The sequence below is a fragment of the Pelecanus crispus genome, chromosome 6, assembly GCF_030463565.1.
Source record: "Pelecanus crispus isolate bPelCri1 chromosome 6, bPelCri1.pri, whole genome shotgun sequence".
Lineage (NCBI taxonomy): Eukaryota > Metazoa > Chordata > Aves > Pelecaniformes > Pelecanidae > Pelecanus > Pelecanus crispus.
In genome coordinates, this window is record NC_134648.1 from 43,419,529 (window position 1) to 43,563,707 (window position 144,179).

General features: G+C 39.5%; 1 protein-coding gene across 4 annotated transcripts; it reads left to right on the forward strand.

The window, feature by feature from the left end:
• The first annotated feature begins 3,631 nt into the window (after positions 1-3,631).
• NUBPL (NUBP iron-sulfur cluster assembly factor, mitochondrial) lies at positions 3,632-95,372 on the forward strand. Of its 4 annotated transcripts, XM_075712762.1 has the most exons (11): positions 3,632-3,766; positions 4,681-4,828; positions 10,159-10,193; positions 23,125-23,215; positions 38,400-38,439; positions 38,530-38,620; positions 61,179-61,272; positions 74,357-74,442; positions 80,248-80,368; positions 84,227-84,309; positions 94,267-95,372. In XM_075712762.1, the coding sequence occupies exons 1-11, from the start codon at positions 3,632-3,634 to the stop codon at positions 94,327-94,329; spliced, it is 987 nt and encodes a 328-aa protein (XP_075568877.1). In that variant the 3' UTR covers positions 94,330-95,372. The 4 variants fall into 4 exon arrangements, with proteins under 4 accessions (XP_075568877.1, XP_075568878.1, XP_075568880.1 ...); XM_075712763.1 differs by lacking the exons at positions 3,632-3,766; positions 4,681-4,828; positions 10,159-10,193; positions 38,400-38,439 and having other exon boundaries at positions 23,188-23,215; XM_075712765.1 differs by lacking the exons at positions 3,632-3,766; positions 4,681-4,828; positions 10,159-10,193; ... (1 more) ...; positions 38,400-38,439; positions 38,530-38,620 and adding an exon at positions 40,073-40,082.
• Positions 95,373-144,179: the final 48,807 nt, after the last annotated feature.

A 144,179-nucleotide genomic window follows, 5' to 3' on the forward strand; every position in this document is an offset into this window, starting at 1 on the left:
GAGCCATGAGAGCAGCTCTAGCTTGGTCTCAGAGCTGCCGAAGGGAGGAGGTGGCAGCCGTCCTGAGACACGGCGCATGGGCTGAGCCAAGAGATAACGCTAAGAAGCCCGAGGCTCAGAAACGAGGGCAGAGCAGCAAGGCTCCCTGCACCAGCAGTTATTGGGTAAGAGCACAAGAAGTTACACAGCGTTACCATTTTTTTTTTTAATCTAGGCTTAGCCTTAAAAAAGATTGGGAACTGCTGCTCCAGTTTCAGATAGCATGGGAAAAAGGGAATGTGATGACCCCAGGTGTCCTCCTTGCTCTCCAGCAGTCTGAGGCTCAGATAGAAGCAGAGTCTCTAACTTTTAAAAGGCAATCATAGTGAAAGTTTTCCTGGCCTCTTCAGAAGTGCCCCAACTACTGTAACTCTTTTTTAAGGCATTGTATCTCATCTTACTATATAACAATATATGGAAGATTGTCTTGTAATTTAACGTATTCATCTATATTTCGTAATCATACAACATCAGCCTCATTGTCCATCATGTGAGCTTTGATAACTGGCCTAAAACTTAACTATCTTAGACTTCCTTTCTTCATGAGCCAAGAAATTATCACTATGTGGACAAGAAAGATAAAAAGCAACATTTTAACCTTATTTACCTTAAATGTGCCAACACTGGCTTGCCCAGCCAGGGAACGAAACCAGAGTCGGTGACTCCGTTGCCACATGCACTCCCCCTGATATGCTATGGTATGCCTCTGTGGCCAAAGATTACGGCCTGGTCAAGAAGCTAAAATGACCCCTTAGTTTTCAAGAACATTTCTTTAGCCTCTCTTTAATATAATTTCTAGTTTAAATTGTGACCAAAATTGATGGCTCGTGAGCAAGAGTTTGCAGCGTGTCCTTAACTTACTATATTATTAATATGGTACTATGCAGACACCTAGAAATGAGAATGGAAACGCAGGGCTCCATCAGCCTTGAAAGCTTGCAGTCTTGATAATATACTCTTTCTAGCTGCTTACTTCCTCTTGCACACAAATCAACCTAATTATCTACCAAGTCATTTTTCAAATGACAATTCATTTTTAAAATTTGGAGTCATTTGGCAAGAAATCTCTCCTAGCTATACCTGGATACCCTTAATCGATTTTGCGTGGACAAAGAATACATTTAAACACAACACAATCTAATTTCAGACAAAAATCAATTATAATTTTATCATGTTAGTGTTCAGGCTGAATAGCCATTTAAAGTCTTTGAAGCATTTTCTTACACTTACTTAAAGAAAATGTTATCAATTTGCATTAAAATTAAATATTGTGTTTTTCATTTTGTTGAACTATTGAAAAGCCCAGAGTGGAATTTTTTGAAAGATGCAGAGATTGCCCATAGTTTCCATCAAGACTCAAGTCTGGCAGTAAAATCTTTGTTAATTTTTGGTTGCATTTTCCTAGACTCGTATTTTAGCACTCTATGTGGACTGCAACGACATGTCAGGCAAACAACTTAGCCCAATACTTTCAAATGTTAAAATTTAAATAGGAAGCCAAAAGCGATTGGGAGACATGTCTAATCCATAAAACTGTCTTCACAATTAGTAGAGATGCTGGAATACTACTCAGTCAAACTGTAATCAATGTATTCCACTAATAATAATCAAGGTATTTTGAAAATGTCTGCTTTATTCCCGAGCAAGTTTAATCCCTTTCTAATGGCCAAATTCTACTTTTCATATTCACATTCAGTACAACCTAGTGCCATATTAGCTCCCCTACTATTAACAAACCAGTGCTAAAAGAAATTATTAAAACTAAAAATATTGAGAATTATTCTCTCTTAGCTGACAGTTCAGAAAACTCCTTCAGCTTACTTTTCTAAAAATCAATTTTATTTGGTGCTAGATCAGCTTTACAAAAAACCAAAACCACAAAAATATTTGTCAGAGTTGTTCCAGTCAGTGTTAGAGCTATTCTCAGTACCAAAGAGTATACGATGGAACTTTTTTGCCATTTTTTCTTTGTATAGACTTTGAAGTGATGGTTATCTAAACTGTATGCCTACCAGTGATCCTGCAGTACCAATTTCATTTCTGTGAGCTGCGTAGTGTTAGCACTTTAACACTGCCTCCAACTGCTCAAGGTAGGAAAACCAGTTACTTAAATTTCTTGCAAGGCAAAAGGTAACATGGTTTCCTGAGGCGGTGAAAAAATGGCCCTTGAAGCAGATCTATATTACAGGTTCAAAATGAAGTGGCTCATTGGTTTTCAGTATTCTTTTGCATTTTGGTTTGGCAGTAGGGTAAATTATTGGGAAACGATTTGACCTCTTCAGGTGTCTGCGCTAGCTATGCAAAATATGCTCATGGGTACAACAAAAATGAGAGGTTGAATGAGAATCACTTAAAGGACAGCAACAAATTTTATTTTTATCGTTGCAATTTTTGTGTGGTAGCTGAGCCTTTGAAAATAGTGGGGTTTAGTAAAATGCTTGATTAGCGCTTTTAATAATACAAGTAAAAAAATAACATTTAAAATAGTGGTGAAAATTCCAAGAGAGGAAATGTTTATTATAATAACACTTTAAACCGATGTAAAATCCTCTGATCCATTACGTATTACAACAGATACCAACAAAGGTCACTATCTACACTGTATTTTATCTTTGAAAACTAATGGCCTGAAACTGCCAAGATCTGAATTACTTCTATAATACCACTCAGATGAATAAGGGCTATTCATGGAATTGTCAAGAGCAAATCATGTCAAACTGATCTAATTTCCTTCCACAACTTGGTTACAAGCCTCGTAGGTGGGAGAGAAGCAGTAGATGATGTGTAGCTTAAAGCTTTAAACAAATCTCACACAACATAGAACAGAAACGTGGTTTTGATGAAACTTGTACGGAGCGGGTGTAAACTGGCTGGAAAACCAAAACTATAATCAGAACAATTATCAGTGCTTCAGTAGTAGTAGTATAAAAAAAAAATACCAGGTGTCATCCGTCCTGGCTCCATGTCTTTTTGTTCTTTTAACTAATGACCCAAATGCTGAAACGGAATATATTTATTGTATTTGCAGAGGACGCAAACCAAGGAGGGACCAAGCGCTTAGCCAACCATTCTGGGGGCCAAGATGGGAATTGAAAAGGCAGCGACAAGCTGAAGGAGCGCCGCAGAGAAAACCAGAAGGAGATTCAGCAGGGACAAGCGCAACACCGTGAGGAATAACCCCAGAGCAATTTGTAATGCATATGGTCACCCGCTATCTTCCCCTCGGGCCCAGTTTTCATCAAGACAGTGGCAAGGAGCTGCTTTTCTGTGCTCCTGCTTCACAGTGCCACCGCCCGGCGCTCCAGCCGGGCAGGCCTCGGTCTGCTCCGCAGCAGCAGCAGTAGCTCTCTCGGCGCAAAACCCTCCGTGTCCAGCAAGCTCTCCGCTCTCGCCGGGGCCTGCTGCGCCCGCCAGGCCCCAGCCCCAGCCCCAGCCCCGCCGCCGGCGCCGCGGGCCGCCCGGGCTGCGCAGGGGCCGGGGCCGCGGCCGCGGCCGTGCGGGGAGAGGCCCGGCCCGGCGCGGCGCAGGGGGCGGGCCGAGGCGCGGGGAGACGGCGCCATCTCAGCGCGCCCGGGGCGGGGAGGCGGCGGGCATGGGGGCTCCCGCCTGGCGCTGGGCGCTGCGCGCCGCCCGCCTCCCCGTCGGCGGCGGGAGGGCTCCGGCGGCGCCGCGGCGGCCCCCGGGCTGCGGGCCCGCCGCTTGCGCCGCGCCCTTTGCCGACTCCGCGGTGAGTGAAGCGTGAGCTCTCCGCCCTGCGCCGGGTCCGCCCCGGGGCGGGAGGGCCGCTGGTGTGCTTGGGGGCGAGCGGCGGGGCGGGACGCAGGAGGGCCGCCGCGGCCCGGCCCGGCCCGGCTCGGCTCGGCTGTCCCGGCGGGCGGTGCGGGGACGCGGTCGCTGCAGGGCGTTAGCGGCGCGGGGTGGCCTGGGGCAGCGGCCGGACCGAGCAGAGGAGGGCGAGTCCCTGCCGGGTTCTTTGCCGGAGCGTAGTTAATTCTGTGGAAGCGGCGAGCGGTCGCTCGCTGCCTGGGGGGGTGAGCTTGGGCCAGCAGGTAGTAAGCGGGACGCTGGCTGTGGAGATGCAGGCTGCTGCTGGCAGTCAGGCTCCGTCCTGCCCCGCAGGGCGCGGAAGGGCCGTGGCGCCCCTCCCGTCCCGAAGTAGGGACCGAAGCGGGACCGGCTCCAGCGAAGCGGCGCCCGCAGCGCGGCCTCTGCGCCGGCTCGGGGCGGGGCAGCCTCCGGGGGCAGCCTCCGCTCCGCCGGCGCCGCGGCACCTGCCGCCTGCTTCCTCTGCTGTTTGCTGCGCTTCAGGCAACTGTAACGCGAAAGACCACTAGGTCTAGCCTGTTCTTTAAAGCTTCCGACTTTTAAGTGGTGTTTTGGTTTATTTTAACACACACCTTCGTTCTTTTAAGTGTTGAGATCGACCATATTTAACTGTGTGTCTGAACAGAATGGGCACTGGGGTTATTTTTAAGTAGGCCTGTGAAGCAGGCTCCCCTGGGGAGAGCCTGCGTGCAAAACTCTTTTTTTGGACCAGTAGTGAATATTTCTCAGCATGCGGGTGGGTTACTCCACGTCAGCTTTCTCTGTGAAAGCTGCAGGTTGGCGCCTATGCATTTGCTTGCTTTCTGTTTTTATTAGTCCTCAAGCTCCAGGGATGAGGCCCTGAGGGACAGACGTGCCCAGATCCTGTCGCGTGGGCTGCCGAAAAAGAAGCCCATAGAAGGAGTTAAGCAGGTGGTGGTCTTGGCTTCTGGAAAAGGGGGAGTTGGAAAATCAACAACAGCAGGTAAGATTTTTTTTTTTTTTAATCGTTTACTCTGCACATTTTGTAATACTTTGTAAGGAAGAGTTGGGCACTTGTGTCCTTACCTTGTAATTGATGCCCAGTAACACAGCCCTTCAGCTCCGTCGAGTCCTGTTGCAGCCATTGAGAATCTACTTGGGTACAGAGGTCTTGGCTTTAAAGGAGGTACAAATTGAGCAGATAGCTTTGAAATAATATCTTTGTAATAGTGCAGTACTGTCCTGGGACTGTCTGGTTTCTTAAGAGGCGGTGTAAGCTGAGGTGGAGGGGATCATATGCCAGTGCAGTGATACTGTTCCTCCTTCCCTAGCAGCGTAGGTGTGCCTGTACAGTGTTCTTCTGTGCCAGGACGGCATAGAGGATACTAATATTTAGAAGGTTTCAAAATCAGGTCTCTGTCCAATTCTCTGAACTACTTGTATAGGCATTTCATAAATAAAAGATGTAACAGTAGTTATAGACCACACAAATTGATCAGAGCCTTGTGAAGCACCTTGAACTCTTCTCTCAGCCCCACCATTAGGTTTGAATTAATTTTTCTCTAACTGTGCAGTTCCTAGGTGGTAGAACAAGATAGTACGGGGGTTACCAGTACTGCAGAAATTTGCTTGAACTTAAACAAAAATGACACTGAAGGTAAACCTCTTTGCAAAGATCTCCGTAAAGTGTTAGAAATTTGTTTAAAAATCTCTTCCTTAGCATATAGATCAGTGTCATGGTTTAACCCCAGCTGGCAACTAAGCACCATGCAGCTGCTTGCTCACCCTCCCGGCCCAGTGGAATGGGGGAGAGAATTGGAACGGTAAAAGTAAGAAAACTCGTGGGTTAAGATAAGAACACTTTAATAATTGAAATAAAATAATAATAACAATTAAAAAAAATGGTGAAAAGGAAAACAGCAAGAAGAGGAACAAAACCCAGGAAAAAACAAGTGATGCAACCACTCACCACCTGCCAACCAATGCCCAGCCAGTCCCCAAGGAGCAATCGCTGCCCTCCGGCCAACTCCCCCCAGTTTCTATACTGAGCATGATGTCATATGGTATGGAATAGCCCTTTGGTCAGTTTGGATCAACTATGCTGGCTGTGCCCCCTCCCAGTTTCTTGTGCACCTGGCAGAGCATTGGAGGCTGAAAAAGTCCTTGACTAGCATAAGCAGTACTTAGCAACAACTAAAACATCAGTGTGTTATCAACATTCTTCTCATACAAAATCCAAAACACAACACTGTGCCTGCTACTAGGAAGAAAATTAACTCTATCCCAGCTGAAACCAGGACAATTAGGAAAAGAGTCATCTTTTAGTTGAGTGTTGTCTGCTGTTTGTCTCCATTTGCCATGAATAACACACTGATGTAGCTCTTAATTTCTCAGTTTGTGGTTTGTATTTCAGCCATGCTTGAAAAGGGCTATCTAATAAATACTAGAACAGACAAACGTGATATCCATAGTAAGAGTAACTGTACTTAAAAAAAAAAAAAAAAGAAAAAATTGAAAGTATCTTTTCCTGTACATAGGATACGCATATCTATTCTCCTGTACATAAGATACACATTCCTGTACAAAGATGCGCAAAACAATCAACACTTGCATTTCTTGATGATACAGCTTTTGGTTGATGGTTATAATTCATAGGCTGGTTGTTTCAGGTTACTGAAAATACTAAATATCTTGTTTGTAAATCAACAGATTTACAAACTGAACATAATTTGAACAGTCAATTCAGATTATCCTCCTCGTGTCTGCAAACAAATCTGCTAATTTAAGTTACGCTAACTGGCATCTGTATGTAATTTGTACATATCTGTATGTAATTTGTACATAAAGTATGACACAAGTATAAATAACACTTAAAGAGCTGGGTGTTCATACCCATGCATTTAAAAATAAAAAACCAGCGTTCAACAAGCATTAAATAAGAGAGTTGAACTGTAAATGAACCATTCAGATGTTGCTGTATTGGACAGACTTTTGTTAATGAATGTATTCATTTATAATATTGAGAAGAAAAAGGAATCTAGGTTCTTGTTTATTAAAATGAGAATACATTTCATGGTCCAGATGAACAACTGAAGATCAGATAACTCATATGAACAAAAGTATTGAATGGCATCATTGCTGAATTGTGTACTTAAAATTATGTTCTTTGTAATGGAGGTTTGTGGGGAACATGTTTGGTGATGACTCCACTGACTCATTTTGAGAGCAAGAGTTGAAAAGGAAGGAGGGTGGTACGCAGCTCTAATTCCTAAAGCACCACAGAAAATCTCATCAGTCTTATTGTCTGTATCTGTCTGAAGGACTGTCAAGGCTCTTCATATTCTTTCCCCTAGTGTGTTTATGTTTCGGTTGCTCCCTGGATCTCCATTTCAGGACAAGTGGATATGCATTCTGGTGAGGTTTGTCGGGGCCATTCCTTAACCTGTCTTTGTGTTTCTGTTGAATAACTCTTTCTGTTTGTTGCATATAGCTTTCATATTGTATTCTCTGTTACTTCTAGCACTTTTTGGTCTTCTGAAATCAATGCAGTCAATTATTAAAAGAAGAAATTGTGTTACAGAAAAAATATTTTTTCAATGCATGTTTAAATACTTTGGTTGTTTTTTGTTGTTTTTGTTTGCCTAGTGTAAGTGTTGGTTTGTTTGTTTGTTTCCTATGTTTCCTATCTCTTTCCTGTCAAGTTGCTGTCTTTTATCAGCATTCTGCTGTATTTATTCCATCTGGCCAAAGGTTTTTTGGTTTGGTTTGGTTTTTTTGTCTCTTCTGTCCCCTCTTTTGCATTACCTGAAGATGAGAGTACTGTAGAAAATTGATCCTGGCATGAGAAGAGTTCACAGTGTGGTCTTGAAAGAAGAGATGTTTCTAATTTATTGACACTCTTATTGTTTTCATTTGTAGAAGTGGAATAAAATTAATGGCTGGTGTTCTTGCTCACATTTTGTTAATCCTGCAGTTTGAGAAAAATAAAACTACTGATACTACCAACTACCTTGGCCTTCAGACATTTTTAGGAAAGACTAACAGGCTGAGATTCTTCATTATTGTTCAGGAGAGCTGATAAAGTCAACACATGGTCAAATGTATCTCAGTCATACTAACAGTGTTTTAATTTTTTTTTTCTCTTGCATGCTTTTATTTTGCATGTGGGATGTACTATTACTGAAACTCACCCTTTCAAGGTAGGGGCCAAAATCCATCTATTCACCTGACCAACCCAGACACAAGTCTGGGCTTTGGCAAAAGTGATAATAGTATTTGTTCCATGGTTCTTTTCCAGGATCAATGTCATGTTTCTTGATTCTGGGCCTTCTCTGCATGTTAAAATACTCTGATAAATAGTCATAAACTGGTTATTCTATTTCTAAATGCCACTTACATTGAGATATAAGTATTGAAAGTTATCTTTCAGAGAGAGTTCATCTTAGTTATCTGTAGGTATTTTGTTGATGATGTACATTAACCATGTCACAGATGTAGATATCCTCAGCTGGCTCTGTACACGTCTGATTTTGGGCCAAGGAGTTTTATTGATATTGTTAGTTCAATGCTCTGAGAATTCAACTGTGCTATTCCTAGGGCCGGTTCAGATTTGGAAGTTACAATGTCCAAACTAATAAACTTTCCCAGACTTGTACTGATTTCAAGATGACTAACTCTGATCTCCCTGTGCATCATTCTTGATACTGGTCTGCTGGTTTAGCATGGGTGGTGATACCATGGTGACTTTTGTTGCAGCCTGCTGTGAAGTTTTAAAAAATAATAATAATAAAAAAAAGTTGTCTTGAACTTCTGGAATGTATCTGCACTGTTCTCCTGCACTCCAGGTTATGGGAACTTACTGGTTAGGGCTAACAAGAATGTTAGGGTCAGGTTAGGTCCTATGCTGCATAATTGTGTAGGAAGAAGATAGATGTATAAAGTGGTTTTGAGACAGTGTGTGGAGTAACTTGCTGCTTCCTTTGTGGCTCTTCAGACATGAGCTGCAGTTGATTTTTTTCTTTTCTAGTTACTGTTAGTTTGCTTGGTTTTTTTCTCCTTGTCTGTGGTTTGTAGACTGGTCTCCAAGTTTCAGAGGACGAATTTTCCTCTGATTGATTCAGGGAACAGTTAATCAAGCATCTGTTTAAATAGCAAACTGAAGAATAAAATCTATATGCTTTATCAGCTTAGGAGTAAACAGAGGCTGTGTGCTTCTTAGGGAGAGCTGTACGATTTTCCTTGTTAACCTCCTCACCATTTTGTTTAAAGGAACTTATCTTTCTCAGTGCTAAATTCTTTCAGCTGGGAATCTGGCTCCCCAGGTTGTTCTCAGTACCTTCACACTCTTCCAGTAGAACAAGGCTGACCACAGCTTGTCTGTCTTAAAAGGTTTTATGGACTGACAAACAGCAATGTGTAAAGAAAGCAAAAGATGTTACCCAAGAAAGAGGTGGGTGGTGGTGGTGTTGGGTTGGTTTTTTTTTTTTTTTATTTTAAAACATGTTAGTCCTTGGATTATAACAATTACTGTTTGGTTATACTGAAGCTTCCAGGAGGTCTTCCAACATAATTGAAGCTGGTGAGCCATTAAAAATAACATTTCTTGCATGTGCTTTTTAGTTACGGGAGTTAAGTATTGATGGAAATGTAAAAGCTGTTATCAAACTCACAGTCTTTTCAATTGCTTTATCCTGGTTTTCTGTTTCTTTAATTGTTACAGATGCTGTCAGGGTAGATGAGACTTTGTTTTCTGACATAAAAATCAAGTGAAAAGCATACATTGCACCTTCCAGAAAATATGACATTTAATATATCACCAGAATAAAAAAACAGGGTATGATCATCTTTCTGGTCATTGTACTTTAATAGTTTAGGTCAATACTTACCTAATCTCTAGTTTTTAGAAAGTTCACTAGAGACTGTGGTGAAGGTTACCTATGGTAGGGTTATTTGAGTTTTACAGTACAGTATCCACTTTTCAAAAGTCAAGTGGGTACCTCAGATTTTTTTTCTCGATGTTATCCTTTGGCAAAATACTTAGATTGTATTTTTATTTTGCAGTGTCCTCTAGAAACTTAAGAGTTTGCAAGTTTTTGCAGATTAGTTTGTTAGCCTGTTAGCAAACATGGACTGAAATGTGGGTGCTGCTGCCACTTAAACTGGTAATGCTGCAGAGGTGCAAGAAGCTAAGGACTAAGATGATGAATGCAATTATTAAATGTGATATCTTTATATTATATTTTCTCTTGTTAGAAATGCTAATATTCTCAATATTTAGGAATTAAGTTTTCTCGCACTTAATCATCTTTTTTTTTTTCTTTTTCTTTCTTGCAGTAAATACAGCCCTCGCCCTAGCAGCAAATGATTCGGTAGGTGAACATCTAATTATCAGCCTTAATGTGAAACAAGTGTGTGAGTCATAAATAAACTGGTTACTGCTGGGGGTAGTCACATACATTAAATCCAAGTATTTACTCTGACAGTTAATTTCTTTATTTGTTTTTCACGGACTTCTGAGTTTATATTAATATGTTTATATTTTATCAGTACCATGAATGACTTAGTAGCTCTCATCCTTCATCTGGGTTTGGCTGTGTCCTTTCCCTTGTGTGTGTCTGGGTTCAACTGCAATTCTGCAAGGATGTGTAGACATAGTAGAGGATGTTTGTGCAGACTGGAGACACGTAATAAATAATTACTTTCTATCACTTCAGAGCCACTGACTTGGAAAAAATATGAGTAAGTGCTGGATGGTGTCCAAAGCATTTTTTATAGCTCTAAAGATTTACTTTTTCTGGAGAAATTAATGTGTAAAAATACTTTATATATAAACAGCTGAGGGAAAAAAGGAGCTACGTATCTTCCCTAAAGCTTGGAAGTATATTTTTTGAGTGACAAAATATCACTGCCCGGTTTGGTATTGCTCAAACTATGACTTGGACTATAAATAGACAGCGAGAACCATTCAGGTGTTAAAAACAAGAGGTCTTCCTTATGTTCACCTGCTACTATAAACTGGAAGTAGTTCCATTGTGCAAATTTATTGCCACGGAGGTAAACTCGGAAGCAAGCTTCACTTCCTATGTAAGGGTGTATAATGCAGGTTTTGTACTCATAAAGCATTAATTAAAACCAAAGTATCTGCAAGTTCTTTAATCTGGTAAATGTGTAGCAGCTTTTTCTTGTAAAAGATGAGTAAAAGAAAACAACGGGTAGAAGGAGTGAGGTTTACACGCAATCTGCACACTTCCTGTAGGAATTTTGTAAAAGATTAAAAAAATCTCCATAAACTCAGTCATATTTGATAAGAAGAGAGTGTTTAAAGCTGTTACATGAAATATGTACTGTTTGTAATGGCATCTGATCTTGATATTTCACAGTTTTTAATTCTGTGTTTTAAATAGGCTGCTGGAGTAATTTGATTTCAGAGAAAAATCTGTCATCTTGAAAAGCAAAACTGCTTGAATGGTTCCTTCTAATTAACTTTAAAACATGGCATTTGATGTAGTACTTTTACAAAACGAATGTGATCCTGCAATGTGATCTGTGTAGTGCCATGGTCATTGAGTAGCTCCATGGAAACCATGTCAACTAATTGCACGTAGCTTTCTGTACCAGCGTAAGTGTTTTTAGGATTGTGCGTGATACTTTTCAAACATGCATTTTGTGCATTGTTTAAATTTATATTTAGATAAAGATTTCTTAGTAGTTCTGAGATACAGAAGTTGTGGGATTGTACCCTTTCATTAGGAGTTAAACACTGGCTTTAAACATAATTACGTGATACACCACTTCAGTAGCCCATTAAAACACTCGTAAAGCACACAAGTAAGAGAGACCATAGTCTAGGATTATTGAAGAGGTTGTTGCTGGAGTTAGTTGGAAGATCAGGGACTGAGAAATAATTTTAAATGAAATTGAGCCAAGAAAGTTAAGTAAACATAGAATGCGCTAGTCGTTTCTGATGTTAACAATTATGTGGTGGTATAAAATTGGAGGCCAGTGTCTGGTGGATGTTAAATCAATGAAGAGCAGCTGAAACTGATGAAATAGCTGTGACTTGCATGAACTGATGGTCACAATTTAACAAGCCGCTGCCATGGTGAAATTGTGCATTGATGTAGTTACAAGTTAGAAAATATGAAATTAAGGTGAAGAAACTCAACTCTATCTCGTTTGTTCATGCATGAATTTTTTTTTTTAAAGATAATGAAGGCATACATCATGTTTATGTTTAACCTTTCGGCTTGAATTTGCTGGTGTGTTCATTTGTGTTCTCCCATTGATTTCAGTTTACTAGTTTTGTGAGTCAGGGTTATGAAATTAATACCTCTGGGACCTTGATCCAGGCTGAGATTGTCCAGTGGTTTGAATTGTAGGGATCATTGCAATATTCAGTTTTGTTACAGTGAAATAAATAAGGAGGTTGTTTTCCAGAGTCCATTGGTGCCTCTTGCTGAAGTTTACAGTGAATTTCTTTGACCTCAGATAAGCAGCAATGGACCTCTTCTTTTTACATTTAATAACTACTGATTGTGCATCGCCTTCCCATGGTTTCCCTTCCCTTCATTGCTATAGTAAGTTCATCTCTTTCTGAGGAAGCAGTAATGATTCTGTTAGATCAGAGCTTCAGCAACTTGCTGCAACTTCATTATAGTCCTTATGTCTCTTGTAAGCAAAATACAGATTTATAGAAACTGGTGCTTGAACTTGGTCTACTGTTTAAAGGAGGAAAGAAAAGACTTGTGGAGGAAGATAGGTCACCATGACAGTGACTGGTGGAAGGTCTGGACTTCCTTCATTAGACAGTCTGTTTCTATTACAAGTTCAATGTTCGTAACAAGATTTTCAAAGCAAGTAGTATACTGGAGCTAAAGGACTTTAAAAATAATGTTGTCTTCTGATCTTTGAAGTGTTCTTTTTCTAAGATTGTGCAGGTCACAGACTATTGAGAACAACTGTTCTGGTGAGGGAGATCTGTGGAAGATGCTTTCAGAAGAGATTAAGAGTAGATTGGAGTAGATTCTTGCTGCTTTCAGTAACAGCTGTGACATCTTATTGTCATTTGATAGTGTCATAAGCTGGAAGATTAACAGTCAAAGCATAAAGGAATGTTTTGTCCTCTTGATAAAAGAAAGCTTCCTTCCATATTCTCTTAAAAGTCTTTCTATAGTTAAAAAACCAAAACCCCGCTGTTTCTGTAGATAGATTTTCTTCTTTTTTCTTTTAATATGGAAGCTTTTTCAGTTATTATAGTGATGGTCTGAAGTAGTAAGGCATCAACAGAGTCTTGGTCATGGGTGCACAGTGGTGTTGGCAGAGCTGGGATTAGAATTCAGGAGTTCAAGTCTTGCATGCTGGTGCTCAGTCTGTTTGGCATATTTTTACCTCATGGTTACAGAGTAAGTAATTCAAGACAGGATTTCATTTAGATGCCTAGATACCATGTCCAAGACAAAGTAGGTTGTTTGGGAGTTTTGTTTGGGGTTTTTTTGATGCAAAGCCAGGGAAAGAAGCAAGGCAGCCTCTTATCCCTTTCTGGAATATTAGGCTTTTGGTACCCCAGGTTACCTGTTGTAGATGGATTAGTTAAGAATTGTATAAGCTCTTGTGCCTGTAACAAGACCTATAAATCTATACGGTGTTCTTTCTGTGTTAAGAAATAACTTAAAGTTTTACCCTTGTGTCCTATTTTTAATTGCTTGCTTAGTTTGACAGCTGATTCTTTTCGTTCTTTTGATGTACCAGCAGTCAGTTGTGCTCCCCTAGGAGCACTTGGGAAGAATTTTCGGGTTTCGTGCCAGGACGACTCATATTCAGCCTAGAATGACTATTTATGAAAGCTGCCTGGCCAGAGACGATTTATAATAGTAGAAACAAGTTGAATTAATAGATGGCAGCAATAATAGGATAGCGGTTGCTTGTTTATGAACAGAGTATTTTAGTGAGCAAACACCAGCTGTGCGTGACTAAGGATGGCACTAATCCAGTTGGGAGGCTGCATGCTTGTGCTGTCACTGCGAGGCAAGCTCCCCAGTCAGACTTCCTTTGACTCTCCTTTCCTTGCCGGGAAGATTTACATTTTTCGCTATAGGATGAAATGGTTTTTGTGTCGTGAAGGACAGAGGAGAAAGAAGTAAAACCATACGGAACAAATTGGCACGGAAGCATAGGGCAAGTGGCTTCTGCCTGCAGTAGTAGGGGCACGTTGATGAAAGGCATCGGTTTCAACTCTTGTAGCCTAACTCTGTGGCGGGGGATTATCGGGGCGAGCAGGCCAGGACCAACATTTGAAATACATCAAGGGTGATTTTTATCTTAGGGAGTGGCCTTTGTTTTCCCAAGCAAACCCACTGGTTGCTGAGCAACGTCATACTTTAAATAGGAGACCGTCACTGCTCCGGTGCCGAGGGAGGCAGCCGGCAGAGGGAGCAGGGGGTTTGGGGGGGCTGCGCAGGGGAGGGTGGGGTGCGCAGCGCAGGGGGGTGCGCAGCGCAGGGGGGTGCGCAGAGCGCTGCTCCCACCTCCGGTTGCCTTTAACCTCGGGCAGTAAAAGGCCAAACACGTTGTCTTGTGATGCAAGCAAAGCTGGGCAAAAGTTGATGACTATCATTATTCAGGCTATCGCAGTCAAAATGTCACAACGCAGGTGGTTCTGTTTTTAAAAACCCAGGAAACTCGTGTGGGTATCTGCCTATTATACGCGTACGCGAGTAAGAGGTTTCTCACAAATACATAGTAAACTTTAGCATGGAAATTATGCAGTTATGAGCAGAGCCTTCATGTGATTTCACTATTGGGATAATAAAACTAGTTTTAATTATTTCAAGATGTGTATTTAATCAAACAACACACATTCATTTTAAAACCACTCAAAATCCACCCAGCCTATTTTCTTCATATTCCAGCTTTTGTTTGAATACCTGGCTCCTGCAATTAAACTGTTTGTCTACAGGATAATATTTGACTGCTGCATTAATAGATGACTTCACAATGTATATATGTTTCTTTCTGGTAAGGGAAAAATTCCATGTTGGGGGAACAAACAAATCTAGAAGAATTTAGACAATAGTGGGCTCCTTCACTGAATAATTATTGCATGAAGGCAAGTTTTGACCTGTTTTTGTCTTCCTCCTGTGCAGCTTTCCTAATTATTAGGGGCTGATTTCTAGGCATCTTTACCTTTGTTGCTTAGAGAATCAGAAGTCTAATTGCTATAGATAAGGCGTCCATGCTTGTTTTTTAATGCTAAAAAGTGTCAATAAAGCTGGAGGTGCCAGTAAGAATTGATTTGGGTTATCTTGCAGTGACAGCTCAGCTTCTAGATAAGCTGAGAAAATGAGAGAATAAAGCTTCAAAAATCTTACTGTTTTTCAAGTAAAAAAAAAAAAAGAGAAATTAAAAATATTTTTAAACATAGGCCACTTAAAATGTTTTATTTTAATCAAATGACTATATGCTTAATTTGAGGAAAATAAAAATTGTTACTTTTTAAAAAAGTATTGCATGTAGAGTTAATTACCTGCATCCTGAGTCTTCAAGTCATCTAGTGCAGATGTCAGAGAGACTGATGTGAAAGGTGGAGCATGTTTACAATAATTTGGCATGCTGTGAAAGCGGTGAGGCGTCTTGTAGAGATGTAGTACTGTTTGGGATTCTGTTTTGGATTTTGGTAATTTCTTTTTTAAATGGTGCTGTATTGAAATTTTTTTTCAATAGGATACATACTGTGCAAGAAGGCCAAACAAGGCTGAATTATTGGTATCTGAATATTTAGAAATCTGAGTAGGAGCTACCACAGACTGTTGCGGGAAGAGGTGTCAGAGAAGTTCTGTAGCTGACAGAAAATTAGAAGATCTTCATATGAAGGAAAAGGGCTTTTAAACCAGTAGAAGAGTGAGTGTTTAGAACAAGTCTGCATCTCTAGAGAGGGAGAAAATGGCAGTGGTAGTATTTTGGCTTTAATCCAATTTACAGCTAGGCGCTTAGATACTGTGCAGCTGAAAGAGTTAGAGCATTAAGGATTAAAAGATGGCTATTCAGTGTGTCAGTATGTCAAACGAGGAATCCAGACCCTATCCTGATTTTAAGTTTCCTTTTGTCCTATGCATTGCTGCTTGCAGTTTGGGATTAGGTCTAAGTCTATAATGACATTAAAAGGGTAAATTGAGAGTCCTAGTGGTGGATTAAGAGCACCAGCTTTAAAAATAACTGGCACCTTCGCTTAGCAAAGCTGGAATTTCTGTCTTTGGAAAGGGCTGCAGCTGTGGAATATTGCGAGCACTTCTAACGTAGGGAATCCTTCACTGTATAGAACAATGACAGCTCATTAACCTGTGCCTCATCCCTCCCAGGCTGAACACCAGGGAATTCTGGTGGTCTGCAGAGTTTACTTCAAAGTAAAATATCATCCGCTAACATCCAGTGGGGATACATATGCCCTACCAAGTATGGAAAAAAAGTCGCTGAAAAGATGAGTGAAAATGAAATTAATGCTGTCAGCCTCTGGATGTTTAGCGGTAATGTAGGCTATGTTGATTAACAGCTATTTATAGCAGCTTTTTGTGAGCAGATTTTTTTCTGGTGGTTTTTTTTTCTTTTTTTTTTTTCTTTCTCTCTGTTGGCATGAAGTCTTTTCTCAGGCTTGTTCCTCAATAAAGCATTTGGCAACTTGGAAGAAATCAATGAATACCACCAGATTCTCTACTGAACACAGAACTATGTGTGGAGGGGTCCTCTCTGTGGTACATGAATGTAACTGGTTGCATTTGGTTGAAAAATCTGTAACTGGAAAATGTAACTGATTTCATAGTTAATATTACCTGAAAGACAAAAAAGGGAACCTACATAAAGAAGCTGTATCAGAGAGACTAAACAACGCTTAAGTGTCTGCTAAAATAGTTAACAGGAGTAAAGATAGGGATCATTTTGTCATTAGCATCGACCCATATCATCTGTACAAGGACCATGTGTAGTAAAACTCACCTGCCTAAGAGAACAAACATAATAGCAATGGGATAATTTTGAATCTGCATAAGGAAAAACAAAGGAGGCAAAATTTACTGGATTTTTACAAGACTCTCTGCCAGTATATAGAGGGACTGTGTCTGATATGACCTTCAACAACTTTATTTCATTTTTTGGGCCCCCCCCCCCCCCCCCCCCCCAATTATTACAACTAAGTTCAGAGCTTGAAAATCATTAATTCAGAATACAGCTATCTTGGAAATCTCTGTCACTCACAAGGCAGTGGCCAAGTTCAAAGGCTAAACTGAACTTTTAATTACATTGAGAATCTTGCCAGAGAAGTTGAAGGGAAGGATCTTTTTAGTGAGGTTATCTATGCCTGTAACTTGTACACTGCACAAAATGAAGCTGTAGGATTCTCATCTTTCAGGGATATATGCAAGAATATCTTCTTTATCTACTGATGTAGCATTTGGTTTTCTTGTAAATACAGATTCTATACCTGGTGACTGTGAAAACTTGTCTTCATTTCTTAGTGTAGGTGAGAGAAGTTTCTAGATTGGAATGAAAACTTTACTGTATTTCTACTGGGGTAAGAGATGCAGTGATTATATAGATATACCTTATGCTGAATATTTGTCAGAAATCTTTAGATAGGTCTAATTGGGCAAATTCATACCTCTTTGAGAAGATTAATGGCAGTGAAGTAAAAAGGATGATATAGTCAGTGATGTAAAAGCAGAAGATGAAGAGGAGTTATAGTTCTTTACCATAGTCCTTTATCCTGTAATTTTTTTTTTTTTTATTGTGGTCTTGAGCTCACCAGTTACCGGATGAGACCGTGACAGCTGGCACCAGTACTGCAGAAAGAGCAAATCCTAGCAGTAGTTAGTCTGTGCTAGAGAACATTTAGCTTGGGGGGGGAACCTTAAAAGCAATGCTAAGAAGGTAAATATTAACATCTGTGAGTGTTTAAGTATACTTTTTGCTGAATAGACCAAGAGAGTACTTTTGTGTTTTCATGTGCCGACAATGTATTTATTTCTAATTTTGTGTTCTCTTTGCCTGATGAAATATTGATAAGGATCTTACTGAAGAGGTTGGTAATTCTGCATGCGTTACTTTAGTATATCTTTTCAAAGTAGTTTGCCATATGTCCAGTGACGTGGAAGTACATGATTAAATCATATGGGAATGGTTACATTGTCAGTTATATCTTCAGAGTTTAAGCTGTTCAGAACTTGCAGTTAGGCAACAAAAAATACAGGTCTCTAGAAAGTATTTTCCAAGTGTAGTAAACTTGAAGATTGATTCAAACTTTCTTCCATGTCTGGGCAGGTGGAAGGAAAAGGACAAATGTTAACTTGAGAACAGCTGTTTTGAACTTGGTTATTGCTATGCCAGCTGGAGAGACGGAATGCTGTTTGTTAATAGCACAGGATAGAAATATTTTCATAAGGAGAAAATGCAGACATAAGATGATGGTGGACTCATTTTACCTGAATCCTTTTCCTGCAGAGTGCTGAGGGTGGCTGCAGCAGTGGTACGTGTTGTGCTCTGAAAAATACTTAGAAGCAGGGGGACTTTGACATGCTTTGGTGTGCTTTGACTGCTGCATTTCTGTCTGCATAACCCTAATATTACTTAAGAAAAAAAAAAGATTCAGCATCAGTTTGAAATGTATATGCATATGAAAATAATGTCAGAGGGCATTAGAGGAATCATAGAGGTTTTTTTTTTTTTTTTTTTTTTTTAAGTTGTCATCTTGGCCCTGCTTGTGGTCCCCTGTAATATGTTCCTTCTGCCCAGATGTTCTTTTTTGCCTTGTCTGATGTTATGCATGTTTTTTAGGATTTGTTTTAATACAGCACTACTTTGAAAGATGTGCTGGTTTATATGAGGTGTGGGTTACATGGGTGAAAACACAATTTATTAAAATGTAATTTTAACTTTTTTATTCTTGTAACTCGTGCATCTGAATTAAATTTCACTCAGTGCGAGAAGTATCTGGTGTTGGTAATTCTGATTAACAGTTTCATGTGGTAGCATAGAATCATAGAATGCTTTGGGTTGGAAGGGACCTTTAGAGGTCATCTAGCCCAACCCCCCTGCAGTGAGCAGGGACAGCTTTAACCAGACCAGGTTGCTCAGAGCCCCGTCCAACCTGACCTTGAATGTTGCCAGGGATGGGGCCTCTACCACCTCTCTGGGCAACCTGTTCCAGTGCTTGACCACCCTCATTGTAAAAAATTTCTTTCTAATGTCTAGTCTAAATCTATTCTTCTTTAGTTTAAATCCGTTATTCCCTGTCCTTTCACAACCGGCCTTATTAAAAAGATTGTCCCCATCTTTCCTGTAGGCCCCCTTTAAGTATTGGAAGGTCGCAATAATGTCTCCCCGCAGCCTTCTCTTCTCCAGGCTGCACAACCCCAACTCTCTCAGCCTGTCCTCGTAGGAGAGGTGCTCCAGCCCTCGGATCATTTTGGTGGCCCTCCTCTGGACCCGCTCCAGCAGGTCCATGTCCTTCTTGTGCTGAGGGCCCCAGAGCTGGACGCAGTGCTCCAGGTGAGGTCTCACCAGAGCAGAGCAGAGGGGCAGAATCACCTCCCTCGACCTGCTGGCCACGCTTCTTTGGATGCAGCCCAGGATACAGTTGGCTTTCTGGGCTGCAAGCGCACATTGCCGGCTCATGTCCAGCTTTTCATGAATCAGTACGCCCAAGTCGTTCTCCGCAGGGCTGCTCTCAATCTCTTCATCCCCCAGCCTGTACTGATACCGGGGGTTGCCCCGTGCCAGGTGCAGGACCTTGCACTTGGCCTTGTTGAACCTCATGAGGTTCACACAGGCCCACCTCTCCAGCTTGTCCAGGTCCCTCTGGATGACATCTCGTCTTCCTGGTGTGTCAATGGCACCACTCAGTTTGGTGTCATCTGCAAACTTGCTGAGGGTGCACTCGATCCCACTGTCTATGTCATTGATGAAGATATTAAACAGCACTGGTCCCAGCACAGACCCTTGAGGGACACCACTTGTCACTGGTCTCCATGTGGACATCGAGCCATTGACCACGACCCTCTGGATGCGACCATCCAACCAATTCCTTACCCATCGAACAGTCCACCCACCAAACCCAGCATGCAGGTGTATACAAATTATTTTGTCTCTTGGGGATTTAAAACATTGTAAATGCTGGAAGAGATGATCTCTGTGCTGTGTCTGTCTTTAAAAGATCCCTTGGTAGCTGCTGTAATGCTTTTCCAAGATAATTAAACCTTGAGTAAAGGGTTATTACTAGTAATGATTCCTAGTTTTTACTTTCATTAAAAAAAATGCAGCCACCAAGCCAGGAAACATGAAATTATTACTCTACCCTTAATTGGTCTAGTGGTAGATTTGGTAGTGTTAGGTTAATGGTTGGACTGGGTGATCTTAACGGTCTTTTCCAACCTAAATGATTCTGTGATACTGTGATTCTATTCTAGGGATGCTTACATACTGCAAATACAGGGATAGTTGGAAGAAACAAAACTCAAACCCTTAGCTTATTGGGCCATTGCTTTCTGTATAAGCTGCTACTTTTACGCAGTGTGAACTCTTTTTACCTAACATGTTGAATTGCTTGGTGAAGAAAAAAAAAACTACCTTAGGCTATCTTCTGCCAGTGATTTAAAGATTTTTCCGAAAGACCTTTCTCCTATAATCCTGTAGAAAGCACCACACGTACAGGAACGCTGGTGCTGTCATTAACAAGAGTTGTAGAAACTGGAGAATCTGTTAATTATTTTTCTGTTTGAAGACAACCATTTTGTTGAACCATATCCACAAACAAAAGCAGTGCATCTCAGAAACAGACATCTTTCTTACTTTTGAGGAAGTGTGTAAATTTTTCTGAGAAACTGGCAGGTTTATTGTATTAGCTTGAAACAAAGATCAACTTCGTAATTTGTAGTAGTAGCAGCTGAATTTGCAAAGTCCTCCTAGATAACTGAGGGATATTTTTCTCTAGTGTGCCTGTACTTATTCTTCATTTCAGGAAATTTGGTATACTCGTAGATACACTCCTGCTCACTACTAGGAGTAAGTGGCCTGTGGTGGTGAAGATCTGACCATGTCCAGGAGGTCATGAAGTCAATCTAATTAATTTAGATCTTCCTAAATCTTCATTCCCTTTAGGCTGAAAACAAAACTGTAGTGAGTGGTAAGATCATTGTAGTTAGTCAGTCAGTGGATAGTCACGATCCTTTTTGGGGAAAAACCCTCAAAAAATTGAAGGAAAGGATGTCAGTCAGGTTTAAAACACTATGTAGGTTTTTCTGCAAATATTTACTTTCATTTGAGAAGTGATTAGGTGGCACAGCCCTAAGATGATGTTTTGATGGGTTTGTTTAGCTGCTGACACAGATAAAGGGACTGAGTCATGAATCTTTCTAATCAGTTAAAATATGCATTTTGTACAAGAACAAAGCAGCTCTAATACTGTTGTTGATATCTTTGAAATGTAATATAAAAATGGGTCTTTTCAGTCTTTTTGAAATTGCAGCTTTCATGCAGTAGGCAAGAAGTAGAATAATTTGTCAGTAACTCATGAACTTTCTTGTAATAGCTTTCACAAGTTGTTATACAATATCTAAATTAAATCATCCACGTAATTACATATGCTTTGCTCTGTTTAATAAAAAAGTGTATTGAATAACTGAACCCAAATTTGCTTGATTTTTGTAGTAAAAACTTATCTTTCAAAGTACACAGTAGATCACGTATGGTAATGCATTTTTTACTTCTCAGTTGTAAAATTTAAGATGCATTTGGCTTCTGTTGGGTAAATTTGACACTTTAAATTGCTCAGTTGTTAAGGGTGTCTTCAGGGTTCACTATCAACAGCTTAAAAAAAGAGAAGAAGAAAAAAAGAAAGCAACCTCCACAGGAAAACAAACCCCCAAGCCCACATTATTATATATGTTGTAGTAAAAAGGGTCAGTCTTGCTTTTCAGGTGTCTAGGCTTCTATGATTTAGTTTCTTTATCTTAATTGAGTTTCAGATTTATTTAGAAGTAGTGGCCTGAATACCTAGGTTTTTAGTCCAGGTGCATTTCTGTTTTAAAAAAACCAGACAAACTGATTGTGATGCCACAGAATATACTTCATGTTTAGAAATCCTGTTCAATGGTAGAGATGCTGTATACTTGTGTTAAAAGCCTCGTTAGACTCTTCTTCTAACAAGAAACTTGATAGTTATCACTGAGCCTTTGTCCTTCTCTTCATCTTTCCCATCAAAACTGTGATAACAAAATGGCTTAATATATGATATCGAATTATGAAAGCTTCATCCAAAAAATGAAGCACACGTTTTGAAACACAAACAGTGAAAGTCTGATTTGGCGTTGTTGGAAAAGCTCCCATGGCTGCCTTAACCTTTCCAACAAGCCATTAAACATATTTGCTTGCAATTTTGCAAAATGTTGAATACAGTTAGCTTTTTGTATTAGAAAAACTTGACGTTCAGCACTTTAAAGAGCTTGCTCTTTACTACTTAATTTGCAGAACTTGGTAATTGGTAGTGTGTCTTGCCATCTGTAGGAGAAATAGTTTAATTTTCACAAAATATATATGTATATCTATAAAAAAGCATATAGAAATGAATTTTGTAAGTCTAGACTGCATAGTTAAAATAATTTTTATTTAAAGTTTATTGCCTAATGTACCATATGTAGTTGAATAAACCCATTTTTTAGCATTCTTTTGTGTAAATGCATTTGATTAAAAAGTTATGCCTGCTTAATTGGCTTCAGAGATTTGCATTTCATCATTTTCAAGATGTCTGCAAAAGTTTACTCTGGCCACTTAAATGGAAGATAAAAATATGTTTTTTATGTTTTTCACATTCCTTGTAGTCACTAGCATAATTCAAATTGCATTAATTCAAATATATTTACAAACATTGCTTGCTTTTTTTTAAACAATAAAATTTGATACCTTTTTAAAAAGTTAATGTATTATTTCTGCATAAATGTGCATAGAGTAGAAGGAACATTGCTTATAATGTTTGTTAATATGAAGTCTGTGGTCTACATTGTGTGTAAGAAAATGCAAGTGAGGATTCTGTGTATGGAGAATCTAGATTTTGTGAAGACGTCTGGCTCAGCTTGTAGAGACATTGTTATATTTCATGCTTCAATTGCAATTTAGAGAGAAAGGAAACAGTGATAACTTATGTGTAAAATCAAGATCATATTTTTACTTCTATGTGCAGTTTTGAAATTTTGCTCAATTGACAATTCATAAAGGAAGACAGACATTTTGACAAATAGTTGGGTTTTTTTGTGCCTTACACAGACAAAAGAAGTTGGTTTACTTGATGCAGACATATATGGACCTTCAATTCCTAAGATGATGAACTTAAAAGGAAACCCAGAATTAACACCAAGTAAGTAGATTTTTCTTGCTGTCTTCTTTGTACAGGGATGAGCAGGGACCACACATGGTGCTTCCTTGGTATGGCACAGAAGGGATGCAAACAGAAGGTGAAGACTTAGTGGGGTTTGTTTTGGGTTTTTTATTTTTAGTAATGAGGTTGCTTTCAAAGCTAGCTTGTACAACTAGGAGCGTATTCAGGGTCTTTTTTTTTTTTTTTTTATGTTGGTCCACAGGCTTTGGGAGTTTCATGGATTATTACTAGAGACACTGGAAAAGGTAGCTGGGAAAGGAAGGTTATTGTCAGTAGTTTTAAACTTGCTATACAGCATTACACTATACAAGACCTCTAAATGAAAAAATAAAACCCACTAGTCTGGGGGGGGGTGGTGGAGAGGCTAATCTAGGAAATAAGAGAAAGATCATTACAGTAGCTTGTATAAAAAGTCATTGAAATGATTGTGTTTGATCTCTCTTTCTTCAGCCAAACACGCCAGGCCACTTGATTAATTTTTATTTGAAGGTGTGTGTTTAGGAATGCAGTGGTAGTGACTTCACTACCACCAGGTAAAGACAGTAGAGAAAACTCCTGATTTTCCTTCTGCTAGGAAGGATTCTGGTCTGGGGAAAAGTAAATTCACGTAGGAGAGTCTGGAGAGAAATAAGGAAGACCTAAAGTAGAAAGTTTGCATCGAGTCTGTTTACCTTTCAGAAATTTAACTTCCACTCAGGCCAGCTAAGGGTGAAACTGAAGAATGGCTTTATCCTGATACCCTGTTTATGTGCTGCTTGAGTGTAAGGGAGTGTGGTTTTTGGGGGTGGTAGGGACACTGAGGCAATAAGGTTTGTTTAATGCTTTGTTGCCCATTCTGTGATAAAGTGCATGTAATTATAAAAACTAAAACCACGTAACCACAGACAAAACCAGTCCCACACTATAACACCTGGCCTGCACATTAAAAAGTACCAGGATCCTACTGACGAAAGTACAAACTGGCAATACTTGTTGACAGGGAGGGATCAAGGACATGGACCTGTTCAAATAGGAAATAAAAGGGCTTCAGTGAAATAACTATAAATACCCATTAATGTTTGTGGGCAGTAATTGCTAGGTAAAAGGCAAGTTAAATATTCCTTCCGCTTCCTTTCATGCTGTTATCTTTGTTTATTTATCACAGAATGATAGAATGCTTTGGGTTGGAAGGGACCTTTAGAGGTCATCTAGCCCAACCCCCCTGCAGGGAGCAGGGACAGCTTTAACCAGATCAGGTTGCTCAGAGCCCCGTCCAACCTGACCTTGAATGTTGCCAGGGATGGGGCCTCCACCACCTCTCTGGGCAACCTGTTCCAGTGCTTCACCACCCTCATTGTAAAAAATTTCTTCCTTATATCTAGTCTAAATGTAGCCTCTTTTAGTTTAAAACCATTACCCCTTGTCCTGTCGCAACAGGCCCTGCTAAAAAGATTGTCCCCATCTTTCCTGTAGGCCCCCTTTAAGTACTGAAAGGCCGCAGTAAGGTCTCCCCGCAGCCTTCTCTTCTCCAGGCTGCACAACCCCAACTCTCTCAGACTTTCCTCATAGGAGAGGTGCTCCATCTCTCTACATCTATTCTGCTATTGTTGCATGTCCATTTGTAACTGACCTTAATTTGTGCGTGTGTACCGGTGTTGTGTGGCGGTTGTTCTATACATTCTGACTTGGTATAAAGCATGCAGAATGAAACAGTGCCAGTATCTTTAAAGGGTGGTTACTGAGCTTGCAGTGTTAGCCTCTGAAAAATTAGTAAGTGGTGAACTTAGGATTTCTTACATAATTAAAATTCTGTCTCCTTATGCTTTTACCCTGTTCTCTGGATAAAGAAAAAGTAATGTATTTCCATATACGGATGCACTGCATGTGCTTATACAGGCAGCTGTCATATTGAGTGCTTTCTACATTTAAGTACCTGCCTTACAAATGCAGACTTCCTTTAATGAATTTCTAGGAGAGAAGGAGAGTACTTGGTTTTATCTGTTGGGTTTCTGGTTTATTTTTTCATGTCAAAGGCTAATTCTGTTGTGTAATAAATAACTGAACCCTCTCATGTATCATCAGTAGAGTATGACTTCCTGATAAAAATTGAAGTATTCTTGCATTCGCTTGTACTTTGGACCCTGTTGAGGGTGTATGTCATACAGGCTGTATTTTCCCATAACAGATTTTTTTGCTATGAATTTTGCATTTGAAGGCATTATGCAATATGCACACAAAAGGAGCTATGTTGTGATGTTCTTCATATCTGTCCTCTTTTCCTTTTTATATGACATTGACTTTTTCCTTTGCAAGGGAGATCAGGTAAAAATTTGATTCTCCATTTTTTTTTTTCTCACTGTGTGAAAAATGGGTTGGATAACTTTGAACTTCTTACACATTTGGCTATGTATTTTATCAATCCATACCAAATTTAAATCCATGCCATGAGCCACAAATAAGAAGCAAGTTGCCCAGTCTGTTTCATATGGCCATACAAATTAACTTGCTAGGAATGCAAGAACCTAAGAGTATATTCAGTCAGATATTAGGGCAGCTCAATTTTGTTTCTATATAAATTTCAGTGACTGTGGATATTTTGGGTATACAGCTGAGAATTCACTATAAGCTTTTGTCTTAACGTTTCGAGTGTTGTTAAAAATACAGAATTCAATGTAATAGAAAGAAATCAGAGGATTTCCCTGAATTGAAATTGCTGCTGTTGACTTGTAAGCACTAACATTTTGATCACTACAATGTATTCTTTCTACTGCTGTGTGGAACATACAAGCAAGTATTATCGTCAGCATTTAAGAACATACCTTATTTTTTAACTGGCAGAAAATGAATTTGCGTATTTCAGAAGCTTGGCACATTACACAAGTCTACTGAGAAACTCACATAGTAATTCGGTATGAAGGATAACAGGATAGAATTTGTATTTCAGGAATTCTGTTCGCTTCTGTGCACTTTAACTATAGAGTAACAACAATGAAAGTGCTGACAAAGTAGCTGACAAAAAGATGATTTTGTTGTGGAAATAGGAGTTGGAGGGTGTAGGAAGCTTTAATTGTGAACTTCAAGGATTCCTTTAATGAGTGGCAGATACGATGAGCTTGCAAGTAAGTGATCCGTCATAGATGTATATGTATGGTGTGTATATATAGTTGTATATATACATATATAGATATAAAAATATGTATGACCCTTGTATTTTGGTATAATGAGGTTTAGTGTTATTTTCCGATTTCTTACTACGTTTTCAAGAATAAAACAAATTCTCAACAAGTATTTTGTACAGTAATTGAGCAAACCCAGGCAGTTCTGTGTTAAAGATGTCATTAACAATGTATACATAACAGTAAGTCAATTAAAAACATTTTTCTTAATAGCATAGCAATCAAAATTATGTTTGAAATCTATTGCTGTCTTCAGTATGAGGCCTGGATTTGAAAATGAATCTGTAGAGTAATCCTGGGAGGTTCTGAGCACTCTTGCACTCTTTGACTTCTATTTCTTTTCTCACATGTAGCAGTTGAAAAGGGATTAGGGATGCCTGGTACCATACAGAATAAATCCGTGCAGCAATTATTACTTCTGAATAGAAATTATTATAGTTATGCTATAATTTAAGTTTTGAAAATTAATTAGGAGTTCTTAGTGAGGAGTCTGTATAAATGGAAGATACTCTATTAATTTAACTTTGCAAACTGTAGTACATTAGAAAGTCTGCTAACATTTAATAGGGTGTCATTCAAAATACTTTAACTAAATGGTCAGGGAAATGCTGGTTAGTAAGGTTATAACTGAATTTAATTGGCTAATGGAGGATTATCTAACTATGGAATAAATATTATCATCAGCTACCATATACACACAGGACAACGCTTATAACGCAAGTTACAAAAGCATTACTTCTATTCTTTCCTCAAATAATTTACTTAAAAGCCATCTTCTGGCTTAGTAAACTGCATAATTTCATTGTTTTCCTTTTTTTTTTTAAATCTACCATTTAAACTAGTTGGCAGAGAGTAAAAGCTATTATATTGCCATTTTGCCAGATAAATATAACATTTCTTCACTTAATTTAAATCATAGAATCATAGAATGCTTTGGGTTGGAAGGGACCTTTAGAGGTCATCTAGCCCAACCCCCCTGCAGTGAGCAGGGACAGCTTTAACCAGATCAGGTTGCTCAGAGCCCCATCCAACCTGACCTTGAATGTTGCCAGGGATGGGGCCTCTACCACCTCTCTGGGCAACCTGTTCCAGTGCTTCACCACCCTCATTGTAAAAAAATTTCTTCCTTACATCCAGTCTAAAACTACCCTCCTTTAGTTTAAAACCATTATTCCTTGTCCTCTCACAGCAGGCCTTGCTAAAAAGATTGTCCCCATCTTTCCTGTAGGCCCCCTTTAAGTACTGAAAGGCCGCAATAAGGCCTCCCTGGAGCCTTCTCTTCTCCAGGCTGCACAACCCCAACTCTCTCAGCCTGGCCTCGTAGGAGAGGTGCTCCAGCCCTCGGATCATTTTGGTGGCCCTCCTCTGGACCTGCTCCAACAGGTCCATGTCCTTCTTGTGCTGAGGGCCCCAGAGCTGGACGCAGTGCTCCAGGTGAGGTCTCACCAGAGCAGAGTAGAGGGGCAGAATCACCTCCCTCGACCTGCTGGCCACGCTTCTTTGGATGCAGCCCAGGATACGGTTGGCTTTCTGGGCTGCAAGCGCACATTGCTGGCTCATGTCCAGCTTTTCATGAATCAGTACGCCCAAGTCGTTCTCCGCAGGGCTGCTCTCAATCTCTTCATCCCCCAGCCTGTACTGATACCGGGGGTTGCCCCGTGCCAGGTGCAGGACCTTGCACTTGGCCTTGTTGAACCTCATGAGGTTCACACAGGCCCACCTCTCCAGCTTGTCCAGGTCCCTCTGGATGACATCTCGTCTTCCTGGTGTGTCAATGGCACCACTCAGTTTGGTGTCATCTGCAAACTTGCTGAGGGTGCACTCGATCCCACTGTCTATGTCATTGATGAAAATAAATGACTATGAAGGTTTTGGCGGGCTTTTTGTCTTTATGACAGTTGAGCACTCTCTTAATATTTCAAAGCTTTGTTGCCATTTTATGGTATCCTCAGTGTCTTTTTTTATTTCTTAATAAAATAGTATATTCAAAAGATCAGTAGTGGGCATCTGTTTTCAAAATTTGGAATAAAAATAGTTTCGGAGAGAAAGCTAGCAGTAGTTGTGTCTGGTCCCATTGAGTCTAATAATATTGCAGGAGCTATAGAAATGAAATTACTGATAAAATTCTGAAGTCAGAAATGGACACTTGAATTTTTTCACTGGGACACATGTACGTGTCTGCTACTCTTTAGACTGTGATAGCAGAATCTCATAACAAAGTCATAATTTAAAATAGAATCTGTTGTGACTGTTTAAAGATGTCTGCTGGAAATAGCTGTATCAAGGGATTGTGATGCACCCATTTGAGGGTTATAAATAGAAAATTTGGAGTGGACTAGTTAAATAGAGAAAATGTTATATAGGTAGGGTGGTCATTGCGGTAACCATGAAGAAGTTTCTTGATCTTACATAAGGGTTTAATTTTAAAGATACAGCTTGTATTCTCGAAGTTGTCTTTATCATGCTTTACCAGTGGATCCACATCATGATTAATTTAGATAACAAATTTGATTCTTTCAAAAAATGTCATATTTGCTACTGCCATTACCTCTTGATTTGTGAACAAGTGATTTTTGGATCATGTATAGTCTAATGGTACGCTTTACTGATTCTGTTTTGAAAGAAGTCTGAGCTGAAACCCTGTGTTTTACTTTTGGTGGTGTCTTATCCCAGTTTATCTGAATGGCTGAAGTAGAGTGGTCCCATGTGTCTTACATGTGACAAAATAGTAATTCAGAATGTTGTAATTAGTTGTGGTTTATATTTTGGAGGCTCTCTCATATGTGATGAGGTAGTTGAAAATGAGAATACTCAAGTGTTAAATATTTTATTCTGGACCTTGACTATTGTCCCCAAGCCTGTAACACTTAACCTCAAACTGGATTAACTCAGTTATTGTTGAGTTCACTTTGTGGAAGAACATTGATGACCTTTACTTGGAAGGGAAAGGAGGTGGAGGATACCCAACTCTGCAAGGAACTATTTATAGGCATGCAGTTGTTAGCTGCTATGCAAAAAATAAAAAACCTCTAGGCAGTTAATTTATTAAAATTTTATTCTTCATTATACATAAATTCATACTTACAAAAAAGTAAGGCAAAAAACTATAAGGTGAGAAAATGTAGTGCAGTAATTATTAAGCCTGTTACCAAGAGCAGTCTTTTTTGGATAAATGGTAAACCAAATTTTACTAAATGCTATTGCAATATAAATTACTGAAACACTGTAACCTGAAAAAATACATTTCAAGTACTTGAAAGCAGAAGTGTATTAGTCTTCATGTTGTTAATCCTGCAGTGCTGTAATTATAAATGTTTTGATATGGATTATAGCTAGCAAACACTCGTTGCATTATAAAGTTTACTCTTAGAGATACAAATGGTTTGTCTGGTTCAACTTTTATACAAATTGGAATTAAAATACAAAATGGTTTTATTATAGTAACATGATAGATACACATTTCATTGTACATGCATAAACAAAAGAATGATTAATTTTTTTGTTTGTACACTGAACACATTTACCTTTTTGCTTATTTCAGAGGAATAAATGTTTCCATCCCTCTTCTCTGCTAGAAGTAAAATTAAAGAACTGTAACTAATTCTGAATTTTCTGAAGATTTTTACCTTGCAATTTCACTTCCATGTTTTTTTTTCTCTGTGGGTTTCTTGCTGTATTTTCCCTCTTTCCTTGCCCTTCTCTACAGTACAGTGGAGTGGCTTTTCAGAATAAAGACATGAAGCAGAATACATCAAAAATAGAAAAAAATGTATTTTAATCCTTTCTCTATAGTGACCAGAGGATAAAAGTGACATTAAGAGTTTAAAAGCTGTCATCTCGTTCTGTTGCTTTAGCTGATGGTCATAACCTTGTAAAATACATAGAACTTCACTTTGCAAGTGATTAAATTAGAATAAAATCACAGAAGGATGTATGAGGGGATTCATGTGAAATGCAAAAGGGAATATTTAATACACACAAATACTTTTTTTTTTAAGTGGAGAATCAACAGGTTTACTGTAGTTTTCATCTATGTCATCAATGTCCAGGTGCTTCCCCCCCCCCCCCCCAAATTACACATAATCTTTTGAACAGTTTTTTCTTCCATGGTTTTTTCACCTACATTTCCTTTTTTTGGGTCTTGATTACAATAATGAACCCAAAAAAGGCTGAATCAACTCAAATGTATTGAGTTCCATAGTTTTGCTTTGAAAACAATGAAAGTCCCTACTTAAGTGGAATGGTTTTTGACGTTAGATCTTGAATTGAAGGTAATGTGTAGGGAATGTCTGCCCCTCGGGTTCCTGCTTCTCCCTGTTGTGCTTTACTGTTGTCTGTCACACTGTTATGTGGCTGACCTGGGTAGTCCACCTCTCAGAGAAACAAGGCGGTGCTTCAGATAACACGAGCCTTCCCAGAGGTTTTGTGTGTCAGGACAGAAGCCTTCAACTGCATGTTGTATTAGTCTGCTTCATTCCTCGTGGGTATAATGAACTGAAAGAATCCACCCAAATTAGTCTAATAAAGCTTTTGATCCACTATAAATAAACTTTTTGGCTCCATGGGGATCTGAGGGCTTTTCAGAATGTGGATTATTTTAGCAATTGCAAGGAAGACATTTGTGATGGAAGGTAATGGCAAGATACTGAAAACTAGTCCTGTGTTACTATTCTAAACCGAACACGTCAGCAATGCTTTAAAATGGAACAAAGATATGACTAAATCACTGGGCTGTTTGCTTGTGCCAGACTTGCTTTTGAAGTATAGTCTTCTAGCAAGCAATTAGTTCCTTTGCTTTTAGGTAGGACCGATGAAGTTGTATCTGCAAAACAGTTCCATTAATGAAAAAGCTTTTACAGAGCTTTGTTTCCTCTGCAGTCTCTCAGGAGGAAAAAAAAGTGGAAAACCTACTCAGGTAATGGGATTGGTAGACTGACTAAATATGGGAAGGAAATGTTTTGCAAAAAGCTGCGTTTCTTTATGCATTTTTTTCCTGAAGTTGAACTGTGAGCACTGAATAATGTTCTTTGAGTCTCACTGCTAGTTTGCTTTGGTGTAAGTATTTGTGATGTCTTTGTGGTTAGGTAACACTGTTAGTGTGGGGTGTAATGGGAAATCACAGCCTTCCTTGTGTGGAGCTCTTCAAGCTTAAAATACAAATTGCAGTATTTCTGGGGCAATCCTGCAAATAAACTTATAACACAGTGTGAAATCAAGCTTGAAGTCTCAATTAGTCTGTCACTTGCCATAGAATATTCTGGGCTTCTGGCATAAGCAGTTAAAACAATGATTACAGTTAAAACAATGATTTAAAATTTGTGACTCTGACTAACCTTTTGGTGACAGCATCCTTTCCCCTCTGACACAGGTTGCTGTCTCGGTGTTTTATTGTGGGATACCCTGGGGCCCTGTTGCTATTTGTCCCCCTCCCCTCCGCTGCATTTCTTTTCCCTTTACTGCACTGTGGGTGGAATTCTCTTGCCTTTGCTTAGGAAACTAGTACTGCTTTAAACACACTGGAGTATGGTGTCTGGCATCTCGCTGCCCCTTCAGAAGGTATGGCTCTCACCTATGCCCTCTGTCAAATCTGCTAGCCCTGTACAAATCCCAGCTCCCTGAGGTGTCCAGAGTGGCAGGAGACATCTATATTTACACAAGTAAAGCCCAATCTTTTTGTTACTCTTCCTGTCCTATGTCCCCTTCCTTCTTTTCACCCCCCTTCCTTCCCTCTTTTCACCCCTCTTCCTTCCTTCTTTCCCGCTCCTGTTGTTGGAAACCCTATATCGTCTGAAGCCTTTGCGTCCTTGGCTGGAACCTGGATCTTCCCATTACAGAACGTTGATCTCGGGAGGTGACTTGCAAAATAAACAGCAAATAAGTTCCTTATACTTCTACATAGTGACAGCCATATGAGAATTACTGTTGACTGTGATTAACAGAAGGTGCTGTGTACATTGGAGTCCTAACTTAGATTGTGATAGAGTATTCTGTAGTCACTGCAGCATGAAATTGTACACAATTAAAAACCAGACGATGCAAAAATTTTTGAGGTTTTACAAATGGCCATGCTGAAAATCTGTTTCAGCTTGTCTGTATGTATGGCATATTGAGTTTGTCTCAGATAATCTTGTTTAACGTACTGGAATCCACAGACTATTCTGCAGTGTCTCTCTCTGACCAGCGTGGTGGCTGTGTGTGGTGGTGTGCCATACATCTTCCCTGTTTCAGGCACTGAGATGTGAGGAGGTGGAAAATACCGGTTTGTCATGAAAAACTCAGCTAATGATGAGCTGTGCAAACAGCAGCAGAACCTTTAGCTTTTGTATAAACTATGAAGAAGTATTAACTTGCAACAGTTTTGATACATGTATGCAGAGGACTTACAGTATGGGTTTTATTTAAATAACATGCTGTGAAAGATGGGGGAATACTTAAACTTACGAGCTATTCAGAAATACACTTCTAAAGCTGCTGCTTTAATGCTTAAATGTGAGATGCTAAAATGTTATTCGGAGACTTGGGTGTTAGAGGCAGTATGTAGTGTAACTTTCTACAGCTTTTTCTGTTGTATATGGCTTGTGCCTCGGTTTGCTTTTTAAAATTTTAATTATTGCAAATATATTTGAGAGTTTCAAGGGAAAATACATAACTTCAGCAATGCATCTAAACTGTTTAGATTTCCTAGATGTTTATCGGTTGTGCATTACATGCTTTCCAACATTGGACATGCTGTAAGTGGAGCCATAGCTCTGTTACAGCATCGGACCTTGGGGGAGCACAGCACAGGTCTCCAAATCCACAGGATTCTTGAATAACCTAGAGCAAGTTTCACAGTCCAGGTCTTGATTCCCTCATCTGTAACATGAGATAATAATTCCCCACCTCAGAAGCATGCTGTTAGGTAAAAATGTTCATTTTTGGGTGCATGGGTGTTATGGAATGGGGCTTGTATAAAAACTAAGATTCAGGAAATGGATGCATTCAGAGCACAGCCTGGAGCTTGCAGTGGTTTCTGTGCTGGCAAATGCTTCTGCATTGGTAGTGTCTTTGGGAACATTTGGAAATCTACATGCAAAGGTCAATAGCACGTTTTTTACCTGAAAATTGTACAATTGTTCTACTTTTTGATAGATTTAGCTATTGATGTCCCATCTTAGAACAACTTAAAAGTGCCGTTTCCCTGCTCGATGACCAAAATCCAGTTACGACAGCCAGGTGACTTCCGCTATTAAGATTTTTTTGAAGAGAAACATCAAGTAAAATAATTAGTTATCATTTTAGGAAGTCTCTGATCTTCCATTATAGTGGCAAGTTCAAAAAATAGCCAAGTACAATAGGAAATCTTTAACAGGGAGGAAAATCTGAGCTTCTAGTATTCTCATCTCATGTTCGGATTTTTTTTGCCTTTGAAATGGTAAAAAACCCCAACGTACTCCTTATTTCAGACACTTTAAAATTCTGATCAACTCCTCTGCATTCGTGCTTGCTCCATCAGTGAGCTCAGAACAGATTTGCTAGGGTGTCACATGATCCACTATACTCATATTTAATAATTTTAAGCTACCTTTTGCTTTTCTTAAACAGCATGATGCCTCCTAAGGAGGTATAGTATAACATCGCAATCTTCTGGAATAATGATCTTTACCTACCTGATGAGATAAGACCGAATGTAAGCCTTTGCTTGTTCTAATGTATCAGTCAGCAGACCTCTTCTGAAAACTAAGCCAAGAATTGAAATATCTCTTTGTGGCTTAACCCTGGCAGGCAACTGAACACCACGCAGCCTCTTGCTCACTCCCCCGCAGTGGGATGGGGAGAGAATCGGAAGGGTGAAAGTGCAAAAAACTCGTGTGCACACAAGCAAAGCAAGGGATTCATTCCCTACTTCCCATCAGCAGGCAGGTGTTCAGCCATCGCCAGGAAAGCAGGGCTCCATCATGCATAACGGTTACTTGGGAAGACAAACGCCATCGCTCCCAACGTCCCCCTCTTCCTCCTTCTTTCCCCAGCTTTATATGCTGAGCATGATGCCGTATGGTATGGAATATCCCTTTGGTCAGCTGGGGTCAGCTGTCCCGGCTGTGTCCCCTCCCAACTTCTTGTGCACCCCCAGCCTGCTCGCTGGTGGGGTGGTGTGAGAAGCAGGAAAGGCCTTGGCTCTGTGTAAGCACTGCTCAGCAGTAACAAAAACATCCCTGTTTTCAGCACAAATGCAAAACATAGCCCCATACTAGCTACTAGGAAGAAATTTAAGTCTATCTCAGCCAAAACCATAAATATAGCTCTGTACATACTTTCTGTGCTGCACTAACCTGTGGCCACCATTGAATGGCTAGGTCAGGTTTTCTAGAGAAAAAGAGTAGAGTGACTCAGTTACCTTGTCAGGATAGTCTGCAAAGCTTGATTTTTCTGGGGGAAAAATGTTTAAAAAAACGAACAAAACCCTACAAAATGCAGAAGATCCGTTCTAATGACTTCAGCATCGTGCTTCCCTACATTGAGTAACAATCCAGCTTTCAGACCAGTCCTAGAACACTTTTAAACAGCAATCTGCTGTAATACCGTCATGAATTTGCATGTGTCTGCCTTTTCCAGTGCCCTATTTGTACCCTACCATAGTAGGCATTTTACTGACATTTCATTGGTGCTCTGTTGATCTTACTGATCTGCTTTTGTATGTTCAGAGAAAACACAGCACCCTTTTATTTAGGGCCATCAAGCTTACTGAAAAGTTGTAAACAAGGATATTTTATTGATCTCTTAGCGTAGGTGGCATAGTATTGCTGTGTGTTGCGATTTTAAGAAATCTGTTTTGTTGCGTGTTGAATTTTTGGAACTGTATGGTAGGCATCTGATAACAGAGAAGGACGTGTTAACTCTGAAAGCAAAGGAAATTAGAGACGTTACTGAGATCTCATTAAGCTAAATCTTCTTTACATGTTATGTTTTAGAAAATCTTCACAAGACCCAGGGCGAAGGAGGAGCAATGCCTGTTGCTTTTGATGAGACAAGGGTGATTGCCAGAGCCCACTGAAGCACTTTACGTTTGAGATAGTCTTAAGAATGCTTTTTAGCAGTAGGCACACAGTGGGGTGCTCTGCAGTATTTTGTATTACTTTGAGAACATGAAGAACATTATAGCCAGAATATACAGCAGGTTGTGAATTGTTCTCTTGCATTGTATAAATTTGATTAAATCTTGCTGCTGGAAGCAGTTTATAGTCCTTGTTGTTAACCAAAGAAAATAAGATCCAGTTTTCATAAAATGAAACTCTACCGTTGAGAAATAAACAGTGCACGTGTTTTAACAACAGAGGCCCCTTTGGCTACTCTGTAGGTCACTGTTGTGTACTCAGCAATTCTCCTATTTTACCCACTGAGGTGAAGGAGTGGGAAATCTCTGAAGGTGTGTCTGTTCTGTGAGGTTAGTATGTATACCTGGGCTCTGTACAGAAGAAACCATCCATGCAGGTAGTGGATGTTGAGAAGTTAGCATCTAGATATTTGACTGACATACTGTACAGCACTTGGATTAAACTGAGACGTGGCATAGTATTTTGGTGAACTTTCTCAGAACAAATGCATCTTTTCCTTTCTTCTCACCCTTCAGTTCCTGGTCCTCATGTGCTGAGCAGTCAAGGATTGGCCTCCCCTTTTTGTTTTCGTTTTTTCTTAAAATTGTTCCTATTTCATGGTAAAACTCATAGAATCATAGAATCGTTTAGGTTGGAAAAGACCTTTAAGATCATCCAGTCCAACCATTAACCTACACTACCAAGTCCACACTAAACCAATCAAGGGTAGACTAGACTAAACCATGTCCCAGAGTGCCACATCTACCCGTTTTTTGAACACTTCCAGGGATGGTGACTCCACCACCTCTCTGGGCAGACTGTTCCAATGCTTGACTACTCTTTCCGTGAAGAAATTTTTCCTAATATCCAACCTAAACCTCCCCTGGTGCAGCTTGAGCCCATTCCTCTCGTCCTATTGCTAACTACTTGGGAGAAGAGACCAACACCCACCTCACTACAACCTCCTTTCAGGGAGTTGTAGAGAGTGATAAGGTCTCCCCTCAGCCTCCTCTTCTCCAGACTAAACAACCCCAGTTCCCTCAGCCGCTCCTCATAAGGCCTGTGCTCCAGACCCTTCACCAGCCTTGTTGCCCTTCTCTGGACACGCTCCAGCACCTCAATGTCTGTCTTGTATTGACGGGCCCAAAACTGGACACAGTATTCCAGGTGTGACCTCACCAGTGCTGAGTACAGGGAAACAATCACCTCCCTGCTCCTGCTGGCTACACGATTCCTGATACAAATGAAGCAGACCTTGAATCTGCAGTGATATATGCTGTTGCAGATACTTTTTCTTTTTACTTTTTTTCTGTGTTTCTTTTTTTAAAACCCTCCCATAGGTAAATATGTAGTAATTTTTCTCAAGACTCTAACAGTATTACAACTTGTGGTAGCACATATGCTGCTTACAAGGACAGCGAAGTAGTGCCTAGAGATGGCTCTAGGCTGAAGTTCAAATGTCATCAACCTGTTCATAACAAAGCTGTCTTACTGCAGGGGGAAGTACGACTGTGATTCCTAGAAATGTGATTAGACAGTATAATGCCACCAAAATAAGCCCTGACTAAACACTGAAAGGAGCTGTGCAAGTAGAGAAGAGTTGTATTACGCTGGTGCAGTGCATCAGTCCAAGCCCATCTCTTTTCCCGTAGCAGTTCCATACTCATTCCTGAATGCAGTAGTCATGCAAGTGATTTGTTTAGCTTCCTATTTTGTTCTTTTTGATTTGTAAACCAAAACATCCAATTTATTTTCAGCCATACTTCTACAAAATTACATGGCTTGAATGCCCACTTACTTGATTGCTTGAAAGCTATCTATTTTACTTGGGTGCATCAAAAATTTCTGTCAAAATATGTATTATAATACATTTTTTTATTGCTCAAAGTATTATTTCTATTTTCTGCTGGTTCCTGCCTGTGCATGCTCTTAAAATAAACGAGCTAGACCAAATAAAAACTCCTTTTGTTCTTTTGTACGTGTGTGCACATTTTGAGATAAGGTGTGGATTTAGATGACAGAGACTATAAAGAGGAGTTTTTGGCTTTTGCGGGGTTTTGTTTTGAATACACTCTTTGTTTGTTTGTTTGTTTGTTTACTTTCTGCTTGCTTGCCCCTTTGCCAGCAGAACAATTACAATATTTCCCCTCCCTTTTTTTTCTTGATGCTGGAAAGCATATGAATATGGAGCATGACAAGGACATTACCTCTGCAATGTTCAAAGAAGCATCTTTTGTTCCTACAGAAATTTTAGAAGTCATGCAGACTTCTGCCAGTCTGAAGAAATCCAGGACTTCTTAGATGGAGCTGTTGACAGCATGTAGTTTAGGGGTGGCTTTATTTGGTAGCTCTCCTCTGGGGTTCCAAAGCAAACTTAATACAAGGAGAAGAATTCCCCAAAACACTGGTGTGTTAATGGGAACTATCCTCCGATTCATGAGATTGGTGAATAGCATAGTTTAAAAAAAAATTTTAAATCCCATCCTGTTGTAGGACTTTGATTTTGTTCTGATATAAATGACTCAGCATTTATCAAAGTATTGCGGAAGTAGAAGGCTGCCTAATAGGGGATTTATGCCTTGCAGTGTGGGGATTTCATACAAATAAATTAAGTCAGTTTCGGCAGCACAAAGTGGCATTATATTATGGGCAAATGCATTGTTATTCTGTAAAAAGATGAATGGTATCTGTAAAATGTAACAACCTAAGAAAAAGTGAGGCCAGGTTCTTGGGTAGAATAGATAAATGTATACATATATTGAAGGGATGAGGGGGAAAAATAGGTAAATGCTTTTAATAGAAGGGGAAAACTGCTCTTAAAAGGAAAAAAATTGTGTAAGCTTATTTCTTTAAAAAAAAAACAAACAAACAAAAACAAAACCCCAAACCAACTTCCCCCCACCCAAAAAAAATGCTTGTTTGCTTCTGTTTTAGAAAATCTAATGAGGCCCCTTAAGAACTATGGAATCGCATGGTGAGCATATGTTTTAATTTAAATCAAGCTTCTTTACAGATGTACTTGGTATTGTACTGGAAAGCTTAAGTTTTTGCTTTGTTGTTTCAGCATGTCTATGGGTTTCTTGATAGAAGAGACTGCCCCGGTTGTGTGGAGAGGGCTCATGGTAATGTCAGCTGTTGAGAAGTTGTTGAGACAGGTAAGGACTTAGGTACATATTTGTGTTTCAAACTAATCAGTTATTTTGGAATGCATTTAACTGATACGTAAGTGTCCATGACATTATTTTATATATTAGTGGTGAGCATTTTTGTATCTTGGTCTTCTTAAATTCTTAAGAATTTAATCTTAACTTCAGGTAAGAGGGAAAGATGACACTTTTTGCATTTACCTATCCCCTTCAAATAGAGCTGTTCCATGCACTTGGTAAGTGAATCACCCCAGTTTGCCTGCCTTCTCATTCCTTTTTATGTTTATTTATGCAATTGTTAAAAAAAAAAAAGGCATTTTGAAGTTGCCTAAGGATTTGAATGTATAGGTATCTATGCATATCTACAGCTGTATTCCCTTATGTCCTTGTTAATTCACCAGAACTAAGAATTCTTGGATGGTGTTTGACATATGACAGGTACATGAAAATCATTAGATACCATCTCTGTGTAATGCAGATAGATTGTTAGTTAATAAATTTCCTGGCATATGGAGGTGGGGTGGCTTTTTTATTTCTTGACAGATTTTTTTTTTTTCCTTTTATTGTGAATAGATCTGTGAAGTTCTAATGAGGCAAACAGCTGAAAAAATGCATTAAGGTTGCATGTTTAGACTTTGAAGTGACCCAGGTTGCTCATGGCTGACATCCATTCCACGGACTTAATGTATACAGCTTGGAGATCACTAGGTTTCTGTATGTCTTCTGTAAATGCCTCCGAATCTTGTGCTCCCTTAATGACTGAAAAGAAGATTCCCCCCCCAGCCTTTTTCCATTTTTACTGGATTCTTCTCTAACACAGACTTTAGAACAGTGGCAATCATTGCCCTAGTCAGAAAAGGCATGTGCCTGCCAAAATTTCAGGAAGAACATCTTTGTTGAGATTTGGCTTTTAAAAACAAAGGGTATCCGTGCCAATAGCTGTGGAAGGCTGTTCTGACCTCTTTGTGTGTTGCATTGCATTGGCCAGGCTCACAAAGACTAGAGCCTAAAACCTCGAAGGTAGAGCTAAAGTTAGCACCTGCTGTATTGGCATACTCCACCCTGGGAGACTGAAAACTGGCAGGCACTCCACCACCGTTACTTCAGTCGGTAGTATCCCCAGATGGGAAGCGTGTGCCAGCAACCTTGTGGAGGGTGCGGATGATGCCATGTAATGAGCTCGTTGCTCCCTAGCAACCGATGAAGCAGTTACATGCTGGCTGATCATGCTGCAGGAACAAGACAGAGTCCATTAATGCTCAGGGCATCAGTGATTTCTCTGACAGTGGAACCTGAATTCTGAAAGTGGAAGGCTTTAGAGCTAAATTTCTTCTCCCCACAAGCATTTTGCTACTGCATGACGACCAGGGTAGTCTTAAATCTGTGCTAGAAAAAGTTGTTTGCATCTGCTCCTTCAAAGAAAGAAGCTCACAGATTACAGGGAAAACCAGAGGTTCTATCTGATGTACAGGTGGGTTTTAGAAAATAACTAATAGGTTTTCCAGACTGACACATGCTATTTTGGTTTTAAAAACTGTAATCTCCCTTCTGACACAGTTACTAGTCAGTCTCAAGAAGGGGTTAACTGTAGAACCAATAGTGTTATAGCCTTGGACTCCTAAACAAGAGAGGACCACAGCACGTGATGATGTTTTTAAAGATAACTGTCATTCCATTTTATATTAGAAATAGTTTTGTGATCTGTTGAGGGCTTTGAAATTTTTCCTTGTTTTCTGTTTATCTGTTCTAGTTGGTCTTAGCTATTACCTTTTGTTTGACAGGATAAAGTTGCTTGCAAGAGTAAAATGCTTCTGCTTGTATTTAACTTTCTAAAACCATATTCTTAAGCAATAGCTGCTCTACCTCTATAGCTACATATAAACCATTTAAATTAGCTCCCTAATCTAGATTTATAGTATAATATAAGTGTTAGGAGCTTGTGTGCATTCAGACAAGCTGATAAAATATTAAGTTCCTAAAATAATTAAGTCGGCCAGATAGAAGTCGCAGAGGTTCCCAGACTTTTGCATTAAAAACACTGGTGGTACGTTATAATGGTATTTATTGTTAGATGGTGGAGGGATTTTTTTGTTTGTTTTAAGAGCATCAAGACTATCTGTTCACTCTGTAAATAACTTTGGACACTTGTTTGTTTTTTTCCATATGGACAAATCTGTTTTCCAGAGTTTGTCATGCTTCAGATATTCCAGTAAAGCATTGAAGGGCCTAGTTTCCAAATTCATTAATGGAGACTTGTTAAGTCATTAACTTGTTAATTCTTAATTTGTCTGTGCCTGTAATGAGTATTTAAATGCTTCTCTTACACTTGCAACTTATTTAAATTTCTGGAATTCTTACTTTGGAAAATACATTTGTTAAATATATACATTATGTACTTTCTTATATACTTACTACATGTAACTTCTCTCTTTGTAGTATGTGTATATCTGTCCTTTTCTGGTTTTACTTCTTTGGTGGATGAATGGCTTTTCAGCACAGTCCAGAGTCCAGCCTCATTTTTGTCTCTTTTCACTTCTGCTTGTGTGTGGCCAGGATGTACATCACTTTTCAGATAAAACACCATCTTTTAAATCCAGGCTTTCTTTTTGCCACATGTCCAGTCTGAGAAGCTACCTTTGTTCTTGTGTGTTGTATGGCATCAGTCTGGTAGATAACAGGCAATAATATTGAAGACCAAAATTAGTGCTTGGTGTTTCTCTGATAATCCATATCTCATAAGCAAGGGTGGTTTTCTGGAACACATCCTATCATTTTCCTTCAAAAGAGTTTGAAGGAAATGTGCCTTATAATACAAAATAGAGTTAACAGTTTAGTATACTATATTACATAACATTACATATATATATCAATGTATGTGTATCAGATCAGTATATAAATGAAAATATGTAGTGTTGATTCTATAATGTGTCCTACTTTTATTAAAAGTACTGCTCAATAGAAAAGAAGGAAAGGGATGAAGATAAGTTATTGAAAGAACAAGAAATACATACGGAAATGATTTTTCATCTATAGCAGAAGTGAATTACAAACAGTAATGGAACATTTGATTCTATATAAACATATTCATAAATCTTTCAGTTAAATATCTCTAATTTACATGCCTTGAAATTATCCGAAGTTTTGTTGTGGCTGAGAAGTGACTTCTTCGTTCACGTAGTTAGATGTACTGTAGGCCCATTTACACTACAGGGTAATCTTTTCCTGTTAGCTGGATTTTAATTCTTGCCATTTCCCTGCCACAGTTATCTTCATGTAAAAATTCTTTCACCTTTGTTAACATTTCCTTTGAATCTTGCTTGCCTGTAGGTGAGGTGAAAGGGACTACTTTTTTATTTTGTTTGCTTGAGTTTTTTAAAAGATAGTTCTTTTCTCTGATGACATTGTTAAAGCCCATGTAAGGAAGTTTTGATAGTTCTCCAGTGTCATCTGTAACACTAGGCTTTTTCTATTCAGTTTTCACTTAACATACACTTCAGAAGCTGCCTACTCTTTCGTATAGTCCCATTCAGCACTTGTTCCTTTACTCTTTGTGTGTCTTGACTTAGTGCTATGGTATTTGGTTCAAATTAAACAAGCTACCTCAAAATGCATCATCTTGGTGTATTTGTTGTGGGAGTGACTTTGGTTAACCTTTAGGGTAAGTACAGTAAAGATACGATTTTTAGGAACCTTAGAAATATAAACATTTTTTTTTTTTTTTTTTAAAAAAGTAAGCAGAACTTGTTAGCTGGTTTAAGCTGCTTTTGGAACAAGGATTTTAAATGGTCATCACGACTATCCCATACAGTTGTGGGATGGTAAGTTTTCTATCACCATTCTCATTTCTGTCTGAGGACATCTTGGCAGTTCAGTGGCAAAGGAGCAATTAGACGGGTGCAGGCTCAATCCTGAGCTGATCCAGGAGCAGCATGACTGGCTGCTGTATGTCCTGGTGTATATTGTGGCAATTGTTCTGCCAAAAGGTTGGGGAAGAGGAAGTGGCACTGTGTTGGCTGCCAGTTTAATAGCTGCTATAGTCATAGCAGCAATACAAATGGAAGGGGTTTCTTGTTTAGGCAATAATCAGTAAAACTTCTAATATGAAGGACAGTAAGTGTGGGTTTCTCTGATCTTGAAATCTCTGACTGATTTTATGTGTGTTATCAAGTTGAAATACTAGCAGAGAAGGAAAAAATGTGCAGGTAAGTCAGCTTTTCTATTAAAAAAATCAAATAAAAAAATGGGACTGCAGGTAAAATACAAGTGCATGTTTCAGCACGTAGTGTTCTCCGTGTGTCTTTGCCATATCAATAAAATTGTATCACTATTAGAAGCAAGCGTTATCTACACAACATGGATTATAGACGTCAGCAATTTTGTCAAGTGCAAACAGTCCCCTTGGAACTAGCCCCAAAATCTGTTCTCTTTTCAAGTCAGGGATATCTGGTTGATTAACATCCTTAACAGGATTTCTTACCCTGACATGACATCTTAACCCGTGTTTTTTGCAGGATAGGCAGATCTTACGTGGCAAGACTCTTGTGTTTCTTCCTTATCATGCTCTTCTAGAGTATCAAGAACGTTTTGTGCATTGGCAGAATCCTTGGTATAGTATGGCTATAAAGTAGAACCTCAGTGCTGTTAAGTGTATTGTGAGCTCTAAAGGTTCCTTAGATGTACCTGATAAGGAGGAACAAATTTTCCCAGAATGATGATGAAGCTTTTCCTGGAGTGGCTTAATTCTAATGGGTCCCTAAAATACTCTTCTTATTATCTAGTTGTAATTCCTCCATCTCTTCCTTGCTGCTTCTTTTAGCACCACTTTAGTGCCTCTGTTTTGTAAAACATATGTATTGAAAGAAAATAAAATAAAACAAAAGTTTCACTGGGAGGGATATAATTGGAAAGGAAAGAATACAGGGAAGCAAATTATATAAAACGTCCAACGCAGAGCAGTTGCACGTGGGCAAAAGGAAATAGGGCCTTGCACTTTGAAGCACAGATGGGCTTTATCCCCAGTAGATTCATGTTGAAAACCATAAATTCAGCAGAAAGATGATCAAAGTTATTTTATTAGCTCAACCCAGAGCTGAATAGGGCTGTAGTCTGAAGATCCAGTCTTGTCCTTTTAAAAAAACTAATGCAGTTTATGCGGTTATTATAATTGTACGTAATTTTGAAAGTTTAACTAGAGATGGAGATTTTGTGTGCTACTTATGTAGAAGTAGAAGTAGAGCTGTCCTCTAGTAAGAAAAGAACTGCTTTGAAACCAGCACTTGCCAGAGGTAGTAGTGGTAGTATTTATATAGCGGAGTGTGTGTGTGTGAATATACATATATGTGCTCAAACCTTTTTTGTAGCATAATTCTCTGATGCTTAGTTATCATATGTAAGTAGTTGTAGAGTATTATGTGTTACTGGGAGTAGGGAAGATGCAGACAGATGGATAAATTGTCTTTGAAATATTGAGCAGACCATGGGTTGTGAGGTCTGGGATATTTCAAGAGCCCCTGTGAAAAAGCTGCCATAAAAGCAACAGTGAAGTGAATGGAACAGTAAAAATTTATGTTTAAAGATTTGGGATTAGAGTAACTTGGAAACAGTAGTAGTATTTAATTCCTGGAGTGCAAAGACCATGGGCGCTATATTGTTCTGGGTTTTTGATCATTGCCTGAAGTGGCCCATCTCTGTAGAGGAGATTATAGATGTTCAATACTATTTTTATTTGACACACATTAGTTAGTAAACTGTTATGTGCAGTTGCTACTGTTTGAGAAGTGTATACATAGTTACTGGTATTCTCCTTTTCACTGTTTAAATTGGAGGGGTTGCATATGTGGATTTGGGGACAGTTTTTCTTTAAATGTGGTTTATTTTAGTTATACATTAATGCTGCACTTGGGAAGACAAGAAAAACAGAAAAGGTATTGAGAGAAAATGTATTTATAGCTGGTAAAATAGCTAACATGCTGCTATTGACTGTTTTACTGTGCATGTTCTTAGCAGCAGTGTTCTGTATATGGTGTCTGTAGATATCATTCTAACTCATTTATCATGTGTGTTTATAACATGCTGTGTTAAATCTCATAAATTCTTCAGCATATAAATTTTCACAGTTTTGTACCATCTTGTTTGCCTGTGTATAAATAGATTTCTTACAAACAGAACAATAGGGAAACTAGGGGAAACCATTCCAAATTAGAAGGAATGATGTGTTTTTGATTTGGAAGCAATACACAACGAGAACATTGTCAGTAAGGTAGTTAGGTACTTGTTGTGGTTTAGCCCCAGCCAGCAACTAAGCACCATGCAGCTGCTTGCTCACTCCCCCTGCCCCGGTGGGATGGGGGAGAGAATCAGAAGAGTAAGAGTGAGAAACGCTCCTGGGTTGAGATAAGAACAGTTTAATAGTTGAAATAAAGTAAAATAGTAATGCTAATAGTAACAGTATAATAATGATAATAATAATAATGATACACGAAGCAAGTGATGCACAATGCAATTGCTCACCACCCGCCGACCGATACCCAGACAGTTCCCGAGCAGCGATCGCTGCTCCCCGGCCACCCCCCCCGAGTTTATATACTGAGCATGACGTCATATGGTATGGAATAGCCCTTTGGTCAGTTTGGATCAACTATTCTGGCTGTGCCCCCTCCCAGTTTCTTGTGCGCCTGGCAGAGCATGGGAAGCTGAAAAAGTCCTTGACTAGCATAAGCAGTACTCAGCAACAACTAAAAACATCAGCATGTTATCAACATTCTTCTCCTACTAAATCCAAAACACAGCACTATGCCTGCTGCTAGGAAGAAAATTAACTCTATCCCAGCCGAAACCAGGACAGTATTACATGCTGAGCCGTCCGCCTGATTGATTAGTATAGTTTACTAAGAGTTGTCCTTCAGCTTCTGTTTGTGTCCACATACTGTCTTTTGCCTTACACTTTTGGGACTGTGGAAATGTCATTCTGTGTTTATACAGTGTTCAGCACTGTAGTGAGTTAGCACTTCTGGAGAGATGCACAGAAATACAAAGACTGGTATTTACAACTTCCAAGTAAATCTGAACTTCTTCCTTTGATACTTTTTCATATTTATGAAATGAATTTATTATACTTTTTTTTTCTGTTGAGTACAATATATTTTGTGCTTCAGGTTCCCAAAGTATGTGTGTGCATGTCAATGGTATAAAATCTGTTAAGAATGCCTAAGATCAATGTAAGTGTATCACTGGCATTCAGCACAACTGATATTAATCAGAACCTAAATCTTTTGCAGATATATACACAATTGCTTAACTTCTGATGGTACATGCTACATTACATATACATATATTCTCCAGCAGACAGCCATCGAGGTGATAAGGGGGATGCAGCATGTAATATGTGAAGAGACACTGAGAGAAATGGGGGGTTTGGGGTTTTGAGAAGGTTAAAGGGAGATAGGAACTGCTGTCTTCAACGACCTAATGGATACGTACAGAGAAGATGAAGGTAGATGCTTCCTGGATGTGCACGGTCATAGCACAAGAGGTAATGAATGCAAGCTGTGCTATATAATAAGAAATGTGAGGGCAGTGTTTGGTGTTTTACAGTGAAAGCAATCACATCAGAACAGGTTGCCCAGAGAGACTCTAGAATCTCTCTTTTGGAAGATATTCAGAACTCAGCTGGGCAAGACTGGGAGTAACCTGCTCTAAGTTGGTCCTGCTTTGAGCAACAAGATGGACCACAGAGATAACCTCCTGAGGTCCCTTCAAACCTAAGTTGTTCTGTGAATCTGGGGTTAGTTCTAAAATTGGCATTCTACTGCCTATTTGACTATTGGTATATAACTCCATTAAAGTCTACAGCTCAAAGAGGAGAAAATGGTTCTGCCTTTCACAGAGCTTACTGGTTAGAGCACTCAGTCAAACCCTAAACTGAAATGCAGGTGTCTCTCTAATATGAGTGCCCTAATCACTAAGCTGGACAGTCATGCTAGCTCATCTCTCTTGCTCAAATGAATATACAATTAAGTCTTGCAATCAAATGAGTAAGTTTCAACATAATGACTGAGACCATCCTTTCCTCAGTAACATTTTCAGCCATTTGGTCAGTCTCTTTAAACTTTAGAGGTGCTGATCAGATTCCTGTACGCAGAGACATAAAAGTTGAACCCAAATAAGCCTTATCTCTTGAATGAGCATTCTTAATATGAACTATGACATTAAAAAAAAAAAGATAAATAGATAAATACATTTTTTTTTTTCCTTCCCCTGTCATGCCTCTTGTTTTGGTAGAAGTACCTTGATCTAGGAGAGGTTTAAAAATGGGGATTCTAGGCTTGTGTGCGTTGATGCGCCCTCAGGCATCTTAGAATTGAATAGCAATGCCATAAAGAAAGTTGTGCTGGAGACTTATGGGAATTTTTTGCTTTAGCTTTAGTAGTTTACTGCCTAGGATGCATACCTTTATGAAACTCAATAAAAGGCATCTGGCCCTCCTCTGTAGTGCATATGGTTGATGATTTTTTTTTTTTTTTTTTTTTTAAATCTTGCTATCAGCATTGGCCTTGAGTATTTTGCATCTAAATTGGACAAAGAAAAGTTCAAAGATGGCAGCAAAAGTCATCTTAAAATAAGAAGTTAGATGTGTAGAATAAATCTTTTATGTGCAAATTTTTTAGAAGAAAGGTTGAAGAAGGGCAAGCAGGAATGACTTCAGGAATGGACTCTGGAGACATGGATTTGAAGGCTAGGATGTTTTTAAGTGTTTGCTAAACAGGACTACTGATGGTACTTATTTACATGAAAAATTTCAGAATACGGATTACAGTAGACACCTAATCCCACTCTTTTATTCTTTTCCACTAATAAAGGAGTCTGTGCTTTCTTTCTAGCTTCAGTAGGTTAGATGCAAAAAGGGACATGGGTATTGCTGTGCTTCAGCTTCAGTGCCTAAGAGGCACTCTCTTAGGAGAATAGATGCAAGCCTTGGATTTTAAGGGTAGCAAAAACTTCTTATCCTTCAGATCCATGGCTTGAGCAAATTGGTGTAAAGTTCCAGTTTTGCTGTGTTTCATCACTTACATGGTAAATGTCATTGGATGCTTGCTCAAAGATAAAATTATTAGTAGTGTGGGCAAAACCCTGTCTCTTATTAGTATAAAATTAGTGAGTGTATTGGTGGATAAGAGGGAGCAGTGAAATGGGATTTAGCAGAGGATGACACGTATTGGGTCAGGAGAAAGACAACAATAACAAGTTGATGGCTCTGATATTTTTGCAGCTATATTTTGAATGAATTGAAAGGATCCCCAGAATAGTAATAGTGAGTCAATGATGAAAATTATTCTTATTGTAAATGTAAAGAGCAAGTAAAGAAGCACTGCAGTGAAGCCAGAACTTCTTTTTTTTTTTTGAGTGTAGATTTTATTTTTAACACTTTTGGTTTAGGAAGGGCACTCTATCAAGAGATTACCATTGAAGGCATTATGGCAGTAAATTTTCAAGATGGGAAAAGAGTGAGATGCTGCAATGGGAAGTTGTAGCAAAGGTGGTCAGAAACATGAATAGCTGTTAGTATTTTTTTCTTTTTTCCCCCAAACTTTTATCATCATTTTGCCTTTTAATACACGGTTAAGAGTTTATGCACACTCATCTGTTTATCAACAGAGTAGGTGCACCTAAAGTGTATCTGCTAAATGCAGATTAATCTTGCTTTCCTCTTTCTGTATTTTGTGTTTTGGCAACATCTTCCATTTGAGAATTTTTGCTAATTTCAAAATTGACTTGTGTTTCACAATATTCATGTATTTATCCAGTCTGCAAGTAATTGAGGAATTGAAGCAGATAGTCTGTAGCAGGATATTTACAGTTTACGTTTCATAGAGCTAAACAAAGCTGTGCTTATATTATAAACTACAAAGATGTGTTTATACTTTGCACTGCATAATTCTAAAATACAGTAGTCTCACCAGGTGTCACTACAGTGAAAAATTTGCCAGCATTTCAGTAATTAAAAAATATTTCTTCTGTTTTATTTTTCTGTTTTGAGTTATCTTAGCCTGAGGTGGGTATAGAGAGTCTTAGTTCAGGCTAAAGTCTGCTACTTTACGGTTTGGGGGAAAAAAAAAAAGAAAGTTCAGACATCACTGTTCTTGACAGTAAGAGCAATTGCATCTTTAGGGAGTTGGGATGCTTTTCTATTTTTATTTTTGTGATCCACAGTACGGAAATGAAAAGATCCAGACGTTTCATCTCTACATATAAGATCATTGATATTATGTATTTGTTCTATTTAGAAAGGTCAAGATCTGCTGTTGAGATATTTTGAAAAGAGGAACAACACTCAATAATAAATAGTAGCCAAACTTTGCAGTGCGAAGACTGCACTTTGATATGCTACTAAGACTGCATCTACAGCTGGCAGACAGTAAACAATAACTCTGGCAGCTTGTGAGATTTTTTTTTTTCTTAAATCTATAATGAGCTTTCATTTAAAGTAAGGAGGGTCAACTGGCATCCCTCATCTTACGCTGAAATTAAGGAAACTGTTTCAAGGGCAAGATAAGCAGATGACCCACTCATACCTTATAAAAGAATTTGTTTTAAAAAATGCTTATACTGATTTTTGGTTACACTGATTTTGCTGAGACTAAAGGATGACTAAACTAATTTCTTCTCATCCAGACCCCACTGAAATCAATGGAAATCTTGACACTAATTTCTACACCATGCTTTAGTTGTGATGTTGATGTTTAGAAAAGCTTGTTCTGGGAATTTGTATAATCGTCACTAATTTGCTCAAATGCTAATAATCACCTTGAAAGGTCCTGTCTGTCCAGAGAGAGCTGCCTTAACCAGTCCCAATCAGTATGTACATATTTAAGGGAAATTATTGTACTTCCTGGAGATTAGAAGCTAAACATAGATTCAGGGATGTACTGCAGCCAAAAGCACAGAAGGCTCCTTCTTTCCACCCCTCTGCCCCCCAGGGTGACTCCCTATGGAGTTAGAGCATTCCTACCATCACCCAAGAGCAATATATCCATTTGACTGGAGTGCTTGTGTATGTTTTGGGACGGGTATGACTGAATGCATATGGGCTTGATTCTTTCTTTTTGTTTCCGGCTGAAGCTACAAAACCTGTTCTGTTGCCTTTCTTCTCTTAATGAAGGAACCAGGATCTATATGGATCCCTGTAGCTTTATTGGCTTGTGTTAGCAGCTGATATGAGGAGGGATTATACTCTCTGAAAGGAACTGACAATCTTAGAAGTGTTAGGAAAGCCAGAAGAAAATAAAAACATTAGCCAACAGCTTACTGCTGAACTGGAAGCATTTGCAGTAATGTATTTTAACTGTCTTTGAGGATTAAGAAAAAGGAAAAAAAAAAAAAAAAGCCTAACAACATAGTGAGAATGTATTTACAGCAAACATTTCTTGGCCTGGTTCCTCAGCTGTCATGGTTATGACTGTGCAGCTACTGCTGCTGTGGGAACAGGCTATGAGAGTATTTTCTTTGCTCTGCTTCCAGTAGTCTCATCTCGCACAGATTACACAGGTATGCATGTGTCTGCCCTCCTTTGCATAAAACAAAACAAACACAAAACATGCCACTGTTTTGCTGGGTTTGTTGACTAGGCAGGAAGAAATGGTAGGGAGCTCATGGTGTCTCAAAATGGCTGCGCTGGGGCTACAACTAATTTTTTTTTTTCCATTTTGCTTTTTTCTTCCCCCCCCCTCCTTTTTTTTCCCCTTGAGCTTTTAAAGGAAACTGTTTTGAGGTTTAAGGTTTCTCTGCAACAAAGTTCAGAACTTTGTGCCGGAATGGCATCCAGCTTCATTCATGGAAAGAGATGGTGATTTAAGCATGTTCTGAAGTGTTTGCTAAACAGGAATACTGATGGTAGAGGAACTAGGAAAAGAGAAGCACTATTTATTTTCTTTTCTAAATGAAGCTTCCATTATTTATGTGAGACTTTTCAAAAAATAGTAGACACCTAATGCCACTCTTTTGCTTTTCTATTCTTCGTGCTGAACATTGCAGTGCCTAAGAGGTAGGTGGCCTGCCCGCAGGAACAGAAAGTTAAACCAAAGCCTAGGCTGGAGCCACTGCGTACCTGGGATGGTGGGAATACATCGCTCGTCATTCCCAGTGGTACTGTCTGAGGGGTTACTTTCCCCTCCTGGAGGCACCTTCAGACTCTTTGGCAGTGCCTTGGCAGAATAGGTGCAGTACCTTAGAGTGCTGAAGCTCAGAACTTGGTGTGGAATAAGTGGAAATTAATGGTGTAAGTCAAAGTTGGTAGGTTCACTGGCTGTAAATGAAAATACTGAAGATGTTGAGCAAGAGGGCTATTAGGAAAAGCCTGTGGGATGTGTCTTGCTTTCTGTCTCTGTCCTGGATTTCAGCACCTAATTGTAGCCTGTGTCAGACGGCTCTGTGGAGCTCAGATTTAGAGCCAAAATCTAATATCTTCTGTTAGGTGCCAAGACCTTTTTTTTTGGTTTAACTTGACAAGCTTATTCTCTGTTCATAATAACAGCCTGGGAAGTTTCCGTAACCATTCAGGCAGGACATGGGAGCCGCAAGTTCAGTTACTTTATCAGTTTAGCATTTAAGCCTGTATTTCCTGCTACCCAGGAGAGTGCCCTGAAATCACATACTGCAGTCAAAACCTTCTGCTCTACAGACAGGGATGCAGGATTCCTGGGGCCAGGACTAGACATGTGAAGGGGGAGCATGACCAGTGCTATGCAGGAAATTCAGTTAATCCGAAGTTTCAGCTTTCCAGGTTAATACCTCAGCTACTGGCCTTATATAGGGTCCTGGTTGCTTCTGCAGCTTTTGCATTCTGGATTGTACAGTGCCCCAGGTAAATGCCACCTGCCTGAGAAATTGAAACTCACACCTTCCAATTCATGGATAGGTTCTCTCATATGTCTAATTAAGATATTAAACAGCTACAATTATAACAGCAGAACCACAGGCTTTGTTTTATTTTGGTTTTAATGGCTGCGAGTGCTCAGCTTTGTGTTGGATTCGGTGTTATCAGTGGCAGGCACATTTAGAGCATGCCTGCTAGATGGGGCCTGTAAGACTTGCTCCTTTCTCACAGATGTGTGTGTAATTAATAGATCCCAAAAGGGCTTCTGCTTGAAACTTGGTGCTGAATGGACGTTTTGGTATTTCCCTTCCTGAGTAGTCAAGATCTTTAGGAGAATTTTTAGGGTTGCTTCTGAATGCATAGGTAGAGCTCACCAAAGCTGCTTTTTTAGGCTTTTTTTTTTTTTTTTTTTTTTTTTTTCATTTCTCAGCATTTCTTTTTCATCTTTTTGATCCAAACAAGAATGGAACCTCCCCACCCCTAAACTTTGCTATGTTGTTTAGCATTATACACCAATTTTACTTAGTTAGTAAACTATGAATATAACTATATAAACAGCTTTATAAAATTAATATTGAATTAATATATGTTAAACATTGCACAGATACAGGTTTTTTTTTTAATAATCCAACTTGCATTCTGAGCATTGGAAGCTGACAGACTGATCCTTCATTCACACTGTCCTCCCGTATGTCTTTTGCTCCCAGAATATAACTGCAGATATCCAAGAATAGCAGCAGGTTTTGTACTAGCATTCTTTGTAGAAAGTGATTATTTTTCACATACCAAGTGATTGACACAAATGTAAAGTAATTGTGCTTAAGGTACCAGAGATTAGTGTCTCCTTCCCTCCCCAACCTCGCTAACAAAGAAACCCCTACCCCCTCCTTTTCTTTACTATTTATGAAGCTGCAATAGATGTTTCTCCTCTTACAGTGTTTTGCTCCATCAACAGTATCTTTTAAAAAAAGGAGTGTGTTCTCCCAGCAGAATGATGCCTTTGGAATACAGCTCTTTTATTATGGAACTAAAGTGGGTGCCCATTTTAAGTACTTTCTCTGCTAAATGTAAACAGGGTTTTTTTGTATAAAAACCATGAAGTAAGAGTTGGAGCTAAATAAAAATCTAGGAAGCACATGAAAATATGAAGACTGTCCCTTGCTTGACAGTAATCACTGAATGTTCCTGAAATTCATGGTATCAGCACCTTCAGCAAATTATTTTAATTAGGTTTAGAATACAAGTAACACTTTTAATTTATTGTTGCAGATTCATAACTGAGGGCACTGGTGAATGCAAAAGCATGGTTCTGTGGGCACAGCAATTATTTTGGCAATCTATATGTGATGCTTTCACAGATTATCTGTTGCCTAATTCATAGTAAATGCTCTTACTACTCTAGGAGTAAGACCTTCAGCACATCTTTAAATTGTGGGAATGTTATGTGTGCAACTGCAAAATGTGTACAATTTTAAAATTGTATTTATTTTTATTTTTACATCTTGTCTGTGTCTTTAATGCACTTTCTGTGTTCCACTCCTCATAAGGACAACCTATATTCAGTTGTTCTTGCTCTTTTCTGACCTAAAGGCAGTTCTTTTAACAGAGAACGTATACCAACTTCACAGTCCCAGTCCCACGGTCAAGGATCCCAGTGAGTCAGTGATCTGCTCTGCTTGCTCTTGCATGTGTTCTTACTTACACTTTTTTTTTTTCCCCCCACACTCTCATCCTCTTGAATCTTCCTGTGGGATTGAAAGGTTCTATATTTTGTGCAGCCTTGTTGTGACATCTTGTTTCTCGTTGGGTGTATTGATTGTTGTGCTCCGAGGTAATTCAAGCAGACTTCCTAATGCTGGTTTCATTAGCAAGGGTAGACTATTTTGAATTTGGTGACTGGGGAAGATATGCTTGTGAATTTTAAGTACAGAAAGTTTGGAGGATGGAGTTTTGTCCATATTTGTGAAAACCAGGTTATTTTAAAAAAAAACAAACCCAAACCATTTCATTATTGAAAATTAATGTTTCACCTCAAGGCTACTTACTCCAAGATCTGATAACATCTCACCAGACAAAAAGCAAGTCCTATACTGAGATTTACTGTCTTTTGGCCTCAGTTCAGCGGTCTACATCTAATTGATTCTATTCCAATTTTTATATTGCACAGTTTATGGTAATATTGGAGGGTTTTCTTCAGTGGCATCTTAAGTGACTTGAATAACATCTATCATGTTATTTTCTTCTGTAATCCTTTTTCTGAAGGCCTTAGACTGTCCTCTGTAAAAGTTCCATCTTCTGTACAAAAGAAGTGTTACACATTGTACTTGAGAAACAGAATTTTCTGACCTTTTTAATCTAATGATTTTTAAGCACTAATTTAAAATCAGTGTCTCAATAATGGGCATGAAATGATGCCTATTTTAGTCTGTTGGTACCCCAATAAGGAATTTGTTAATTTTCTCATTGTACCAGAATATGAACTGAAGTTTAAGGAAGTTAAATGACTTGTGAAGAGAATTAGGGACATAGCTTTCCATTGCATAGCTTAAGCATTCAGTCTTAAACTATATATCGGCTTTTAACATCATTACAGAAATACTGACTAAAATACATATGGGGGGTGGGCTTAATAAGCTTCTCCCTTTTGATATTTGTTGCCAATATTTGTAATATTTCCTTCTTGTTGTTCCCTTGTTATTGTAAGGAAAATCTGAATCAGACAGCATATATAAATTGTATGAGCTTAAATTGGGTCATGATAATACTCCCTTAAAAATGTGTTGTTGACTTTGGATTTGATAGCTCAACAATGCTGATGCCTTTGTGTATTAGGGAGTGCTCAAAGAGAATTTGCAGTTTAGATGATGTGTTTAACGTGGCTGCATCAACCTGGTGATTAGTTTAATTAGATGAGGTGATGCTAGCCCACTTTCTTGTGATTTGTTTACTTTTATATTACTTTTGTGCTTAATTTTATTGCTAAAAGGCATAAGAATAGAAACTTGCCTAGTTCTGTATTTCTTTTCCAGTCTTCATTATTGAGCAGCTGAACTACAGACAGTTCTATATCACAGAACAGGAGAAAAAAGATGGTGCATTTCTGAAGAAAAGTTTCTGCAAATTATGTAGTGCAGACTGTGGGTCAAGGGTAGAGAGCAGCACATCTACGATCAATCTCAAGACTGACTACATAATAAAAGTTTGCTTCCCAAAGTGTCGTCTTAGAGAGAACAAGTGCTTTGAGTCCCTGAGAAATGGGAATCTCGGCTCATGAAGGCTCTTTGTAGTAACAACTCGAACCTAGTGGATGAGTCTTTTATACCCGGTAGTGCTGATACAGTCTCCAGCAGGCGTGCTGGGGTTGCACAAACGTGTTCCTTTTCAGTCATCCCCAGAGACTGTCCCCAGACTCTTGCGGCCACGCCAGGCTGTCCCGCAGCTGTGTGCCATCTTCCCTCCAGGCTGACACGGCGCTGACTGGCCTTTCTGAAGTTCAGCAGGAGCCTGGTGTTGAGTGCCTTCCCTCAGCCTCCTGGAACACCCCGTAGAGAATAACCTTTTTATTGTCGTCTTCTGGGAGTTGTTTTAGTTTCGTAGGTTGTACGAAGGTGACAGAAACTTCAGGCTACTGCATTTGCCTTCAGTTTTTAACATTATTAAAAGCCATCAAGGAGGAGGAGGCCAGTTTTTCTTTTGGTGGTTGAGTTGAACAGGACTCTGGCTTCCTTCCTAGGCACTTATTTCTAAAAGTTACTCTTAGTCTATATGGAGAAAGAACAGGAGAATTTCCTTCTCTTTATGGAAATCTTTGGAGCAAACTGTTCTTAACGCTTCACCTCAATTTCTCTCTGAACTTGGCAGAACAGGCTGCTCAGAAATACCTTAGAGGGAATTTGAACTGTTGCAGTGCATCTGTTTTTCATGGTGTTAGATTGCAAGTCTTTAAGATTGGTTAAGCATCAGAGGACAAGTCAAAAGGGGCAAACTTCTTTGTTCAGAAAGTGTCGAGCTATATTAAGCAACTATGGAATATCCTGCTATGGTATAAGTAGTTACTTTGGTACCGGAGACAAAGTTTCCATAGGGACTAAAAATCTTTTGGTTTATGTCTGGGGAATGTCTCCTTTCTTTATCAAATATTTATGAGAATAAATAAAAATATTTTTATTAAAATGCCATGTTTCATTTTACTATTCCTAAATTACCTGTTTTCTTCCATCATGAAACTACTTATTTGTTTCCAATGTCTGTGTATGTTTAAGCAGAATCTTTAATTTTTCAAGGAAATGTTATAAAATATTTGTTTTGTCTTGCACTAACAGATGTAAATATATGTGAACAGTTATCTACATATACATATTCAGTTAACAACAGAATTTCTTACCTTTATTTTGTTCGGCTGTTTGCCTGTATTAACTCATCCATATATACAACAAAGTAGTTAGGAGGAGGGGGGGTAAGGCAGGAATAGACCTTAAGCTGCCTGCAGTCTAACTCTTAGTACTTTTCTGATACTGGTGTTCAGAGCCTGGCTGGCTGCTGCCAAGTCTGCACCTGCAGTGCTTCTTGATTGAAACTCTGCATGTATTCCTCTTAATAAGATCAAATAAATAATATCTTCTGTTATTTACCAAACACCAGGATTACTTCAAAACCACAAGTAGCAATCCCTCTTCTGTGCTAATATTCAGTCATTTCTGCCTCATGCACAGAGGATGCTCAGGCTTCATTCCTCAGCAGAAATGCCATCTATATCTCTATGTTCTACCTCGGGTTTAACTTGCTATTTGGAACCCTTACTCAAAATGCATATCTGGTATTTTGATTATGAATTGTCACATAAACAGAGTGATTGATTGAAGTAATTTACATGGAAGCATTCATGGTGTTTCTGAGCAAGGGAAAATCCACAGAAGCACATGGCACTTAATTACATTGCTTAACAATAAACATCAAGTTAAACCTTTTTAAAAAAAGATGAATGCTATACTTAAGGAAAGTGCAATTACATTTCTATGGTTTGAAATGTTTTACACACTGTATATATTAGAAGGGCAAAGATATTAACACTTCTGTACATGCAAAGGTGCTGACAGATTTCAGATGCTACAAGGCAGGCTTTTGTAACTGCTGTCCGCTTATTGGTTGCAAAGGGAACTTGTTTAATGTAATGTGCTGTTAATCTGAGCTCATTTACTTGTATGCAACCGCATTTGCATACAGACACACTTCTCAGAACTGATTGAGAGCATGAGGACTAGTGGTCCCGATTTGGTAAATTGTTGCGTATAAACAGGATTTGCATTCAGATTAGTGTTTTATATCACAGCCTGATTATACGTCCCATTTTAATAATTTTGCATGAATGGCAACAGTAGATTTCAGAAAGCCACTCCTCTGATTATATATTCCAGTTCTAAATTTAATTAAAAATGTCTCTCCTCCCTTTTTTTCTCCTTTGCTGAAATTTAGTAACAGACCTGGAATTTCTTGTCCAATTAAGTAACATGCATGCTTCTATAACAAATCATTATACCTTCCAAATTACATTCAGTAATTTATTTAATAAAAGACTGTCATACTGCTTGTTTATTCCTGTGGGAGGGTAACGGAGGAGCAACTGAACTCCACAGCGTTCATCATCACAGTGTTCTACTTGTTGCAGAACAGAAGAGAGTAAGAAGTCGTCTACAGAGAGAAATGGGATGAGGTGCAGAGTTCCCCAGCCTAAGTCTGAGCAAGTCCCTGTGTCCAGAGGACACTGTTCGCTACTGGGCAGAGACACTAGCTCAGTTCTTTCCAGCAATACAGCTATGTCATTGTGGTGCAGCTCTCCATTCTCACCCTGAATTACAAATTAAAAAAAGAAGAAATGAAATTGTGAGGATAACTATTTGACTACATCCAAAATCCAAAATAAAAACCAAGGTTAGTTTTAATGAGGAGCAGTTTTCCAATCTAGTTTGCCGTCTGACTTCTACCAGTTCAGCGCCACAGCAGTGGCATAACTCAGAGATGTGTGTGGAGGGCAGTTCTCACATATATTCAACATTTGCACACGTAGGCATCTTCACTGTTGCCTTTTCTGAACTGGTGTGACAGAAGCCTGTCTTCCGTCCTACTCTGCACAGGAGCAACACATCCTCTCCACTGTTGCTGGGATGGTGCAGCTTTTCTGTGCTCAGATTTGTAAGTGTTATAATGGAGCACAATTCCTTTGATAAAGACAGCTCATTTCTTTTTTTCAATCCATGAATTTGAAGAAAATATATGAAATAAGATGGTTTCAGTGCCATAAATTAAGTAAAGCATTATAATCTAATTGCACTATGTGTTAAGAGTATTTTTCCTGTTGCTTAGCAATGAGATTTACCTTGAGAGTCACCGTGTGCTTAAGATTCCATTATTAACTTCTGTTTTCAGAGGTCTATAACTTTAATAAAAATCATTACTCATAGGACAATCCAGAAAGTGCATGTTGAAAGTTCTTTTTGTTGTTACGGGGTCACTTGCTAAGAAAGCTTGGGGCAGAAAGCTCTGGTGCCTTCTGATTTCTGTACATCTTCCCCTGTTCTACTATAGGTGGTAAATTTTGAAAGTAGCTTCTCGAGCAGCAATTGTTTTGTGTGTTTTTGAAGCAGTAAGCTATTTATAAAAGTGTTCTTTTACTTTAAAGGTTCTACATAGAGTTGTTTTTACCTTGGCTTAGAAGAGCAGCAACTGCTTTGTGCTTCCCCACAAAACTGAACGCCTAGGAAAGGGTTTGAGCACTGGCCTTTGGGGTCTTCTCCATTAGTGGTTCCCATAGCAGTAGAATAGGTCTAGATGTTTTCTTTGGGGAACTGTGATGCTTGTGAGGTAGGAGGATCACATGGAGCTTGATGAAGGAGACTAGTACTTGAAGAGATTGGAGGAGCAGAACCTCTGGTAAGAGTGAAAAGAAAAGCTATAGGACAGGCCCAGAAAGTCACCTTGTTCCACAAGAGGAGCTAGCTTAAAGTTAGGGCCGGCAAGTATATACAAAACCAGACAGCTTTTAGCTATGGGGAGAAAACAGTGTATTTATTTTTTATTCCAGTTACCTCTGGTAAGGGTGGGGTTTGGATTGTCTTGCACTACTGCATGAGGCAGTGCTATACCTGAAAGGACTTGAAGTTGAACTCATGAAGAAAAGGGCTGAAAACTAAGTTTTTTTTAAGAACCAAGTGTTTTCAGCAGACAAAGTGATTGGAAACTGTGTCAGAATGACAGTAGTGCCACTCATAGATGTGTTTCAGGACTACATCTTGCTGCAAGGCAGAAAGCAAAAAACCAGTTTATTCATGGTTTCTGCAGAAGTGTTTAAGGAAGGAAAATATGATTGCTGGACTTGTAAATATGGACTTAACAAGAGATTGCAGGATCAGCCTTTCTGAAGACATGTAGGGAGGGAAAGGTATTTTGAGTTAATCCTTTTTAAGAAAAGTAAAACCCTCTATACCTTAGTGTTTCAAAATGGTTGTGATTATTATGAAAGATTCGGGTTTGCATATTGAGATTTATGCACTTAACTATGTATAGAGGATATGTGTCTTTAGTTGCGAATCTTTAAGGAAGTTGACTTTACTCGTGTTGTAAACTACTGCTACTTTTTAACTTTATATAATTTCCATTTGTCACCTTTATAATGGTTAATTTTTAATTAAGAAACCTAGAAATTCAAAGTTCATGCCTTCCAGTGAGCAAAGTAATTTTTACTGGAAAAGGAGACATTCATCAGCACTGGCATTTAGCTTGCTTTAAAACTAACCAAGATTAGTTAAGAAAAACAAAGCAAAATGCAGATTTTTTTCCTTTTAGATAAACGGGCTTCTCTACCCCATGCTTACGTTTCAATACATACACTTTTGCACATATATGTAACTTTTCTTTGGGGTTATGTAGTCTCAGTATAACTGTGAATGCTAATTACTTCTAGAAATCTGCTAGGTATATGTCATTTTTGTTGACAAAATACAGATATTACAAAATAATATAGATATTATAGATAATATAGATGAATATTAAACGTGGAAAAGTGCAGTGTTTGCTGTGGTTAACATAAGTAGCATTTCCTGTTTAGCTAGGCTGTCTTAGGCACCATTTAGTGCTCCTGCAGCCTTTGTATAGAAAATGAGGAAAGGGAGGTGTGCCTGAGAGTCCCTAATTTAGATGTCTAAAGTTAGAATTTGCAACTAACCTTCCCCATCCCCCTTCTCCCATAAGTGCTCCAGAATCTTCTATCTTCATCAGTTCGCCTTGAAAAATTCCATTTCTCACTGGCGTGCTACATTGGGTTAGTGGTCTGGATTTCACATCGCTTATGCTTCACCAGAAGATCGTTGTCTGTACAAGAACTGGATGAAAATGCACGAGTGTTCCCCTGACAGGGTCTAACACTCCAGGACAATAGCTGGGGGACTGGCAAAATGTCAATTGGTTTTGCTGTTAAAATGACTCTGAGGGAATGTGTAAAATAATAGAGAAAGTAAAATCCTATTCTTGTTTGGCATTTTCCTGTGCTAAAGCAGCTCATAGACTGTTGTGTCTTATGTCTGTTGTATGAATCAGAAACATACTGTATAATTGCATTATGTCTGTGTGGAGAGAAAAATGAAGGGGAGACATTTGTGGGTCTTTATTTTTAACTTGGTTATGATTTCTAAAGCTTCTGTACTGCAGAGACCAAAGACCTTATATCATTGCTGTTGGGTAGTAAGAGTGCACTGATACTAATCTCCGCCATGTCAGAATTGAATTGAGGGTCTGCCGAAGCTTAGTTAAACCATTGGGAAACATATAGGTGAAATATAACTTGGCTTTACATTATATAGAGCAGACCTAGGACTGTTTCTGTTCTCATGAAGAGAACGTGCATTGCAGTACGTAGTGCTCTAGAGAGTTATTTGCTCTCCTGGAAATCTGTCCTGGTGAAGAATCTAAATAATCACAGCATTCTCATATTTGAGCCTAATAGATATTAATGGTCAGTTTCATTTGATGTCTAGCAACCGGTAAACTTTTTTAATCATGTGATGTCATATGTACGTTGTAAGTTTGTATGATTATACCTGGTGATTTTCATTTAACAAATCTGTTGTGTTGGTTTTTTTTTCTCCCAGAAGCTCTTTTTCCTAGAGAAAAATCAGTACTGATAGCTCTCCATGTATGAATAACTTTGTAACAACAAACCAGAAAAAAATTACTAAATATTTATATGTAGTTTCAAAGAAGGGCTAAGAAGCAAGCAAAATTCATTTTAAATTAATGGAAACAATTCCTAAGCCATATTTGTTGCACAAAACCCAGAATTTTAGCCTGAACTTTACCTAACATTTGCTTCTAAGCTGTGATTAAGTGAAAGTCTTAATTTAAGTTGTGGCTCCTTTTTTTTGGGGGGGGGGCGGGAAGAATTCAGTAAGAATTATGCTCATAAAGTTAATAATAAAGGTACACTCATAGTTTTGAGTGATCAGCAAAGATTGTATCTCTTAGAAAAATAATGTCTTGATCGTGTACTGGAAGTGTGACTAAAAGGGCATCTCAGTATCATTCTTTTGAGGTGTCCTTGGTTCACTTGTTTTACATTGTGTTTTACTGCAGTCCTTGTTTCCTATAAAGTGCCTTAAATAAAAACACTTCAGACCTCCAACCTACATTTTTATTGTCATCTTCTAGGTTGACTGGGGTCAACTGGATTATTTAGTAATTGACATGCCACCTGGGACTGGAGATGTACAGCTGTCAGTCTCACAGAATATTCCGATTGCAGGTATGTGTGTTGCTTGACTGTTTCAGAGATTTGAAGTTAGTTAAGTCTGGTAGCTTTAGAAAAATCTTATTTTAGAATGCCGGTCAAAATTTCTTTTAATTGTCTTTCTAACACACTAAGAAACTGTTCTGTCAGTCGTGTGGTGATGAAAAGTACTGTCAGTGATTTTTAACATGTTAGCATTATGATTGTGTTACTTTCTTCTAAGCTAAGTTTTGAAAAGATTGAAAAGTCAAGTATAGTAGTACTCTGGAAGGAAAGACAGTCATACCAAAAACTGGTAAGGTTAGTAGAAGAAAATATTTTCTTTATCTGTACCTACTGCATAGTAAAGCTAACACAATAAAATAGTTTGTCTTCATGATTGCTTTTTAATTAGAAGCTGACAAGTATAGATAAACTATGCAGTACTGTAATACACTAATGCATTCTTTTTCCTCTCGATATGAATTTGACTTTTTGTAGGGGATTTAAACTTTGGTAAATCAATCTTGAGATACGCAGGCTGCTCTCTCATCTCATTCATTTCAGCAGGGGTTAGAAATGCTGCTTCTGGAAGGATGCTGAGCACCTCACGAGATCTGATAGACTATAATGTTTTTTACCTGTCTGACATACTTCAACAGAAGCAGTTGTCCATAGCCAACATAATCAGTGTTAGGAACTCAGTGGTGAAAGAGGCAAATCAATCCTTATGGTTCTAGGAACAATTTAATAATTGCTGCAGCTCTTCACCAGGAGGGTGATGCAGCACTGGAACATGCTACCCAAAGAGTCTGTGGGATCTCCATCAGTGGCAGTTGTCCAGATTGTGCTAGACAAAGCCCTATCTGGCCTTATCTAGTGTTGTCAATAGATGACCTCCAGAGACCTTTTCCAACCAGAAATTCTGTGATTCTGAGTTATTAAGTAGTCAGTGGGACTGCTTGCTCCACTTCCTGGTGACAGCAGATAAATATGTTGATACGAAACCAAAATGGTAGCATCTTTTGCTGCTCTCATTCTTTTCTGAGTGCAGACTGGCTCACGTGGACAGGCAGGCCCTGGTTCCCTCTGACACTCCTTTCTGCACTATGGTGGCAGTAATGCACTCAAATGAAGCCACTGAATATTAAATCTGCAAAACTATTTCACTTGCATGTAGAACTCTTACCAGGCTGCCTGATAAGTTTAACAAATTAGGAATTGTATACCTCTAAAAGTTCCTAGGATAGGACAGGATAAAAGACTTAGCTAAAGGTATAGGTAGAAAGATTGGTGTGCATTATAGACATGCCCACATATAAAAGCACTAGAGCTAGTGGATTTTGGGGCATACGCCCTGGTCTCACAGCAAAACCATCACCACTGTTACAGCGCAGTGAGGTCTACAGGAATGAAAGGAGCCCTTGAACGCTCAAGCAGCACCATGTATCTTTTCCTTAACACAGTCGTGTCTCAGCTGCAGCCATACATGATAACCACCGTTACCCATATATCTATAAGCCAAAATTTTGACAAATATTTAAATTCAGTGTTAATACCGCGTGGTGGTATCTCATAATCTCCCATGCTGTCAACTTCAGAAAAACTTAAATCTTTTGGCATATAAAACTCAAATGTTAGAGAACATGCTGACTCAGCCGTAATGCTATTTCCCCAAAATTGCTAATAACCGTGGGAGGTTCTCTCTGCTGTCTATGATTGTGTTGAGTGGTGGAAGGGAGCAGATCAACAGAATCCTGATGAAGGATTTAATGAATTTTTCCCATAAGAAGTAGAAGAGGAGGCTTCTAGTGCCTTAATTTATCTGTGACCTGGAACATATGATGAGAAGCAAACTGTGATTTGTACCCATTTTCTTAAATACGGTGCTTAGTAGGTTGCATGTGTAAGTAGCAAAGCAGGAGGGCCTTTTACTCCCAGGGTTTTAAGCAATAAGGTGAAGTATGACAGTGGTATGGAAGTTTTTGGTAAAGTAGAATTTCACATTAAATCTTGTACGTAAGGGCAGTAAAATTATGAAATTAAAGAGGTGTGGCTTTATCTTTGTGGATTATGGGGTTTTTTAAAGTGTGGTGGGTATAGATAATTGCTGTTCACTACAGTGCACCTGAATGTCCGAATTTAACATAGAAAAGGTCATTAGACTCTTGATCTTCAAGAGATTTTTTTATGCCCTTTTCCCACAGAACTCTACAGTCTTCAGAAGTGTGAGTGGTTGTGGTGCTAGTGCACTGGGTCCTATGGGACAGAGAGGTGATGGAGGAAAGCATTCCTCCATCCTATATTTTTTCTAAGTTTTGCTGAGGTCTGTTTTTGGAAGGTCACAAGATCTTTCTAACTGATTCAACACATCAGTAAATGGAAACCTTAATTTCATTTTTTTCATAATACTTACATCTTCTTAGAATGTAATAGATGGTAACAAAAGCAAAACAAGTTAAAAAAGCTGGATTTTCTTGCTAAGGACAACAATGTCCTCATTCTTGTGTGGGTGTAACAAAGTGAAGAATTAAGAGTCAATAATTTTTATTCAGTATTTTAATTAGTTTTCCATATGACTGTCAGAAACCTGTGGTTCTCATACCTGTTGAATCAGGTTTTGAGGCAAGTCAAAGTAGACAAGATGTTGATTCAAAAAAAAGGAAAACAGGTTTAAAATAACAACAAGCAATGCAGATTTTCTTGATATGCCATAAAAGGGCATAAATTCTTACCCATGTCTCTCTTCACTATGGCTTTCTGGCATCTTTTTTCTGTTTGTTTGTTTGGTACAAGTATGGGCATTTACGAATTCCTGACTGAAGACAGCATTTCGATTTGAATTCTGAAATGGCTTCACATTGTTACCACAGTTGCTCCGTTCAGCTTATTAAGTCATCAATCCTAACTTCATAAAATTAGGAGAGCAAGCATCACTTTCCATTTGTCTTTCCCATTATTTGGTTTTGTTGAGCATGTTGAGGTTGACTCTTGCAGTTTAAAAAAATAAGTGTATTGTGCTTTTGATGAAGACAAGCGCAGCAGACAAGGAGTGATAAGATTTGTAATTCCCTATGTTCTTACTGGCTCAATGAATTTTAGTGGTTTATAAAGAATTTCCTCTGTTGTGTATTGTAGGTACTTTTCATTCTCATTGGAAGGGCTTCTTTTTGTGTATTACAGCTTGAACTGCACTTTCTTTTTTCGCTCATTACTTGGTTTCTGTCTGTTTGACAGTCCACAGCCTTGTTTAGCATGCTTTTATTTTCTTCAGCCTTGTTCCTTTCAAGGGTACGGAAGATAGTGTTACAAATCTTGATGATGATGTCTTCGGAGCAGTCTACAGAATTCTGCTGTTTTTGTGGGCTCCATCTTCATTTGCAATTCATTTTTTCTAAGCTGTGTGTTCTCTTTTTATTTTTTTACAGAAGGTGTTTGGTAGCATGCCATTCTGCTCCCTCACCAGTTTTCTTGTTCTTTCTTTATCCTTTGAGGATGCCTTGGACAGTCATGGTATTAGTGGCATAATTTCTCTCTTTTTCCTCAGAGACAGCATGTATCTCTTAGTTAAGTACATTTAGAAGTGCATTATCTAGTTTGCATGAAAGTTGTGCTTTGATTTGCATGCATGCGTATGTGAGATACAGTATTTGCATTACGGTGTCTTCATTATTTATCTCTGGCTTCCTAGGGATAGACTGTAGAAAATTTTTATTCTGTCTCAATAAATTTGTACAACCTGCAGACATATTTTTGCCAGCCAGTTACAGATTTTTCTTGTGAGTGTGAGAAAGAGCACTGCTAAAGATGTTTTGTTTGGGGTGGGTTTGCCCAGATGAGGCATGAAAAACTGTAGCATTGCAACATCTGAGAATAAGAGAGGGACTGATAGGGTGTGTGAAATGCTATTGGGTTTTCATTTTAGAAGACTTTTTTTTATCCTGCATCATAGGTACCATAATTATCTTGAGTCAAAAAGAGATTAGAGCAATAGCTAATGGGTAGAAGCAACACAACAAAATACATCTTATAATTCTGGTTGTCATTTAAGAGAATATCAGCCTCACACAACTTCAGCTGGAGTGACAGTTTTGTATGGGTACTTCTCCTTCTTTAAAAGAAGATAAAAAAGGAAACTACAGTGACTTTCGTTTTTTTATTTTATTATTCTTAGTCACCTTACAAGGAGATGCATCTTATTTACATATTATTCTTTAATAATCCATAACTTTTCTCATTTTGCAATCATTCTTCAACAACTAGTACAAGAGAAATTATATGATAGCTTGAAGATGTGTCGTATATTTGTCCTGGTTTCAGCTGGGATAGAGTTAATTTTCTTCCTAGTAACTGGTATAGTGCTGTGTTTTGGATTTAATATGAGAATAATGTTGATAACACACTGATGTTTTAGTTGTTGCTAAGCAATGTTTATACTAGTCAAGGACTTTTCAGCTTCCCATGCTCTGCCAGGTGCACAAGAAGCTGGGAGGGGGCACAGCCAGAATAGTTGATCCAAACTGACCAGAGGGCTATTCCATACCATATGGCATCATGCTCAGTATTTAAATGGGGGGGAGTTGGCTGGGGGGCAGCGATCGCTGCTTGGGGGGTACGCTGGGCATTGGTCAGCGGGTAATTGCATTGCGCATCACTTGTTTTGTATATTCTTTTATCATTATTATTACTTTCTCTTTCTCTGCTGTCCTATTAAATTGCCTTTATATCAACCCGTGTGGTTTACTTTTTTTTTGTTTGTTTGTTTGTTTTTGTTATTCTCTCCCCCATCCCACTGCAGGGGAGGAGGGTGAGTGAGCAGCTGTGTGGTGCTTAGTTGCTGACTGGGGTTAAACCATGACAATATTTCTGTGTTACCACGACATCTTCCTTCAGATGCAAGTCTGCTTTCCAAATAGAAATCCAGGGTTAGTCTGGAGAAAAGGGCTTTGTTTATGGTCTGTTGTTACTTAATTTGTATTTAGTTCTTCTACTTTACTTGTAGTTTGTTCTTCTGTTTCGTCTTTCGCATGAGATGTCCAGAAGTGGGTTCTTTATCATGTATTGAACATGCATGCTTTGGAAAGTTTGAAGTGTCCTTACATGTTTTCCAGCTTTTAAAACATAGAGGGTTTCAGATGACATGATGATGTTTGATATTAAGATATAGCGTAAACTAACGACATTGTGAAGAATAAGGCTTGTGATTCTTTTGCGTTACCTAGTTGCTAAATTGAGAAATCTAAGTGTGTGTGTATTTCTTCCATTATTTAGGTAAAGGAGCCATAAATCCAATTGATAAGTAATACCAGAGATGGAGGATTAGCCTCCCTAAACACTGGGAGAGAAGTTTATCATTCTCTCATTTTAGAGTGCAGAGGCTGCATGGGCAGCAACAAGGGCTCAAGAGGGAGCCACATGGCCCTGCTGGCACAAGTGTTTCTTCCTCGTGGAAAAGCTGCATTGTGGGGGCTGACCGTTAAATAAATTAGGCTGTCTACTGCCCTTTCTTTATTAATGTTAAAGTGAAGTCTGTGTTAGTGAAGTGCAACAGCTTGACAGTGCTAGAGACTGACACTCTGTCTCAATTGACAGAACCGACTCCAGGTTAATACTGGAATTGTTTCATTTGCTAAATGTTAATCATATTGCTCTTTTCTTTGGATATTGAAATGCCATGGCAGGGAAGACCATTAGAAATAGACACCTGTACAGTGAGAAGCAGACTGAGGCAACCAAATAATTTCACATCTTACTGAACAATCTTTTAATAATTACAGTAGTGAGCATTGGACTGAACTGTGTTTATACAGGAGACCTAAAGGTAAAAGGCTTTGTGTTTTATTTCAGTGCTCTTAATTTTCCCACCTTTTGGAAGTAACATATTTTTGTTGTTTTTCCAGACAAAGCATGTATTGTTATAATCTTATAATAATATGCTCTAAAAAGGCTGTTAATAAGAATCAGAAAAGACAATTAGTCAAGATAAGTGAAGTGAAAGCAATGTGAATGCTGTTTTATGTTTTCCTGAAGTTCTATAAAAGCAGAAGTATTGCCATTGCTAGTCATACAGGGAGTGATATTTGTCACCTTTTAGACTTAAAATCAACATAGTACAGTGTTTCTACCATCTTTTTATTGCCTTACCCTGTAAATGGTGTAATTTATCCTAATGATTGCGTCTTTCAGCAACATGTAGATCTTAATTATCTCCTGAATGCCTTTTGCAGGCAAGGCTAAAATATTTACCAAAGGAGTTTTTGTTACATCAAATACGAATTGTCAAAGAATTGTAATTAATAAGGTTTCTTTTGATGGCAGCGTTTTGATAGATAGGTTAAAATAAAACCAAAAAGCTTATTTCTGTCTTTACGTTAAAAGTCTTATTTCTATTCAAATATGTACACTGAAGAAGAAGGAGTGGAGGGATGCCACCAACTTGAAGACACTTGGCATTTTTAAATTCTAAATGAAATGTGACATACCAAACTGGTGAACCACACTATTTAATCATATTTATGCCAGTGTCACACAGACCAGGGTGTAGCCTTGTACTCAGCTGTTTTATAGCAGTGTGTGGGACTTAAGAGAACCAGATCCTGCCTCAACATACAATAATGTACAAGAACAGGAAGTTCCAGGTGATGAGTAGACTGTCTGTTCAGAAATTAGCATTAAAAACAGCAAAAAAGAGAATTTCAAATCAGATTTTTAAGAAGAAAACACTGTTGATGTTTTAAAAAATTATGCATGAATTAGTGTGAAAAAGAATTGTGATTTGTGAGGTAAAGGTGTCTTTTTAAATTAACCGAAATTGCAAGCTGAGTAGGTATGGTGCTGTTCTCTTGTCTTTTCTGAAGAGAAATGATCAAAAAAACTCCAGTGCCGCAGTACAAGTTGCGCATAGCATACAGTTTAAGATTAGAGGTGTATCTGTATTCTGTCATTGCTGTTTGTGTGTCTGTTTGCCCCTTGTTGAATATCTCTTACTTTGATGCAAATCACAGTTGAAAGGCATCTGATCTTCTTTCCTTTTAGTTTAACAATAATATACAATGTTTTTCTCCGTTTCTGAGCTTGCTTTCTTCTTTTATGGAAGAGGTACATCATTAGGTTTTACAGCAAATTTTTGAAGGTATTTTAAGGAAGCCATCTGGGTAATAGTAAATTTTACTTGATCTATTTTTCAATGGCAAATATTTTTAATATCAGATTTTTATGTAGATTTACTCTTTCTTTCATGCTGTATTTTGATATTTTAAATAACTGCAGGAAAGGCAAGGCACATAGGTTTAGGATAGATTGAAAAACAAAAAAAAAACTTAGTCACACCAGTGGGGATTTTAAAATAGTTCTTTGTGTTCATCCAAATATAATTTGTATGCTGAAATGGTTTGCTTCTGTTGCCAGAAGAAACGTAGTTGACAAATGCAAATTATCATCAGGGTTATCTTAGCTTTGGACACTCCTGGTACTTCATTATGAAGTGCCAGACCCAGTAGACTCTGAAAACTTAATTTAGAGACCAAAATACACTATGAGTTTACACATTAATGCCTCACACTCGATCAATATAAATTTCAATTTAACTCTTGGTTTATGGAGATTGATTTAACACACATTTCCTGTCCAAGCTGAAGCGATAGTCTATTCAGTGCAAGTTCTTTAAATTTTATCATTCCTGAAAAATAGTTTCCTAGTATTGGGTAAAAAAGCTGTGAAGTGTGGAGGCTTTGAAAACTGAGGTTCTCTGAGGTCTGGCAACAGTGGCTAAGTGTATGTTAAGTACTAGATTAGCAGAAATTGCCTTGGTTTTTTTTAGACTGGTTATTCTGAATAGAAGGAATAAACGAGCATAGTGTTCAGCTGGCAATTGCAAAAGATGAGAGAAACCCATATGAATAATGGTACTGCATTCTCTCCTCTAGCTGTTTCTTCTGAAAAAATAAATGTTTAAATCTGCCCCTTACCACCCCCACCTCTGGGGAAAAAAGTGAAAAACAGAGTGGGTTTTGGAGGTGATTGAAGTAGTCTTGGTGTTGTCTTTTTTGTGGAGTAGGATCATGCTTTTACCTAGTTCTCCTCTTTGGATTAGGACCTCTCATTAAAAAAACACAACATATTCATTTGTCAAAAGAGACTATTTGGACTTTGCTCTTGCCTAGTACAATGCTCATTATAATCTGGACATGATTGACAAATGCCCTTGAAAGCAGGAGGGGGAATGGAGTAGAGCAGAAAAATGCTAATTCAGATAGCTGAGGAAAAGTAGAAAGTGGCAGAGTGTCTGTGAGGGAGTAGCTTTTTATTTTATGCCTATACTTTGCAAATAGTGCTTGTTCACAGATGTTACTACAAATGTTTTCAGTGTTTCCACTTTGCTAAACAAATACCGCATTGTAAATTGCATTAGTGTGAAATATGTATTCAGTTTGCCATGACAAACATGTTACACAGCGAGAGTTGTCTTTCCATATCTTTCTCCATGTGATCTAGCATGAAATGGATGTTATAATACTTACTGATCAGTTAGATGAAGGCAGTTTAGTTTCAAGGTGACAGCTTTATCCAGCTTGTGATATTCCTCTGCTCAGTGGCTTCACTGACAGTTCCTCTTGCCAGCAGGAAGAAGCTTGCTCTAAGATTTATGTTCCCTTTTCATGTGGGCAAGGCGGTAGTGCCCCAGTCTCTAATTACCTGCTAGTTCTTGGGCAGAAGAGGATGTGTGGCTGTTGGAAACACACTATTTGAGCAGTTGTTCAAAGACTCCTCCAAGAAAGAAGGTAGCGAGCAGGCTGGAGGTGTGACACAGCCAGGATCTAGCCTTTGGGACAGTTCTGAGCTATGTTATGAGTCTCAAGTAACGATCCCGTAAGGGAAAATCACACTACTGATTCTTTAAAGTTGTTAGTTGTAATGAGGTGTCACACACAAAAGCTAAAGGAACTTCTTTATGAGGTTTATCCAAGGAGATGGACTTTTTTTTTTTTAATGTTAATGTATCTATAATCATCGCCAGCTGAAATTCCAGTGAAGACAGAAGACTTGGTTCTTGCAAGACCTTGTTCTGCATCTGCGAGTGCAAACTGTATCTGTAATTGCAGGCACCTTTTACCTATGAAGTAACAAGAAATTTAACAGGTCAGAAGGACTCTGAAGAGGTCCACAGTAGAGAAGATTCAAATTCACCAGGCTGTTTATAACTTGAAAGTCTCACCTAGAAGTTTGAAATTGATGCAGTGAAAAAGGTAGCAAAAGCTACAAAAAGTGCATGAGTGCTGTGGCCAGATCAGGCCATCCACAGCTGCATGGAGGTCTGAATGTGGTTCCTTGCAAGAGTGTTCAATGCCTGGCAGTCAGCAGATGCAATTATTAGAAAAATGCAGTATATCTTTCTGTGTCTTTATCCTCCAACAGACAAACTCTATTTGTCAGTCTTTTGGGTCAGTTACACTTCACTCCATAGCTTTTGGGGTGGCATTATTTGCGAAGTTGATAAGACTCAGGGTGATGTAAGACACAGTCTAATACTCGTGTGTGGAGGGGTCCTTCTTCATCTGTCTGGATGAGATACACATAGCCTTGTTCTGAAGTCTGCCTTTGAAGATGCTGGAGGGAAAAAAGAATACGTTGGAGAGATCCTTTTCGTCCTAAGGTAGACCTTCTAAACTGCTGCTTATCAGCTGCTTTTTAGACTTGCCTGTTTTTTGCTTGGGTATGAATTGACTATAGCTAAGGCTTGGAGAGATTCCACCTTATGCCTTGTAACCCAGAGCATCTAACGCAAACCTTAATGATGCAGTGAATATAGGTGATATTTTCTATACACAGAAATTATAGGCTGTTTCAGCGCTTGTAATTTCCTGAACACCAGTCTACCAGAAGGGTGAGTACTAATGTGCTGTATAGGCGTACCTTTCTTTTACTGAGGATTAAGTGCCTGGGGTTAAAAAAGAAAGGCAAACATCAGTGTTACAGGCTACTGTTAGTTCTGTCTGTCTATATTATGGATGCTAAGGATTAAAAATACGGTTATCATAGTTTTTACTAATGCAACATGCATCAGCTTTTTGTTGACTGAAATACGGTGAAGTTACAAAAATAAATGGAATGTATGAATAAGTAGATATGTCAGTTAAACCTAAATGTGCTCAACTTAGATATCCTTAGTATGCTCAAGGCACAGAAATTATTCTTCTGCACACAACTGCAAACATAGAATTTGTAGTATGCTTTAATGTGCAGTGTGATAGCATTATAGTTTCTGCAACTTCTCTGTTCAATTTGTCAGTGTTAGTTTGCCTCATTCAGAGGCAATTGTGTAAATATTGCACGTATTTCTTCAAGAGACATGGTGTGTGCATGAATTCAGTCATATTGCATTACTTTATTGATCAAAATAACTCCTTACTGTTTGATACTCCTGTTAACTGTGTAGGGCCAAGATAGCAAAGAAAGTGTGGGCTGTGTTCTTTCTTGCTCATCATTTGAATCACTTTCTGAATTAAACACATGCAAACTTATTCAGGGAGGGGAGCGCTGTGAAAAGTCTCGTTTGCCATATTTGGTTGCTAGTGAGGGAAAGAATGCTGCTAATAATTTGAATTCTTGAACTTCAGGTTGGGTTTGCTGGACTAGCAGTTGTACCAAAGAAAGAGAAAAGATACTTATTTTAAAGGGTGTTGGTATAATTCAGTACAAGCTGGCTGTGAATAAATTTTCTCTGCAACCCAGCTCAGAGTGAAAAGGGAAATAGGAGAGACACATCTATTACACCCCCAGTAGCAGCTTCTTCAGCATGGCTTTCATTCTGTGGAAGAAGCCATGCAAGTTGTCCATGAGCATAATTTTAACTCATGTATTTCAGAAGCCAGTGTTTTTCATACAGGGAGCTGGTGTCTGCAGCAGCCTAAACTCTTCAATGTGCCATTGGGTGTTTTTGGTGTTCTAGCTTTTTCCCTTTGGGTGAGGTTCTCTAGCAACAGAACTTGTTAGTCAAAAATATCCTCGGATAAGCTGCTTGTGGTTCTAGAGGATGTTTTCATTGTGCATAGCCTCTGTCCTTCATGCCATGCCAATTACTGGATTGTTAAAAAAATTAATAATGGACCATAAAATGTAGACTTCGGTTTTGTTGGCTGCATATTAGCTTCTACCTGAAGATCCAGGAAATGCTGAGCCAGCATCTTCAGAGAAGAGTGTGAACAAAAGTGTGAAGAAAGTAACATGAGTGTATACATCTAAGACACAAATTTCTAACTTTGTCTGAAAGGAAAGCAGTAATAAGCATTTTGTCAAAGTATTGAAAGATCTTTATTTTACAAATGTGCAGAAAACTCAAGGACATTGAGTCTAAATTACTTCTTTCTGGACTGTGCTTTTAGGGAAGGGTGCATTCATTTTGTGAAATTAGCCCCACGTTTCAATGTCGGCTGTAAAGCATAACCCTAGACTTCAGTGAAACACGAGCTAAGGTGACATGGATGTAACTAGAAAGGTTTCCACCTTATTCTTTGCGATGCCATTGGAAAGAGATCGGCTCGGGAAAAACAGCAAATTATTTGGATGCCAGAGTTTTAGCAAACAATAGGGAAATTGCATTTGCTTAGTACATTACATATGCCGTTCAGTTTTTGGACTTGTGTCTGATATTATGTAAGGCAGAGACTGGCAGCTTTTCAGGAGCGAGGTGCCAGATTGTATTTTTCTTTCACAAATTAGAGGTTAAGAACACTGGTTGAAAACATTCAAACGTGCTGTCAGGCGGTGTTTGGAAGCGGCTGGCTGTCACGCAGGCTAGATGCCACCCGGCAGCCGGCGTGGGGCCGTTGTGAGGGGCAGGGCTCCCGGAGCCAGAGCTCAGGAGTGCCAGAGCCAGGACTGCGCTCGGGATGCCAAGGCTCCCGGTGCTCCAGCCCGTGCCAGCGATGCCAGCGTTGCGTGCCTCTGGAAATCTACCCACCTCTTCCTTTGCCGTGTACGCCAAGGGTTGGGAACTGCAGGCCCAGTAGGGAACTCTGTCCCATGCATCTAAAATTGTCTGTTGCAATTGCTATTAGCGTGAAGTTTGGCATAAATTCCTTGTGCGAGGTTGGCTTAATGTTGCTCCGCAGAGATGTTTTTATAACAGATGCTTTGGAGACTGGATGGTCACTGTGAAACCAGAGTTAATCAGTTGACCAGTAATGCTCTCTTTTACATTGCATTTTTCTAAAATAGGGACGAGGATGAGCAGATTCTTGATGCAAGCTTTGAAGAAATAGTATTTGAAACCCCTGAGCATATGCAAAAACATGCTCTTTGTGAAGTGATGTGGAATATAGTGTCTATATTGGTTTTTCAGGCTGTATTAATCAAGAAGTAATATAGGGTAGTATAGGATAGTAACCTGTAGGCTTACTTTAGAATCTAACCTTTGACAAAGAGCTCTAGCTGTTTTATATGTTTAATAACTCTTGGGAATACTAATTATCAGGTAACCTGGAGCTGTGTCTGAACAGTGAGCAATACTATACTTTTTTCAAACCTAGTGCAAGTGTGCATGAGTTAGCCTCTTATTTTGTGGTATCTTTCATACAAATGCACTGGTGTTGCGTCTAGTGTAACATGTTTCAAGATTGTGCCTGTCAACACTTGTATCAGAAAATGTAGCAGGTTCAGAAAGCAACAGTCTGATTACAGGCAGCTGCCTCTTGATTTTAGGACAAGGCTTATTGTTAAGTCAAAAGCTTTCAAATGTAATTATGGCGTGGGACAGTTACTGTGTAGATATTCCCAGAGTACCACCTCTGCAACCTGTCAGCATGTGGACCGTGTTGTCTTCTATCCATGGTCATATCATAGCTACATCAGTTTTCTCATTTAGAAAATATAAATGGTTTCTATATAGAAAAAACTTACGATGAAAATAGTCTAAATTATTTCTATTGCTCCATATCATATCTCAGTGATTTTGGTCATTGCATAATAAAAAAACTAGCGTAATTTTCTTCCTTAAATTAAAAAAAAAGCATATAAATGTGTGACTACTTTGAATTTAGTAGCATGTACTAAATAGTCAAAATATTTAACAGTATAATTAATAATATACATTTTAATGGTATTTCATGTTTTCTTTTCCCAGGAGCTGTGATCATCTCCACTCCGCAAGACGTGGCTTTATTGGATGCACGCAAAGGAGCTGAAATGTTTAGAAAAGTCCATGTACCTGTAAGACTCTACATTAAAAATGCCAGTAGATTGTTTTTCCAAAATGTAAAAAAAATTCTGTATACTGCAATAGGTGAACAAACCATTCAGGAATCACTTGAATTTCATAAATTCTTCTTAAAAAAAAAAAAAAAAAAAGGATTAGAATCAGTCTTATATCTGTATCAGGCACTTGCTTTAACAGAAAGGAAAGAATTTCCTCAGGCCGAGGTCATAATAGTACTTGATTTCTTTTAAGTTAGTCTGTGTAATCACCTGGAATGGATCAGACTGCTAAACAGAGTATCTTATAAAGTAACGTGTGCTTTCCAATTGTACTGTCTTACTATATCCTCATTATGTGTCCTCTTCATCACTGTCTGTGTTGGAGCTTAAAATCTAAAATTTCTTGAAATGTGGAAAAATCATATATTTGTACATTTTAAGAAGGAAATGAAAGGTTTTGGGGAGATAAACACGTACTTCATAGTCACTTTGCCATTTGAAGGGCTCTGTGACTGTCACGCCAAGTAGAAGGCTGTCTATATCACTTTGTTTTTTCATGACATTTCTAGCTTACTTGGTAGCTTGCTTGTTTGGGAAAGGCAAAATTTAAAAATATCCACAGTATTCATATGGATTGGGAGAAATTATTAAACAGGGTGATATCTTTGACTCGGTATTTTCTATGTGTGCTACAAGTTGCTAAGTAACTGAATGTTATACTCTAGAGTATGTTCATGAAGAGATTAATTTTTCATTTGAAATGTGCAGTTGATGAGCAGATACAAACTGAAATGCTTCCTTATCTTAAACAGTAAAGAAAAAAAGCCATTTACTATACTTGAAAAAAGATGTTTTCTTGCTTACTTGTGTGAAGGTCACTTCTACTCTTTATTAAGAAAGGAAATTTCTTTCATAGCTGGTGCTTTGTTAATTTAAAAAATGCAACAGAAACGTTGAAGTGACTGCTTTCCCTTTTTGTTTTAACTTACAGAATAGCTTAACAAAAGAAATACATTGATAAATTCCTTATTGTTAACTATTCCTTAAACATACTTGCACCAAAATGAAAGTATAGTACCATTTATCATTTGCTACTAGAAGAAAAACAAATATATATAACAGAAGAATAACATATGGAATGTTTTATTTTGATTTTATGTTTGGGTTTACTAGAACTATGCAAAATTATCTTCTTCAAATAAAATTATGTTCAAGTTAGTACTTTGCTGAATTTTCCTATTGATTTAATGAGAAATTATCAAGATTGCTTTCTAAGTCTGTTTTGTTCAATGTTCTTTGAAGGAAATGGCCTCTAAGATCATGCATTCTAGGATAGGCCTGGCTGCTATTAATTTGACTAGTGGTAGATAAGATATTAACTATGATCTATTTTGATTTGTTGGAAGTTTCAGATCTTTCTGAATCAAATGAAAAGTCACAGCAAAGCTGTTGCACCAGATACTGAGTTTGAATGCACTTAAACCAGTCATCAGGTCTTACCTTTTTCATGATGCTGCTTCATTTTGTTCTAACCTCTGATGTACATCAGTACAGATGTGTCATTTACTTCAGTGCTAACACAGCTCCTGCCTATGTATTACATTTCTAAGTGTCGATTAAATCTGAGAATCTAAAGAAAGTTTAGTTACGTAATTTTTGATGCACAACTTCAAACCTGAGGTTTACATCAAAGATGTGGAATCTTGTGGGACTGTGCTAAAATTGTGTATCCTGATTATATAATGGACTGATCTTTAAAAATCTAATCTTTAAAATCTTTAACCTAATCTTTAAAAAAGCACTTGCAGAGAGTCTACTTTTCAAAGAAGCAGAGAGTCTGTAGATTGCTGAACTCTGAATCTTTGAGTATGCTTGCTTATATTTAATGAACTGGAGTCTCTCCCTTGTACATACAGGCATACATACACCACCTTCCCCTCACCCCCACAGTCATTAGTTACCAAAGCCTCAAGTGACATATGTAGTATTACCACAGTAAAGTCACACTTGTTAACATCCTTTGTTTGTCCTTTACTGCATTGAAAGTAGCATAGAATGACTGAAAGAACTGATGAAAAGCTGGCAATGAGAGTCAGTGTTAGAACCAGGGTTCCAATGCAAAAGCCTTATTTTCAGTCTTAGGACACAGTCATTAAGAGAGGAGTGCCATCTCTAGTACAGTGGAGCCCACCTGGTAAGGAGGGAGTTTGCAAAGTGTTGCTGACTCCTATCACAAGTTTCAAGATTCTCGTCCATTATGTGAATTTGGCCGTCATTTTCGTGCATCCCAGTGGCTTGCTCTGAGCAGGTCACCAAAAAAAGTGAGTAAGTTTGAGTATTTAGGAAAAAATTGCCTATTTTCACCTGCTGAAATTGAGTTCAGTTCAGTATGGTTTATCTTACCAATCATATCCCTGAAAGACAGGGTCTTAGTTAAATCTGCAACTTTTCTGGTAGTTTCCTTGAATTGCAGGGTTATGTTGTGGATTTCACAGGTTTCAAAAAACTGCTTATGTAGACTCAGCTATATATTTCCTTCTAAGATGTACTAAAATTGTTTATTTGGCTATGTACTTACTGGTATTTCTGTAGCGTCCAGAGTACCCAGCCGAGATTGTGGCTTCATACTGGGAGCGGAAGTTAGAGCCAAAAATTGCTTGTTATAAGACGAAAGGTAGGAAGACAGAAATATTGTGCACGTTTACTTGAAGCACTAAAACGTCAAGGGACTGACTGATGGTTACGTAGGAAGTCGATGGCAGACTGCAGAACTGTAACCCTGATCACTTCAGTCCTGATCAGATTGGAGTTGGACCTCAGCACCATCCGTCCTTAAGTGCAGTGAACGACTTAAGTGGGTTTTTCAGGAATTGTCTCCTTCTGTGTAAAGACAGAGGGCTTTAATTTTCTCACTGTATTTTCTTTAACTTAGAAGGTAGTATATTTAGATTTCGGCATGATTTGTTGTGTAACCAAAAGGTTAATTGGGCATAAGAAATCTGTAAACATTCAGAAACAGTGTGTGTGCACAGATAATTCATAATGAAAGGTTTCTTCATTTCCTGTTAGTTCTTGATAGATGTCTCTTCACCATTTAAAATAACGATTTGACTAAATGAAATTCAGTTCCGTGCATTGTAGTTATCCTCTCCTCCACTACCATAAGTTAGCTCCTGTATTGCGGTGCATCTCATCATACTAGTTTTCATGTCATTATTGAACCGAGTTTGCCGAGAAATGTACAGGGAAAGGAGCTCACTAAGGACTAGAATAGGATTCGCACATACTTATGGGATAGTTTGTGTAGACAGTAACAGCTGCTTTGAAGCTTTTCCAGATCTATTATTTGAACAGGGAAATGAGAGTTATTACTGACTTCATTAGCAAGACCTATTACTTTGTGTGTAGATTTAAAAGCTCTGAAGATCATACTGAACTCTTTTCCTTCTGTAAATATATCTGCAGAAATAGGCATTTTAAAAATACACTAAAGCACTGAAGTTGTGTATGTTTGCACAGATTCTGTATTAAACTGGGTGTTTATAATTGGCAACTTAATACTCCGAAAAATCTATTCATACTCCAGAAGAATAATTTACATATTAATAAATATGCACTAATCATTGGCTGACAGATAGGAACAACACTGAAATATAAAAATGATTGTGTAATGCAGAAATGTCATTTGCTTTTAGTAAGATTTGTCGAAATGAAAACAAAAAGGATAGTGAATAAGACCTCTAAAACTGATACAGCACTGGGGATACAGCTGTATCCCAGCATTTGCATTAACTGTGGCAGGACTTCTTAGTTACTAAGTTATCAAAGAATTAACAAAACAGCTGTAATAGTCCTTAACTATTCACAAAACAACAATAATAGACTACATAACTTTTTCTTCTATGATTGTGATTTTGCTGAATCATAAATACTGTATGACTAGTTTGAGGAGAACAGAAAGTTCAAATCCCAAGATACCTGATGATGAATTTACTCATTTAAAGTATAAATGTCAAGTTCTCTTTTTTCCCTGTGCTGCAGAAAATGGCTTCCCTGTATCCTAGTTAAAATACTGTTTTTCTTTTGTCAAATAATACTCCTTCCGGTGTTCTCCAGTTTACCAACACAGTGAAAATTCCATGACTTTAATTTTAGAAGAGCAGGATGAATGCCTGCTCAGAGGTCATCAGTAGAAGACTGTGGCTGTAGAGAGCCCTTTTTACCACCCCTGCACCTTGTACCCTTGGACCTGTAGTATTTCATGTCTCTCGTAGTTTAAGAACTGGATGAGAAAATGACCTGTAATAATGTGCCAGTAAATAGAAACTTGTTCCTCTTGCTCCTCTGGCAGTCCCTGGCAGAGAGTAGAAAATGGGGAAAGTTTGTGGTGTTAAATTGAAAGTAGGTAGTCTTTTTTTTCCTTTTTTTGTTGTTGTTGTTACTGTTTCTTAAAATACTCCTTGCTTTACACCTTCTGAAAGTTTTACATAAGTAAAGGAAGACTTCTTAGAAAATAGTGTGAAACACATTATGTTGGTATAGAAAAAACACGTGATCATCTTCCGATCATTTTTAGCTTAGATATAAGGAAATTTTTATTAAGATGTTGTAAATAACATGCTTTTTTATTTTCAGTTTTGGTGCCAAATGTTGTACATTCACTCTTAATTAAATAACTTAATATTTGTTGGTTGCATTGAACACTGGTATATATATACCTTTTATAGATATATTTCATTAGTGTAGTGGATATGTTACTCCTCTAATAACCAGGCCAGCTTATTCAAGCACAAAACTAGAATGCTCAGCGAAATTTAGAAGTACAAAATGCAACAAAGTAAATAACAGCTTTTTGCACTTGAAAATATATATTCATATTTTGAAAACTTGGCTATAGCGTGTGTGATGTGTCCAGATAACATACAAATCTTAAAGTGAAATTTTGTAACGTGGAACCTCTTAAAGCAGGTCTTCTGTTGATTAGCAGATGGGTAGAAGCTTTCACTCCATAGTGTTTGAATGCTGTTTTCATCACTTTTGAGAAATCCTGCTCTGCCTCAGTGAACAGTTTTGTTTACTAGGTGAATAAAATGAGATCAATGCTGTCATTAGCATTATTACACATTGTGAAAGAAGATTTTTGTGTGCCTGATTTGGCAAATTTTCATTTGACATATTTTGCAAGGATGATGTTGAACACCTGGCATCAACAGAAAGGTACCTAATATATGTGTATTAGATTTTTATGCTGTGGTTTTTGCCACTTAGTTTCACATAATTATTTCTTTTGTTTGATCTTTAAAATGTGTTTCTGCTCTTCAGAAGAATAGCAAATCTGGTTCTTTTTGAAAACATTTCCCTACAGGATAACTTACAAAAATATCTTAAAAGCATGTCTGATTGTGTCATTTCTTGTAATGGTATGTTTTTATTTTGTGTTTCCTGAAACTGCAAATTACAGAGCTATAAAACACAACATGAAAATTCTTCCAGTTTTCAGAGTTCAAAAATGAAATACTGGCAGAGAGAGTTCTTGGAAAGATAGGCCTGTACAAGAGGTACTTTTTGTGACAAATAAGTTTGTTAATCTTTGAGAGGTATAGATGTGAAAAACTTGAAATAATGCACAAATGATAGTGTAACTGAGACAACTAATAAGAGTTGATAATGATGTTAATGAGTCTGATATTACTGCTACTTCCCATTATAATGAGTAGTCTTTGTCGATTCTTTTTTGATAATCTCTTCTTTATTGTCAGAGATGAATAATGGAAATACCGATGCTTGAATCCCAGGTTTGAATACTCCTTTCTTTAACAGGTTTTAGGACTGGTTCAAAACATGAGTGTTTTCCAGTGTCCCAAATGTAAGCATGAGACACACATTTTTGGAGCTGATGGTGTAAGAGATCTAGCAAAAACCCTTGGATTGGATATTTTAGGTAAGATATGGAAGTGGTTTTATTTCTGAAGAAAAATTCAATGGTGTGTGTGAGGGAAGCATTAACTGAAGTGTGGAAAAATCCTAGATTGCTCTATATTCAGACAGTGTTCAGATATAATAGAACTAATAACTTAAGTAGTTGAATGTCACAATTTTTGTATGCTCTGTTCCTTATCAGGATCATTCTTGTAAATGGGGTGAGGACTGGATGTGAAAATTCTTGAATTGCATCTTAAATCTCTTTTGATTTGTAAACAATCCAGAACAAGAATTGTTTTGGTATTGATGTGCTCTATTACCTGACGTTCATTATCTTATTGATCATACAACAATTTTTACAAATAACCAGAAATTCTATTTGGTCTTGTAAAATGGACCTAAACTCTGTCCATTAACGTCAATAGAAGTTTTCTCACTTACTTCATTTAAATTAAATAAATTGTTACGTATTGAAATAAATATAATAATTTGAAATGCAGTCCCTTAAAGCAGTTGTTTTTATGCCTATATGAAGATATTTTGACTCTTTTATGGAAACAAGCAGACTGTAATGCTTGTATTTAAGTGTTGAGATTAAAAGAGTACACTGAATTGCAAAATGTGGTTTCAAAAGAAAATTTATCATTATTGAAAAAAAAAATTAGCCATGATTAAACAATCTGGCATTCCTACAAGCTAAAATATGTGTTGATCTTTAAAATATACATTGCTATTTTAAAAAGGCATGTTTCAACCTGTGCTGTCAGTAAAAAAAAATTACAGAATATAACACAGCATAATTAAGTTGGTAAATGGGATAATTGCATGTGCTAATGATGTGTTTCCATGTATTACTATAATTATCTCAATGATTTTCCATGGCTAATTCATTAAAGAGAACCAGGAAGCTCACTTAGAAAGATCAACACAGAAACATCAAGGTCTGACATAAACTTAAGATAGCAAGGCAACACATAATTAAAGACATGCTTTTGGGCTATCTTTTAGTTTTCTGAATGTATAATGAGTTGTGATCAGAGCCCAAGGGGACTTCTACATGCAAATCCTCTGCAAGCAGTTGAATCAAACATGCATTTAGATACACAGGCACAAATGATGTGCCATGCCATTGGTCCCATAGGTGGTTTTTGTTATTCCCTAAGAGGGCAGAACCAATTGTGATTGTATTTAATTAGGAGTGATGCGAGAGATTTACAGGTTTAGCAGGGGATGGGTGAGATGTATGAAGAAAAATAGAGTGAAGTTTACCTTCAAACTGTCAGTGAAAGACCAGACTAAGAATAATGCCCCAAGGGTTAAATTTAGAATTACACTTGATCTGATTAGTATGCTCCTCCTTCCAGGGATGACCATTATATAATAATACCATATGGTATTATAAGAATTACTGCTTACGGATTTTACATTAATCTATCCCAAATGGAAGTTTTATTCCAATGTTATTCAATGTTAGTTGAATTCTGCCCAAAAGCCTTGAGAACTTATTTTTATATAAATATATATATATTAAAAAGATACATATTTAAAATTAGTATGTCTAAATTTATTTTGTTTACATTTTGCAACACCCGTGGCTGTTCTGTTTGTTCAACTAATCACCTAGTCCTCTTGTGACACCTGACAAGGTTTTAGTTTCCATGATAACATCTGACAAATTCTGCAAGCTAAGAAATGTGCAGGGTAGAAAAGTGTTTTCCTTCTATTTGCTCAGAATCGTCTGCCTTTAATATTACTGAATACCTCCTTTATTTTTGTTTATGACAGAAGACAGTTAGCAGTTGCCAGTATGCCTTTGAGTGTAGTTCATTATTTCATATACTTTTGATCGTCTCATCTTTTTATTGTGCCGTAAAAGAAAGTGTGCCAAAGTTTGGGAGAAAGACTTTGTGCTGCTGATTGTTTCTTTCTAGTCTCTGAAGTTCCCTATTTTGCTTTCTTTTTTTTGAAGCTTGATGACCATAACTGTGACCAGAAAGCTATACCATTGATATACATAATACTAAGATAATAATTTCTGTACGCTACATCCTGACCTTTGCACTTCCTAACTTGTTAAACTGTATCTGCTAATAGAACCAGCAACAATGACTCTCAGATTATTAAAATTATTTTTGTTTTCACTTCCTACAATAAATTCAAATTATTCTCAGCACCTACCCTTTCTTTGCAGTCAGCAATAATAGTTAGTATCAGAAAAACATATGATGGCAAGTTCCCACCACGTTCTGTAGTGAAGAACAGTGCAAAAACTTCATCCTCCTCAAACCCTTATAACCCAAACAGCTGTGCAGATGCTTTTGCTGTCTTTAAGGTTTTGATTTTTTTTTTAAAAAAAATCATGATTGCATTTTGCTTTGTCTTCTGACTTGCACTTTTGCTCATACAAGTCCTGTTATGCTGCTGTAGTACCAGCGCATCTTTGTAAGTATGAGGAAGAAAAGAGAGAGACTGCCATTTTGTAGTAGGGCAGTTCTTTCTGTAATTCTCTGAGATTGTTACTGAGCTTGTAGCGAAGAAGTATTTTTTCATTAACAAAACATCCTGGGGAGAAAAGTGAAGATTAGTCTCTGCATAAAATAATGGTAGGAGCTAACTTCTGAGAGATTTATGAAGTTAAAAAGGTTAAAAAAAACTTTCAAAGGACCCCTTAAATATTTTTTTAATGAATAAATGAGCAGACTTTTATGCCTAAAGAAATTTATTCATGACAGAAACAAATAAACAATTACATTTGAAGGAAATGGACTGTAATCATCATAAATAACAAATTGAAGTTCTTCAGAGATTCTGCTCAATAATCATGGAGCCACATGTGTTTGCTATTTGTTTGCATTTTTGTTTGTATTCCTGCTTTCCTTCAGTTCTGGATTTTTATCTCTTCAGCTGTGTCAATTTTCATATAGTTTTTTTAACATTTCTTTTCCTGACTACATTGAACTTCACTAATTTACACTGGCCTTGGTTTGGGTTAAGTAAATGTTGCTAAAGTGTATGAATTAAACTGATAGTTTCTGAGACCAGTCAAGACTGAACGAGGTAGGCTGTTCTGTCTACACCATGATGTAAAATGTAGCTGTATCTTCCGTTAAAAGAAAGTTGGTCTTCAGTTCATGTCATAATTATCTATGTAGCAATGAACTAAACATGGGAATGTCAAGTTTTCTTTAGTGCTGAAAAACTTTATTTCAGAAAGTATGTTTCAGAATGGAATAGGGCTGCTAATTGATTCTCCTTTAGAGCGTTCCTTTCCTCTCTGACAATTCCCTGCTTGTTATAAAAGTAGAATTTAAAGAAGATTTCTATTGGAAAGAAGGATGAGCTGAATAGTTGTCTGCCTTTTAATTGGATCCAAGGCCTAATAAGGACAATAACAAATGCTATTATTTGGAAATGAAGTATTCAAAGAAGTCTTTGAACAGTGATTAAAATCTTAAAACAGCACTGAAAAGAATATACAATGAAGAGATAGGCTGAACCGTAAGTTGCATGATGAGCATTTGCCCAACACTCAGGCAATTTTTTTTATGTACACAAAATAATTTTTATCTCAGCCTGTGTTTTTCTGTGTATTTGAGGCAAAAAAGCAAACTGCCTTCTCTAATAAATGACTACAAAGCATAGTCCTTCCTATTCAGAGAACGAAAAAATCCAGAATATGTTTGGCATTAATCATTATGGTTGTACAGAAACTGTACTGCAGCCAATTTTCATTTTAAATGCTAATTTTTTGAGATTAAGTAATTCAAAGAATATACCGAAATGGAATTTGATTTCAAGTTGCTTTAGGGCTATTTTAATGAAACATTCAAGAAATATTAGGTCTTCACATATGTGTACCTTGGTATTTTTGATACAGGAGACATTCCACTGCACGTTAATATACGGGAGACGTGTGATTCAGGACAGCCCGTTGTGATCTCACAGCCTCAAAGTGATGCCGTAAGTTTGGTGCACTGCACTTAAAACAACAAAAAGCCCTCCTCCAAAAGTGAATGGAGAGTGCTTCTTGCTAATGCTGTTTGAAAAGAAATGTGTATCTGAATGTAACTTAGTGAAATAAAGTAAAAGAGGGTAGTATCATCAAGTAACTCAGGCCCTTCATTTTGGAATGCTCGTCATCCGTTCTGCTTCTGTGGGTTTGGTTTTGTTTAATTAATCTGAATCATTCAGAATAGTGAAGATGTGATCCAGGTTGTGGCATGCCAAGAAGAGGAAGGTCAGTGTCAAGCCTCATGAGACCTTGCAGCTAATGTAGGTCCTCTAAAACTGTCAGCTGAGTCTTTGGTAGTTGAGCCTGGAAACTGTCAAAGGGTCATATCAAAAGACATTTGGAACAAAACCTGCATATTGTCAGTACCTGGGTTGTTTTCAGCAGGAAGTGGAGCAATTTACATGCAAGAGGAAATGGATTTTTCTGTGCCTTTACCGTAACCTTTTATTGCCAAAGGAAAGTATGAGTTGTTGAGGTGGTGGGAGTCAAATATGCAAGTCTGTAAAGAAAAGCAGTTACACATATAAAACTTTATTAACACTAATAGAATAAGATGTTCCTGGCTAGTATTTTCTCTTGTGCCTCTGCTGGAGTTTGTCTGTCAGGCTCTGTAGGGCGGGGTGTTGTCTGCCACATTGTGTTTGCACAGTATATGGCATGATACAGCCTCACTCTTGACTGCTGCTTAGATGTTACCATTTAAAAAAAAAGTGATTAATGCCGATAATAGATGGTAGAATCAATTAGAGATAAGGTAGAATGCACAAATAAGGTAACCTTTCTAATATCATGATTGCTAGGCACATGCTGAAATATTTTTTTCATTCCCACTCTTTTAAAAGAAAGAAAAAGGATAATCCAATGTTATTAACATACTGATTGGGATTCCAGAGGAACAGCGACAGTCTTAAAATTGTCATACATCATTTTGTTTTGAAAGAGAAGCAGCAGCACTATGGCATGTTGATTTCGAATTGAATGCAGTATTTTTGCTAGGCTTGTGCTGATCCTCTGTGGAATGATGTAGTGATCTTGAGTCTAGATCCTTGTGAAAAGGAATCATTATAATCAATATGGAGGTTTCTATCTGGGAAGTTTGATCAGCAGTGTGAAGGTTTGAATAGGTGCCTGGCTTAGGTCAAAGTTGAAGCAAAACAGCTGAGCAAACCAAGATGGAAGGCTCACCGCTCACAGTATCTGAAATCTATAATAACCAAGAGTCTGTAGCTGGCAGGATTATCAATCTAAAAATTCAGACATGTAGGGTAGCATTCTGAAAATTAAAAAAGACAAGAAAGTCTGTTGTATTGCCATCTGTTCCTCCTTGGACTATGTTCTTGGTAACGAAAGGAGGGGTTATAAGCACCATTTGTGGCAATTAAGTTAAATATGAAGAGGAATAAAGATTGACAAATATGTGTGACTCTGGGGAAAACTTTTAATATTCTTCTCTGCCATTGTGTCTGAGAGATAATCATTCTCCTCAGAGAATGAGGTTTTTTTAGATGTCACTAATCTCTATCGAATGAAAAAGAGTTTCCCTTTATCCCTGGTTTGCTTTTCATTTTAAAACCAGAGAAAATTACTGTTATTCTCTTACATTTTAAAAGAAAAATTAAAATCGTAGCACATAACTGATGGTGGGAGAGGTCATACAAGGTCAGATTCTAATCTTTAATACATGACACCCATCATCATGTTTCTCAAATAAACTAAAATTGTGGCTATTCATGCATGAACAAATCACAACTTTTCAGATAGAGCGCAATGTGCGCAGAGCTGCTGAAATTATCTCTGCTCTTGTCACTTAAATTTACAGGGTTTTTTATACAAAATTTTGTGCTGTTTTTGTTAGAACACACTAACAAATCAAATGCAGAATCACAGAACTGAAATAATACCTAGCCAATTCAAATAGTGGGGAATAAGGATGGTGATTGACTTCTCTGAAACCCAGTATGCTGTCACACCTTCTAAGCTCTGTCAAGACTAGAATAAAGGGTGTTCCTAAAATATGCTAGCTCGTACTTTTTTTGCTTACACACGTGCCAGGGGGTTCAACTTGCCTTGCTGATATATAAAAGTACAGCTCTCACTCTACACTAGAATTTTAAAATGTGCAAGCAAACTTGTCTAGATTTGTTGTTTTAAAACTTAGGTGTAGTTGGTGGAAAAAGGAAGCTTCCTTTTCACAACTGGCAAGGAAATTACTAACAACCTAAACAGCCCTTCCAGAAAAAAGAAAATTACTGGTAGAATTGTGCATGTGTGAACTTAGAAAGTTCTTCCTCAGGGAAGGCACAGAATACATAAGACTCCTCTACTTACCGAAAGGGCTGACTGTATAGCTAAAGGATGTGAAGGTTTAATGGCCGGAGTTCTCTTCTGGTGAAGCTTGAGACAGTCCCTAAGAAGAAACAAACAGTCCTGGTAAAATGATTTTGCTCTTGGTGTAACATTGTCTACGTTAGTGTTTCTGTCAGCTTATTTGTGTCTTTTTTTTTTAACACTCTACATTGACAAAACTTTGTTGCATGCTGTACAAATGGAGTATTGCTGTGCTTGCGTGTTAGCCTAAGTGACAGGGGCTAGTCTAGCAGAAAGAGAGCAGACAGACCGCAGCAATTGGGAGTGATCTAAGATCCTCTACAAGAAGCTAACCATTTCTTAGTTTAATCAACAGTGAAAACTTACCAAACCCTTCTGGAGATACTTGAGAGTCTTGGGAGCATTTTCCTCCTCCATCAAGCTGTGGAGGTAGATTGGCTGACTAGGGCTTTGGTTTTTTGCCAAACATATAAGAGACTCTCTAGACCGCAAAGGCTAGTAAAGGAAAATCAGGAACACTGCTAAAATGGTAGAATAGGGAAAACAGTAGGGAAGAAGGTGGAATAGGGAAAATATATAAGGAATCACTGAAACAAGGTGGAATTGATCATGCTCAGATGTAGAAGAACCTCCTAGGGATCATAAGAAGGAACCAGCAGCAAAACAGGTGTTTGAAAGAGGCATCCTGAAACTTGCGGATAAGAGGTCTAGAAGCACAGCAAGAGATATAGAACATGATTAATTGCTCATTCTTCCATCAAATGAGTTGTATAAATGCCCAGTGAACTCTCCATCAACACTGGGGGAAAAGATAAGTAGAGGTTCCTAAGAGCTCTTTCATCTGTGAGCACAAAACCCAGAGAGGTATGGGATAGTTGGTGCTTATCTTGTGAGGACTTCCAGCTAGAAACTTTTGGGTATATCACAGCCTTGATGGCATAGTGGATTTGTTAATACCTTGCTAGAACAGACAGGCTAGGTGTGACTGTCGAGCACCAAACTCCCGTCTGTCTCAAGATCAAAGAAGCAGCTCAAGCAGGAGCAAAATACATTTTCTGTACCAGTGTATCCATTCACCTTCTAAAAGCTAGGGAGTCTTGTTGGGATAGACATTTCAGGGAAGAGACATGTGGGAGGCTGAGGCAAGCAGTAGATGTTGTGTCTCATCTTCTTGTCTTGGGAATGAGGTGATTAAAAAAAAAAAAAAACTGTGGAGGAGAGATGTTTCACCTCTAAGGTTCAGCAGGGATAATGTATTCAAGACAGCAGAGAAGTCATGAAAGAATGAAGTTTAGATTTCACCACGTTCTCCCTCTCCATTATTGATAGCGACCCTTATAACAGAAAGTATGAAGAGGATGACTGCTTTTGGAAAAAACCCCCAAATTCCAGGAAACACATAATGGTCAGTTAGTTCCTTAGTGTTTTCTTGCCACATATTTTTATGGAAAATATTTGGAATCTATTACGGAAAAATACTTTGAGTTCACCCTCTTGTTCTATAAAAATCAAGTGGAGTATATTGGGAAAGCAGGGAAGGATGAAAGGGAGCAAACCTGGTGAATAGCTTAGAGTGTTGGATCCCCAGATCGCACAGTGTTTTGCAGGTATGCACAAACTTACATGCAGTCTGGTGAGGAGTTTATGACTTGGGTAGGAGAAGAGCCAAACTTGTCCTGGAGCAAGGAAACCAGGACCTGTGGCTGGAAAACATGCTTGATGTCATCCTGTCCAGCTTGCAATAAAGACCTGCGTATGATATAGACCCCGCATACTTCTTGGGAAGGTTCTGTTACTATCTAGTTCACATTTAACAATGTGAAATGTATTCAGCCCTCTTGCAGATTTCATATATATATTGATGAAAGATTTTGAGGCCAGTAAATTGCACACAGACCTATAAGGGAAGAGAAAAAGCCCAGTCAGGTGGAAAGCGGGGGCACAAGGCATCAGCCTCTGACGTAACAGAGGAAAGTTAAGTCTGGTTAAAAATCCCTTTTCAATTAAATTAGAAATGTTACAGACATCACTGTGGTATTATCCAAAGAGTCAGGTGGAATTTGTATTCAGAAGGACTTTTTTTGTAGAACTCTAAGAAAGGCTCATATGTGAGTAGGGTAAAAATGTACAGCCTTTTAAAGCTTGCAAGAAATAGTTGGAGATAAATTGAAGTAGTGGTAGCTAATAATGTTTGCTGTTGTTTAGCTGTCATCAATAATTCCATTTAAAGAGTGGTCTCTCCAGGGTGTGATATCTTTAAAAGAAAAGCAAACCCTGAAGAAGGCTGCATGATATGATTTATAATATCCCTTATCATCAGGGCTTCCTTTGAATGATCACAGTAACATTTGGTATGTGTAAGTTCAGATCCTTCATTCAGGGTGTAGATAGTACAATGCATCATCAGACCCTCATTTATGCTTCACTCTGCTGAAGAAAATGCTGAGTGGTAGGATAGTCTGTTTGAAGGATGTTACTATATTGCATTTGAATTGTACTGTTCTACTTAACCATGTTTTCTGGGCAGGGTGTCTTTTTTGATATACGTACTGGCACCTGAGTGATGTACATGCATAATGGCACCTTGGGGCTAGCAGCGTTTCCCAGCTGAGGCTCCCTCAGAGGGCAGCTTGGCGTTTGCAACTGCTGATATATAAGATTAACAGGAAATTTCCCGTGAGCACTAAGGATTCAGGAAACATCCAGTTTACTTACCCATCTACTCCGTTTCATGATGTAATTTATGGATTGACTTTTATCGTCTCATTAAGTCTCCTTTCTGGGCTGAGACTTCATTGCAGTGTGGTAGGAGTTGCCAATATATGCAAAGAAGAATCTTATGGTAGAACTGCCCAGAGGAAGACAGAGTGGGAAAAGCTCTGGGCCTCTTGCAGCAATGAAGAATTTCTCTGGGCGACATGAAGCTTGTATCTGAAGTGGAAGCTCATTTAAAGCTGTGTTTATCATCATGATTTTAGTGCCTTCTGAGTTGACCACAGTAGAATACAGACATTGGAGGGCAGCTCCAGGCATGCACTGAAGGTTGGAGTTGTGTCAAAGTAACCAGCAATTTCCATGGAAATTAAAGCTATTTAAAAATCTGATTGAACTGGAAAATGGACTGTGGTTGAGCAAAAGAGGGTGCTAATAGGAACAAAAGCTATCACCTATCATTATTTTCATGCAGATGGTAGCTAAGTCTGGTATTTGTCCTTGTGATAGTCACTATTTGATTAGTTGCTCATTGCTCCTAGTTGCTAGTTTCCTTTAGCAATGAATAAAGCATAAGCCCCTAACAGCTCAGTTGAGCAGATTTACATACCTTATCCTTCTTTACAGGTATAGTAGCATCCACAGCGTTCGATATTACAGACAGTTGGACTTACATAGATTCACCCTTGGGTTTCTGGGCTGGATAAAGCATCTTAAGAGTCTTGGAGCCTTTTAATCACAATTCGAAGTTAGAAACCATGTCAGTACCAGGATTTACGCTCTGGTGTACTTGGCCTGCAAGCGATTGTATCGGTATGCTTTTTCTGAGTTGCTGGTCTGAAGTTGTTTGTATGCAGTGGTTTGGGTGAAGGTGAATGTGATACCAGCTCCTACCTGGTTTGACTTTGTTGATGGGTAAATTGTGTTCTGTGTTTGTGTGGCCATTGCACTAGACAATGGAAGCCACTGTAGCGAGCTGTTTGCAGGCTAAGAGCTGCACTTCAGTGAGAGGCAAACTAGCAGGCCAAGCCAATCCATGAGAACAGGGCAGAGTCAGCTATTACCTGTATGGTCAGTTTGCAGTAATCTTAGCAGTGATGCATACTTCCCTGTGGGTAAGATTTTTAGGGAGAATGAAATGCCATAACTGAAAGGCTCACATTTCTCTAGGATTACCGTAGGCTTAATTAGATGAGCTAATAAAAAGACTTGCAGTTTAAATCTACACCGTGTGTATTATCCCATGACAGGGTAATGAATCAGGATGTTCTGATTATTTAGGCTAAGTAGGACTTTTCGGTCCTTTTCCTGATGAAGTTCTCCATTTCCTGCTCCAGGATCTATACTGTCATTAGTCACTTCATCATCTACCATGCCCTCTCAGTCCTAAGGAGGTTTGTGATTTAAAAAATGCTGCACTCTTTTTCTGGCAGTGTTGGTACCAGTGTTTGAGAAGTGAACAGTCTCTCACATGGCCATTATCCAGCTCTTTCAACTCTCTGAATGTCACCTTCCACCTCTACCTCTGCCCTTCTCAGTGCTGCTCTCAGACTCCATCTAGGCAGTGTTCATAATGAACAAGTCTGGTCTGTTTTTAGGGCATTCTGTCTTTCTGTGCACTTCTCCTTCATCCTCTCGAAGCAGGGAGAATGTTTGGCTTCCAGCTAACTGATATGTTGCTGTTAAATATAAAGTTGTCCATCTGCAAAAAAATGCCTTCAGAAAGGCAGTCTATCAACTACTCCTTTAGAGCTTCCAAACCATAAAGGGAAAAACTGATCTGTAAAGTTCATTTTTGTCCTATTAAAATGAAAATGTTTGCGAGTGATGAGTAAGAACTCATCCTTTGCTTTTTCTCCTCTGGCTTTACACCCACAAAGGAAATAAAAACCCCTCTCCATTTGCAGTTGCAACCCATCTTCTTTTGCTTAGTAATGATGGAATAAACAGCTGAACTGAGCTGTGCTGTCTACAGATGCCACATTGAAAAGATCATGAGTAGGAGAAAACATTCAATACATGTAGGGTTGTTTTTATGGAATGAAAGGCGTATTGACAGTCACTGAGATTCCAATTAGACCTTTCACGTATGTTGATGTATGTTAATGCTGATAGACAGGCCCTCACTCATAGCGGAATGATTTGTTCAAAGTAGGAAACTAAGGCTCGAAACAGTTCATTTTGTCAAAGACAGGTTACTGGTAGATTTCTGTAAGGGCATGTGTGAGATACTGTTTTATTCAACATACCAAGTAGTGGTCTAGGAAAAAATAAAAAGGATGCTCAGCAGATAAGACCGATTGCTGATAATACTAGGTAATACTAGCAAGCTGGCTACAGAGAGTTGCACCAGAAACCTCCTGCTATGAAGTGACAGACTGGCTACTTGGCAAATGAGAGTCAGTGTACATTGTGAAATTGTTGCCCAGATACTCATTAACAGTGTTTTGGGGAGGGTGAAGGAATCTAGGTTTTAGCATCTTGACACAGGGTAACACCTACCCAAGCAATCAAGTCTCCCAAGCAGGATATCTGGTTGCTGTCTGGATGGTGATGGAAGTCTGTGTTCCAAGGACCCTTGCCAGTGATGTCTTTGACTGGATCAAATGAGATTCCCTGAACTGCTGTTTAGCTCAGTTTTAACAATGCAGCTAGTCCATGGTCCTATATGGCTGCTACAGCATATGCATGATCCGTTGCTGCTGATTGTCTTGATTTATGTACAGAACATCTTCTGTCTTAACTATGTACAAAACCATTGTCCTATGTTACTATTCCTGCACCTGCAGGAACAATTTCCACGGTGTATTTATAATTCTGTGTACAATTTGGTCAACTCTGGAGCAGGAACAGCCTGGGCAGTCTCTAGCAGGGGCCAGATTTTCCATGCAGGTTGCTAATTGACTCATTAAAACACATGAACTGGTCTGTGCAAAGTGGGAGCTGCTTGTGGGACTCTTCAAGGTAGTCCAAAATTCCCACCTGGAGCGCTCCTACACTGATTAGTCAAATACTTAACTGCAAAGGCAGCTTGACTTCAGTCAATCACCTTATTTCAAGTTGGCCCATTATCTCATCTAGGCAGGTGGATAGCTGAGGAGTAGCTAGACCACCCAGGGAATTAATAGCTAAGTGTGGTGGGTGTTGCACACGGGAACAGCTGTGCTACCCAACTGCACTGCAGTTATACCCATACGACAAGTTTGCATTTCATGCTTGTGACTTAAGTTCTATAGTTCTTGCCGCAAAGTCACGTTTATAGGAGAAAACAATTCTAGTTTGGTTTCTGCATTACTTACAAACTCAGAAAATTACATGACTTTAGTTTTAAGGTAACGTGAGCACTGAGACTGTCAGGCACTGAAGCTGGGAGTGCCAGAAAAGAAAACCCTGCAAGCCAGGGGCAAACCCAGGAAGAGAGGAGACACGTTAGGGCTGCCTGGCCCAGCAAAAGACTGCCACCTGGTTCAGACCAGTGACATTTGGTGCTAGTGGCCCAACTGAGAGACTGACCTTCTCTTCCTGCCCCTCAGGCTCTGGCCTCAGGCATTTGTCAGCTTGTTTGCTGTTTTAAAGGCTCATCAGGGATACAAGGTCTGTCTTGAGGTGAGAGCCATCTAAAAGTGCTGCAGGAAGCAGGAGAGATCAGTGCGGTAGGGAATATTGTGGTGATTTCTCCTAGGGAAGGTTGTCAGTATGGGGTCCATGTGCAGATTTATTTGAGAAGATGAAGTAGCTTGGTTACAGTCTAATAGAGCAGAAGCAAACTGAATAGCAGGGCAGTTTTCTGTTGTACTAGACAAGCACAGAACATGATGCACCAGCTGGAAATTGAAGCATGACAAATTCAAATTATAGATAAGGTGTACATGTTAACAATGGAAGTAATCAACCTCTGGAACAACGTACAAGGTTATATATATACACACACAAAGATACTCTTTTAGTTGAAAATCTTTGTATCAAGATTGGAAACCTTTCTAAAAGGCATGCTCCATTTTGGCTACAAGTTGTTGAGCTTGGTACAGGAATTATTTGGTTTCATTTTGTGTTTGTTCTGTGTTGGACCTTAGGCAGTGTTTTTATACATGTCTCAACATTAAATTTATGAATACTTGATGTTAGACTGATCATGGTCCTAGCTGTGTCATGTTTTTAGAGATTTGGGTCACTCCCAATAGTCTTACAGTTCTGTGCTCTTCTGCCCTCCAGCTGTTGGTATCTGACCAGATGCCAGAGGTTGGTGTGAGAGGGAGATTTTGCTGTATGGATTCTAGTGTTGCGAAATTAGTTCTTTCCAATACCCACTTCAGTCTTTTGGAAAGATGTCTTTTTTTGAAAATACTTTAATTTTTAATGTCTGTATAGGAAATTCTGTAGTGTAGTCTAGTCCACAATGAATTATCTCAAAAGAAAATCTTTTGGGGGAATGTCGTTATTTTCTCTGATTCTCTATCTCAATCCTGTGCACAGTGCATCTCAGTCTTCAGGGTGAGGGAAGTTCATAACCAATAGTACCTGTGGGACTAAAGAGTCTCCTTCCTTCTCAACACTTCTGCTCCAGAAGAATATTGATTCTGTTTGCTGTTTAAGACAGATTGTTCAGTCAAGTTCTATTCTCAGAATAATACCAAAGTTAAAATTTAACACCCCACCCCCCCAATATTTGAAATAATGCTTGTACTTATTTTATGTATTAATGCATCATTTTTTCCTGACCACAAAACTGGCTAAATTGAACCCATCTATTGTAACATCTTTCTTTTTCTTTGAAGGTGTGTGAAAGAACATATACCTAATGATATGTAAAATATTCCTCTTTATAGAAAATGAAAGGTGCTAAATATATGTTTCTGTTTTTACAGGCTAAAGCCTATCTAAAGATAGCTATGGAAATAGTAAGACGACTGCCAGTTCCTCCTGCTTGAAGTGTTTGTCACTGAAACTTAACAAAAAAGCAATCTTTTGGTGCGACCAATGCAGAAGAGTCCTGCTACCTTATTATGTGGATGCCATATTTTAGTTCTAAGAACTTTTTTAGGAGTTAATTTACCAGAGGTTAAATTATGATTGTGATATTTACTGTTTTTCAAATCATTGTTTGGCCATGTCCAAATGGATTGAAGTGTGCAAAACATGATATAGACAATACTTAACTGCTGGATTGTAACATCATCAAGCAAGAAGGGATGAAGTACATTTTTACATGTGTCCTGTTTTAAGGTCAAGAATGAAAATAAAGCTGCTCCAGCCAAGCAGAATGATGAGAGGGATACCAAAGCATAAGTCCTCCTTAAAAAATTACATTTGCCATTGTCTAATTTCTGTCAATTTTGGTTCAACTTTTTACTTGGTTAACTACCAAGCTGACCTTAAGTTCTGCAAAATTTTAAGAAGCAAATTCAGTTATGTAACTACAATACTTTTGTGTGTTCATCTTAAAAGAAAATTAAAAAAATTTCACATACATTCAGAAGAGTTCTTGATCATGAGCAAACTCATTCATTATTGGATAATATTTGATCATGAGGCAATTCAGAGTTTAGTGGAGAATGGATTACATGACCCTGAGGCTTATTTCTTGACTGCTTTGCATTATAATGGACCCAGACCGAAGACTAGGTAACCAAGGTCTTCACTGAAAACCAGATGTTGTGCCTGAGCTCAGCTTGCCAGGGGATGCAAATGATCAAGATAAATTTAATTTATGATTGCATATTCCTATTACAGTGCAGCAACTTGGAATTTGAATTTAAAGATATATTTTTGAAGTAAAGAAAAATTTGGTCTTCAAACTGCGTGGCCTTCTGGTTTGTTTTTTCATTGCCTTATATTTCTGCGATCTTTGTTTTTGTATTTGTGTGTGGAAGTGGAAGAATATGCCTTCAGGGAATGAGTTTCCATTTACAATTAGATGTCTGAGTTGACATTTAGGCTTTTTCATTTACACAGTCAAGTATGGGTATCTTAAATATACATCTTAACCATACCATACAGGGAATTGAACCCTTCTAGGGAGTTCTGCTGTTGACCTCTGTGGGACCAAGATTTTCCCTGTAGTCCAAAAAATTATTGACAATTTAGGATGTAGTTCTTTTTGCTTATTGAGGTGATACAACGTAAAAAGTTGGTATACATTTACGTTAAGATTATTTAAGTAGTATCTACCCAGAATTTACATGGGAAAGCTAGACACAAATTATGGGTTGAATTTCAAGCTTAGGTGATTTTGTAAACATGTAAATTATATAGTCCAAAACTGTTGATTTTGTAGCTTAAAGTCAATTGCTGAACCTCCTTGCCTGCACCTTCCCCCATGAGATCTCATATCAGTGTTCAGCTTTTTCAGTAGCATATTATCCCAGGCCTGTGGAATTGATACAAATATTTACTTCCTTTCAGTTGTCTGGTATATTTTACAAAAATAAAAGCTGGCTTAGTGTTCTGCCCTTTTGTATTTTATTGATAACTTACTGGTTTTTTTAACTGAGTTTTATCTCTGTACATATTATTTATTCACTTCTGCTTTACATATTGTAATTGTTCATATGTATGTTTATAACTAATTCTGTGGTTGTTTTGGCATAGTATAATCATAAGTTTCAGTGGAAAAACTGGGATTTCTGACTGGTTTTTAGCAAAAGACTGTGATATTTTCTGAACTTTGGTATTTATTGTTTTCATTCCGTTAAAAAGAATATCTCTCACACACAGTTCATGTTGGTGAACTGTCAGTATACAGATATAAGGTTGGTTTTTTTCCCTTTCTTTTCTTCCGCATTATGTCTTTGGTTAGTTGAGGGATGAAATTTGCTTCCAAATGTCCTTCTATTTTTACTCCTTTTTAATTTTTTTTTTTCCTTTTAATTAAGTACTGCGGTTTTGCTCTGTTGAATCTTTCACCTGCAAAACTATTTTGAATGCCTTTATCAAGAAACTGGTTATAATGATTAAATATAGTTTCTAAGCCAATCTGAAAATTCATATTTAATTAACATTTTTGTGGAAGGATTGCACAATGTAGTAGGTGAAACCTGATTTATTGATTAAAAATTGTCAGTCATTTAAAATACATATAATTGTACAGAGTAGATAGGACATTTCTGCATTTAAGGATAGCAGTGGTCAAACCAAATTTAAAATGAGAACATATTTGCTTTACTTTCCTCATTCTCCTGAGTGAAAAAGTATCTGTTTCCCAGCCCTGCTCCTGCAAAGGAACTGAAGGGCATTGACACAGTGTTATTGCCACTTAATATTAAGAAACACATACTCATATTTTTTTTATTATACAGTACACTGTTAAATACATATTAATGAATTCTAGTCAACATACTAGATTTGAAATCGTAGTTCATAAAATCACTGATCTAAGTTATTGGATTGGGTGGGTGGTGGTTGGATCAGTTGGAGGTTGAACAGGAGACAGTGGCATTTAACCATAGTTTATAAATACAGATTATAGACTTGACATACAGTGTTGTTTGCTCTTTTCAACTCCAATATTTTACTTTCATCTCTGTGATATTTCCTAGTGTACTAGTACATTTTTTCTGAAAATGCTAATCCTAACAATAGGACCTGGCTTTCCTAAGCTGTATGGATAGATGCTCTTTGCTCAGCAGCAATGGAGACTTACTGCAAAATTACTGTGATCGTGGGTTGCCAGCACAGAATTATTAAAGTCTGTAGCATTGTGAGCTGCAGTTACACGCTGCAAAATCCCACGGAGGAGGAGAAGGAAGGAGGAAGGCTGGGGAGGCGCGGGGCCAGGCAGGCAGGAGTGGGGACAGAGGCGAGTATCAGTCCCAGGTTACCTCCCGTGTATGTTAAGAGCGTGATTTCCCAGGTCGCCTTGCATCACCATTGGAGTTACTTGCTTTCCCGTTCACGATAAGTGACAACTGTTGTGTTTGCAGATAATTCCTGTTGTTTCTAGGGTGAGGAGCATGTGGGCTGTGTCTTAACATAGTGCATTTCCTGGCTTTCACAAGTTTGGGTTTTAATGAAACTCAAAGAGTATAAAATTGTTTGTGTCAGTGAGGTATTTTGCTATAAAATTTTCACTGCGATGTTCAGGTCATTGTGAACTGTCGAGCCACCAAGACTGTGGTCTGTGCATTCCTTCAAATGTTAAATTTCTCACAATAACAACAGAACTTTTAATTGTTATTTGAAGCGATGAGAGGAAAGTAGCTTGCAAATCAGCTTTTTTTGACTAATTCAATTTGAGTTTAAACTACAGCCCGTTTTAGTTGTTCTGATTGGTGATCATGGTGATGAAATAACAATGCAGAGGAAAAACAGCAGAAGCAGGTCATCTTTAGTGTATTAAAAAACTCCTGTAATTCTGAACTTGCTTCAAATGAGTTGGACTGACTTGGATGGTTTCAAACTAAAGAAGGATAGATTTAGACTAGATACAAGGAAGAAATTTTTTACAATGAGGATGGTGAAGCAGTGGGACAGGTTGCCCAGAGAGGTGGTAGAGGCCCCATCCCTGGCAACATTCAAGGTCAGGTTGGATGGGGCTCTGAGCAACCTGATCTGGTTAAAGCTGTCCCTGCTCCCTGCAGGGGGGTTGGGCTGGATGACCTCTAAAGGTCCCTTCCAACCCAAAGCATTCTATGAGTCTATGAAACATTCAAGGATCCAGTGCAGCAGGTGAATCCCCCCATAATATCTGTCCCTTAGTAAGGACGTGGTTTTTATCTGGACCTACTCAAACTCCCTCTTGGGTTTTCCCGGCTTGCGATGCAGTTGGTGCTGATGAGAGCAGGCTTTGATCCGAGGCAGGTGCTGCGTACAACTGATTTGTTGGTAAACTTTGTTCAGGATATTATTGGGCCCCCTAATGTAAACCAAAGGCTGCAATCAAGGGGGGAAAAAAGGGAGTAAAGAAGAGTGAATCTTGTGCTAGTGGGAATATCTCCAGGTTCCCAGAGGCCCTGCTGTAATAACATTGGGCTTGCAGGTGCAAGAATATATGTGGGAGAATAACAGCAGGAGAGCAACAAGAAAGGAAAACCCTTCTGTTGCTTAGGTGAAAGAGTAAAGAGCAGTGAGGGGCTCTGCGGGCTACAGAACTGATTTGCAAAGGCTAAGGCACCCAAGATGCTGTGTGACAATATAAAGGGGATTTCAGTACTTACTCCAGCTCCGCAAAGCTTCTGTCAGAGCATCCCCAAGCCTGAGGCTGGCGCGTGAGCTCCGTACCCCAGTACCCAAGTCGCAGGCTCTGCGCCCGTCCTTCCAGATGTCTTTGGTGGGGGGAGGAGGATCTCCACGCTTACTTTTCCACAAGGTTTGCAGTATTTGCCCAAGGTGCAACAAACTTGTTCTACGCCTGGCTTTGGCTGAGAAGATTCAGATTCATAGCTCCTAAACTTAGGAGAGGTCCTCAGCCACCTGGCTTAGTCTTTGCTAAGGACCGGCAAGGAGCATTCATCACTTCTGATAAAGCTGTATTGCTTGTGGAAGAAATAAGGAACATAGTCCTAACACAGCTAATTATTTTTTAGCCTAATGACTTGGGCTGGACTTTGATCCTCTCTCACAGCTTTACTGATGATTTTCACCTAACAAGTCTGGGAATAAAATAATCAATTTGTAGGACGTCTGGCATTGTAGCTGCTTACAGACTTGAGAAAGGCTGGGAAGTTCTGCTTTTGGATTTTGATACTCATGCATCATTTCAGTTTCACATGGCCACATCTGGGCCTATATCGTTTTTGTCATTTTTATTTAACAGGAATGCTTCCTAGCAGAGTTGGTTAGGGGGAAAGGCTCCTGCTTAAGGACTCTTGGCAATAAGATGTATCTGAATTGCTGATTTAATTCAGAATTGACTTATAATGACAGGAGTTATAATGATGATTATATTTTATTTTGGCAGCATATCAGCCAAGGCACCAGTATGTCAGCCACATATCACAAAAACACAGCAAAAGAAAAAATTAATTCCGAAAGTAATTTTCAGCCGAAATTTAAGACTTATCTTTTTTTGTGGGTTCTGTTTTACATTATGAAGATACTAAGTCTGAAGAAAAGGTGTATTCAAAGGTCTGTATTTTTCCATTATCTTCACATATTCAGGGAGGCTTTTTTTTTTTTTCCCCCCAGCAAGAAGAGGACAGGCACAGCTTGTCATTCCTTATGCGCCTGTTCCTCTCAGTTTCTCCATTTGTGTCAGTCTGGATCTGAATACCCACTTTAATCAATGCAAATAAATTACTTCTCCTAGGGAGTACGCGAGTCTTCGAACAAGCTCGTGGGGAAGAAGAACATCTGTTGTCCTTTAACATCGTTTTGAGGGCTTACAGATTTATTTGAAGTGTTTTCACTCATACCACTGGGATTTTCTAAAACTTGTGTTATTTCCTGTGGTCCAGAGGTTTTGTCTTTTCTATGAGAGAAAGACAGGAGACTCCCCAACACTTGCCTCCCCCATGTATGCTTCCTGTTACTGAACAAGGTCTATTTTAAGAATATGAACTTCTGGTTACTTTTTCTGAAAAGTGTTAGCTTATTTATAATGGCTTTCTATTGGTACTTAGGAGTTCTTTTTCCTTTTTACTTTCAATGATTTTTATTTTTCCAATTAATACTAAAGAAATACTATAATGTACTTTTAAAGCCCAGTTTGGCTGTGTATTTGGGAGAAATAAACAGGGTGAGAAACTATCTTATTAAGCCAAGCCCATATTCTGTAGACTTAATTCTGGAGTGTTCCTCCAGTGTGTAAATGTTGCAAATATTTTTACATCTCATTAAGGGAAGCGGTTAAAATGAACAAAAGTTCAGGAGCCTGAACACTTTCCTGCTCCACAGTAAGCATTTTGAGGGTGGCGTGAGATGTGTCTGTAGGCTGGTCAGACAGGCCAGGATGGGTTTACATGTTGTTTTATCTGCTGAATCAGGAAGTTTCTACATGGCTCTTTTTAGAAGAGGAATTTCCATATAAACAGGCTTTTGTCTGTGATACCTTGAGGCCTTTAATTAATTACATTTCAGATGGAGTCGGGGAGGTTTGGGTTCACACTCCCCACTTCCTCCAGCAGGATAATAGGACCCAATGGCTATTTTGGAGAGTTACTTTTAAAAACAAGCGTTAAAAGGCTGGGAAAATGTGCCTCGTAAGCATCTAGGCTTTGAAAACTTAGTCTAATAAACCCACATTTATTCGTGAGTGCCAGCACTACTGGCATCTCTTTTGTAATGCCTTAATATCCTAAGCTTTTAGAAAGCCTGTGAATTTGTTGCTTGTTTGCACTTTTTTATACATGCATATTTTACAAAGGCATTTCATATTAACACAGACACTGCTACTTCACTTTTGGCTTAATTTCTCTACAGTGTAAATAAAACTCTTTTTGTAAAGCAGTCTTCCTTGACTATTGGTAACACATGTAGAAAGTTATTCCTCTAGAGAAAGAAATGACAGGGCTGTTCGATGCTGAATGCTGCCTTCCCTGTTGGGCTAATAATAGAGAATTGTAATCGCTGTTTCGGTGAATGTTGTTGGTTTTGTTGCCCTGATGGGACATACATCTTCACTGATACAAAATGAAACTGCTGATAAAATGCCTTTTAATTATTAAGATCTTTTAGCTCATGAACATTGAAAATAGTACACGCTAGAGTAATTTATTTAAAATATTCCTATTTTTACACTTCTAAAGTATGGTTTTTAAGGAAGTGGTAGTAATAAAGACATTTGGAAAAACTCTGCTGCTGAAATGGATTGCTTTCTGCTGGCTGAAAAGGTCTGCCATTTTCACAAAAAATATGACTCGGACAAGTTCGGTATTATTATTCACCATAGCGCCTGTGTACAGAATCCTGTATACGAATCTGCAGTAGCAGGTGACAGGAGGGAAGAGGAATGACGTACCAATATCTGCCTGGAATGACCTCACGCCAGGAAGCAACAGGAATTTGTTTGGCACAGCAAAAACACAAGCATTTTTAGTGAAGGGAGATGGGTCAGGGCAAAGCAGGGGATGTCTTACTAGTTTGTAAATGTGACTGACATATGAAAGGAAATAAAGCATTTATACTGTCAGAAATAAAACTGGGAATGTATCTGTCCCACTTCTGCCAGAAATGTGCAGTCAGCGAATATGTGACCTGGGGTGCCTGGCACCCTGGGGACGTGTTGATCCTGGTGCTGCAGAAGGGTGGCAGGACAGAATCATCAGATCTCTGCAGATCATCAGAGCCCTCATTTATGACACAATTTGTGCATGTTAGGGAAGCTATTGAAAAATACATGTACAAGTGGATAGTTGAAAACAGTTGCCACAGAACGCTACTTGAGAAACGGGATGTTGTCTCAGTTCTTGGTCAGTCTGTTTTATATCCAGTAACATGCCATTCCAGGGTGGTGGTTTATCAAAGTTAGCATTTTAGCCGTCTTTACCACAGGAGCTGAAGTTGAATACAACAGCAAGATATATAATCACTGCAAAGTACTTTTCCTGACACTTGGGTGATACCAACAACCAAGGAGTCATTGTGAATACCTTACTGAATTACTGTACCAAAGCTTAACACACAGTAACCTGAAGTTTCATCCTATTCCACTCATTTTTTTTCTAGACAAAGTGTTTCATGTTTCCTGTTCCAGCACTTTACTACTGTCAGTGGTCAGATAAAGATAAAAAGATTTATGTACAGGGGCTCCTAGAGGGAATTTCATGCTTTGAAGTGAGATTATGTAATTTTCTTCAAAGCAAAATGATGAACGATGGTGGGGGGGGGGGGTATTTTCTGTTTAGTTTTCAGAAACTGCAGTCACCGTAAGACACTAATTGGACATAGTTTTGGATAGTCAGACTGGAACTCTTCTAACCAAGCGCTAATGAGATCTTGAGAATACAAACACACAAGCAACATGAAGGTCTGGTGTTTTTTGTATATGAATACCTTTACTTAACCTTATCTTCGCTGGCATGGGGACAATAATGAAGTGTGGCAGATAAAACGCAAAGGACGTTTGAGAAGCACATGAGTTAATTGTCATGGTTAAGGATCATGAAAACATATCTGTTGAACCCAGGTTTCTCATGCAGCATGTACATGCAGTGACACTGGAGGAGCCAGGAGCATTCAAATAGTGCCACAGAAGTTTCCGTTTCCTAAGTGAACTCCAAACTCATTCTGTGATTTGCTATTGAGAAAAGTCACACCCGAAATGGTGACAGTGTTGAACCTTTTGACTGTACGTTCGCGTGTCCCTTGCACGGGAAGTGACTCACCGAAATGTTTATTCTTCACATTGCGATCTACTCTCCCCAGGAAAACAGGGATCTGTTTTCTCCTTAATGTGTCGGTGTTTCTTATCAGACCGTACAATATCCCTGCCGGGGCTGGCGCTGGTCGGTATTTGTTAGTAGCTGGTATTCTGTTTGTAGAAGGACAGTTGCTGTGTGTAATACTTGGGAAATATGTTCTTAAATTGCACCTGGCTGTACCTGGCAGTTGTTACGGGCTGTGATCGCCGCTTTGACGTACTTCCCGTTTGAGTAATGCTGCGTTATTTGTAGGCAATGCGTGGCCCTGCATGTCTAAGGTGTTACCATTCAGGAGAGAAAATCCTGCACTGAGAAAGACCCTCTAGCAACGACGCCTTAGCCTTGGAACTCCGTCGCTTTGGGAAGAGCTCTGCACGGGCGCTGGGAGAGTGTGGCAGAGCCGCCCACTCTCCTCTTCGCCGCAAAGTACTTATTAGGACCTGTTGGGACACAGGGATAACTGAGGGTCGATAAAATGGTATGTGGAATATAACCTTCACGCTATGTTTGAACATGAAACTAGTAAGGAAGGAAACTTGAAGGAAAGCTGGGACCTCTCTACTGTTTCTCTGGCCTTTTCACAAGGAATACCCCTCCTTTGCAGCGTTGTAAATTAGTGGTTTGAAGTCACGTGGCTTTGATAAACTGTATTTTTACTGTTTGTGGTTTTTTACTATTTGTGTTATTGTAATCATAAAAAGCTAAGTGGGCTTTCTGTGCACATTTCATCCAAACCTGTGTTGCATATTATTCTTCAGTTATGTTGAGTATGTCCTGATGCTTTTGCATCATTATATTCTGGTTGCCTGTTAACAGACTGATCAGTGATTATTTTAGTAATGTTACTTACTGCAGCACTTTGTACAATAGATAATTATTTCTCCCTGTATATATAATGAAAATGTCCTGTTGTGATTTCATGCATGCAGTACCTCTCTTGCGTTCCATTGGGGCTCAACTGCAAAAAAAGGAGAAGAAATACACATTTGGTTTCTTTTTAAGTAATTGTTATATGTTTTGAAAAATCGTTTACTTATTCTAACATGTTCTTGTCAAGCAATACTTACAGCAAAATGCGAAGACATGTCTAACTAATACACTTTGACTCTTCTCCAGGTTCCTTTGAGAGTGTGTTACAATCTTTAAAAAGAACGGGTTTCTTTTCAAGAAGTGGCAGTGTTTAGTATGTTCAACTAAGAAACAAAACTCAGAAAACTGTTTATTATACAGTTTTATAGTTTCTGATGCGGCATATGAAATGCATCTTTTCTATAACCTGTGCTTTCTAGCTCAGTGCTACTAAAATATAAAATGATAGAGCCTGGCTGTCATGGAGAAGTGGGCAACGTCAAATGCAAAGAGGGTGATTTTTGTTTGCATTCTAGCATAGAGAAGATAAGAAGTTGCCTGCATCTCAAAGCCAAGCTCTAGGAGTAGTGATCTCTGCAAATTAGAAATATTATGACTTCTAATCCCTAGCTGTAAGTAAGAATTCGTTTCACTCCTGAGATGCGTTGTGGAGAACTGGATCGCTGTCTCTCTGTAGGAGGCCAGTTAACAGCTTGACAAGGCTGGCAGCAGTGAAGTTTCCTAGCAATGAATGCCTTACTCTTCGAGAGCATTATTGCATTTTGATTAAGATCAATTTATTGGCATTACTGTACACAAACAATTTGATTCAACCCTTGAAATTGCTGAATGTTGACCTCCAGGGATTTCGTCCTGTAAGACATCTGAGACTTTAATTTGGCAGGTGGTCCAAAAATCATTGACTGACCTCCAACCTGAGGCGCACAGCTCTGCTTATGCATGGGGGAGGCATGCGTTGCAGAAGTTGCACTGATTCATCCATCATCTCTCCCAGGAAACCTCTGCCAGGCTCACTTCAAGCCTTGCTTCCCCGAAGGGAGTTTTGAGCATTCGTGCTCTTTTAACGAGCTACGCTGGAAGATACTCTTGTGAAGCAGCGATTCCGCAAGAGCAGAAATACTGTCACAGCTAATTCATCCTGGAGCTTGTATTAACTGCTCATTACCAGTGTTTGTCATTATGTTTTCTTCAGCTGTTGTTTTGGTGTAAGCAATGTCAAGTCATCTGACAACAGCAGAAAATCACACTGCTTTCAGAGGGTTAGACGCAGTTTAAGTGTATTTCTAGCAGTTAGCAATCATCTGCAGACTACCATCTCGGTCTGGGGGGGCACCCATTCTGCAAACTGATCCAGATTTCGGCTCAACGGCGCTATTTGCTGTGGTACCAACGCTGTTGTTTCAGTTGTGCGGCGCTGTTGACTTGCCCAGCTTCATGCAAAGCCAGCGCGGCGTAGTGCTGCTCTGCTTCGGGTCCCCGGCAACACGCTGGCTCATCGCAGTCTGCTGCGGTCATTCTGATAGCAGTCCTGCTAAAGGGGCGCTCGTATGGACCGCAAAACATTCTGTAAATGTTGGTGTTTGTAATATGCATCCTGGACCGACTCCCTCCCTTGCGTTACAGGGGCTCAGAACACTAGCTCCCTCTGGAAAGGGGAAAATCAGCCCCCTTAATTCACTGTGAGGGCTATAAAATGGAGGTGCTTTTCCTAATGTTTCTCAGTACGGGAAATTTTCCCAACCAAGTGACCCCTTGGGGGACAGAGTAGGCTGTGGGAACTGGCTGCCAGCCCTGGGGCTCAGTGACAGGCTGCTCAGGGCTCGCCTCCTAGAGCCTGCGATGAGGGCACAGCCCATCCCTGCTGCTTCCTCATGGATTTCACCCTTCAATTCTCTGTAGGTTGTAAATCAAATCCAGGCGTCGCAGACTCCTTTTACACCCTGCCCAGCACTGCCTGCCTGTTCTTTGGGATTGGCGAGAGGTGTGTGTGTCAGGTGTGATCTGCTCGGGTGCCACACCAGTGGAAGGGGGAGGCGGCGGTGGTTTTCAGCAAGGGACGAAGCCCTGCGTGCAAAGGGCAAGTACTGGGACTGCACAGAAATACGGGCATACGCACGAGTTTGTGCGTGCTTGCAAACTAACTGCAGGTTTTGTTTAAGGAAAAATGTCCCGTAGAAGCGTGGTTTTCACTAGGAGGAAAGGAAGAGGGAGAGCAGAAGGAGTAAAGAGTTGTGGTTGCGTAGGGAAGCTCTCAGACGTGTGACTAAGGCAGTTATTCTCCAATTCAGAAGCTTGACCTAGGTCCTCTCTTCCAAAGAGAAACATCACATTTTTTTCTCGCGACTGTGAGAATCACCCTTCCTGCCGTAACTTCCCAAAACAAGGGGATATTTCTTCTCGTAACGTTAATCTCGCTGTTCTGTTTGGGGATGAAGTAACAGCCTTTACTAATCTAAAAGAAAGTAAGTGGCTTGGGGGCAGGTTTTTTACTCCTGAGGTTCATTCTGCATTGCAGAGAGCTTACAGATGACAAATACGTTTAGCTGTTGCGTCATGTAGAGGAGGCACCTTTTTAACGTCAGAGTAAAGTCACAGCGCTAAACTCTTCAGCAGCTCTGCACAATTTTGTGGTAGGATGACTGCCGTTGCCTAGTCCTTGTGCTCCATCAACAAGGTGGTTTCTTTAAGTGGCTGTAAAAGAATGAAACAGCACATTGCTCTTTATCTTGTGATTATCTAATTATCTTCGATAGGAATAGGATTAAAAAATCCGACTGTATTTGTTAGAAATTTGCTGAACTGTTTCTTTGCAACTGACTACACAACACATGTAAACTGCATCCGCAGAGAGACAGATACAAGAGAAATGAACACTTTTTTTCATCCAGAATATTCCCCTCCAAAAGTCAGTGACTTTCTTTTCATTGACTTTTCTTTTCTCTTTCATTATTTAAAAAAAAACCCCAAACCTCCCTGGTTCTTACCTTTTTCTGCTTTCTTTAAATGACTCAGTTATTCAATAGAGAACACTGAGCTGGGTCTTAGGTATAAGTTCTAAAAAGCAGGAGGTTTCGGAGCCAGCAGCGACATTTGGGTGAAGCCTTTCAGAATGCACCAATCCAAGCAGTATAGTCATTTGAGGTAGATTCCATTAATTTAGTTCTTTACCAGAAAAAAGCCCTTTTTCTTGGCTTTATCTTCATGACAGCTACCAAGAAACTTATGTTCCTTGATAATTTCATATTTAATGCCTACCCATACAATATGTTAAAAGAAGCTTTTTCAAGACATTTATTTATTCTTCTAAAATATGTATACATTTTTCTTTACCTTTTCAAAACAGAATTGGTAATATTAAGGCTTTGATTTTCAACTTGGAATGAATTGCAGATTATTTTGTAAGGATTTTTATTCCAAATTTTAGTATGTTGTATACCGGCTCGTTGTTGAAATTGTTTCTGCGGTTCCTATTATGTGCGTGAATTTGAAAGTCTTTGACAAAAATAAAGAGGTGTGCAATTGCTTCAGATCTTTTGCTAAATATATAATGATAGGATATATACCACATACAATTGCTGCTGAATCCAACTAATTGATTGTCACTATGTTTTTGTAATGTTCTCTTCTAAAAGCATACAATTTATATTTCAGGATATGCTGCAATTTACATTTATAACAACATTATTTTGACCCAGCTTATGCTAACACTGAGATTTCAGAAAAGAAAAGGGAGCAATTCTCCCCCCCTTATTTTAAAGCACAGTTGGTGTGGCTAGGTAAAGTACCACAGTATGTACTGAAGAAGAGATTTGCCTTGCAACCTCCGGGTTTCTTTGTCTAGTGTTGAGATGGCTTGATCAGATGCCCCTGGAGTCTTCCCCCGAGATCTACAAAACAAACAGATTTGTCACAGATGTTAATAGCAGAGGCAAGGAAACTTGGTATATGTGTCAGCTGAGAAATCTGCTCTGTTATATTGCTAAAATAAAATACAAGGAGATGGCATAGATCACAGCTTGGATTGGGTAGCTGTCACCAGGAGGAGGAAAATTGGGCTTTAGCCCAATTTTGTAACGTTAAAAAATACACAGAAGGAATGGAATTATCTCAATCTCTGATACAACTACCTTAAATGCAGTTTGTACACAGACAGCACTTTCATTTGCATCCTGAATACTTGATGCCTGCATACCTAGAAGGTATAATATTTCTACAGAAGATACTCACGTGCTCAAATTTGGCATACAAAAGAATCCCTGCTCCAGGGAACTACAGGTCTGAACTAACTGAACGCCTGTGAAGAGGTGTAAACCTGTCTCTAGGAAGGGATGCAAACCACGCTACCAAAAGTATTTGGAAGCTTTTTCAGTGCAGATTCCTCCGCGCCTGTAATTTCAGTATACGCACAACAATAAAGCATTTGTGTAGCTACTCTTATATAAGGACACAATACTTGGTACATTTATTTACGTATTGTGCCTAATAATACTCCACCTAAATATGCTTTTGTATTTGCTTTGCACATAGAGCTGACTGTAAACATCCATGCCCAGTGCCTGCCCTTGGGCATTGCTGGTGTCACAGCCTGCGCCCCCCTGCAGTGCAAGGTCCTGCTGTGCCGCACCCTCCTCTTACCTTCCCCTACCTCGAACCCTGAGTTTGTTTGGGGGAACAAAATGTACTTCCAAAAGAGCTGTAATATAAAAGATACCTTCTTCAGCTCTTACGCTAAAATAACCAAATGAAGGCCCTACCTCAACTTTTTTGAAGAATTCGATTTTCCTATTCCTTTAGATGGGAGCACTTTTCACCACCCTAACTCTTTTCTGTTATGCCGGAGATAGTAAAAGAAGAAAAAAGTTTGTGATTGAATATTGCTTTCACAGAACAATTAAAATACTTTTTCTATTAAAATGGTATTATTTATATCGATTCAGCTGTCTAGATATGACTCATTGTAAGGATGGAAATGCATTTTTATAGACTAGGGGGCTGCCAAGCAATTGGTTTGGAAAATGGTGAGCAGAAATCACTTCTAAAGAGGACAGGTCATCTTGAGTGTGTACGAACAAGTACTGCCAGGTATTCTTCAAGAACAATAGGCAACTATCTATCACTTCTTTTTCAAAGTTGCTTGGCACAGCCTTATTCTAGTATTTTCCCCATGCAAACAAACGTCTAAAAATGCTTCTGCTTACGCTCATTAGCATAAACACCTTCAACAACACATTGAAAGTGACTTCTACATCTGGTTGCCTTGTAATTTATTAATAAGCACATGCTGCCTAATAAATGAGTATTTTTTGTAAAAAGCATTAAGAATTTATGTTTGAGATTTTCTTTTTAGAGAAGTGAGAAAATAGTTTGGAGTTTTATTTTTTTTCTCTTTATATCTGCTGTAGATATCTATATTTTCTATCAAGAAACCAGGTAGCACACAAAAGGGAAAACTGCAAAGGTCAAGGAAAACGTCTTTTCAATACAATGAGACAGTGAAATGCTGAACAGGGAACCCAACCCTGGACGTTCAGTATTGACTGTGAATAGTTTAAAGAAGCAAAACCAGTAATCAGTTTTGCTTTATGATTTTGCATTAGAATGATGGCCTTAGCCTGCAACAGTGCAGACATCCAGATTTTTTCGGATGGCTGTTACTGATTTTTTTTCTTTTTCCATACTGAGATGTGGTTACTTAGAGCTTACGTTTTCACCACTTGGATTTGTGTTTCAAAGTTACTTCCTTGTGACTTGGAACTTTGATGAGCTAGTTATAACCTCTCTGTTTCCAATATGCTTTTATGCATGATATACCTCCTTACATGCATGGCATACCTACTAAAGAAATTATAATTATCAAGCTGGCACAGTCTGTATATGGCCTGTCAGGGCATCTGGACATTTGCTGAGTATTGATTTTCTGCACAATGTGAATTAGTGGAAAATGTAAAACCCTGAAGTCTCTTCTCTGACCTACCGCTTTAAACAGCATTGCAGAGGGAGCATTATCAAAATAGGGATCTGAGTGATTGACGGAGCTGCCGACCGTGTGAGTGCTTGGTGTATTTGCACAAGTTGGGCCAATTAAAGCTAAGCAAGAAATGAGAAATGACAGGCAAGTGCAAAACAACGTTTTATCCAACTTGAAACCAGATGACTTCAGACACCAAAAGTTTCTTCTCCTGTAGCAGCTTTCAAACACCCCTCACAGACTTCAGCTGGCACCAGCTGATGCTATAAAGAGAGTATTCGGTCATCGTTGGCCTTTTCTGGCTTTATTTCCAGGCCAGAGTGGCTAAAATAAAGTCAGTATAAGGTCTCAAAAAAGTTAATAATATTTTTTAAAACACGTGGTTTGTATTTCTGGATGTGATCTCCAGTTCTAGGCAAACAAAACTGAAAGTGAGAACAGAAAGTCAAGAGCTAATATTGACTCAGAGTGATCCCAAGTTCAGTACTGCCAAAACTGAATTTGCAAACCATCAGGCTGCATAAAACTCATGATCTGCTTAGGGAGAACTGAAAAACCAGCCAACCAACAAAACCTTTTAATTTGCCTGCAGTTTTTGAGACTCTATTTGAGACTGTATTCACAGGTTTCTGCAACTGTGGGGACTTGTACCTTACTATTTTGTGTTAATGGAAGTCAACATAATAAACTCCCAGAGCTGCAGTATAAGGAGAAAAAAAATAAGGAGTGTTGTAATGAAATTGTGGAAGTTGGCAAAATTGTAGGTTGTGGAGATACAGGGCAAAACCCCATTGCTGTTAGATTATTGCTTAGATGCTGACAGAAAGGATTAGCTTTCTGTAGCCCTATTTTAGTGCAGCTGCTGTGGCCATTGGATGAATAAGGTTGTAAATAGGGCTAATCAATGAAAGAGGAAATCCTGTGGTGGTGAACAGACAGTGCCTGCAATGTGACAAACTATAAATATTAAGTGAATGAAAATCTCAGACAGAGTGACTCTTTGAAGGATGCATAAGACACCAGGTCAGCTGTTTGGGAACCTTCTGGAAAAATAGCATTTCATCAATAAGTGGTGACTGAATAAAGCCAAGTCTTCACATGTTAATTTCCATTTCTCTTCCTTCCTTCCTTCTCTCTAGCTCCCGTCCTCCCGTCCTTCCTACCTTCTTGCCCCTTTTGTTCCTCCAGGTACCAGCGCTGCAATCTTCCTGTGCCTATGGCATCTCTTAGTCCAAGTTCTGCTTCTAGACTGGCATCAAGTGTTCAGAGATCCAGGAAGTAAAACCTACCCTGAGACCTAGGAGTTACTTTACGTGGCTTACACACAATCTCTATGTCTACCTTTTTTCCTTTTTTGTCCATGTAATGAAACTTCTTTTAAAAAATTTGAAAATATTTACAAACAGGCTCTCTGCCTTTGTTTCCCCAGTCCTGGGCCCTGCTTCTGCTGGGCTTGTAAATATTTTAAACTTAAAAAAATTAAATTTGATTATATATTAATAAATTCTGCTGAGATCTTTACTTTCTCTTAGAATCCTTCATGCTGACAGTGCTCCTAATGTCCTCAGATTCAGGCATTGTCTCAAATGTGCATAAGCAACCTGAGAGGTGAAGGGGTGACTGATCCATATGAATTTACTTTTTTGACTTTTTGTTCAGGGTTTTTCTTCATACGTGATGCTTTTCTATTTGTACTTCCTCTCGCTTTCTTCTTCCTTGGTCTGATGAAAGAGTGCTAGCACAAAGAGCTCCTCAGCAACAACAGCCTTTGTGTGTGGTAAAGGGCAAAGAGGTGAGATGTTCCCATGCAGGATAGAGGGAGCGATGAAAAGAAGGACACACAAGGAAGCATATTCACAGCATGAGCATTAATAACTGGTGTCTACTAAACACTTAAAGGTTGGTGTTTCTGGCCAAGTAAAATGTCTTGATCACAGTTGCCAGGTGAGTCGGTGTGTTTTCTGTATAAATTTAGAGGCATGGCCCAAAATTGCTGCTTGTGGCAAGTGACAGTTCTTAAAGCTCACCATCAGGTTCCTGCACTGTTCATACGTATGTGAGATGTCCCTTCCACCCTGAGAGACCAGGGTGACTGACGGTTCACACACACTAGGAAAGCACCAGTTTTTCAAATGTCCAGCTGGTTTCCATTTCCATTAGGCTTTGGTGCACCTAGTTTTGACCACGTGTCACATATCACCAACCCCTGGGTACTCCTCAGTCACCGTGTCCTCAGGGTTTCTGGAGATTTTGTAACTACATAATATATTGTGAGATAATAGATATTTGAAATACTGATCAGATCAGTGAGTAAAAGTTGTTTTGGGAGCTCGGAGAACTACTTGCTCTCTGCCTGTGAGGAGCCGTGCTGCTCCCCTCCTCAGCTCTCACAGGTTGCATCTGGGATAACAGGCCTGCGGTGCTTTCAAACAGCTCCACAGCTGCTAAAAGCAGGGACCCGGAGCTGCACAGAGCAAGGAGAAAGAAGGCACCGCTTAGCGACTTTGGGGCTGAAGTTCGTGTTGTGAGACTGGGTCATGATGCTCCCAATGGCGGTGGAAAGAGAAGCAGTGAGGGAGAGAATCATCTCTTCACTCCAGTGTCCTTTAATAAACCATAACCTGCTTTGGAAGCTTATTTCTGTATGCTAATAAAATGGTGTTGCATTTCTGAAAAGTGTCAATATCAGTACAGTATGCAGACTTTTATACAGACTTCTATAGTGCAAAGAAAAAAGAGAAGTTCATAGCCTCTTTTACTCTAGCAATCGCTGCTATTAATAAGTCTTTGTTATCTCTGAATTGAAGTAATACTGCGAGCTACTCGTGCTTGCTGCTTAGCTTTACTTAATTGTCCAGACATTTGACTCAGCAATGACTACCCTAGATGCCAAGTCCATATGCTAATACATTCCCCTATTGCTATTAGTTAGCAAGCTGCCCATTTAATGCTGAACATGTGGGAACTGCTGTGTAGTGTGAATCTGCTGGCCCAGCAGACTTGTTTCTATGCCAAAATGCTTCACAATCAGACATAATTTTTCCGTGTCACATTCCCTTTCAGGGGACTCTCCTGACATGTACAGGCCTTTCTTTTCTTCTCTCTGAACCACCATTAGGTGCTCGGAGATCCAGGACATAAAACCTGCCCTGAGACTTGGGAGTGCTTTACATGGCTTGCACGCCGCCTTCCTTCCCTTCCAATGCTGAGGTAGAAATGGTCATGAAAGCATTTCGTTGCCATTGTTCCCCCCATCCCTTTAGCTTCACAATGGCCTCTGAACCTGTGTTTCAGAGGATTATACTGGGAGCTTACGGGGCTGAAGTCGAGGTCAAGTAAGATGAAAACGAAATTAAGAAAAACCCCAATTCTTTAGTTTGAGCAGGTGGTATTTGGCACGCTAACAGGGTGATACCGTGAGTATGATACCCCTGACACAAAATGGAGTGCCCTAACCCTCTGACCCGTGATTCGCGGTGGGGTGTAACCGAGGAGTTTCATTCAGCCTGATCGAGAGCCAGCCTGCACATACTGGCTGTGCTTTCTCAAGCTCCACCAGCAGTGCACTGTGAGGCTGCCTCTGCCTGAGGTAGTACTTTGTTGCAGTTGTGACTGACCAACAATATAAGCATCCTGAAGTTTGCAGGTGGAGAGAGTGTCTTTTAGGAGATCAGTTGGGAGAGCTGGAAAAAAACTGATCAAGCCCTCAAACCCAAAAATTTGCCTTTTGGTTAGAAACAGAAGCTTCAGTGTAAGTTCAACATATTGATGTCGCAGTACTGCTGTAGAACTGAAGAAACCCCAAAACTTGTCCAGCCTTTCCAACTCTACCAATTGATGTAACAAAAGGTCTTCCCTCTGCCTTTAAACTTCACAGGCATTGCAGTATCCCTTCTAAAGGCGTTAACAACAATTAAAAGTGGTGGGTCAACTCTACTGAAAGGAATAGTACTTCCTAGCATCGCTGGTTCACTGGCGCAGTGGACTGGATCCAGTCTGTCACGTTCCTTCGAACCCCCTCAGGTGGGAGGACAGAAGCAGCTGTGTCTCCCACCAAGGTGCGAGAGAGGCTCAGCGTACTAGAAAGACCAAATTAATGTATTTTCTAGGCACTTCCCAGGGCTCTCTTCCCTCTCAGCACAGCTCGCTCTTCAGGCTGTAGTGGGCAGTTCAAGGGTAACAGCAGACTCCCCAGGGTCTTTGGTTATTGTGGGGCAAATCCAGCTCTAGATCTTCATAAAAAGCAAAGAGGGAACAAATATGAAATAATAAAGTGAAAGGTGAGAACAGGGCATTGGTTGTATTGAATCATACCATCACTCATCACTTTTGCTCTCTTTTGTCTATTCTATTTTTATAGACAGTATTATTAGTGCTTTCTCTATATATATGTTCCTATAGCATTGCACTGACCCATACCTTTGCTTACCTTTTTGGGGGGCTCTACTGCAGTGAAGCTTGCAGGAACTTTCCTTCTCTTCAGTATTCGTACCCATCTTTATTTTGTTCCTCGCTTGCTGAGCGTGGAGCAGTACCCACTGTTGGTACTGTGCTCTGGTCAGGCAGAATGAGGCTGTCAACAACAAAAAAAAAAAAGGTGTGTGGGGGGCATTTCTTTCCTTCCTTGGGGGCTCAGCAACATTTCTGAGGCTTGGGCTTCAGTAGGGCATTGAATGGGACTTGGTATTTTAAAACTAAGCAGAGTGCGTAGTCCTTTCCCTGTCCATGGTATCATGGATGATTGCACATTGTGCTCTTAGCAGTTTATTAGTCTGATGTTTCACTTGCTTTCATGTTTTTGAATGGAGATTTCTGCATCCCCAACAGGCTAGGGAAGCCCCAGAAACATGCTTAGTATTACATATGGTTGGAAACTTTTGGACAGACCTTTTTCTTTTGAAAAATGATTCTTCATTGAAAATGAGTTGTGCAGGGGACATTGATTTTGATTTTTTGTTTTGTTGTAGATTATTCTGTTGTTTTGTTGTAGATTATTCTGTTGTATAACCCTGATTTTAGTTGCTACGAAATGAAATGCATAATAAAAAAAGAAAAAGATGAAAACAAGAATGAAATATTTCTATTTACTGGATTGTTAACGCTGTTTTGTGGGAAATCCCAATTTTTCAGTCCACTCTGGAATGAAACAATTTTTGTAGCATCAGCAGTTCATGCGAGAGACATTCTGAAATTTGCCCAGCACTGTGTGCTGGTCTGCATTGCTCATCCTCCTCTTTCCAGTTGGCTGTGCTGTGCAACTTTTGCTGTGGTCAGTGGTGTGACCTGTTAGGAACCATTAGAAAGGTTGTCTAAGTATCAGCCTGGAGAGAAGAGCGTGGCAGCAGCGAGCAACTTCTGCTGAGGACGGGCAGAAAAGATGCCTGGCTAGTGGAAGGAAAATGGAGGAGCCTCGCTGGCTGCAGTCCTGGGTTTGGAAAGTCTGAGGGGAGAGTTTCAGTAACTTTATTATTTGGATGGCAGTGTCCTCTGCAGAAAGGAGAGGAGACAAAGAGACTCCCTAGGAAAAGAAAGCAGAAGAGGGGAAAGGAAAAATAAAGAAGGAAAAGAGTTGATCAAGTTTTCACAACAAAAAAGTAGCAAAATTACTGAAAACTTTGTAAGAGGAAAAAAAAGGGAAAAAAAAATCTAAGGAAGTGAAGGTGCAACAGGTGACTCTGTGCTGCCTTAAACATGCTGACAGAAAAGACAGGATGGCTGTGATTGAGAGGCTACCGAAACTGAAATTATAGAGAAAAGTGGGAAAAAAAAGGAAAGAGGAAAATCAAGTGAGGACAAACCCAGCGAACATGGTGAGGTTTCCTTCCTAGTAATTTTGTGGAAACGAACAGTGGTTCTCGGTATGAGGTGCTGTTTTGTGTGTATTGAGAGAGCGCTAAGAGCCCTGACTTTTGGTACATTTTCCTGTCTACTTCAGTGTCTTGAGAGGCATGGTATTGCCCTAACGTCTGATAAGAGGAACAGGCTACGCCGTGAAATTCCATCAGTTTTAATTTATTTGGCCACCATGGATGTCACAGGGCAGGAGTATCATGCAATTACTCTTTAATTATATGATTAGTTAATAGGGTTTCCTATTAACGACCATGTAACTACGTGGAGATTACCATGTAATTACCTTTAGTAGATCCAAAACTAATTAGCATATAACCTGTATTCTTGCCTTGCGGTTCAGAAGGCTATAATCTTGTAATGATATGGTACTCACTTTGTTGTTAGCCTGCCACTACACGCTAATTTCCATGTAGTTAAACACACAGTAGTTTTCATACAAGGAGCGTTTGTGCCAGTTGTCCTATAAACTTGTGCCCCTGTTGGCTTTGACAATGACTTAAACCAATTACACTTTCAAATTGCCTTTCTGAAATGCTTTTTTTATACCCCTTGCTTGCTGCTACACTGTAAACTCAGCTGGATGTGAACTGTAAAAACAATCATGAGACAGGCGACTTGACGAGCTTCACTCATTTGCTTCATGGCACTAAATCTAGGGCAAAATATGCGCGCCCATGTTGCTGATGTTTACTGTTCGTTTGCGGAAAGCAATGACTTCTGGGTAGTAAATGCTGCAGGTAAAGTGCACCAGTTCAATAATCATAATAAAATTATGTGTACTTTAAAGGTAAGCATCCCTCTCCAGGTTTTAGCAGCGGTAAATTCTTTCTGTGTGTTGTTTCTCTTTTAAATTTCAGCTGAAATATTGGTGAGCAAAGCTAGCTTGCTTGACAAACAGGGGCTAGGTTATATCTTTTAGTAGATGAAAAAAAGTATTTTAAAAAGATTGGCTCTATGTTTTTGCATATATAAAAGCAAATTAACTGTCTTTATTCTGCAGTGTATTCTTTGCTATTCGGTTTCTAATAAAGGGCTCCATCATACCTCTCAGCTGGGATAGGACAGGAAAAATGACCACTGTAAATACAGTTGTGTTGATTTTTCTGGGTTGGTTTTTTTCCTTCTTTTTCTTTTTCCTTCATTTTACCCACTCCTGTTGCCTTTGCGGTGGTTTTCCCTGGCAGAATAGAAATACAAATTATTTTTCCTTGGTCAAGAGCTGAGCAAACCTAAGTTATACATAGCAGTGCTTGGTCTGTGTAAGATACTAAATTTCACATCCTATGGGCTATAAATCTGTGTCACTTCATACAGGAGCGGTGCAAGCTACAACTGTTCCTCCTTCAGCTTTGAGACTTATCCAGTAATTTGCCATTAAAATGAATAGTGTTTTTCAGGGATTGCCTCTTAGCTACAATAATAATTTCTGCACTGATAATTTTTACTGTGCCTAATACGCGATTTCAGAAGCTGATGCCAGTTATTAGGATGTCAATATTTACCTTGTCAGTGGCTTTTGCGAGGGCCCTCCACCCCATCAGTCTTCCTGACTGGTGCCTCTAAAGAGTCTTTGGTCAATCAGACAACAGCATCATTTTCATTGGATCATTTAAAATACTAAAAAATATAGGAGGAAAAGATTCGAATTAGTAGTGTGGGGGGTTGTCCTTGCTGTTTTTACTTTATGCATTATTTGCAAGCAGGTGTTTGGATGTAACCACAACGAAGGGATGCCCCAAATCCCAGAAGTTCTACGTGCACCCACCAGCAGGACTTCCGTGACTCTCAACGTAATGCGGCGTGAAATCATTCTCGGACACAGTGTAAACAAACTTCTCAAACTCCCGTCATGGAGCAGTTTCAAACGTTACGGTTTTTTATCAGGATGTCTGTCACCGGAGATCTCTGGAGGCTGCAGGGAGAAGAAGGGGATTGCCGTTGCCTCGAGGGGCGTACCTAGAAGCCAGCCGGGGATTTTGTTGGCTGAAATACAGGCAAGAGCAGGTACCCTGGGAGCAGGCCGCAGCGTCAGTGATAGACTTACCCACGAGGGTCTGGGCAGGCACCCCTGGGGCCACGCGGGCGGATGTCGGGCCGGTGCTCACAGGTGGCCCAGCCGGAGCCGTCTGCCGTGGCAGGCACGGCGGCGCGCAGTCAGACCTGCAGGCGCGCAACGTTGAGCCGTGATGTCTCTACGCGGGCAGCCGGCCTGAGTTTGAGGTATGTGGGTCTCGCAGCCCATCAGTCTCTCGTTACACCCACGCACGCTCTCCTCGGCGACAGTATTTGACGTTGTGATTAATTACAAACAGGGTGATTCGCTGCCGGCACCTGCGCCTGGGCTCTTGCCGCGCTGCCGTGTCTTCTGCCCCTCTTTGCCTCCGGGTCTGGCCCCTCTCCGGCTGGACTCGGGCTCTCACCTGGTTCGTGTCTATCTTCCCAAAGTCCAGCTCTCCGATATCTACCCTCCCGCAATGCTCCCCATACGGTTTACAGTTTTCCTTGAACCTAGAGTAACCTCAGACGTGTAAATCCAGTCTTAAAAAAATGCTGTGTTGCTCCCCGCTTTGCTCAGAGGGCCTGCTAAGCCCAAGGACAGGGGGACCTTGAAGACACTGCCATCGTGTTCAAAAAACGGGTAGATGTGGCACTTGGGGACATGGTTTAGTCTAGTCTACCCTTGATTGGTTTAGAGTAGACTTGGTAGTGTAGGTTAATGGTTGGACTGGATGATCTTAAAGGTCTTTTCCAACCTAAACGATGCTATGATTCTATGATTTTTAGAGTGGTGGGCAAGTGGTGTTAGCAAGGGGGGTTGGCTGTGGTTTGGGTCAGTTTAACTCTCCTGTTGCCCAAATGGCTTGTGCCCTCTTAGCATCCTGTCACCTTCGGGTCCAGTAAATGCACTTCACATTCCCACATCCAGGCTGCCCATGAAAGTCCTCCACAGGAGCAGACGCAGGCGGAGACACGCAGATGACTGCAGATCTCACTACCCACTCTCCGTATCTTTCATTTTGACAGTGACATTCTGCTAGTTTGGAGTGTGTATTTTTTTTTTTTCCCAGCCAGTTCTGCACCCATCTTCGAATAGTTTCATCTAGACTGTATTTCCCTAGCCTGTTTGTGCTAGGGAATGTCATGCAAGACAGTGTCAAAAGCCTTAATAAGTTAAGATATATGACATGCACTTATTCTTTCCTATCTGCCATGTCTGCTGCTTTGTCAGAGAAGGAAATTACAATAGTTTGACATGACTTGTTCTTGACAAATCCATTATTGGCTTTTACTCATCTCTCCCTCTCTCTTTTTTTCTTCTAAGTTCTTTGAAGTAGTTTGTTTATTTGCTCCAATATTTTTCCTGACTACTATAAAAGGGGTCCTGAAACCTTCTCTGATTTTTTTAATAGTTACCTCAGTTAGCTTAATAAAATGCATTACCTCTCTCTATTAACCCTTTCTGGTGCATATCGCTACACTATCTACAAAACTCTGCTGCTGCTACAGTATTTACACAGACTGGTCTGAAATTCCTAGCCCCTCCATTCACCTCTTTTAAATAAAAGCATGATATTGCTTTCTTTTTCCTTTTTCTGGACCTCATCATTTGCTATCCCTGAGCTCCAAGAGATAACTTCTAATGCTCCTGACACTATTTCACCTGCTTCTTCAAGTATCCTGTGATGAAATCAGCTGGGCCAGGTAAACTGAAAACTTCCAGCTACTCTCTAATGTCTTTTTCCCTCTTTTAAGCAGAGAGATTAACCCATGTGGTGTTGGTATTACTAGTGTTAGCAAACTGACTACAGCTAAAGGAATTTGATGCTTTGATCTCTTTCAGATCTTCTGCTGGCAGCTTTCTTCCTCTATGAGCCAACTCTTTTCTTGGTCTCCTTTTTACTAATAACCTATTTATAGAAATATACTCTTGTTGCCATGGATGTTTCTTCATAATTGTATCTCATTCAGTCCTTTCCTGATTTTGCCTCTGCCTTTATTTTATGTCCATTCTTCTATGACCTAGCTTACGCTTTCGTTTCCTTCTTGTGTTGAGGGCAATGAAGAGCTTATGATACAGACTGACGAGGAGATGAGCACCACCTTGTACTTAAGTGTTCTGAATACTTAATAAATACATGAGATGATAAATATAAACCCATGGAGGAATTCAGTTGTGCAAGTGGACGCAGGTTCGGCAGAACTAGAGTTAGAGAAAATCTTCCTGAGCTATCTGTGATCTTTACAGAGAAGTGGTTGGTTGCTGCAGCAGTTAATGTCCAGCTTTGACGCATGTTGTTACTTGGGACTGATGATGTGATTTATCATCTCAAAGTAGCTCTAAGATGAAGCAGCAACACTGGAGAACAGAAAATACTCTCACCTTAAAGGAAAGCTGCAGGATAAACTTTGAGGCATCTTTTATCTTTCAGCTTGTTTGTATCAGCCTTCATTTTTCTCTGTCATTTTTCTCTATCTCACATTTCCACTTTTCTCTCCTCATCTATCTTGACGTGTCAGAAAACTGGAGATCCATGTGGAAGCTGGGAAAGCCCAGTATGTCACAGGCAAAGGTAGCAAATGGCAGGGAGTTGGCGGGTGCTCTTGGCTGCGCTGCCTGTTAGTGGGTCGAGAATGAGCCAGTACCTGTGAGGTTATTGTGGTGAAACTGGGATCACTGGTGGAACTGGGATTCTTATACCAGAAAGCTGGAAACTGCATTAGTGATAAAGCTTGCTTGTGGGGTCCTCCTTGACATTTGGAGTGAAACCAGGAGCACAGCAGGACTGCATGTAATGCCTGAACCTGGGATGCCTGTACTAGCCTTAGGGAGGCAAATGAGGAGAGGAGCTTTGGCAATTCAGTCCTGACCTCGTTGCTTCTGTTTATCTGAAATCTCTAAAGGTGACAAACCTGTGGAATCTTTACCACCATTGCAAAAAGCATCAGAGTTCCTTTAACTGTGGATATACTTATTCTTTGATATCTACTTTGAAATAAATAATCTGTAATGAAGCTGGTTTCATCTGGGGTGCCTGACTGAAAGCTGGGGTCTAATAAGAAGGTGAATAGAGCATTGTCCATCTTTCTTTCCTCTCTGGTCTGTCATATACTAAATAACTTCAGGCGCATATTGTGCAGCTTCTGCTGGCATCGAACCAGAAGCAGCTTTGTGTGTTTGCTAATGAGATCAATGCTGTTGGGGGGAGACTTGGTGCTAACTGTTAAGTTTAGTTCATGATGTTTTGTGCTGTCTGCTTTTGTCCTGTGTGCCAGTAATACGTTTCTGCAGTACACAAAATCTAGCTGCGTGGAACCTTTTTTTTTTTTTAATGTTAACTTCTCTCTTTCTTTGGAGAAATTCTTGTGATTTGAGTTAAGATGATACCGGTCCATCATGGGGCAATGAGTACAGACATGAGTGTTGTTGTGGTTTAACCCCAGCCGGCAACTAAGCACCACCCAGCCGCTCGCTCACTCCCCCCGTGGTGGGATGGGGGAGAGAATGGGAAGAGTAAAAGTGAGAAATCTTGTGGGTTGAGATAATGGCAGTTTAATAAGTAAAGCAAAAGCCGCACACGCAAGCAAAGCAAAACAAGGGATTCATTCACTACTTCCCATTGGCAGGCAGGTGTTCAGCCATTGCCAGGAAAGCAGGGCTCCATCACGCGTAACGGGTATTTGGGAAGACAAACGCCATCACTGCCAATATCCCCCCTTCCGTCTTCCTCCCCCAGCTTTATATGCTGAGCATGATGTCATATGGTATGGAATATCCCTTTGGTCAGTTGGGGTCAGCTGTCCCGGCTGTGTCCCCTCCCAACTTGTGCACCCCCAGCCTCCTTGCTGCTGGGGTGGTGTGAGAAGCAGAAAAGGCCTTGACTCTGTGTAAGCACTGCTCAGCAGTAACAAAAACATCCCTCTATTATCAACACTGTTTTCAGCACAAACCCAAAACATAGCCCTGTACTAGCTACTATGAAGAAAATGAACTCTACCCTAGCCAAAACCAGCACAGTTGTCTAGATTCTTAAATGCAGGAGAGAGACAAATCTGTGAGATATATTAAGTTCCAATCTGGGGACAGGGGCAGCCTCTTTCTGGGGTAGTAATGGGGATATTAAAAGAACAATGTCCTAAAACTGATGGAATTTTAACAACAGTGGCAGTAAGAATGGGTGGAGTTCCCTCTTCAGCAGAATATGCAACCGTCGGTGGCATTCGAAGTTTGATTTTTTTTAAACTTCCTGTTCTCGCAAGAGCTTTGGTAATTTTCCCTGTTCTGAATGGAGATGGTGAGAACATCCCAAGTTATTTGGCAGTGTCACTCTTGGACAGGTTCATGTGATGCCAGATACACTGAGGGCAGAATCTGTACTTCCATCTTTTATTAGTTCTGCTCCCAGATCTCAGACTTTCATATGGGACCAGATACCTTGGCTTACCTCCTTCTGGATGGGGTGCTGTGATCTGGATAATGTAGCAATGGTGGGGTTTGAATATTGGTTTTGAATTGTCCCAAAGAAAACAGAAAAGTTGTCTAACACATAGTTTAGTTTGGAACTGTTTATTCTTCTATACTAAACTTCTCCTCTTCTCTTTTTTAAAATGTGGATTTTAAGAGTACATTTCTTCCATCCATCTCTCTGAATCTCAGTTATGAGCAAAATACAGTTCTCTATCAGCAGCTGTGCATGAAGAATTTGCTGAGGAGCCAGTCTGCCGCTTTTGAAACATTTTCCTGTTTTCTTTCTTTTGCAGTGACTCAGTAGACACAAAATCACCCTGAGCACTATGGTCTGTTTAAACTCTATGGTTATTTTGCCACACTTGGAATACACAAGCATAAATTGTTTAGGAACTTCTACTAGCCATGTTTTTAAATAATTCTGTCCAATAACTCACTTGAAATATTCACCCTGCAGATGTTAAAAATGTAGGTGTCAGAATCATAATCTGCTTGTGCTGCTCCCTCCAACCCTGTTATGGTAGTATTACTAAATTGTGTTGTAATTATTTACAAAGCTGCATAATTTACATTACTCTAAATCTCAGCTTTTGATACCCCTTCCAACTATAAATCTTTTACTTCTCAAATTACTACAGAAATAACTTCTGGGGAAAAAAGAAAAAAAGGTGAGTCCTAAAAAAGAAAAAAAAGGCCACATAAAGACAAAATATATAAGATGGTAGTTGTACTTTTCAAATTGACACAAGACTGTTATGAAATGTACTCTGACAAATGCGTAGATATTCATGGACAGTGTAAGACTTCTGCAACAGAAAAAATGCGCTATTTGTGTACTATTCATGCTTTATATTCATATGGCATCAGAATTTACCTCAATCTGCTATCATACAAAGCTATTGCTGAAACAAATAATCACTGGAACCATTACTACATTTTCACGTATCTGGCACAAAGTTTGAAGATGTACAGACGTAATAGAATGCATTTTTCTAATCTGTAATGGGATGAACATATGTCTTACCAGCCTTTGCCACAGACATTTCACAGCCTGGGTATGCCAAAACCTCTACAGTGTTTCAAACAGATCCCGAGACAATTATTTCTCTCATTTCAGCAAAATAAATTTAAGTTTACATTCAACTTGCTAGTTACATGAAACTAGTTAAGTAGCATAATTTCTGTCTCTAGGTTTTTGCTTCTAAATCTAACAAGGGTCATGTCCATAGGCTGAGCTCGTCGTCATAACGGCCAACTTAAAACTCCTCAATAAATTTGAATTAATTTCTGAGTCTTTGCTGTTTCTGTAATGTGCATTTGATAGAAACTAAGATGGTGCCCTACTGACCATATCAGAGTTTCAATTTCAAGAGGAGACTTGAACTGCTTCCGCTTGTGACTCTGCTACATTATATAGCAAGGCAGGACAAATGTGCTTTGTGTTGATGATAACCCTTACACAACAAAGCTAAGAAAACTGGCCACAATTGTATTCATGCTGTCCCAAATATTATTAAGAAATCACATTTACACGAGAGCACAGACAAAGGGGAAAGAAAGTGGCAAAATAACAGATCAAAGGAAATACTTTTTCACGAAGGTGCAATGTGATTTTGGGACTCTTAACCAAAATAATTTCCAAGCGCAGAGTTTAGCAAAGAAAAGGATTAAACATACAAATGATTTTTAAGACAAAAACATTGCTCGAACACAATGATGACCACCAGAGCATTATGATAACAGATCATTATATTAAAAATAGAGCATTATGATTAGCAGAGCGTTATATATAAAAGCAAATATTTGTGCTTCTGTATTTAGACCAGAGTCTTAACAGCTTGGATGAAAACCGTGTCCTTTTTCTTTACCTCTCAAAAAGCTGGGTGTTTAATCTAAGCTAATCTTCTAAACATTCTCTGTAGTACCAGGGGAGAAGGAGAGACACGGAACTATTTCCCCGGTTTTTCAAAGCTCTGCTTTGGCAAAGCTCTCCATCTGCACCAGACCAGTACTTCATCAGGTCCAGACAGCAGGAGCTCCACTGCTCCTGCAGAGCTTGGGTGACTAAGGCCATCAGTGAGCGAGGACGGCTGCGTTCAGTACTGCGGGCCAGGGCAGATGCAGGATCAAACCACACAAAGCTCCTTCAGGACTGTGACATGAATATGATCTATGGCGATTACTTTTCTAATATCATCTGTGTCTAGACAGATGAGTATGTTCTTGTTAGCTGATGAGTTGTGTTAATGGCATTGGTAGGAATGTGTCTTCAGACAACCATTTGCTTCCTCTGAGAACAGCATTTATGATGTTCCATGAAGACTGTACACAATTCAATAGATGCTGAAAAGCCTCTGAATGTTTTTCATAGTCTCGATGTTTTATTTTAAATAGCATGTCATTTACAAGACTCCCAAAGACAGATAGCTTTCCCTGCTAGCTTACAGTCACTCTGCAATTATATGGAACAGACGTTGAAATGATGATGGTGGCGTCTCACTGCTACATTTTGCTGCTGCTATGATCTAATGTATTTCAGCAACAAGCAATTCCCCCTGCATTTTGTATTCATCAGATGTCGACATTAACACACTGTCACTTCTATCAGCTATACTCAGTTTTTTTCAATCTTGAAAAATGTTTTTTAATCTAGAAAAAGTGCCGCTCTATCGCTGTAACTGCAAAGGTGGAAGTTACCCAACGCAAAAGTGGGATGCTGCCTTACCATTTCAAACCTTACCCTGAGCGCTGAGGTATGTATATTGGTCTTTATGGAGCTAAGTGTGCTGGGCCAAATTTTGCATGCTGAATGCTTAGCCTGTGTTGTTCTCTGTAAGCATCTGCTTTTGACAAAAACACCCAGCTGATGTGCACGCTGACATTTGTAGCTATAGTTTTAGTTTGGTTTATTGATGATGGCTTAAAAACACCTGTTCATGTTCTGTCCATCTTTGATCAGATTAAAAAAGGAATGAAAAAAAAAATATACACACCAGATTGAGCTCACAGATAGCATCACACTAATGCTACTGAAAAATTCTCTGTGAGGTAGGTTCCAGCCTTTCCTAAATACGCTGCACCTCCCTGCAGGACACGTGCTTGTTTATTTCACAGCGACATCACTTATCCTTGGAGAAGTTCACAGTTCACAGCACATTCTGTATCTCCTTTTTAATCTCTGTGATATAAAAGTCTGTCAGGTTGGTTTTTATAATGGAACAAAGCATGGAGTTCTAGAAAACAAAGGAGAGGTATTTGTTTGGTTTTCATCCCCATGGCTGTAAATCAAGAGATCAAAGAAATACTGAAAATGCATCATACTAAAAGTGTGAGTAAAGCAGAGAGAATTTTCTAGGGGTGGTTTGGATATTAATGCATGTGGAGGAACCTGAAAAAATATGAACATTTTGCTCTACCTATCGATTTATTTCTCTCTATATATCTGGTTTACAAACACCAATAGCTTCATATTGCAAAGAAAGTTCTTTTCACACTTTCTGCTGGTTGAAGATTTCATTTCTTCTACATCTCTAAAAATACATAGAAAGATAAAAAAAAAAAATCTGCATGCAGCAATTTACCACCATGCTGGGACTTCCTCTGCATATGCTCAGTGTTTTAAAACTGCATCAGCAAAGGAAAACTGCGCATGCAGCATTTATTACTGACCTGCACTAACTCTTCAGTCACCAGGCAAAACTCACCACTGGAAAATTTTCCCTCTGCTAGTTTGTACCAAGGCTGCACCTTTGTGCACTGTAGACAGCTGAACAGCCTTCAAGATCAAAGCCTCATGCCTGAGCACAATCTTGTTCCTAGCATGTCATGCCAGGCCCTTTTCTGTGTGAGTGCTTTGATGCAGCAGCAGCAGTCAGGAAAAATAACAGACCAAGAACAAACTGAGAGAGGATGGAGGCAATGCACTGTGTTCTCATGTCTCTAGGCTTCTGCATTAAAGCTAATACGTGCAAACCCCCTGGTTTGGGTAAGTTTCTGTTCATTACCATTGTGTTCCTTAGTTACAGTTTCCATCGGTCATGCCTGGAGACCTCATTCTCACATTCTTGTAAATACACCAGTGAAAACATAAAGGATTCTGCCCAGAGAGGTGGTGGAGTCACCATCCCTGGAGGTGTTCAAAAAATGGGTAGATGTGGTACTTCGGGACATGGTTTAGTCTAGTCTACCCTTAATTGGTTTAGTGTGGACTTGGTAGTGTAGGTTAATGTTTGGACTGGATGATCTTAAAGGTCTTTTCCAACCTAAACGATTCTATGATTCTGTGATTCAGCCTGAGAGCAAAAGACTCTTTCCAGCCATTCCCAGTGTAGGAAGAACGGCACATGCATTGATTCACCCAAACTTGCACCTGGCCATCAGCAAATGGAAATGTTCTGCATGATATTATGCAATATCACCAGCCTGGGAGGTTTGCAAGAACTATGAAAGCACTTGTTTCCCTTCTATGGAGCTCTTCTCTGCTCAGGAGTGGCTGTTCTCAGTGACTGATGCTCAGCTCTGGGTCTTCTAAGGGACCCTCATCTTAATCTGTTCTGCCAGAAGAGGCCATGGCACAGGACTGAGAGCAGGCATCAGAGATGAGGCAACTCAGAAGAACCTCTAGGACTCGTAAGAAGATAGGCGTGGTTGCCAAAGAGACAACTATTGCATGCACAGAGGAAAAAAACCCAAACCTTATGTGAATACCATGAAAATTCAGTAATGTCAAGAACCATGGGGGAAAAAACAGGGCCACCTTTGAAGTCAATGAGAGGCAATACAGGGAAGTACGATGCAGGTCATCTCTATTTCAGGCACAGCTTCTGGAGGGAGCCAGACAAAAGCTTTCTCTGTTTTTCCTCCTGGTAGAATAGGACTGCTAACCCTGGCTAGCAGTTACACTGAAATACCATGTTCCCACTGACACTATCTTTTCCCCTCAAGAAGGTGGCAGTTCTGTGGAGGAAGTCTCCTTGGTTTCCTCTCTGTAGAGAGGACAGATATGAATGACTGCAAAGAGAGGAAGGCTTTTCAATAGAGTCAGGGGGTGGTCCTTCAGGTCAATTCTGGGAATCTATTTGTGCAGCTGCAGCCAAAGCAGCGGAGAAGGTACCACAATACAGCAGAAGACGTAATTGCCCAGTTTCACAATGGTACTACAGCTTCTGCTCCCAGGCCCAGCTGTGACCTGGGGTGGTGCGAGGTGTGTGTTGGCAGGCTTTCAGCTGCAGACACCTGAGCCCCAGGTAACACTGCAGGAGTTTCATGGCTTTGGCCTGTCAAGCCCATTTTTATCCAACCTCTGCAGGTGAATAGGCATTCATATAAACCCGCAAGAATAATGGCTTGATATTAAGCAGATTTATGATCTCTTTGTGCCTTCAGCCTTTATCTAGGGGAAAGTCCTATTAAATTCAGTAAAAATTCGTCTAAGCTGAGATTTTAGGAGTGAATAAGAATGTGGATTAAAACTGCTTTTCTGTGTTTATTTATGGCAGCACTAGTTATATACTAGACAAGTTACAAAGACTTAGAGATGATAGTGAAGAGTTTGCTCTATGAAAACAAACACTGGATTGCATTTAGAGAGACACACAATAAGCTAAACAACTAAAACAACTACTCCACTTCAAAGTTGTCTTCAGTACCTGCTTCTACTGGCCTGTCCGTATGGATCTGCCAACCGGTAACCAGTAGGCTGAGAGCCAGTAGGGAATACTGAGATTTTCTCCCTCACTTGAATTGATGCTTTCTTTACCTTATTGTAAATTACTGTCAATAGCGGATTTTACAGAATTTGCCTAGGCTCACAGCTGTCCTACTGTAAATGCATGTTCTTATTATTTTCTTCTTATTTCTTATTTCTTTAGGTTGCTTGCTATGATTATTTAAGCTATCTGCTCTTAATTAGCTGTCAATGAGCAGATGTCATAAAGTGCCTATGAGCAGATTTCTGCTGATAACAGATAAATAGAGGATAGGTTAAATTCCACAAGTGTCTTTAATGTTCATACTTTTACAGATGTTGGTTGTAGTAATTGCACTTAAACTTCCTATCTGCTTTCCAGCTTCAATTATCAGCTGATGTCACCTGTGTTGTAAGGCTGGAATTCACTAAAATAATATGAAATGGATCCAAGTACCTTGCAACTATTGTTCTGTCAACTGAAATTTTTCTCCACTTGGACATACCAGTTCTTCAAACACTGACCCAATAGCAGGACTTAGTACCTGCATCAGCAGGTAGAAAACAAACAAAAAACCCAAAGCAAATAAAACCCCATAATGTGTTGCCACTAGAAGATCTAAACCAGAAAGCTACTACACACACTATATTCTCTAGGAGCTGTCTGCATCATGTGATTTTTAAAGTATTATATTTGCAGTGTTAACCATTAGTAGGTCGTTGGAAGAGCTTGGCATCCTTCAAGAGATCGCATTAACCTAGATGCGTATATGATTCTGACTGGAAACCATGCTAATGAATCGATTCAAGCCAACCAAATCAGTCCATTTCAAACTTTGAGAGACTTCTGAACAAAGATCTGTCTAACACCCACTCAATATGGATCATCCTTAAAAGTCTTCATCCTGTGCCATGAAAATTCAGGGGAGTTTTCTCTACTGTCTTTCATGGAAACAGGCTCAAACATGTTATCCTGCCCACAGTGAAGTCAGCATCAAAACTGGCAGACTCTGTTCATTGCAAGAACATAATTGTCAACAATTTAACATCTGAGAAAACTGAACAGAGAAACATCATGTTCTTCATTGCTATAAATAATAAAAAGCAATAAAACTAAATCATTTTTTTCTTAATTATCAATAAACCAAAAAAAATTATGTTAAAATCTTTTCATTCAGGAGCAACTCTCATAAATATACTTTGGCTAAAGATTAGGAATATATAGTATAAACACTTTTTTCAAGGTCTACACATTTGCCCAATATATATTCTTATTATTGTTTTACCAACTTGGATCAGGTGTAACTTGTTGTATAAATGCAAAATAATTTGTGAAATGAAAAATAGACTGGTTTTCTACAGACAATGATCTTAGATGCTGCTGAATAGGTAAGACTTGCATGTCTTTTCTTTTTAAACATCATCCTGTTTATAGCCCTCAGCACAAGAAGGGCATGGAACTGTTGGAGAGGGTCCAGAGGAGGGCCACAAAAATGATCCGAGGGCTGGAGCACCTCTCCTACGAGGACAGGCTGAGAGAGTTGGGGTTGTTCAGCCTGGAGAAGAGAAGGCTGCAGGGAGACCTTATTGCGGCCTTTCAGTACTTAAAGGGGGCCTACAGGAAGGATGGGGGCAATCTTTTTAGCAAGGCCTGTTGTGACAGGACAAGGAGTAATGGATTTAAACTAAAGAAGAATAGATTTAGACTAGACATAAGGAAGATATTTTTTACAATGAGGGTGGTGAAGCACTGGAACAGGTTGCCCAGAGAGGTGGTAGAGGCCCCATACCTGGCAACATTCAAGGTCAGGTTGGACGGGGCTCTGAGCAACCTGATCTGGTTAAAGCTGTCCCTGCTCACTGCAGGGGGGTTGGGCTAGATGGCCTCTAAAGGTCCCTTCCAACCCAAAGCATTCTATGATTCTATGATTCTATGATACAAATATTTACATTCTGGTTTAAACTCTTTATATTTTAAAATAACAATGAACATGTATTTAATGAAAGAACAGTATATAATAATGTTGTAGTCACAGAGCCAATAGAGACTTTTCTTAATCTTCTTCAAAACCATCTCCTAGATAAAAGCCTGTCTTTGCCCTGTTAAGGGCAAAGATATTACAGCCTTTGATTAGTAAATATGTGCACATGATCTGTGTCCAGTCATGTTTCAATTGTAGCAGGGATGCAAGTCTTGGTGCCAAAGCATTGAGTGTAAACATCAGAGCAAGGTTATGTTAACTTGATTGATCTGAATTGATGAGCTGCATTAATAGTCCAAGTTTCTCTACCTCATTTGCATTAGATGTAATGGAGACAGCAAAAAGTGATGATAAGAAACATGTTTCCCTATAAGGGAATGAGCATGTCACCATATAACTCAGTAGGGTCACTGGGAACTCTGCCTTTCTGGAGAATTTTGGCCACTTCAGAAGTGATCAGCATTAAATAACAAAAGCAATGAGCAGCAAAGGCTACGTGCAAATAATGTCCATTTCCTTAATGAATTGTTTCAGTCCCACTATCAAGTCCTGGAATGTGCTAACTGCGCAAGCTGTAATAGAAACAAGAGAAACTTCTTTTTTTAGTGGTGTGCACAGCTGCCAAACTTATTATCACATCACAGACATTCCCCGTGAGTTGTGTATATCCTGCATGCTTGTGCTTTCTTATCACTGAACGTTACAGTCTATATTACACTACATATTGCTCAGCTGCTTCCCTTTCATGGAGGCTTATTTATCATGTGTTTTGGCTTGTGCAAGGATGAGGTTAACGGTCTTCTAGTTACTGCCTGATTCACTCCTACTTTTCATAACTTCTCAGTATAGTCAACTGTATTTGTTCTTAATGAATGTATTGATTATACTTAATCACCCTGTTTAGCTGGGAGAAATACAGGATCCCCTGGCCATACATCTTTGATCACTGTTCTCCATGAAAGCAAAACACTATCAGAAAAGGGTCTCCACTCCCCTTCTTCAGTGATACTATCCCATTTCCTATGTTCCATCCCTTCCCAAAGCTGTATATTCTTAAATTTTCCTGAATGTATTTTCCGTATGCGTTTGGGCTTTGGCCACTCTGCTTCCTCAGGATTGTCCTCTCACTCTCAGCTTCACCTTCTGTCCTTCCCTTGTTTTCCTGATACAGCCTAAGAGTAAGTCAACTTACAGTTTATTAGACCCACAGCTGCAAGCTGTGACAATACTGAAATACAAACATATAGGATATAATAATTCTGTGCACATTCTAAATCCAGGTAGGCAAAATGTAGAACATTGCTCGTTCCTCTTATATGTTGATGAGGAACAGTGAGCGGGGCCAACAGGGATAAAACTTCTCTGGAAATGTTACTGAGACTTTGTCCTGAGGTTTTCATTTTCCCAATGGATTTAAATACTGCACCGCAGCTATGTTGCCACTGAACATAATACTTTGCACCAAAGCTGAAGGAGAAATATTCCAAGGCAGAATCCAAGTTTCTCCTTCCTGTGCATGTATGTTTTATCAATTGATACATCTCTGAGAGAGCAGCCGGGGGATAAAACGAAGAGCATCTTCCTTCAGTGGGGCAAAAAGCCTGTATTTCAGCAATAGAGGTCCATCTCTTGGCATGCATTGCCTACAGTTTTACTTTTCTGGTGCACTTTGTTTTGCTTTCTATTCTTACAATCTATCAGGCTCTTTCCTGGAACTAGTGCCTCAAGACCTTTCCCTTCTGGACACTGCTTCTGCCCTCCCCCCCGCTAACTGCATGTCAAACTCTGCCAGCTCCTGTTTTAAGAATGCAATGTTCTTGGGAACCGACAAAAACATAATTTGCAGTGGCATTTCATTGATGTACCCGGCTTCCCAAGGGTCAGGGTAACAGCCTGCAACAATGTGGCCTGCAAAAAAAAGCCAGTAAGTTGCTTTTCAAAAAGAGTAGTGCACAAATAGCAAGTCACGCTCCTCCGCCTTGCTTCTGCTCTCTCTAAAACTTTGAGTCCCCATCTGTCAGTATTTTCTCTGGGACATCTTGTGTCTCAGTGTAATCTTCCCTGCCATTTTCTTTGGCAACATTCGCCAGAAGTCTCTCAGGCCATCAAGGCAACTCAAGGTGGACAGGACCTCCTCTATTTTATTCACACCCTGTGTTCTTTGAAGAAATCTCTGGATGTCTCTTTTCACAAGGGAAAATGTATGCAGCACACAGCAGGTAGCCATAAGCCTACTTTAGTCATGTACATGTTTTGCCTGGAGGTCAGATAATTAGCTCAATAAAGCCTGAGATGTGAAGTTCAATGCCATTTGAATGCCTACACACATTAGGTTTCTTTTAAAAACCTAAACTTCATTTGCAATATATTTTAACCTTTTAGGCTAATTAATCACCTGGACGAGGGCCTTTAAAAGACATTAATCTGGGAAACCTAAAGATGTTATTGTGTCCATAGGTCTGGGATTAGGGCCATGGCATAGTGAGCCTTTTAACCCCCCACCCCCATCCCCATCATCCTTTGAAACACACTGCCTGAGCAATGCACTGTTAAAGGATCAGTCCAAGCCCAAAGCTGTGCTTCTATTTCAAGATCTTCAGGGCTTACTGTAGCAACTGCAGCTACATCAGAGTTGTCCTGTGTCCTTGAACTCCCAGCTACTGGTTCCCAGCTTTGAGCTGAGGAGCAATTTGGGTTGACTGGGTTACTGCTCCTGGCCCCTTTCAGTGCCAAGTCAGACAGATTAGGATAAACCATACTGGTAATGGTTTGATTTTGTAGTGAAATATATTAAAGAGTTTTCATGGATACATCTTCTGCTTCTCATCACATTGAAACAGCAGGAATTTACTGTCTGGAGCAGCTGTGACATATTTACTTCTTTAACTGCTACAGCTGTTTCCCAAGCAAACTGAGGAGCTTGGCACTGATGCCCCTGTACTTTTCCATTCATACAGCCTGTGAAGAGGAAGGTCAGAGCCTCTAAATAAGCCTCTAGCCCTCTGAGGGCTGAAGGACTTCCTTGCCCATTGGAGAAAAAGCATCCTGGCCTAAGCAAATGGGTTTGCTGTGTGGCTGAACAACAGGTGTGGTGTGAGGCTCTGGTGTCTGTCCCAGGTCTTAAATACCGATGTGCAGTCCAGAGTTGCTTCTGGCTTAAGTCACTTGACATTAACTCGTCTTGGCCTGTCACTATGACAAAGATCAAGCGGCTTCTTTGGTAAAACCAGCTCTGGGAAATGGGCACAGGCTGTGCAAGTACCAGGAAAATTATGGAGCTGGCCCCTAAAACAGCTGCAACCGTCGCCGTACCTGATCGATTGCTGCTGTCGCCTTGCAGAGGTCTGCTCATAAACTAATGCAGCAGTCACAGGTGGGTTACATCACTAGGATCTGAGTCTTATTCCTAAGATCTGTACTCAGCATAGTTTGCACAGGAGATTTTGCTGCACTGGGATGCCAGTAGCTCCCCGAGAACTCCACAGAAAAGCACAGGGGGTGAGTGGGACATGTGGGAGCGCGATGACAGCCAGACAGGACATTGGTAATATCGGCACCACGGCTGTGTATGCACTACAGAGAAATACTCTGAGGCCGCCACTGCCTTTTCACCTGAATGATTGATTCTCTCTGTCACCCTTTCTATCCCAGGAGAGGCAAAACAATCCAGAGGAGACTGAATTACTGAACATTTGTTGAAAATAAAAGAGTGAGGCTAATAATTACCTCAAGCTCAACTTAGGAGTAAAATAGCAGTAATCAAATGAGCTGGGGATAGAATCGACCCCTGTGCCTGTAAAGGGACAATATGAAATGAATAACAGGGGCTTTATACCGTCATCATAATCAAGTTGAATGAGTGCACATTAGCCGTCACACTGATGTTAATAAGAAGTGAAATCTTTTTTTCTGGATATAGATTAACTAACAAATGAATTCTATACACTAGTAATAGTGGAAATACTTTGTTTAAGCCAAAGAAAATCAGAAACTGTAGCTTTCCACCACCCATCCCCATGGAGAAACTCAGCTGTGAAGATTTTTCAGGCAGCATGGAGCAGGGCTGCATGCAGGGCAGATCCCAGCATCATCCAGCCCTCCAGCAGCATTCGCAGACTGACACAGCAGCCAGCTGCCTGTCCAGCTCTCCCAAGGCTTGGCAAGACTTCCAGGGTCAATGCAATGCAAAAAACCCAGCAAGTTGTTCTGCGCAGTCACTTGGGAAGTGCAGGTTACAGTAGCAGGGGATGGAAGAGCTCTGCAAGAGAAGCTGCAAGTATTTACACCCACGGGGGTGTAAATCTCTCTCTAGTCAGTGGCTGCTCTAACTGCTTTGGGACAGCAGCCAGCTGGATATTGCATAGCTGCACTCCTGTCAGGGCCTGGGTGCTAGGCCTTTTTCCAAAGCCTGGCAATTAAACCAGGAAAACATTGAGTTGGGGAATAATTTAAAACCTTAACTGTAGTACTAACCAGAACAGGAAATTCCATCATTCAACAAGATTGGTAATGGTTGTTTGCCCTACAATGAAGGGAGAAGCATGGAACAAAATCTAATGCTGTGAATAAATCTCTGCCCCCTTGGCGAATCAAGATTCACCTTTGTAGATATTTTACTGGGTAATTTCAACCTAATTGTAAAGAAAGAGTAACAAAAAGGGCTCTTCCCTGCTCCCGCACACAAGTGGTTGCTCATCAGATGAGTGCCTGTGGGCCTCACTGGGCTCTCCCGCGGGATGCTGCTAGCCAGCAGTTGAGGCATGAGTGTCCCCTGCTAGTTATCTGGCCAAGCTGGTGCGCTGCTTAGTGCAAGGGCAGTGAAAGAGCAAGGCTATGTTTGGAAAAGAATCTCTGTCAGGACATGTCAGCCTGCAGATGGGCTGTGTTTGCTGAAGTGAAAAGCTCCAAAGAAACTGCCGATGGCTAACCTGACAGGGTTTCAGTGTAGTGTTTCAGCACATCAGTAAACTTCAGGATGTCAGTGGGTCTGTCCATCAAATTTTTGGTGGTTTCTTTTGGCTTGTGAAGAAGCATGGAGTGACTGTGAAGTGTTTGTGTGTCTGTAGACCAAGAAAGACTTGTTGAACTTTGCTTTGAATGTTGCTTTGGTACGTGTAAGTACTGTATCCCCATTGGAGCAGCGACTGAAGCCCAGGTGTTCCCAGGTTGTGTCCTTAGCATGGGTATTAGATTTTTCTTTTAAACTCTGTGTCCTAATGAATATTTAAGTGCTTTATCCAGTCTGTTTCATTCAATCTCATCTAGCAGCAGGAAGTGGTGGTGCTAAATGGCCAGGGAAGGCTTTGAGAAGGAAGGGTGGTATAGGTAGCAGCAATGTGAATGTGTAGCTGGAAGCTACTCCTACTTTCTCAGAATAACTTTTTTTTTTTTTCCCATCTGCTTTTTGTTCCTGCCTCAATCTACTGTTTGGGCAGAACTTGACGTAAAGAGTGTGTGGTGGAGGGAAGTGGGAAAAGCAAGGGAGAGCCCTTGCCCTTGCCCTTGCCCTGGCTTCTCTCCCTGATTCGCTGACTGCTTACCTCAGCTCAGCTGGGCTGTGAGGTGCCAGAGGGTCTGCCACACTCTGAGTGGTTTTATGCTCTGTTTTGCAAGACAGGAGTGATGTGATGTGGGCATTGACGTCTAGAAGAGGATGTAACTGTGAATCCTCATGGCAGTCTAGAAAGTGGCAGCAAAGTCCATGAGCACTCAAGCTCCAGCCTTTGTGATAGCATTTCTTGCTAGAAAGCTTAGGTTGTTGCTTGGTCTGCCAACAGATGCCTGTGAACCCCATTCTTAAGCACCTATTTCTCTCTATAAAACATGAAACTGTGGGCTCAGGACCAGGACTCACTAGGCAGCAGGATGCTTAAAAGTTATGTCTTGAAATGTTGAACCTAATTCACCTTTAGGGAATAAACCCCTATTTATATCCTCTATACAGTACTGTTTGCAATCCAGCAAGTGCAATTAACTCATGTCTCAGTCTCTATAGATAAATAATGCTCTTCATTTGCTTAAATCCCTCTACAAGGGCTTGCCTGTTTGAGAACTTGTCAATAAGGCTGGCAGGGTGACTGCTGTATGTTTCTAATCCTTTAACCATTTGTTTGCAAACAACACTTGAGTGTCTGCTGTGCAAATTAGTCAGTAAGAGGAGAATTTAACAAAAGGCAAATGAAAAAGGATTCAATTTTGACAGTTTACTTTTTAATTTCTAAGAAAATAAACAGAAATCCCCGTTTTTCAGGAATTTACATCCCTTAGTATTTGCTGCCAATTCCTTGGCATTCCTTTTTGAGACATTTGCTCTGGGTGGCTGTCAGGGTCCAAGTCAGAGAGACGGGGTGAGATGAAAATATCTGTTCCATACTTTGGGGATACCTTGAGTGAAAAAACTTCACAAACTTAATTTAACATCACTAATGTGATTTTAGTTCTAAAGCTCTCAATTTTCATGGCCGGTTTTCATTTGTACACTCTCATTCATGTACCTCAGTGAGCACGCCTGGTTAAACCTAACCCCATTTTGCAAGGGAAATGGAAGCACAGATTCGAGTGCCTTCTGTTGTACAGCACACACCTGCAAATCGATACAAAGTCAGGACCCCTGCCACCTAACACAGACAGTGGACTACACTGTTCGGTATCAGTAGTGTATATATTGTTTTTAAACTGAAATTAAATTCAATTAAAACATCATCCATATATGAGCTTTTCTGTCATACCTTAGTGGTAACTATTAATTTATTATTACAATTAGGTTAAATACACATGTACATAAAAATAATTTTATCCTGAAGGAAAATAACAATTGATTTTCACAAATGGCTTGATTTTGGTTGATACCAGTTTGGGGTACCAAGCTTTAATAGATATGAGCATTGACTCTGTGGAAAGATGCCTTGGCATGTTTCAAAAGGTGCAGGTTTTAAAAACCCCAAACAGTAGTAACTTGAAAATAATAGCCTATAATATTCTGTAGTGGGACTCTGTAAATGCAGTAAGTGTTGCTACATGTTTTTGGGTTATTTCTTGTAGAACGCTGTAGTGTTTTTATAAGATTGTTTAGACAGATGTTCTTCCTTTTTTGTATAAGAACTATTTGCTCTTCTGAGGCTCAGAGATATTCCTTCTGATGTTGAACTGACATCTGGTCTCTGTGGCAGGATGTCTGCAGGTAGAATTGCTGCGGAAATACATCTGTTAGATAATTTAAGTACACAAAGTTTTAGAGTTGCGGCAGACAACAAATTTATAAGTACACAAATCTTGACCTGTCTTAAATGTACGCCCCAGTGAGTGTGAGAATTTAGGGACTTTTCAGATCAGATTTTTCTCTTAGATGTTTCTGCTGCATCTTGAAAGTACAAGGACAGATTAATCTGATCATTAATATGACACTTAGTTCTTGAGAATCTGAACTGTTATACAGCAATTTTTCTATGAGAGACTCAACTCACAGACAAATTGGAGAACTCCTGAACCAGAGGGAGCAGTATTAGAGATACTGAGACTTACAGTTGCCTGATTGTGAGGCTGCTCACTCCATGGTTGGTCAGTCAGTTTGTAGGGATGGATAAGCATGGGAGAGGTCACAGCAGTGCTTATCCTCACTACCCTGTCCCACTAGGATGACGTAGTGGGATAACAGGATAGACTTTCAGTTCAAAGAATACTTTGGTATTCGAATCAGTCAGTATCAACAAATACTGAGCTGGTTATCTTTGGTATTGTCCTGGTTTCAGCTGGGATAGAGTTAATTTTCTTCCTAGTAGCAGGCACAGTGCTGTGTTTTGGATTTAGCAGGAGAAGAATGTTGATAACACGCTGATGTTTTAGTTGTTGCTAAGTACTGCTTATGCTAGTCAAGGACTTTTCAGCTTCCCATGCTCTGCCAGGTGCACAAGAAACTGGGAGGGAGCACAGCCAGAATAGTTGATCCAAACTGACCAAAGGGCTATTCCATACCATGTGACGTCATGCTCAGTATAGAAACTGGGGGGGGTTGGCCGGGGAGCAGCGATCGCTGCTCGGGAACTGTCTGGGTATCGGTCGGCGGGTGGTGAGCAATTGCATTGTGCATCACTTGCTTTGTATATTATTATTGTTATTATCATTATTATATTGTTATTATTATCATTACTATTTTACTTTATTTCAACTATTAAACTGTTCTTATCTCAACCCAGGAGTGTTTCTCACTCTTACTCCTCCGATTCTCTCCCCCATCCCATCGGGGTAGGGGGAGTAAGCGAGCGGCTGCGTGGTGCTTAGTTGCTGGCTGGGCCTAAACCACGACAGGTATCTACTGACCACTGGACTGTTTTCACTTTTTCTTCTTCAGTTTTACACTACTGAACTTGTCTCTTTCCAAAATGCAGAGCTGTCATACTTCTGTCCAGGATTTCCACAAAGAAAACATTTGGGTGCATGCACTATGCCATTCATGTGCCATAAATCCAACCTCTGGATGTGTCAGGCTTGCTGTGCATACATTTAGAGTCAGCCTGAGCCTGTTTAGTTCTTACATGCTCCAGCCAGGATACCAGACATCCAGAAAAATAGCCAAAGTCCTCCTCTTACATCCAGACATGTCCAGGGTAACTCAGACACACAGCAGCCAAATAATTAGGCTGTGGCTCATTCTGTGAAAGAAGCCCTGGGGTTTCCTTGTGCTTTTTGAACCCCTTTGCAAGGACTGCCTGCAGTCAGAGATGAGAAGGAGATGATAAATAACACTATTTTTTTCTGTACAGGCTGATGCTACTATCCTTCCATGGCAAACAGGGCTACTGCCTCTCCTGTATCCCACATTCCAGCAAAAGAGGGAATCCCTTTAAGTGGTGTGGAAGGGCTTGCTCCTCTGTGGTCTCAGGCCCCTGGGTCCTGCAGTCCTGTTCCAGCCAGGTCAGGTGTGAAGCTGCCTCAGTCCCCTTCAGATGGTTATTTGCGCAAAGCATGAAGTCTGTTGCAATCATTCATCCTTCCCTTTGGCAACTATGAGTTTCTGTTCAAGTTTTGTCATTTTAGGAGCAAGATGGGAATGAAACTTGGCTGCCAGTAGAACAGGAGAAAGGAAATACAGCTTTGAATTATCCAATGCATAATGGCAAATGCTGTCAGAAAAATAAGGTGCATATCTCTTTTAACCTAAGAATCTGCCTAGCTCTGGTGCAAGAACAGGATGTTTGATAAGCAGCGCTCTGTTTACAGTTTTGCTGTCCAAGCCAAATTAAACCTTCTAGCTATGTGTGCTGCTGGCACTACCTTTGACAAGATAGCTCCCTGCAGAATTCCTGTGCTTACTGGGTTTACTGGTGTTTGTAATTCTAAATCTGAATGTATAACTGGGTAGCAGGCTGTCTTCCTATTTCAAAACACTGAATGCTAATTAAACATTAAACTACTCGCTAATGAGTTCTGTATTCACTGGATGGTTTTCACTGTGGTACCTCATTATTTCAAGTCATATAATTGTCCTCTAATAGGATTTCTCATTCTGAATCTTTTTTCTTTCATGTGAATTTCCATAGGTGTGCCATTTTAAGCCACTACTTCAGCTATGAGACATTTCAAATGAAATAGTGCTATTTAAAGCCAGTGCATCTCAAGGACAGAAAATCCTTTTCCACATCATCCCTAGTCAATCAGCTAAAAGCATCAAATTTGTCCCAATCTAATAGTGGCTCCAAAGAGTTAAATACATTCCTCTGGAGCAATGCCACTGAGACAAATTAGGTATTCCAAGCAGAACCAGGTTCATTGTTTAGTTTGCACATGTGAAACAGTATTATTCATGGAGTTTTTTTCAAGAAAGATACTGAACTTGTCAGAAAATAGTATGTATTGGGCTAAATTGTGCAATTCTCATTCATGCTTGTGAACATTTGCACAAATAGACCCATTGACTTCCCAATGAAAGTGTTTCATTATGATCATTCCTATTACAGTGATCATTATGTGATTTGAAATAATAAAGCACCACAGCCTCATTGACTTCAGTGACACTACTTGGTCCACCAACATGAGTAAGGGCTGTGCAATGTAGTTAAGGGGATCTTAATAACAAAACCTCTGTTACCAAGTTAAATGTAACCCCCACCACAACCCTGCCGCGGAATAGTCACAAAACTGCATGGGCGCGAGCTCTCCCATCTCCGCACTCACACACACATCCCCCTCCAGTTTTTCTTTCGGAACAAAACCAGCCGTAACTAGAGGCTGAGTTTTACAAACTGAAAGGAGCTTGTAGCAAAAAGAACAAAAGTGCTAGTGTGCAGAAGCCACCATGCAAAGAATGTTGGCAGGAGAGGAAGCCAGAGCCTTCCACTGCTGTAACCTTAAACTATCATTTGTTGATGTTGATGTATTTCTAATAAGTGAGGAAATGAGAACACAAGAAAAAGGGAGATGGAGAACTTGAGACCTTTTGGAGTCTAGGCTTTTCACATTTTTATGTAGCCTGGCAAGGCGGAAGGAACTCTTTATTGAGTGATAATAGCATACACTGCACAATTTACCCTTACGCTTATGTGAATGGGAAGTGCCATAATCTGCAGGCTTTTCATTTTACAGAAGTGAAACCAGTAAAGAAAAAACGCTCTGTTGCTCAAGCCCAAAGTGCAGACAGATACAGGATTGTGGCTCCAGTTTCAGAGAGACCAGATACTTCTTCACTTCTCCACTTTAGCTATCAGACAAAGTGGTGTTATCTGGAGCACAACAGTGCATTACTTCAGTATGAAAATACTGTGAAGTTTGGTCTTTCCATGCACACTAGGAAGGAGTCTCCGTTAAAAGAAAACACCATTTTTGCAGCAGTATTGCTGCCTAGGGAGCTGCAGAGCCTGATGTATGGATTAGTCTGTAGCCTTGGGCTGAAGGGTTATCTTTATTTGCAGAAGAAAAAAATCTCTTAGGCATCTTCTAGTGCGTGAAGAAAACAAACAAATGTCCATAAGCAGTCACTTTCTACCTGACTATCATTTAAGCACCTGAGAAATATGCAGTGTCCTTATGCCCATTTGACAAGCAAATTGTGACCGACAGAAGTTGTGGCAAAGCCATGACCAGCACCCATATTTGCTGGCTCATTCTCTCTTCCACCAGAACACAGCACCAAAAGGAGTTTTCTGTGTCCATTTTACAGTAGCCTTTGACTTTGGCTGAGGTGGAAATCACAGCTGCAGTGAAGTCAACAGCAATTTTTTCCCTCACTGCAGTGTCCCAGTTAAGTAGTAGATATTGTAATAAAAATATTTTACAGCCATCAACTCTGTATGAATTATCAGCAGCTGTCAGTTTTTATACTGAAAGATAAAGGCCAATAAAAGACATGATATCTTTTTAAGTTATAATGCTGTAAGGATGAAAAATTCAGTCCATTCCAAGGGTTAAACCCAAGCTTGTTCTCTAAAGTTTCTATGGCAACTAGATGCAATCTATAGTGATATTGTAGTTAATGAAATGTTTCTTCCAGACCAACAGGGCAACATGTAGCATTCAGTAATGAGGGATGTCTTTGGGGAAAGAACAGTGTCATCAAAGCTGCCTTCTAGCAAACTATATTGCATGCTAAAAGCCTGGGATACAGTGTGTCCTGAAGTCCAAATTCCCTTCTGTTTATTCACAATGCTTCCTTCATGTCTGCTCTGATGATGAGAAACACTGGTAATAAACATTACTTGAGAAGGAAGAAGGCAAGGAAAGAAAATATATTTTATCACTTCCTTAACTGAATCATAAAAAGAAAAAACAAGCTTGCAAAGAAGATTTTTTTCGTGTGTTTGAAAGAGGTTTACTTTTCCTTATAAATAGAATAGCTAAATGTTGACATTTGATGTCAGCATACTATATCATACATATATGTGCATGTGTGTGAATTGTGTGGATACAGATTAAGTCTCTCTGTCCTCATCTTGACTTCTCAGAAGCTGAAATCTATGTTAGCCTCAATGCAAAACCCAAACCACACATTTTCAGCCCAGATTCATCCCATCAGATAAATGACAAATCAGATAAAAGATGTGAAACCTGTGCATGTGTATCTGAGAGATGGAGGCAGCAGCTGGGACACAACACTCTGCACCTGCGCAGTGACACAAACTCCCCCGATGCCCTCTGGTCCCTTATGGCAGGGGTTGACTGTGCTGCCAAGACCCTCCGCTCCTGGGAAGCAGTTCCTTCCCTGTGCACGTGGGCAGAGCTCTTCCCCTGATGAAGAGGGAAGAGATGGGGGTCAGGGCAGGGCGTAGGAGCCATCCGGTTGCCTTCTGCTCTGTGTGAGAAGGCCTCTTTCCTCTTTTGCTCAGGGGCAAGGCTTTGCAGGCTCCTTAGTCACTTGTTCAAAGCTGTAGCTTTGACCTTGCTGGCCCTCCAAACTTGCAAGAAATCTCACAAATATGTAAGTAAATATGACCACAGATACCTGACTTTAGGTGTCCAGCTTGGAGATGTAGGCTGTTGAATATCTATAAATCCTTTTCCTACGCACAGGCCTTGGAGAACAGTCTATCTGGACCTAATGGATACTTCCCAAACTGCCTCCCTGCAGTGCCACACGAATGCAAGTATCAAAGCATGATAGAAGGTAGGAATATGTTCTCTCCCTAGTCAAAAGAGAGAGAAACCTAAAAAAACATATCCAGAAGACGGAGATTTAATTTCATTGGATGAAAATTAGTTGTTCTATATGAATGTGCTATGTTTATGTTGTACATGAAATACCTAGTATGCTGTAGTAATACTGCTGTTGTAGCTATGATGGCCTAAGGACATAAAGAAAGCAAACAGGGCCTCCAACACAGAATCCTTCTTCAGGGCTTGGAAAATAGCTTAGATGCTGAAATGCTGGTCTGCTTCTTCCAGTGCTGTAAATGGATACTTTTTCTTTCCAATCACCTGGCCTTGCTTCAGACACATGCAGAAAAAGAGAATAAAACAGGTTACATGCAACACTAATTCTTACCCTGGAAAGAGAAATGAGTGGCTTATTTCAGCCAGAGAGTTTCAGAAATGTACTGAATAAGGACTTCAGAAGTTGGCCTTAGGGCTGTAAAGGGAGGAGCAGGCTTGTGCTCTGCTCGCATGCTGGCAGAGGGGCTGCAGGACGCGGTGCCGTGGTTTCTTATCCACAAGGTAGATGCTTCGTTAGGCTCTGTTTTTTTTCCAAATCACTGCTGAACAGTGAGAAGGCTACAACCTTTTAGCTGGACCTGTCAAGGATCTTCAGCTTTGTAGGAGTGACTCCATGTGGCTTTAGATACTTTTGTTTAGACATCTGCATTTGAAGATTTTTAGCAAATCTAGTTTTAAATGTATAAACTGTAAAAAAAAAAAAAAAACCCTCATGGCTGTATCCCTGCCTATGTACCATTAAAATACAGTGGAAAAGAATAAACTCATCTCTAGTGGCATGCTGGATAAAAAGCAGTGTTTCCTTAGGCAAAATTACTGAGATTTTTTTTTTTTTTTTACTTTCTGGTTCTTGAAATGGCATTTACAGCCACAGGAAATAAAGAGCAAGGTACCTTAAAATGTCCTTGTAAACTTTATACAGCCACTTAAAATGAAGCACAGTAGTAATTTATTTCCAAAAGGTTGAACTTTGTAAAAATTTTGTTACTCAGTGAAGATTTCCCTCTCCTTAGCCAGGTTACATCACAATGCATAATGCCTGTTCTCTGAAAGGCCTCGCGCCCTCTGTCTCTGCTCCTGTTGCTCTGGTGTTCTCCTTTCTCCACTCATACCAAATACATTTGTGGTTAAAGCATTGATGGTTAAAGCCCTGATAGTTAAAGCAGTGTTAGGTCCAGAAACTTTATCTTCATGGAGAGGGATGATATTGGCCATTGTTTTAGCAGCTGCATAAAAAAATGTCCTACAGTATTGAACAGAAGCACTCTGTTTTCAGCTTTCTCCTTATTTTGGAAACTGTTTGGATCACTAAAATAAACCCAAAACTGTGCAGGAAGTAATTTATATGCCTGAGACAGGGATTTGTTGTTAAAAAAATGCATTATGTTCGCAATAACAGTATTCATTTGAGTTAGATGATATGCAGTGGGAAGAGTTGAACATTTCTAAAACCGTATTTCTACAGCCTTCAGTTGTGTGAAATACATCTCACCACAGATCATTTGCTATTATCTATCTGAGGTTCAGAATAGTATTTCAGTTTGAGATTTCACCTCTATAAAAACCAAAACAATCAACACAGTCCATCAGGATCACAATAAAATCTTGTGTCATCAAAATTCAATGTACAGTTCACAGCAAATCAGAGCAAATCAGAGCATTTTAGTAGGACAGATAGTAATTTCGGTGTAAGGGTGTTGCACGTGTCAGCATGGCAGCTGCTGTGCTATGAAAAGATAACTGTGCATAGAGCTGAGGCAGAAATAAAGCTGCCCTGGAACCACATTAAATTTGCTGTGGCCAAAGAAATCAGGTCCTTCTGCAAAAGTAAGTCAACTTTGAGTTGAGTATGCATTTTACATTTGTATTGATTCCATGCAAGCTTCATTAGACAACAAGCCCATAGATACACTTGCTTTTTGAGAACAGTCTCAGAATAATTAATGTGTGTGAGCACTGATCAGTTATCTGATGAATTGTGTATTACAACAACAGAGAAGGTTTTCTTTGAGGTGGATT

Bases quoted from the DNA above. Each gene is read 5' to 3' on its own strand.
- NUBPL (XM_075712762.1), top strand. From the start codon at position 3,632: ATGGGGGCTCCCGCCTGGCGCTGGGCGCTGCGCGCCGCCCGCCTCCCC. The intron at 3,767-4,680 runs GTGAGTGAAGCG...TGTTTTTATTAG, and splicing joins CGCCCTTTGCCGACTCCGCG to TCCTCAAGCTCCAGGGATGA. The intron at 10,194-23,124 runs GTAGGTGAACAT...TGCCTTACACAG, and splicing joins CCCTAGCAGCAAATGATTCG to ACAAAAGAAGTTGGTTTACT.